A 130,599-nucleotide genomic window follows, 5' to 3' on the forward strand; every position below is an offset into this window, starting at 1 on the left:
AAAACAAAACAAGAACCCACAGCAGGGATTGTGTGAAACATGGTAACCCTGCTGCTTCTCCTGCAGTAATCTTGTTCAATTTTGTTTCAAGAGCACTTTTAACTAAATACACACTCAATTCATGCACTTACTGTAGCTATATATACTGAGATATAGTAACTGATCTATGATTGAAAGGCAAATTAAAGGAACGGGCCACATAAAATGCATTGTTATGGTTTTGGCCTACCACAAGCGCTATAACAGCTTTAGTGCACCTTGCCAAAATGTTTGCGTGTCTTAGAAAATGATCCACATCTTTAAGAGTTTTCTTGGGTGTTTTGCTGATGGTGGTGAGGAGTGCTGTCTAACATGTCACTTCACTCTTTTTTTTATGTGTTAGCCTGGGCTAAAATCTGGTGACTGTGAAGGCCTTTGCATATGATTTACATAAGATTCATACCATTTCCAACCATATCAATCCATTTAGTGAGCCTTTATGCCTTCTGGTATTGTTATCCACTACCATGAGGACAAAAGATTTTCATTGTACTATCCTATTTTTCTTCTTTGTTTAAAGTTTATTCTTAAACTTTATAAATGACCAGTTAAAAAAAATGAAATCATGCCATGATGCAGTCATTGATGCAGGCATTTCACTGCATGTTGTACTACATATGGTTGTCAATGCGTACAAATACATTTGTAATTTTAAAGGTGATCGATCAGAGTAACTCATTTATTTGTAGTGACTTTTTGTCTAAATGCACAGCTGATTCAATTAGATTATTGTTAATTCAGTTCTCAGCAAACTGCATTAAAAACCTACTCATCTCCGCCTCAAACTATTACCACTACAGACATCATAAGCTCGCTAACACTAACTTCACAGAAAGCCAAAATAAAGGGAGACAGAAACAGACAAAGAGCTAACCTATCCAATTCTCAAGTGGATTTTGGTCTTGTTTGTCTATATAAAACATTATATGTGGCATCATGTAAGATCTATCAAAGACACAGGCTTGCTCTTAATGTCGTGTGCCTCCTACAGCAATAACAACCTCTGCCTCTCTCGATGTGTATCCACAGCATACTAAAAGATGGGAAAATGTAATTATCCACAAAGGACTGACCTTATTTTCATTTGTGGCCATTTGTTAAATTGTGTAAAATGGATAAGCCTAATTTCCCTGTTTCCGTTAATGTGACTCCTTTTTCAGCTCATTTTGTGGGACACATAATGTTTTTAAATTCATATAATCACTTGTGGCAGGTCATCAGGCAAACAGAAGCTCCCCAACCCCAATAGATACAGAATTCACCCTAGTGTACTTGAGTTTTACTGTAAGGTCATGAAAGGGTAAAGTACTTCAGATTAATTATTTGCAGTACTTTTTCTTAATTATTTAGTTGTGTGTGTGTGTGTGTGTGTGTGTGTGTGTGTGTGTGTGTGTGTGTGTGTGTGTGTGTGTGTGTGTGTGTGTTTAAACTACATCCAAAGTCTCTTGATGATGCTTTGAGGTCTAACTGAAGGTAACTGAACTTGCCAGCCTTAGGAAAGTATTCTCCTCACAGAAACCTCTAAGGAGCATGCAATCTATCAAATATGAAGCCAAAACGATTGAAAACATTGTTCTTATTGCCTTATGGGGTGAATCAAGTGAATCCAGCTCATCATGCAGACTATTAACACCTCAAGGACAGGCAACGGCTTCATAAGCAACTACATGGGCATCTGTTTGGTGACCTACTTTTATGTTATGTGAATAATGATTTGTGTCTGTGAGGACTGCTGCAGTGTACACAGTCTGCATTTCATTAACAGTAAAAAAAAAAAAAAAAAGCATGCACTAGTGCCATAGCAGGAACCATTCATAAAATATTCAAAGGTGTTAGGAACAGCTCCTGTAATAGACACCTGTACAACCAACATTCCTCCTGTAACCTTCTCTAAACTGCCTGTTCATGTTACTGTAAAATAATAAAATGTTGTTGTTTTTTGTAAGTCATTAAAGCCCAAATTAATCACTTAAACAAATGACAAGCTCCTTCCTAATTGTAGATTTTCTTATATCATGTGTATATTATACCACTAGGGTGCACTGAGGCCATTTCATATTGGAGGATTGTGAGTGAACAGCTTATTGATTCTCCTGCTGTGTTTACAGCTAACACAGTTAATACAGCTTGTTGTGGCTGCATTTGTTCATTTATGGATAGTCGTTTCAATAAGAGGGTTTTGTACTGTAAGAAAATGAATAATGTAATCCTTGAATTTAATCATATGAGTTATAATACAGTAATCCCCCGTTTATCGTGGTTGTTGCGATCTAAAACCACCCGCGATAAACGGATGCCACCCCAAAAATGCTTTTTATTTTTATTTTTATTGTTTAAGCCATAAATCATCCTCCCACACACTTTAAACACACAGAGAAAACATTTGAATAAGAATATAGCGAGATGAATTGTGTGTAAATTGGTAGGAATATACATGTACTCACTGTACAGTATTAACATTTTACTTCATTTTATAAGTAATAATTGTATTTTTATTGATAAATTTCATTATTTCAACATAAAACGCCATTAAAACAATTCCCTATAAGTTCTTTGGGCTTTAGTGCTATCTGCAGAAGACCTGGAAAAATCAGCCAAACAAATGAGTTATGTGGCAAATGCAATTCCGCGATAAACCGGGGCACGAGACTCAAACCGTGGTAAAGCGCGGCATTACTGTATACTCATTATTATCTTCAATAAGAAAGAAGGTTTATTGAAATTGAAATTGAAATTTTTGCAATTAAAACTGATGTCTTGGTCCAATGTGCACTGAAGTTATCAAGTGTGACTGCAGCAATAGCAACTGGTTTTGCTTGTCAACAAAATTAAGGCATTACTATAAGATAAAAATAGATGTTTCATGGTGATACTGATAACAAGTTATACTTGAGGTTCTCTTGTCCTTAGAGAACACATTTTATCAGTAATGAATGAGCTAATTTCACTATCAACATCTTTCTTCTTCTTCTTCTTCTTCTTCTTCTTCTTCTTCTTCTTCTTCTTCTTTTTCTTCTTCTCCTCCTGATGCTGGGAGCAGTTACAGTATATTTCCATGTGGACTGCTCCACTGGGCCAACACTGCAAGCCACAACAAAAAAAGAAGCCAGTGCGGCTAAGTCAAATCAGAGGCCAGTCATGTAGCCTTCGGCAAAGACTTTTAAAATAGAATCTTTCCTCATGAGTGAAAAAAGATTGAATTAAAAGTTGTTATTTTTGAACAGATTATATTCTACAAATAGTTTAATGTCAAGTCAAGTCAAGTTTATTTGTATAGCGCTTTTCACAACAGACATTGTCTCAAAGCAGCTTTACAGAAAACAACAGTGAAGGTGAATGGTGTGCGTTTGTCCCTGATGAGCAAGCCGTGGCGACAGTGGCAAGGAAAAACTCCCTTAGATGATATGAGGAAGAAACCTTGAGAGGAACCAGACTCAAAGGGGAACCCATCCTCATATGGGTGACATCAAAAGTTTGGTCATAAATCTTTCAACAATACAGAACAATTTGTGATCATCATAGATCCAGCATCAGCTTCTCCATGCCAGGGCCTTTAAACACTCGGCATCTACTTCTCCATGATCATCCATAGGTCCATAATCTTCACGAGGTGGGACGTGACTGGAGCTGGCCAAACCTCAGGATGCCTCGGGATGGGGAGAGAAAGAGAAGCAGTGGAGAGGAATTAGCGTAGCTGCTGTTCATGATATTAACAGCACAAGTTGATAATGTGCATGTGATCAGATGTTCTGGAGCACAAGGTTATGATGTGATGTGTGTGATGTGTGTTATGTGTAGGCTTTGCTAAAAAGATATGTTTTTAATCTGCACTTAAACTGGGAGAGTGTATCTGAACCCCGAACACTGTCAGGAAGACTATTCCAGAGTTTAGGAGCTAAATGTGAAAATGCTCTACCGCCTTTAGTGGACTTTGCTATTCTAGGAACTACTAGAAGCCCAGAGTTTTGAGATCTCAGGGAGCGTGACGGATTGTAGCGTGTTAAGAGACTGGATAGATACATGGGAGCCAAACCATTTAGTGCTTTATAAGTGAGTAGCAGTAGTTTGTAGTCTATTCGAAACTTAATAGGAAGCCAATGTAGGGACGATAAGATTGGGGTTATATGATCGTATTTTCTTGACCTAGTAAGAACTCTTGCTGCTGCATTCTGAACTAACTGAAGCTTGTTTATTAATGATGCAGGACATCCACCTAGTAATGCATTACAGTAGTCTATTCTAGAGGTCATAAACGCATGGACGAGCTTCTCTGCATCAGATATAGATAACATATTTCTTAGCTTAGAAATATTTCTAAGGTGAAAGAAGGCTGTTTTTGTAACTTGATTGATGTGATTTTTGAAAGATAAGTTGCTGTCTAAAATAACTCCCAGGTCTTTTACCGTTGAACTAGTAGTTACAGAACAACCGTCTAAATGCAGGCTGAGATGCTGGAGCTTCTGTGTACTATTTTTTGGGCCGATGAGCAAAATCTCCGTTTTATCAGAATTTAATAGCAGAAAGTTATGGGTCATCCAATCTCTTATTTCTTCAACACACTCAGTTATGCGAGCTAATTGAGCTGTATCGCCTGGTTTGGATGAAATCTATAGCTGGGTATCATCAGCATAACAATGGAAGCTAATTCCATGCCTTCTAATAATATTTCCTAATGGAAGCATGTATATTGTAAAAAGCAGGGGTCCCAAAACTGACCCTTGTGGCACGCCATAATTTACTAGCATTATCCTGGATAGCTCTCCATTTAAATCTACGAAATGGTAACGATTGGACAGGTAGGATTTAAACCAGCTTAATGCCTGTCCCTGAATACCGATGTAATTCTGTAAGCGATCGAGGAGAAGATCATGATCTATAGTGTCGAATGCAGCACTAAGATCTAGTAAAACTAATAGGGAGATGTAGCCTTGGTCTGAAGCTAAAAACAGGTCGTTAGTGATTTTAACTAGAGCAGTTTCTGTGCTATGATGGGGCCTAAAACCTGACTGAAACTTTTCAAAGATATTGTTCTCCTGCAAGTGGTTACATAGCTGGGCAGCGACAATCTTTTCTAAAATCTTAGACATAAATGGGAGATTTGAAATTGGTCTGTAATTCGATAGCGTGCTTGGATCCAGATTAGGTTTTTTAATGAGGGGCTTAATAACTGCTAGCTTGAGGGATTTAGGGACATGACCTAACGATAGTGAGGAGTTAATAATATTTAAAAGAGGCTCACCAGCTGTATATAACACTTCCTTCAGTAGTTTAGTGGGAATTGGATCTAACTGACATGTTGTTGATTTAGCTTTCATAATAGCATCATACAGCTCTTCCTGTCCTATACATGTAAAACAGTGTAGTTGTGGGGTTGTAAGTACGATTGTGTCGGGAGATGCTGTCAGAGGTTGAACTGCCACAATTGTTTTTCGAATGTTATCTATTTTTTCAGTGAAGAAATTCATAAAGTCTTCACTACTAAACTGTGATGGAACACATTTTTCAGATCCCTGATTTGTTGTTAATTTAGCGACTGTACTGAAAAGGAACCTGGGATTGTTTTTGTTATTTTCTATGAGTTTGCTCAGGTGTTTAGCTCTAGCAGCTTTTAGCGCCTGTCTGTAGCTAAGCATACTGTCTTTATACGCAATTCTAAATACCTCCAATTTAGTTTTCCTCCATTTTCTCTCCAGATTACGTGCTGTTCTCTTTAGGGCATGCGTATGACTATTATACCAAGGTGCAGGTGCTTGTTCTCAAACCTTTTTTAACCGGATGGGGGCAACAGTGTCTAAAGTGCTAGTGAGGATAAGGTCTATGTTGTTCGCCATCTCATCAAGATGATCAGCAGTTATGGGTTTAATGTGAAACTGAGATAAATCAGGCAGGTTATTTATGAATCTGTCCTTAGTGGTTGGAATAATAGTCCTACCAAGTCGATACCGTGGTGAAACACGGTTAATCTGATCTACCGGTAGTGTGTACAGTAGGAGATAATGGTCTGTGATGTCATCACTCTGGGGTAAAATATCTATATCAGTGACGTCTGCTCCGTGGGATATTATTAAGTCTAGTGTGTGGTTAAAACGGTGGGTTGGTCTGGTGACGTTTTGTTTAACTCCAAAAGAGTTTAGTAAATCGACAAATGATAATCCTAGGGCATCGTTTTCATCATCTACATGAATATTAAAATCTCCTACAAGCAGCACTTTATCAAAGCTGATCAAGAGGTCTGAGAGAAAACAAACTCATGAAGAAAATGTGTCTTCAGTAAAAATGACAGCTGTATTGGGGTCATTGTATACCAGCCCATACTGTTTCCTGTTTTAATTTTTTTTCATTAGGCAGACCATGCAGTTGTGTAATACCTGCATCAGGTGCTAAAGCAAACTATAGTATTGGATATTACAGAGCAAATGAAACCCACATGAAGAATATTCAGTTTCACTACATGCTTAATACAGAGAGGAAAGTTCTATCAATTCATGGTTCCCCAGAGTTTTCGTCTAATAACACAGGAGTTAAGACGGCAAGAGGGTTAAAGAACATGAAATTACTTCTCTGAGACTGCGCATCCCAGCCATGTGGATTTCCTCTGTTGCCATGGTAACACAATTTTCTTTAAAAGCTAATTTAATTTACGGCAATTGAAGCAGCAATTAAAAGTGGATTATGAGATTGCATTATGTAATAAAAGAATGCACCTTTCACAATTAAGCTATGTGAATTCTGCAGTCATATTTATTCAGTTGCATATACAGCCACCAAACAAGAATCTTTGGTATTGTATTTAGGACAAAAGGTTCGTAAAATGGCGAATCAAATGTGTAATAAATAAATGCATTCAGCTTACGTTCTCATCCAGAGTTACAGTGCTTTTAGCTTTCATAAAAATAATAGATTCTTCTGAATTTATGTTGTGTACATTTCCGGCCTGACTGCTCCTGTACTCATCTAAACATGGTGTCTATAACACACACCAATAAGGAGACCTCCAATGCCTTCGAAGCATATTACCATGTTAGCAATGCAATATAACAGTGAACCATGACAAAGATAATGTGCTGTGGCTCTGTGATCAAATATTTTTGTGGAAAATAAAGCCGAACCTTGTATGAAACAATGGTGTCACTTTGAGTTTTGGTACCTGATGTTTTGCCTCAACCTTTTGATTCTTTCTTAATTAGATCTTCAATGGTAATTTCTCTTGCCTTTTTTTTTCAGGATTTAGACATTTTTCAGAGTTTATTCATGTGCACACTGAGAAAGCTGTCCTTGCAGCATGACTATACTGTTGCTATATGAGTTCACATCCACTAAATACAAGACTACATAACTCATATAGACTGATTCCATTGTTTGTGGTTGGTAGCTAAATGTAAAGTTGGCAGCACTAGTTAGCTTTTTTTTTTTTTTTTTTTTTACATTTTAAAAGCATATAATTTCTGTTTAACAGCTTTCATACATTGTAATTAATTTAAAATAGCCATTGAGAAAAGTGTAAAGATGGCATTTCATATAATATCTAGGGACGAAAGTTTTGAAAAAAAAAACCAACCACTTTTAAGTTATTTCACTTATAATTTTAACAACATTAGTTGCATATTCCACCTGTATTTCCAGAGAGAACACTGCTTATTATTATAGTTTTTATTATTGTTAAAATTATATTATTTCAAAATATTAGAGTGCAAAAATAAAAAAGGCAACCTCACATGAGGTCATAGCAACTACTTTATCCTGAATTTTTCAGATAAATTAATACAAACAATACCTACAATTCCTAATTAAACACTGGCTTTTCTTACAATTACATATATTTATTTATTTGTTTATTTAATTATCTTTCCATTTTCCTGTTGTTGATTTTAGACAGGTTAAATAGTAAGGTGATGGTGGTCAGACTGTTTATCACAGTAGTCAACAATTAGTATTGTTAATTGTTTGTTTTTTTTCCTGTGGAAAGTATGTAAGTAGTTGTACCATTCCTGCTTATTAAAAACAATAACTAAATAAATAAGTAACATGAATCTGACACAGAAAACAGCACAGGAACAAAGAGAACATAAATGTATTCATGAATTTGTTCAATTCTGAATTTCACTGATGAAGTTTTGACTTGAACCAAGAAAACACAAATTTGAAAACATTCTAAGCCATTTTAGAAACCCTGTGGTGAAATTGCCCTTAACTGATTCAGCTGTAATGACTTTGTGTCTACCAGAGTGTAAAGACATAAAAAAGATTGTAACCATGGAACTGATTTTTTATGTCCTCCAGTAAGTTCTACAACCCTATTTAAAAATAAAATGAAGCTTTAACCTTTCTCTGATGACATCTGCTATGAAGCTGCTCTGGAAACCCACTCTATAGCCAGCAGGACATGACAAACACACAATTTGTCTCTATGTGGGCAATGTACTGATGTACTTGTTTATGGCTTTAAAGGTCATTTAGTGGATGCACTGGACTGCAGAGTTTGTGATTTTACATTTAAGAAGGTGAAATAAATCAGCCATGCTTGTGGTACAGTAATTTACTAGTAGCACAGTTCAGTATTTACTAATATACAGTATATCTCTGATACTGATACCGTACCTCTAAGTGTCGATGGTTTGGGTAAATCCCAGTCTAATACATTAAGCTAATACCGAATTTTGTTAGTAATCGTTAACTGTTCCTAACTATCCAGAGGCTGCGTATAAAACCTGAATACACTTTTTTTGTACATGTGCACACACATGCTTTTGACATTCCATTAATGTGGTAAAGTGATCTCTAATAAAGTTAACAAATTAAACATGTCCTTCACTTACTTCTTCAAGGATTTACTGCTTTACTCTGTAGAACACTGTACTGTTTAGCATTTCTAAAAAGCAATTCCTTTAAGATCAACACATTTGAGGTGTGAACCCTGATATACAGAGTTGAGAAATGGTAATATGCTATAGTGGTTATATTGTACATTTATTTTCTGCTTTAAAGCTTATGTTCATTGTAATTAGACACAATTAGCCAAAATGTGCAAGTGTCTATATCATTTTTCATATAAAATCTAAGGATAAAAGGCCTAAAAAAACCCTCCAAAAGTAGCAGTATTAGATTTGTTGTTATAGTTTATATGCATGACCAGAGGAAACACAAGCTTGGGGCCTGCAACAAAAAGAATAACCTGGGTCCAGCACTGCACCTGACATGGTCCTGGGACTTGAGGGTTAATGTCATTTTCAGCTTAGACTATAGATAACCTTGAGACATCCAAGCTGGCATAGGGGGCATAGAGAATGCATTATCTTTTAATAATTAAAAGAGACCTAAGCAATAAAGTAAAGCATTATCAAACAGCATTGCCACCATAATAGTAAATAACTGTTCTAACTGCTATGTATATTTTTTATGTATTCTGAAGCAATGCAGTTATGATTTTTCTAGTTGATAGAAGATTTGATATGATTTATTTTTATATATATTAGGTCAGGTTCCTGACCTAGCTCGGCCCCTAGAAGGTAAATATACAACAGCGGGTCAAACAAAAACCTAAATTAGCAACTGGAAGGGCTGTCATCAGATTGCACTTCAGCATTTCTTTTAAACCTTTGAAAAAACAACAAGGGGTTAATCAAAGACACACCAAATAAAAAAAAACAAAAACTTCAATGCGGACTAAATAACAAACATTTATTTAAACTGCTACAATTTATTATCCTGTTTCTTATGTGGATCTGGCACAACTGATAAAGAGAAAAATGGTATCTCCCAAAAAGATCCTGGTGCCAGTGTAATGAGTGCTGCTGGACTTGTTCCCATACACTGCTAATCTATCAGCACTTTCCTGATTAAAACACAAACACAGTGTTTTAGGGTAGTGCCTCTCAGTCATCTCACAAACATGCTTGATGCAATCCTTGAATTATATGGGCACACAATGTTGTCGTTCCTCTGTAGTGTTGAGGTCACTACTCTAACAAACATAATAACACATTTAGAAAGATTTTTCCACCAACATTTCATATTCAGAATAAACAATTACACTTTCTGTGTTAATCCTTTACAAAAAGAACTATACAATATTTGTTATCAAATCATCAACATGCAGATGCTCTAGCTGTGCCACACTGTATGTGGATTACAAAAATACAGGCTGTTGTAGAAGTACTATAGCAAAACACTGAACGCTCCCTTTAAAATACCCTTTGGCACATTTACATGGTTTTATATTATAAAAAAGTTACAGCAAAATCAGTTTAAAGAATAGTATTCATCTTCATGTCTATTAAAATAAACATTTAATTCTATATATTTTTTTAAATAGTTTTTGGATATGGCATGACATTTGATAAATACATCTAAAAATATTTGTTTTTAAAGTAACCACATGTTTATTCTGGCTAAATATAAACATACCTTACATGGATAAAGGGCCTGCTTAGATGAATATTGTTCCAGAAATGGACCACGTTGTTTAAGGATAAACATTAGACGAAAGAAATATCTACGGCATTGGCTACAGTAATATCTGCCTTACTTTGTCCACTCAAGTGCAAAAACGAGTTAAGAACAGCATAGCTAGAGGTCTGGGCTGTGAGTGATCTTACAGTAGCAGCAGAGTGTGTTCACGAGCACCTGGTACTTTTACACACATTAAAGGAAGACAGTGATCTATTTTGCACCTTGATTTGCTACTGAACAAAAGTTGTTACCTTAGTAAGACCAGGAGTATTAATTTAATCACTGTGTATAGCAAAGTGAAGCAAATATACTGTTGAGAGCAAGGAACACAAATTAAGTAAGTCCATGTTGAAAACAGTATTGCAAGTAGGAGAATATAGTGCATGGTATTTTAAGCAGGGCCGGTGCATACATACTGGTGAACTGGGCAATTTCCTAGAGTGGCACTTAAGCATTGGCTGATTAAAACAGTACAATCATTCATCTATTTCATCACAAAGTGTGTCGTTTTACTTTGTCACTCTGTAAGCACATTAAATGGCTAATAAGACAGTAATCACTAGTCGTCTATGTGTTAAAAAATCGAAACAACAAACTGGTTGAAGGTACAGCTACATTCAGTTTTGCCTAAAGCATCAGAATAGCATGCACCAGCCCTGACTAAAGGACTATACAACAAAATACAGAAAATATTCAAAGCACTTATGGTCATTAAATGCTTTTTCGCAAAAAACTATTTTTGAGTCCCCCCCGAATACCTAAATAGGACAGCACCCGTTTTAGAGAAATATTTTGGGCTGGGGTACTAACTAAAAAAAATGATTGATTAACATTTATACAGTTTTTTAGTTAAGACTTGGCACTAGGTCAACTTCACAGTGTATAGAATAAAAGAATTAGGTTAAATGCTACAATATACTGTACTTCTTCATTAGGACAACAGCCAACAGCATAGAAAGAGTTCTTAAGTTTGTGCTTTTGTGTCACTGTGACAACTTTATAAACCAGTGATTTCATGCAGTGTAAGAAATGGTGTCATCCAGAGTGCAAAACACACCAGCAAACTGTACATGTGTGGAAAATACATAATGAACACCTCATATATGGACCTCATGTCGACACATAAACAGTAACAAGGCATTAAATGTTGTCTACTCTTTAAATGCTGTGGTGGTGGAAGTGCCCTTGTAAAAAATGGTCCTGGTGTTATCTGGGCTGTTCCCTCTTTCAGGGATTAGGATCATATTGCTTTTCCTTCGCAATGTCGAGTCGCAACTTTCTGGTCCAGTCTCAGTGCTCTCAATAGGGGTGACTCGGATGGTTGAGACGGTTTGATGAGGATGTGGCTCTCCAACTGAGTTAGTTAGAGTGGAAATAGAGGAGACAGCGGGAATTGTTGGCACTGTGACATGTATCGGAGCACCAGAGTTGCTCCTCGTTCTGTCTGTGGAGCCGTAGCCATCCTTAAGAGAATCACAATTCTCTGAGTCTCGGTTGAGATCATTGAGCTCAAAAGACTGTCTCAAGCTGTTCTGAGACTTCCAGGTCCAGAAGGTGGTGCTGTCAGTTGAGTGGGCATGAACCAAGGGCCGTCCATTCTCTGGGTGTGCCTCCACCCTGACGATGGATCCCTGAGTGGTAGCCCCTGAACCAGGCTCCTCACTCAGGATCTTATTACGGTGCAAAGGCGCAGTGGAGCTGGTGTAACTACTGCTCTCAGAACTGCTGGAGCCTGTGAGCAACAGGCCATGCTGCTTGGACATCCCAATCACTGGGACAACACGTGGTTGTCCATTGACATTCTTTTCCATGCTTTTTAGCCATTTGTCCTGGGCAATACCTCTAGGTGAAGTGCTCATGCCTTCCTGAGTCTCCTCTGGAATGTGAACCAGTTGGGAAGAGCCTGGCCTGGATTGAACAGACATTCTTGTACCTCCAGCAATACCACAAGGGTTGCTGGGTAAAGTGCTACTACCAGTGGCCAGTTTGAGACATGAGCCTGCTGGACCTTGTTGTTCCCCATTAATGCCTATGGTGGAGGGTTCTGAGCTACAGCGAGTCTCCATGCTGCTGACAGAACACTGGCCCAGGGCTGCCTCCACAGCCTGCATGAAATGCTTTCGATTCTCATTCTTACTCTTCCACTGCGATAACAACTGCTTAGAACGACTAGAGTCCAAGGTCAAATGGACTGTTCCATTGAGCCTTGTGCCATCATCTATTGTTGGTGGGTGAATCCGTGGCAGAGTGTTACTAAAGGTCACCATGCTCTCCTTATCTGCAGGGCTATGGGGTTGTGGAACTTCAACATCTGCACTGGACCTCTTCAAGTTGGTAAGGGATCTAGTATGGCGGGTCTGAAGATTACGGTGAAGAAGACCATCTGAGTGGGAAGAAGAAAGGCCATCACTACTGCTGCGGCTTTTAGCAGGCAAATGATGTCCAACGTGCTGACCCAGCTCACCCAGGGACGTAACAGTATCCTGAACCTGGGGTTCGCTCTTTGGCTGCTCCTCACTGGGTTGGAAATTTCCAACAGCATGCAAACCCTACCATGATCAGAAAGTTGAACATTAAAATGACACATCCCATCACAAAAAATTCTAATGCTATACGTAACATCATGTAAAGCACAAAGCGTGTTTTTAAGGTTTTGATCGAATTATTCTGATCATAGAAAAAAAAATATATAACTCACTAAATAAATAGCAATGCCTCCCCCAAGGAGAAATCCCAGGTAGACATCAATGGCATGGTTCTTGTGCTGGATAATTCGTGTTAGACCACATATGATGGCACTAATGATAAAGGAGAAGACCAAGAGGGGCTTCAGAAGCTTAGATGAGTCTGTCAGAGTGCTGTTCAAATACATCTAAACAGAAACAAATGCACTCATTAAAAAAAAAAAAAAATCACTTTTTCATATACTGAGCTTATTATTACCATGAATGTCACACTAAGATAAGTTAATTGTGCTTAGATGTACACAGCAGAGAAGTCCTAGGTGGATGATGAGTTCATTTAATACAGAGCAATATAAAGCCACTTAACTGCCATATTGATCTATGCTTACTGCACTATTAAATAATTGTCAGTAGTGAAAAAGTAACTGCATCTTAGAATGCAGTTCTAATAAAAAAATATTAAAGTGTGCCCTATTTTTCTACATAAACATTTTACTTTTGCTTTAAAAGAGATTTGTGTTCAATTGCATTACTAAGGCTAGCTAGCCAGCTAATCATCTCCACAAACAATGACTAACTATAATTATGTGAAATAGTATTAATATTACAAAATTTATTTGCACCCGTAAAAAATAAGTAAACCCTACAAGATATGTAGCTTTATTTTGCACACACACACACACACACACACACACACACACACACACACACACACACACACACACACACACACACACACACACACACACACACACACACACCTCCCCAAACACTAAAGCACTTATGCAGCTATAGTGACAAGTAAATGCTTTCAGTCCCCTTCACATTTTTAAAAGTTCACTTTTTTTTTTGTTTGAAATGCATTGTAGCTTCTAAGTGACATACACATTAATATTTCATGTTAGAGGTTTACTCAGCAATAAGGCTGAATGAACAGATAATCCACAAACTCATCAAAACGGTGTGCCTTGTGCAGTAGACTTTAACGCTTTTGTAAGATAATGAGTTTAACTTGAGCAGTAATTATACAGTGCATGGGTGTGACAAGCTACTTACAGAGATGTAGACAGCTGCAAAGGATGCCAAGGTTGCATGCTGGGAGGGGAACGATTTTCTGGAAAATGAGGAGAACCCAAATCAGACTGAAGATTATTAATGTATGAAAATGAAGATTCACCCTTTTCACTGCAGGGAATACTTATTGCTTGCATTCTGCACAGACTTTCAGCACATTGAAAGTAGATTCATTAAGCTAAATAATAAAAAAATAAAATAAAAATAATAATAATAATAATAATAATAATTAATTAATAGCCATCTAAGTGCCAATCTGGCTTTGAAAAACAACATGCATCATTGAGCTATGTCTGTTGCTAAATTGCAAGTGTAAAGCCATGACTGCTGACATCAGAATGACAGTTACTAAAGTGTGGGTTTCTATTTGAAATAGAACCCGCCTTATTATCAGGTTGACTAGAGCAGCAATAAAATTAAGCTTTAAGGTGCAGAATACAGTTAATTAAACTGTTTGCTAAGGAAAGGTAAATCTCCTTAATCTGATCATCTGCATATTCCAACATAATAACTAGTTCCCATTGCACAGCAGCTACTTACTTGGGTCATGTCTTAAACATGACCACATGAAGTTAGCTACCTTTTTTAACCATTGCTTATGCTGACACACTGGGCAGGGCATCTTAACATACACAGAGGAAAGTGCTATTTTCCCTGACAGCCACAATTAGCTAGTACTGTATCACTGTGACTGACAGGACAGGTCCACATCCCACCCACAGAGCAGGGCAGATTTCTCTTCCTTTGGCACCCAATCATAAATAAATGTGCCATCCTTAAGATAATCATACTAACATTGTTTTTTGATTTCATTTCGTTTTCCAGTGTAGGACGTGTAAATAGTGTATTTCTTTAGATAGTTATATGAGATCCATTACAACACACACACACACACACACACACTCACACACACACACACACACACACACACACACACACACACACACACACACACACACACACACACACACATATTGGCATAATTGCTTTCGGTTTTCAGCCTTGTTTTCCTTTTTTTCGGTTTTCGGTTTCGGAAATATATATATATATATATATTAGTGATGCACCGAAATGAAAATCCTTGGAATAGAATAAATCAATTACAAATTATGAAAATATTTATTTATAGCACAAGATAAAATAAATTTAAATTCAAACTTAAATGTTTAACTTAAATGCACTCATTATATATATATATATATATATATATATATATATATATATATATATATATATATACACACACACACACACACACACACACACACACACACACACACACACACACATACACACACATACACACACATTCAGAAGCAGAGATGGCAAACCAGAGCATTACATTACTGTGATGGAAGTATTCTTATTCTTTTGAAATAGTCGAAGAAAACGAGAAAGGAATAATGCTTAAGTGTAGATTATGTGTTGGTGAAAAGCTCTTGTCAACTGCAAAAAATACCACTTAAAATAATAAACATCTGCATGCAAAGCACAGCACTACAGATGTGTGTGTGTGTGTGTGTGTGTGTGTGTGTGTGTGTGTGTGTGTGTGTGTGTGTGTATAATGTTGAACATATGCAACATTATGCAAATGTTGCATATATGGAAATTTAGACAGAAATATAGAAAACTTTTGCCGACTTTCCACCACTGCAGATCTATGGACTGCTCAGAATATAAGTTTTCTGTGGGAGACACATGTACGATGCCATCGCAGCAAAGACAGAGAGCAAACTCACAGCTCATTTGCTCTTTGTGGGAAGATAAACTGCCACGGTCACTGATAATAGCGAGAACTTTGTAAAAGCGTTCAAGCTGATGATGAAGCAGGTAATGATGTAGACGAGGACGAGCTCATATTTACAGAATTGCACGATGTTTTACGAGATGACAGAGAAAGGTATGTTCTCCCTCCACATTACCGGTGTGCAGCCCACACCCTCAACCTTATATACACGAACGATAGTTACATTCCTGACGGCGAAGGCAGATTGCAAAGCAGTGTACAGAAGAGCGACTGGAAAGTTTTCAGCCTTGTGCTCAAAAAGTTGGGACACTGTACACTATACATTGTATAATTTACAAATCTTAAAAACTTATATTTTATTCACAATAGAATATAGATATAAAAAAATATAAAATGTTGAAAGTGAGACATTTTGAAATGTCATGTTGCTCCACTATTTTTGGAGCTTTCAGGAGAGCTACACATTCCAAGAAAGTTGGGACAGGTAGCAATAAGAGGCTGGGAAAGTTAAATGTACATATAAGGAACAACAGGAGGACCAATTTGCAGCTTATTAGGTCAATTGGTAACATGATTGGGTATAAAAAGAGCCTTCCAGAGTGGCAGTGTCTCTCAGAAGTCAAGATGGGCAAAGGATCACCAATTCCCCCAATGCTGAAAAATAGTGGAGCAATATCAGAAAGGAGTTTCTCAGAGAAAAATTGCAAGGTTAAGGGTCAAGGCCGGAAAACAATACTGGATGCCCGTGATCTTCGGCCCTTAGACGGCACTGCATCACATACAGGAATGCTACTGTAATGGAAATCACAACATGGGCTCAGGAATACTTCCAGAAAACTTTGTCGGTGAACACAATCCACCATGCCATTCGCCGTTGCCGGCTAACACTCTATAGGTCAAAAAAGAAGCCATGGATCATGTTTAGATATGGCTTCTTTTTTGACCTATAGAGTGTTAGCCGGCAACGGCGCAGGCATTTTCTCTGGCTTATTTAAAATGGACTGTGGCAAAGTGGAAAACTGTTCTGTGGTCAGACAAATCAAAATGTAAAGTATTTTTGGAAAACTGGGACGCCATGTCATCCGGACTAAAGAGGAAAACCCAAGTTGTTATCAGTACTCAGTTTAGAAGCCTGCATCTCTGATGGTATGGGGTTGCATGAGTGCGTGTGGCATGGGCAGCTTACACATCTGGAAAGGCACCATCAATGCTGAAAGATATATCCAAGTTCTAGAACAACATATGCTCCAATCATGACGTCGTCTCTTTCAGGGAAGACCTTGCATTTTCCAACATGACAATGCCAGACCACATTCTGCATCAATTACAACATCATGGCTGCGTAGAAGAAGGATCCAGGTACTGAAATGGCCAGCCTGCAGATCTTTCACCCATAGAAAACTTTTGGCACATTATAAAGAAAAAGATGCGACAAAGAAGACCTAAGACAGTTGAGCAACTAGAAGCCTGTATTAGACAAGAATGGGACAACATTCCTATTCCTAAACTTGAGCAACTTGTCTCCTCAGTCCCCAGACGTTTGCAGACTGTCATAAAAAGAAGAGGTGATGCCACACAGTGGTAAACATGGCCTTGTCCCAACTTGTGTTGATGCCATGAAATTCTAAATTAACTTATTTTTCCCTTAAAATTATACATTTTCTCAGTGTAAACATTTGATATGTCATATATGTTGTATTCTGTATAAAATATTGACATTTGAAACTTCCACATCATTGCATTCTGTTTTTATTCACAATTTGTTCAGTGTCCCAACGTTTTCGGAATCGGGTTTGTACATACAGTATATATATATATTCATTCATTTATTCATTCATTTTCTCCCGCTTATCCGTAATTCGGGTCGCGGGGGCAGCAGTCTAAGCAGGCCCCTGCCTTCGACTGGTGCCCAATCCTCACAGCACCGTCCCTTACGGTCCCTCCTGCAGGTGGTGAGCCCACGGGAAGGTGTAATATATATATATATATATATATATATATATATATATTATTATTATATATATATATATATATATATATATATATATATATATATATATATATATATATATATATATATATATATATAGTGAGGAAAATAAGTATCTGAACACCCTGCTATTTTGCAAGTTCTCCCACTTAGAAATCATGGAAGGGTCTGAAATTGTCCTCGTACATGCATGTCCACTGTGAGAGACATAATCTAAAATAAAAAAATCCAGAAATCACAATGTATGATTTTGTAAATATTTATTTGTATGATACAGCTGCAAATAAGTATTTGAACACCTGAGAAAGTCAATGTTAATATTTGGTACAGTAGCCTTTGTTTGCAATTACAGAGGTCAAACATTTCCTGTAGTTTTTCACCAGGTTTGCACACACTGCAGGAGGGATTTTGGCCCACTCCTCTACACAGATCTTCTCTAGATCAGTCAGGTTTCTGGCCTGTCGCTGAGAAACACGAAGATTGAGCTCGCTCTAAAGATTCTCTATTGGGTGTAGGTCTGGAGACTGGCTAGGCCACGCCAGAACCTTGATATGCTTCTTACAGAGCCACTCCTTGGTAATCCTGGCTGTGTGCTTCGGGTCACTGTCATGTTGGAAGACCCAATCTCGACCTATCTTCAATGCTCTAACTGAGGGAAGGAGGTTGTTCCCCAAAATCTCGCAATACATGGCCCCGGTCATCCTCTCGTTAATACAGTGCAGTCCCCCTGTCCCATGTGCAGAAAAACACCCCCAAAGCATGATGCTACCACCCCCATGCTTCACAGTAGGGATGGTGTTCTTGGAATGGTACTCATCATTCTTCTTCCTCCAAACACGTTTAGTGGAATTATGACCCAAAAGTTCTATTTTGGTCTCATCTGACCACATGACTTTCTCCCATGTCTCCTCTGGATTATCCAAATGGTCATTGGCAAACTTAAGACATGCCTTGACATGTGCTGGTTTAAGCAGGGGAACCTTCCGTGCCATGCATGATTTCAAACCATGACGTCTTAGTGTATTACCAACAGTAACCTTGGAAACGGTGGTCCCAGCTCTTTTCAGGTCATTGACCAGTCCGAGGGCGATTGACAGTCATGTTTAGCTTCTTCCATTTTCTAATGATTGCTTCAACAGTGGACCTTTTTTCACCAAGCTGCTTGGCAATTTCCCCGTAGCCCTTTCCAGCCTTGTGGAGGTGTACAATTTTGTCTCTAGTGTCTTTGGACAGCTCTTTGGTCTTGGCCATGTTAGTAGTTGGATTCTTACTGATTGTATGGGGTGGACAGGTGTCTTTATGCAGCTAACGACCTCAAACAGGTGCATCTAATTTAGGATAATAAATGTAGTGGAGGTGGACATTTTAAAGGCAGACTAACAGGTCTTTGGGGGTCAGAATTCTAGCTGATAGACAGGTGTTGAAATACTTATTTGCAGCTGTATTATACAAATAAATAGTTTAAAAATCATATATTGTGATTTCTGGATTTTTTTTTTTTTTTAGATTATGTCTCTCACAGTGGACATGCACCTACGATGACAATTTCAGACCCCTCCATGATTTCTAAGTTGGAGAACTTGCAAAATAGCAGGGTGTTCAAATACTTATTTTACTCACTGTATATATATATATATATATATATATATATATATATATATATATATATATATATATATATATATATATACACACACACACACACACACACACACACACACACACAGTGGTTTGCCCCTTCCTGATTTAAAATTTTTTTGAATTGTTTGTCATACTTTAATTCAGATTTCTGCTTGTTTTTAGAAACTTTGCCTGTCCTTATGATGCACTACGAACCTTGCCTTATATAAAAAATAAAGCAATTCCACAACAGCAGATTGTGTAATTCTTTTGGTTTGAACATTTATGCCAGTCCTACCTGCCCGCATTAATGGTGGCAGTGTCAGTACCAGAGCAGATGTCTTCCAAAATAAAAGAGTTTTCATCACAGGAGGAGTTCAGGTATGTGTAGTTGGGTTTGCAAACAGTAAGGAAGTACGGTGCTGGGTAACCTGTTGACAGCTGGATGATGTCAGTTATGAGTGCAGTGGCACAGAGACCAAACACATGAACCCCTGTAAAGAACACAAAGTGAATGATTAGACACACTCCAAGTACAAGCAGTTAATTTATTATGAACTGTTTGCTTTTTTTATAATCAATTGCACTAGAATCATATAATTGAGCAGTGGGAGGTGGTAAATTAATCGCACTAGTGGGTGGTGGTAGAAGGAGGTGGTAGCTTTAACGCATTGACCTTTGGATCAAAATGTTGGGAGTTTCAGTTCCAGTCACTCCAAGCTACCACTCCTGGGCCCCTGAGCAAGGCCCTTAACCCCATAGCTGCTCAGTTGTATAAATGAGAAATAAAAGTCACTCTGGATAAGGTCACCTGCCAAATGACATAAATGTAAATAAGTCACATTTAGTGCAACTTACCCACAAACCTGATGGCGCGGCGTATATAAGAGTTGAAATTGCAGCCGGCTGCATTGATGTTGGCCTCGGGTCCAGGGCCACTATGGGTTTTGGACAACCAGCAGAACAAAATGCCTTCTCCAATCATTATCTGTAGACAAAATGTTTTTCAGTGAAGACTAATATTCTGCAATTAAATTGAGTGCAACATTTTATTTCTGCACATTTGTGTTTTAATGTCCTCTCACCATAGACCTGCTGCTGTGTATCTGAGAATAATCTTTTCACCTATGGCCCTGAACCTGTCCCTGTCTTTCAATCTAAACTCCATTGACATCATGGAGTCTGGGAATCAAGTACACACCAGGTCAATTATTGATTTTGGCTATAGTCTTGGATATAATTTATATTCAAAAAGCTTTAAACTGGCAGGAACATGAATTACAGTCTGGTAATTTGCATGTTGAATGTCTTATACACCATGTAGACATTGCAGCTTCCTTGTCCATAAAGACTAGACCACTTTATTTACTAGGTGAGGAGTTTAAATCCCGGCAGGACTTGTGATGTCAGCAGTGCTCTACATTCTGTGATGGCAGATGAGCTGTTATGGATATAAACAGACTGTTGGCGCAATGAAGTGCCACACAGCAAGCTAAATCTAAACTCAGATAGCATGCAGATCACACCACATATCCCTCCACGTGACTGACTCTGACCCTTCAATATCTCTCTCTCTCTCTCTCTCTCTCTCTCTCTCTCTCTCTCACTCACACACACACACACACACACACACACACACACACACACACACACACACACACACACACACACACACACACACACACACACACACAGTCCCTTCTCTACACAGTGACAATTGGCAAAACCACAGGAGTCCCAAGAGCCTGCAGTTACTTCCGCCCCTTGTGCTAAATCTGTCAGGTAAACAGACTTTAGACACAAATGAGCTGGACAAAAGGGAGAGTAGAAAGCTTATTATCCACTGTTATTTATAAAACCAAGGTCAGTATTTATAGTATAGTATTTATTCTGCATATACAGTTACCTCTGCAGCTATTGGGAAGGGAACATGTTTGAAATCAACAGATAAAAAGAAGAGAATTTCAGAATTCTTGTTTATTTTCTGATAATAAACTCCTAGATGTGCTGAACAACTTTGAACATGACATCCGTTGTTTGACTCCACCCATTTCTCAATTAATTAAATATATTGGAACATGTGACTGACAAGTGTTTTATGATGTTCAGGGTGTGCCCTGTTGGACTGATTATTAAAACTAGTAATGGCTCTGAATCTCCATGAGGGTTTTGCATGTGAAGACAGAATTAGTTTGTTAGACAAAAAAATTTTATTAAACGGATAAACTATCATGAAGACTAGAGAGCTGTCTGTGGTAGAGAAGCAAGCTATTTTAAAGCTTTAACACAAGCATAGTACAACTATTTTAAATCTGAATCCATTCATGAGAGGTGTAACAAAGCTCCAAAACAACAGTCAGTGACCTCACTAACAACTTCAACAAGGCAGGGGTGAAAGTCAAACAATCCATAGTTAGAACAATGAGAATGAAAAATACAGAGACCATGAAGGGGACTACACACAAAACCATCAAATGTTCATCCTGATTCCCACAGATGTGAAATAATAATTATATATTGATGTGATGATAAGGTTTTCAAATCATTTTGTTCAATTAGTGTACATTCAGCATGAAAACTACAAATAGACACAATACTGGGAAACACAATACAAACTTGGCAGCCTGTTGTAATCTCAGTTATAGAAACTGCCTTTCGTTATGTTCATTGGTGAGGTACTCATATTACCAACAAATTAATCACAGTGTATTTGAGTTTATACTTCAAACCTGTTTAGCCATCTTGTCATTTGTATTTAATAAGCTTCAAGAAGTCAATAGGAATCCGAGCATGAAATAATCATTGTGTCTTGCTGTAAGTGACCTGCAACTCTCACTGCTATAAATTCAATATAATAACCCAGTGTACCACAGCTCACATACCCAATGTGATCTGAGACCAGGCACTTTATTTGCACTTCTTCTGCCATTAATAATATAAAGAAAAAATTTACACAGTCCCAGATGTCCCTAGATGGGGTTAATTGCACTCTCAAAGTGCTAATAAATGTTTGCTTTAAAATGTGCGTCATTAGAAAAGATATGTAAACTTCACTGAAAATGGCTAGATTATAGTAATAATTACAAATTTGGACATAACTGACATCTAAAATGCACTCAACCCAAATGGCTTACAAGGTAAATGACCTACCTGTAAAATGATCAAGTTCATTTCTTCAGACTAAAAGCAATGCTGTTAAACATCGCTAGCAACCACAAAGTGCACTTTATTAGAAACGCCTGTACAGTTTGCACAGTGTTGCAGCTATATGATCATTACAAACTAATTTAATGAAAGGTTTCGAATTTCAATTAAGATTTTCAATATGCTTCAACAAAAAGAAAAAGCTATCCTGCTGTGACCTCTTGCCACAATCCGACCTCTAACAATAGATCATTACATACACTGCAACAAGAAATATTTAAGAAAATAAGTAATAGAGCTGACCTTTAATAATGGAAAAGCATATATAATGTAATTACATTTACAAACGTTTAAGAAATATTTGGTATAGTGTGTCTCACATGTATTTATTGTGATGTATAACAAGTTTGAACAATGTTCATAACAGATTTTATAACCTTATAATTCCAAGGTCTAATATGTATGTAGGAATATCTAACACGCATGATATTCAACCAACTATGTCTAGTCAACCCAAAACATGTTGGTGTAACCTACAATACAGAATGTATAAATTTAGGTTACAGTTAAGGTAAAAGTAGGTGATATAGAACACACTTAGGTTGCACATAAATGAATAAAAAGACCTCACAAAAGAATGAATAACTACTTGTGTGTATGTGCTTATATGACACTGACCGTGACAGCAGGTGCGCCGATGGTGAGGATGAAGAGCATGAGGAAAGGGATAATTTCATGCGTTGGCTCGATGTATGGTAAACTCAAACTGCGGTCAAAGCAGCTGAAGCCCCAGTGCACTGGTTTAAAAATGTCAGTCCACTCAAGAAAGTACAAACTGGCTACAGATGACACCAGGATTGGAAGCTGGAGGAAAGGAACAAAATAATATGGTGAGAAATTGTGGCAAAGGAAGGCAAAGGATCAGATTCAGATTTGTTGGGTTACATTTTTGTGAGTATTCAAAGCCTACGACTTTTCATCAATACACTGTATTGGATATTGCATATATATATATATATATATATATATATATATATATATATATATATATATATATATAGTTTCATCAAAAGCCTTTAGGTTAGGATTTATTGACTGGCATGTGATGGTTTACTTGATTTCCTCCACCCTAATAAAAGCCATGTGTGGGTATTTTTGAACAATAAGTTTAACGTTGGTCTCATTAAACCACAACAAATTATTTCCCATGGTTAAAATACTGTCCATCTTGGCAACCTAACCTATAGACCAGACATATGTTTTCTCCTGGTCTTCTGATCAGTGTTAGCGGGGCATCCTGAGATGTACAGCTGTATATTATGTAGGGTTAATTAGTTATTCACCGGATGGAAGGTGTATGCGTGTGAATGTGATTGGTTGATTCTGAGCACTGCCACATTCTTAACTATAAAAAATAGTGCACTACTGCAACCTGGGTGCTAGAATTTATTCTTTATCCTTTCCTAAAACATTTCTATTTGTGGTTTCTGGTTCTGGCATGATTTAACTAACATTTTTAACACCTCTAAAACATGCAATTTAAACAGGGGTGTGTAGACTTTCTATCCACTGTAAGCTGTGAAGAAATAATAAAATATTCGAATAAATGTGTATAAACATTGTAACCGAAACTTTCTGAGCCATACTTTTGTATAAGATTCCACAACACCATCTGATTAATCGCCATCAATTATTCAGCAGCACTGCCAAATCAATAAGCAAGACAAAGTAAATCAGGGTTCTAAGGTGAAACATAGTCCTCTCTGTGGCGCATGGTCTAAATTTGGCCACTGGCATCTTCTCACAGCCGTGTTCCAAATTCAGAAAACCTTGTAGCGAGAAAGCACAGGAGCTTTTAGTGTGAGCAGTACAGAAGGATGAGTTTGGGAGTGCTTACAGATGCTCAGCTGAAATGAACCAGCCTCAATTACAGTGCCAAACAATCACACAATCCAAAACATGAAACTATTGTATGCTCTTCACCTGTGCATTTGATTATTCAAACAAACAAACAAATCCTAAAAGTGATTGTGTGTGAAATAGTTATTAAAAAAAACTCGACAAAACGAAATGTTAATACTCATTATGATGCATTATAACCATGTTGCAATGTTGAGGACTTCTCACACTATATCATTTTGTTTTTTTTCTTAGCATAGATTGAGAAATATAAATATATGTCAGTGGAACAACCTTGACTACAGTAAAAATCTTGCAGAATTAGCAAGCTGAGGCAGCTGCTCATTGTAGCACGGTGCATATCAAGCAGCTTCTCTTTCTACTGCACTCCAACTGACACCTTATTAATGAAACAGGAGAAATACCGTACACCCGACCAGGCCTCGTAACGTGATGGAAGAAGTGATAACTCATCCCGTGTTGGAACTTGTCGCACTTTCAGGAAAAGCACTTAAAGGGTTAAGCCTGGATGCAATTTTAGCAACACAAAACCCAATCTAGAGAGACAGATTACAATTCCTCTCATACCTGGAAATTACCTTTTAAGATTTCAAAGCTTATTCAAGTGTATCGCTCATCAAACGGTCGACAAAAAACTTGCAGGGGCAGGCGAAAGTCATTTAAATAATGAATATATATGAATAGAGGCTGGTTGCTTATTTATAAAAACTCGGGCACTGGGGATTTCACAGCAAGCACTTAAATAGTCCCATTTCCAACATTGTTCAAATATTCATTTTGTGTACTTAGTAGGTGAGAGGACCTACAGTATTAGTACACTCTTTATCTGAGAAGAATGCACACACACACACACACACACACACACACACACACACACACACACACACACACTTGATTCACAAATCTATACACCTGTACATTAGATTAAGATCATCAGACGGATTTAAGCAGTTGAGTACAATTATTTGCAAAATCTTAACAGACTCAAGAAGACAATAAGGGATATGCAAATTGTTGTATATTTCTACAATTATTGCATCACTGGCTTCTTCTTCACTGGTGTGTATGAATACATAAAAAGTGCCCTTAAAAATCTGTCTTTTTCTCTTAGTAAAGAATGACTATAATCTCTCTTTATTTTATATACTGCAACATAATTACATTTTTGCTTTAATAATGTTATTATTACTGTAGCTAAGCCTGTCCCTAGATTAGTTTTTATTTTGTTAATAAAAGTCAAAATATATATTATAGGTGACTACAAATAGGTGAAACAATCTTATACAATGGACTTATGCCATATCCATAGATAGATAGATAGATAGATAGATAGATAGATAGATAGATAGATAGATAGATAGATAGATAGATAGATAGGAAGGAAGGAAGGAAGGAAGGAAGGAAGGAAGGAAGGAAGGAAGGACGGAAGGAAGGACGGAAGGAAGGACGGAAGGAAGGAAGGATCAGGGCACCTCAACCTGTGTTTGACCCAGATATGCTCAAGTTTCTCACTAGGCCAGAGGTGTGTACTAATAAATATATCTGTGAAGAACACACTATTACACATATAGATCATCATTTGGTCTCGTCACCACATCCTGACATTACAAATACAACTTTTATGCTCTCTATTTTTCCTCTCAGCATGCATGTTGAGAAAATATGTGTGTGTGTGTGTGTGTGTGTGTGTGTGTGTGTGTGTGTGTGTGTGTGTGTGTGTGTTAAAAAAAACCCTGACCTGCTTTCTGCTAAGCTGCTATAAAATAAATATGAACAGTACACATGGATGAATCAAACATGAGGTGTACAAGAAACAGGAAAAGCACTTCAGGATATTTTCCTTTATTATTATTTTATTTTATGTCATCATTTACATTTGTATCTATCTTATCTATATATGACATCACATGCTATTATTTAATCAGTGAATGTAACCTGTTCGGAAAGTATAAACACAAGGTGAACAGCGATTTATGGAAAACCTACTTTTAAAGCACTGAACTCTTCAGGGAGCCTCTGGATTCACAGAAAATGATTAAAAAAACAACCTGATTTGTGCAATTGACAATAAACCACTGGTGACGAATAGACTACATTTCCTAGTTGAAATGCATTAGACAGATACACGTGCAGGATTCATTTGCGGATTTGAACGCTTGAATGCATCAGCATCACGTAGTTGAAGGCATTTAATAGCGTCTCGCGATAAAGCACTCATGTCTGACCTACCTCAACAAAATAGAAGCATGGCAGCAAAGAAAGGCTGTCCTTAGTCGTCTTTCCCTTTGCTCTTTCTCTCGCAGACATGGTTATTTCTTTGCCTTTCCGTGCCAAGAAGACAGTTCGGCTCACTTGTAGCGTTTTTTTTTTCTTCTTTTTTTTTTTATCAGCGGACCACGAACACCAGCCGACAATTCCAGGAGACTGAAGCTGCCATTAGATCCAAGGATGAAGAAAACCCAGACGTCTTATTATAACATTTTTTTTAATTAACTGAGCATCAGCTCGCTTCCAATGCTCGCATGTAATTTGCGCTCGCACTGCCCAAAGCAATCATTTATTTGGCGGAACGGCTACTGTACTGATGCGCATGCGCACTAACGGGTTCAATTGCCGTTAACGGGTTGAAGAAACAAGCCTCAGAGATCAGCTAATGTGACACACACACACATACACACAGACATACACACAGACATATATATATATAGTTGTGCTCAAAAGTATTCATACCCATGGTATTTTTTATCGTGTTTTTCAGTTGTCTTCGGTCAATAATGAGTTTTATAATACTTTCATATATTTCATGTGACAAACAACAAGAGAATAACGTCGATATTGCAAGAAATATGACATTTCATTGACAAATATTTTCAAAATCACCATCTTCAGAATTATTCATACCCTTGATATTACAATGTTTCAATAATCAATATTTGCCTTTGTTTTTAATGACGGCCCGCAAACGCTTCTTGTAGGTTTGTACAAGATTTCTACAGGTCTGCTGTGAAATGTTTTCCCACTCTTCCTTCGCAAAAGCCTCCAATTGTTGAAGATTGGAAGGCTTCCTAACATTGACCTGGATCTTCAACTCTCTCCACAAATTCTCAATTTGGTTCAGGTCAGGGCTCTGATTTGGCCACTCCAGAACATATATGTTTTTGTCCCTGAACCATTGTTTGACCACTTGCGCCTTATGCTTCGGGTCATTATCCTGCTGGTAGGTTCAATTCTCAGGGAGGTTGAGCTTGTGTGCTGAAGCCACCAGGTCTCATCAAGAATCTTGAGATAGTCCTCTTTTTTCATGATACCATCTTTCTTAACAAGGTTACCTGTACCACTGACAGAGAAGCATCCCAATAGCATGACGTGACCACCGCAGTGCTTGACCATTGCAATGGTAATCTCAGGATTGAAGGATTCTCCTTTCTTACGCCAAACATATGCAACATCCATATATCCAAAGAGCTCCAGTATAGGTACATCTGACCAGAGGATGTATGACCAGAAGTTCGGATCTTTATCTAGGTGACCCTCGCAAAGGCCAGGCGCACATCCCGGTGTCTCTGGGTAAGAAGTGGTGTCTTTCTTGGTCGATGTCCATGGAGACCACCTCAATGCATCAGCTTTATATGGTTGAAATGACAATAAAAGCTTCTTGACTCTTGACTTGATTCCAGTTCTTTCTAAATGGACTTGCAGCCTTTGCATCCACTATGGGCATTGACAACACACTTACAAAGGTCATGACGGAGTTCTTTCTTCTTGGCCATGGTGACAGTGATTAAAAATAAGTAAAGCTTTGCCCCTTAATTATACTTTACAGTGCAGGTTTTACCAATTAACATTACTTGACCATAATTGATTAGACCTGAATTGGAGTGTGAAACCAAGTGCACTTTCACAAAAAAATGAATTTTTTTTTAGATTGGGAAAAGGGTATGATTAATTTAAAAAAGGCTCAAAGAGAATCTCTGGCCATCTCTATTGGTATATAAATGAAGTTTAGCTAACACGTGTGGGTTTGTGCATAGCAACTAATATATATTGAATACAATGGAAGTATTGCCAAAGTAGTTTTTATAAATAAAAAAAAAATCAAAAGTATTGATACTATTGTAAATAATTTTGAGCACAACTGTATATATATATATATATATATATATATATATATATATATATATATATATATATATATATATATATATATATATAAAATTAACTTCACCAAACATTTGTTTTTAAATAATTTAAATTATTTATAAGAATATTTAGTCTTCATGCTCTATGTTGAGTTTGGTTTTACTAATAATACATTTACATTTGTTTAAAGCATCCATATTTGTCCATGCCCATGTTGATTACAGTATTAAAAACATTAAAAGTGTTAATTTTAGGTACATTTAGAACAGATAAAAATGTGTGATAATCGTTAGTTAACTCATGACAATTATGCAACTAATTGCGATTAAATATTTTAATCGATTGACATATTTAATAATAAACACATTTCTTTCCAAAATTATCCCCCAAAGTTAAAATGAAAATAATAGCTTGCCATTTTGTATATGCAAAGGTTACAAAAAAAAATAAGAAACACATTTAATATACTTCCAGTATACATACAAAATAAGCACATCAAATGTATGCACATAATGTCTCTTTTAGTTTGGCATTTCATCTCACTGTCATGACTTTATTGCCCTTGTATATATTAGATAACAGGCTCCTGCTCTACCCACCCAATCCTAATGGATTAAAATTATCCTTTGCTATATTACTCTAAAACATATTTAATGTAATAAATATATGCAAGTGATTATTAATTCTTATTTTACAACATTTTGATATCTTTATGCAGCATAGTGGATCAGTTTTGGCGAAAGTCTGTTCTAGTGATGGACTCACAATCTAACAATCAGCAGATAAAATTGACAGCACCTTGTATATGATGCCTTTTTAAGGGATCAAAAATAATTGGACAACTGGCTGCTTGGCTATTCCATGGAGAGGTGTGTGTCTATAGTTGATTTTAGGTGTGGAATTTGCATTTGGATTCTGTTGCTGAAAACTCTTAAAATTAAGTCTAAAGAAGAAAAGTTGTAGTCACTAAAAGAAAAGCAAACCATCATTAGGCTGAAGCATCAACTATTTGATACATTTTTATAAAAAAAAGAAAAAAGAAAAGACATACTGATAAATTCTAGAAACTCAAATTAGACCAATATTTGGAATGCAGAGCATGAAGCAGGAATACATTAAATCCATTAATCCATAATTTAATTATATTCATGGAGACTTATACTTTCATTAAATCTTTACACGGTTACTTTTTCCAGCTTTTTCTCTCTATTAACTGCTGCTGATGCTGATAATGGTGGCATTTGACAGTGTTTAGAATATGCCATGCTCTCATTATTGTGAAAATCATTTAGCTGTCACCTCATGTAAATAAAAATGTTCAAATTGAGTGTCATGACAAAGTTTTAAAGGCTGGAAAATGATTTCTTTTAAATACTGTTCCCACAATACACTGATGTTCCCTTTTGTGTACATTTTTGACAAAATGGTAACATATAGCTATTTTCCATACTCTGTGTGTTTTGAAATACTTACCAAAATAACATGCACATTTGGGCTTCTTTGGTCTTTTTTTTATGGGAACTGGCGTGAGAAAGCTGTGCCTCAGTAGCACAGTCCCTGTATCACATCCTTGAGTTTTGGGGTCAGGAATTAGAACTTCTACTGCTTTGCATCTGACAAGGAATCAGGTCAGTGGCTTATAATATGGTTCTACACTCAGTTCTGCAACCAGATCTCCAAATGTGGCTGGAACTAATGCAGTATTTTCACAGGGTCTCAGTGAGTGCTTAAGAATGATCCCAATGAGTAAACATTCCAATGTAAGCCCACTGAACCCATGCAGGCGGGTAGCAACCCAACAAGGGGCCTAAGCAGGAGGGGTCCTTTACACCTCACTGGGCCCAGTAATGAAGTCCCATCAGGAAGCACCCAGGTAATAAACTATCCTCGCAGGGGATTCGAAATATTTTCCTGGAGGAATAGGGATCATGTAGAATAGGGTGTAAAACTGCACCATCAACCATCTCCTAGGGTTCCTAAAATAGTTTATTAATGAGATCCTGAGGGAGGCCGCTTTGTATAAAATGCCGCAATTAGAGAATCCGGTTGTATCCCTGTTTTTATATAGAGCAACGTGACATTTTCATCCATCCCAAAAACATTTTTGTTCGCTAAAAACAAATCTAATTAATGGTCACATTAATTGGCTGGTTACAAACTACAGGCATCATTTGCATTTTGTCATCTACTCCATAGATTTTTTTCTGAAGCGTCTCCTTTTACAGATTGTGTTACCCTGACAAGTACGAAAGCAGGTGGAAAACTTGACGCACACGCTGTGGATCGATGTCTACTGAAAACACACCTGAGTGCTGAATGAGTTGAGAAGCAAACGAATCTAAAGTCCCTGAACGAGAGGTTTCAAAAGATTCGAATCCGCAAAGTGAATCGGAATTGACAGCGTTAGGGTCGCATAATATGCGCATGCGCAGTATGCATTGCCTAAGACAAACGTGATGGTTGGTACAAACTTTTGACAAATGCGGTCACGGCATTTCAGATCATCCTCTAAAATGTTGTTGCGGCACTAAAGTCTGTTTAAGGTAAGTTTTTTTTTTTTAAACACAATCTGTCAGGTAATAAAAGGTGTGTATGATATTTAAAACCTAGTCTTTGTGCATAAACTTACTGTCCTTTTATTAGGAACACCTGCTAATTTATAGTTTTCTAATTAACCAATCATGTGGCAGCACCGCAGCGTATGAAATCATGCAAACATGCAAACAAGAGCGTCAGTTAATGTTCACATTATACACATCAGAATGAAGAAAATGTGCGATCTCAGTGTCTTTTATTGTGGTACGGTCTCAGAGGACTGGAAAAGGGGTGAGTCTTTGCCCATGATAGCATCATATATTTGTTTTCTTATTCTGGCAGGAGTAAAGCATATTTTATGCATGCTGAGATGCTTTTCTTCTCACCATAGATGTAAAGAGCAGTTATTTAAGTTACTGTATCTTTAATTGCAGTTCAAATCAATCTATTTTCTTCTTGTTTTATTTCTTGAGTGTTGTGTGTAAAATTCTTAGGACATCTGCAGATTGGGAATAGTCCAATTCCAAACATTTTTATTTGTATGGTGCATTTTAACAATGGACATTCTCTCAAAACAGCTTTACACAGATAATGTGGTAATAAAGAATTAATAAGATTGTTTTTTATAAGTGTAAGTTTGTCTACAATGAGTAAGCCGGTTGCGACTGTGGCAAAGAAAAACTCCCTGAGAAGGCATAAGGAAGAAACCTTGAGAGGAACAAAACACAATCTGGGTAGCACCGAATGTCAATTTATTACAGCTGAATGATGTTGAGATGTGCAGTGATTGTGATCAAATGCAAACTGTAATCCTGAGTCAATGTAGCAAACTGTTGACATTGAGTACAGTCCAAATTCATCCTCATAGCTCCATTGTTTCTCCGTAATTTCATGGATCCCCAGGCTTATAGCAGCCCATATGGTACCGACATCCACTCCACAGTCATTTTTCTTTTGACCTGCATCTGCATGAGTTTATGCATTGTGTTTCTGCCACATGATTGATTATGTGTACATATGAGTACATTAAAATGTGCAGAACAGGTGCACTTCTGAACCAAGGTTGAAAACCTGCAGTTTAGATGTTTGTTAGAACACATAGAGTACAGTATATGGACACCAGATTATCAAACACATTATACCATTTTTTAAAAACATTTACTTAATAAGGTTTTTTACCATCTTTGCTGTTCCTTCACTTTTTTGCATTGGATATTCACTAGATTTCCTAGCATGGCTGTAGGGCTTTGATGTTCTGCTAGGAGTCCAGCGGTGCAGTCAGTGTTTCAGTCCATCCCAAAGATGTTTAGTGGGGTTGAGGTCAGGGTTCTGTGCAGTCTCTGACAAAAAAATCCAACCTTGCAACACCATGTCTATATGGGCCGCATGTTGTGCACAGAGACATTGTTATGCTGGAAGAGAATTTTCTATGGCCTGTAGTTCCACTGAAGGGAAATTGTAATGCTGCAAAAAGTCGAACATACCCTGTGCAAATTTGTACCTATTAGCTTGTTTTGGGAAACCAAGAGGAGAGAATCTGGATGATACTCAAGTAGACACAGGGTGGGAATAAAAAAAAAAATAATAATAATTATATATATATATATATATATATATATATAGATAGATAGATAGATAGATAGATAGATAGATAGATAGATAGATATGAATAGTAAGTGACCTATTGAACAATTTTGCATGTTTTAATAGAATTGGGCAATGCATTTGCACAGAAGGTAGTGTTGGTGTTTCACAGATTCTTTGCCCATTGTTCTGTCTTTCACTCAGCATACTAGTAAGTGTACAGGCTACTCTTAATTGCTCCTAATTTTGTGTGCATGCACATGTGCACATTAATGAATAGATTCATAATTTACAGATTACTGCATTGGGTATGAGTGTATCCTGAATATTCCCTGTATATATATATATATATATATATATATATATATATATATATATATATATATATATACAATTCCAATTATGGCATTTGGCAGATGCTCTTATATAGAGCAAATTACAAAGTGGCAAAGATAGCCACCTGGTGGTTCCAAACAGTTAGGTGTTTTTGTTTTTTGTTTTGTTTTTTCTTTTCGTGTATCAGTGTGTGTTTACAACAATGTGATAAAAAAAAAAATAGATTTCTTTAGATATATTATTAGCATTCAAGCACTGCAGCAGGGAAGAGTGATGAAAATGTAGGTAATGTCAGAATTGTTCGCAAAATAACTGAAGTTAAACAATTGTGGTAAAAGTCTCCACCTAGTGTTTTAACTTGGTAATATTCTTTTCTCTAATGTGTATGTGTGTGTGTGTGTGTGTGTGTGTGTGTGTGTGTGTGTGTGTGTGTGTGTGTGTGTGTGTGTGTATATATATATATATATACACACATACATTTTTTTTTTTTTTTTTTTTTTTTTTCTTTAGGTACTGGGAGAATGGCACCTGAAAGACATCACAGTAAACTCTATGCTTATCTTGCTCTGGAGGTAAGACATGGCAGCATAACAGCACAGTGGCCAGTTTGCCTTAACGAAATGACTGTAATTAGTTTCACAACCTTGGCAAGGACAGCAGGCTCTGCTTAATTTCATGACAAAATTATCTGGTTATTAATTTTCAGAAGACCATTAAAAAAAAAAAAAAATAGACACATTTTCTGAATAGATAAGACCTGGGACTGTGTATAGGTATCAGAGTGCATTGAGAGAGATTTGGCAGATCATAGCTGTGAATTCCAGATTCCAGAAGGCTGTGCAATCAGCATGTCATTATCACTGTGGCTTATCACTCTGGAAGAAGTGTAATGTGATCCTTTCTCCACTCCACCCATATGCAGGTTCTTATTAGGAACGTAAACAACCTGGAATGTAACTTTTAAACCAAATATTAAGATCTATGATTTTTGAATTTTCGCTTCTCATGTGACATATCATGTGTAGCATCATCAAGCTGTTTTTGTTCTTTTAGTTCTAAAGCCAATATATAATTCACTCATGAATAAAAGACAGTGGGACATGTTATATGAAAATAACATAACCGAACACGTAGTGCGTGTGATGCGGCCTGGCACAAAGTATTACCTGAGCAATTTCCCATTGATTACATTAATCGAAGAACAACACACCATTTGAATGAATTTATAGCTACATATAATGTTGATCATTTATGGTATACACTACTATACACCGCTGTTCCTTCATCAGCTTTACTTTTCTCTCTCTCTCTTGAAGTAAATCCAACAGCACGTCATGTTACAGAGGCCTCTTTTCCTGATAATGTCAAAAACCATGACACTGGACACGTATTTGATAAACGCTGAAGAAATGCATCTTTAGGTCTAATCAGGAATATACAGAGATGGAGAGAAAAAGTTTTAATGACATCTTTATCTAAAAGCACTGTAATTATTATAAATATGATGCAAGTTCCCTTGATTTGTAAATGTATCCAAATGATCATGTAAAAAAATGGTGTGAGGAGCATTAATAACAATAATGCAAGCTTTTCTGTACATAATGTGTACTGACTGATACTTTGTACTTATCACAGAGCCAATGTTAGACAAACTTACTAAGAAACACAGATTATGTAATAAACTTCTATCACCAGCCTAAATTAGAAGAAGTAGTATGACCAAAGAATATAGTACAAGAGATCAGCACACTTTCCCCAATAACAAGAGCTTTTGTTTATGCTAGGTAGCTAGTGTAAAGCATGTTAGCCTGCTCTGCTGGATTTGTACTGTGCTCTGATTCTGAAGAACAAGCGGGGATCAGGTATATGATGTACAAACAGATGGCTGACAGATCAGTAGACTGCCAACAGAGTGAGCTGACTGGCCAAAATTAGCTTGCTAGCTGCAAAGAAACGTTTGTTGATGGAGAGAGGTTTTGCTTGTTTGCCTAGTGCTCAGGGACAGCTGTGACTTTTATGTTGGTACAGTATAGACATTTTCATAACACTTCTGTAATTCTAAGGGTATAAAAATGACAGACGCAGGTAATTAGATCTTGCTATCATCATTCTAAGTATGCTGTTGTATAATTTTTCATTATGTTCTTAATTATTTCAATATATTTATTCTTGAGGTTTTAACAGTGCAGACAGAATGAAAAAAATAAAATAAAAAGCAAAAAGAGTGTTCTTTCGTACAAATAGCAATACAACAAAGCGTCCAGGCTGTTCAATCCTTCTTTATTTACAATCTCATAGAGACACTACTGCAGTTTACTAAAGAATGTGAAATTAAGACTAAAGAAAGTTGTTTTCTTCATGTCACTAATAAAAGGTAGTGCATAGTTGTGTATTTATTTCTGTAATACTGCTTTGCGGCAATGCCCTTCATTAAAACTGCTACCCAAATCATTATTTTTTTGGCATTTCCATTGGTATGATTTTTTTAAAAAAAATTTTATCTGCTATGGAATCATCTCCAAACGATGTCATAAAGGGCTGCGAAAGATGACAATTTCAGCATTTAGTTTATAAAAACGGTTTATAATTTTCCCTAGTGTTTTGTCTTTTATTTTGTTACAGAACCCATATAAGGAGCAATATGGCATAATTTTCTGATTCAAAATATCCTTCCCAAGCACTTTTCTCTCAAATACATATGGCAATAACTTATAAGAACTTTAAAATGCCTTCCTGCATGATTCAGCACTATTATATTGCCTGTAGGGCCAGATGACAGAAATGTTTCCATTACAATGTGCAGTGACATTATATATATATATAGTAGCAAGGAAGGCCACAATCCCCCCTGAGGCCCAATACAGAAACATTCATCCAAAGTTATGTTATTATATTTAGCCAAGTTATAAGCATATAAGCAGCCAAAGGCAGTGTTCTTTCACCATTATGCATATCCATTGATTTTAGAGCTCTCCTGCTGCATACAACATATTTACTCCATCTGTCAAAGGCACCCGTGAGCCATGGCCATGTTTAGTGCGGTCATTCACTTTGCTCACATTCTTTCCAGAATACTCCACATAGTGCTGGATGACCCGCACGGGCCATTGATTCATTCTTTCATAATGCATCATTTTGATTTTAGCTGAGCGACACAGCGTTCACATATAATCAGTATCAATGCAGGTAAATTGATAATCGCTAGAAAAGTCTTTTCTAGATTTGTAGTCTAATTTATTTGCTTCCATTTACTAATACTCTTCATTGTGACCTCAGCATAAGGTACATAAAAATAAATAAATATATAAAATTAATACATAAATAAATAAATACATACATACATACATAGATATGTATGTATATAAAAATATACTAGGGGGGTAACGGTACACAAAATTCACAGTTCGGTACGTACTGCGGTTTTTAAGTCACAGTTGGGTTCAATTTCAGTACAGGTAGGGGTAAGAAATGCAAAACATAAAACTTCTTGTCATTTTTTATTAACGCAGTTTATTATTATTAATATTTGTGATAATAAACATTTAAACAGTTTCAATTTTTTAAACAATTTTAAATAAAATTCCTGCAATTGCTTGGTTAAATCATATATAAAATGGTATTTTATAATATTTTATAAAAAAATAGAATAAATCAAATGAATGCAAAACATTACATACAATACATAATACATAACAATACAATACATAATGCTATTATTATAGTGATTAAATTGTGATTAAATTGTGTAATTTATTAAATTGGCACAAATTAAATTGATTAAATTAAATAAATGAAAAAAAAAATTAAATAGTTTACATTTGTTAGACCCCATTTGGGTAATACAGATGTGTATGTAAGTGCGTGTGTGTTTTAGATTTAATATATAATTATCTAAAGACATGATCTACTTAACGGTTCTACTTATTTCAGCATATGCGGAAATGTCAGGATCTCTTTTAAAGAGAAATTCTTGAAGTTGGATGTGGCTGGTGGCTAACGCTAGCGCTATGGATTCAGGATTTAAGCTTTCTCGTTAGCAGCTAAAGTTAGCGTTAATGATTCTTTAGCATTTCATGCTTGCGCGAAACAAATCCTATGTACGGTACGGAATTACACTGCGCTAACTCTAGTTTTTTTTTTTATATATACCCCTGGCATTGTTGTGTATGTTTCGAAGTTTAAAAAAGTAATTAAAAAAAATGCGCTCAAAGTGCGAAGTGGAAACTAAACAAACTTGCGCTCCGCCAATTTATACGTCTTTCATACGTTTCATTTTTTTGGAAAACATTTTTAAAATTTATTTTGCATAGAAGGGCCATATCGCTTCCTCACAATGAACAGATCAAACTGACCCTCTGAACCCCACTCAAAGTCCAAGCCACCTCATAATAAAATTGCAATCAAAACAAATTACCTGCAAAAAAAGGTGATTACAATAAATAATACATAAATACAATAATAATATAAAATAAATAAATGAATACAAATACAGATACAATGTTTAAGCAATATGACAAACTTTGGACAAGTAGGTCAAAGGTTGGAGCTTCAAATTATACCCCAATTGAATTCTACCATCTTGAAGTTTTTCCTGTCGAGCTACAACAACTTTCCAGGGAACCCAGATTTTAACGTAAGATTTTTATGTTCTGTATGTAAAAACTAGTGCATTGCAAGTATTGCGAACCAAAAGCCTTGTACCGAAAGATTTCGGTACTAATATGTGTATATATTTTATATATGTGTATATTATAATATATATTAATATATATATATATATATATATATATATATATATATATATATATATATATATATATATATATATATATATATAACATAGTCGTGCACTTGGAAAGTCCATTAAGCAATCCTAACCATTTGTTTAACTCTAATCATGAGAGTGTTACGATTTAAATAATGATGGGGCAAACCTTTTTAAATGCTTCTAATTCACAGTTTTTTTTAAATGCAAAATAGAAAGAATTCTAAACACAGTGCTCTTGTTTGGTCTGATACTTTCTAGACAACACTATTGTTAATTAATACCTCAAATCCATAATTACAAAGTGTAATGATGTTTACTGGTCAATACACACCTTTTTACATCTAGTAAAAGTGCTATAGTCGTGATTAATTTATAGTTTTTGAGTAAAAAGCATTTGCTAGTGGACAAAACACTAATCCTACAGCTTGTAATTACGAGGCAGGGCTAGTTATTGGGAAGTTAAGAACCTTTCCTAGTGGACTGTTTGATGTCACTACTGTACCACCCAGAGGCCATAGATGTTATTAGTTTAGACTGCTGAGTTTAGATTATTAGTTATCTGAGCTTATAAATGTACATAGGCTGGATATTGATGGAAAGACAGTTCAAGAAAAGAAAAGTTTTAATGGCAAAGTTGTAAAAGATAAATGTAATGAAATGTTTAATTGCACTTTAGTTGGTGATTGTAATGATTGTGGAGTTAATTAGTCGCATCATTAATTTATTAATTAGCTCAAATAATAAGTGTAATTTTATGTTTGAGGTAAAAATATGACGGAAAAGAATCAGGTAAAGTAGTTATGTCATGGTAGTGCTTTATTATTCAGTGTTCTAGAATAAATGTTGTTGTTTTTTTTTAAACAAATATATTTGTATCTTTCTTCATATTAAAGGTTGGACATAATCTAGCCTTATACCAATTTATGCACTTTGTCATTTTGGACAAAATCCAAATTCTCCTAATGAACAAATTCCATGATTTTTATGTTTGTGGAAGGGCACGTTTAAATAAGACAAATAGTTCATGCACACCGAGTCTATTAATTAGTTTCCATCTAAAAGTTAAGTACACAGCACACTCATGCATCTTCTGAACGGTTAGACTTGAACTCCTTCAGGCCTTTGTGGCCTGTAACAATGCTGATGTCATTATTTGTCCAGTGAGAACAAAGCTCTATGACTGTGCTGGATGTGCTTGTCGTTAGACCCTAATGAAATGCTTGGTCATCGCTTCCTCTCGGCTCAGTCTCATTAATCTAAGGAGTCACGATGTGCACCGACCTGCTCGAATGAGACAGCTGTTTGCCAAGCCAGAGCAATCAGCACAACACTACCCTGTAAATATTTGCAATTAGCTGAGATGCTTGGGTCTGCTCTACCAGGACAAGATTATCTTTCAGGTTGCAAACTATAGGGAAAATATGCACAGGCGGGTCTGCTGATTCAGAATTATACCTCAGAAATCTCAGCTATCGGCTAAATATTTGTTTTATTTGTTATATGATTGTGGTGTATAGTCTTCAAAATTGCAGCTATTTATACTTCTGCTCAGTGCTTTCTGCACTGGTGACTCATCTGCTGCTGGTGTGAATGTACCCACATACATTTAAAATGTATTCTTAATCCTATATACTTTGTGCCCTTGTTTTAGTGAATAATCTAATTGTAGAACTCGTGACTGGAAACTGGTGTATTCATCACGATTATCCAGTGCTCATCCCATAATTCATAATATGCTAATACTGAAAATCCATTGATGCGCATTTGGTAATTCTTCTCTATCTGTACTGTAACATACTATAATCATCTATAATTCTGTAATCAGGGGTCACCCAGGGAGGATTGCTGCTCTGTGCTGTCACTGTCACTCCTGACTTGCTTAGTAGGGACCTTAATCTGGATTTTCTGCTGTTCAAATACAATTGAATTATGTTTAAACAGCTGTCAGGTCACTGATTTGAAAATTGAACAAAATGTAACCCATGCATGCTGTTCTCTTTTCATAATGAACAAAGTACATAAAGTTCAACATCACTTATATGTATTGAATATCGTCAAGAATCACAATACTTCATTTTTATTTTCATTAGGGATTAATTTTTATTTCGTCTGGTAGTTTATCATCTGAGGGACCACCAGGTGGCACTTTGATTGCATGTAAAATCTTTAGTTTTTCTTTTTACCCTGTGAGACTGGCAAAGCATTGCACATCTTGCAAGCGCTATGGAGTAAAGGTCAATTGGCAGTTGAAGGTGGATTGATATATACAGATATATCGTATTTCATATATATTGCATTTATTTTGACAATGATTATTATACAACACAAAATACCGATTATTATACTGTAAAGGTGCATGTAAACGTGATCGCCTCCCCACTCAAGGCTAGCGTTGTGGAATTTGAGTGAAAGTGTTGCAAACACAACATAGTGGTATTTGAGTAAAAAATATACCAGTTCTAATATGATTTCTATACAAAGACAATTTATAAAACAATAAACCTAATGTAATTGCGTATACTTAATATTGAACTTGCACTTCTCTATGGATGCTATTTGGCCGCCTCAAATCTTTCTACCCACATTGTGGGTTTCTCAGATTAATTCAGTTAAGAAAACTGAACCGCATGACCTCAAGCATGACTCGTGTCTACAGAAGAAACCAAATTATAAACCTAAACAACCAAAGCTAAACAATAAAAAAGACCAGACCCGGGTACACACAGGGATGAGGAACAAGCTTGTCCAGTCCAGTTAAACAAATATTTCATATCATGTATTGAATAAAAATGGGCAGTTACTGAACAATGACTAAATGAATTAAATGAATGTGTGAGGCGAGCAAGTCATGGCTGCACTCCCTGTCTCATGCATGATGCGTGTTTATCAAGACCGATTTTTAACAACATGTGGCTAATGAATCTTTATCAAAAGAAGACAAGCAACATTACTGTGATAAACTATTTAAGTAGCCGTTAATGAAGCTAGGGTCCAGTGGCAGGTGTTTTCTTTGAACTTCAGTGAACACACTGCTAATGATTTAAAAACTTGGATATGATTCCTTAAAAAAGGACATTTAATTTATAAACCTTTTTTTCTCTTGATTAAGGATTACAAATGAGCTAATAATGAATTTTTAAAAAGCATGATTTTTCATTTAAGGACATCTGAGCATTCTTTAGAACTGAAATACCAAATAGGAGACACTTTTTAATGCTACTATTTAAATGGATTATAGGATTTTATGACCAACACAAGAAAACGAAAGAAAAGGTATAATGCACACATTTGGCCTGTATAGAAGAAAGTTTCTAAGAAAGGTCCATCAGGAGTGTCATGAAAAATAGCGTCCTGCAAAACACTGAAGGGTTTGTGGTCAGATGAAACTAAAATAAAACATGGATGAACACCAACATGGCCCATCAACAAGACACACTATTTTAAGGTTTTCAAATCAAATTTTATTTGCCACATACACATTCATACAGAGTACGAAATGTAGAAAAATGCTTGATACGACTGTTCAACATGTAAATAGAATATGTAAAATAAATAAAATAAGACAGAATTAAAAATTCACTGGTGGACGGCATTTAAAATTTTGCACGTTTTTATGTTTTTCTAACATGTAAACATGGTCCCTGATTAAATCTCTAAAGATCACCTCAGTGATTTTAAATTTGAGGAAATTTAATAATTCATTGCTATAGGTATACAGCCCTTACTACCAAGCAATCCAAACAACAAGATCAGTTTGGAATATGTTAAGCAACAGTAATGATGGATCTTCTGGGAGCAGGACATTAATAATTACACAATACATATAACCTGCAGTAAAATGCAAACAGTCATATTAAAGAGCATCCAACATAAGGATCTACATCATTGTCTTTAATTTAGCAGGTGTGTTTCTGTCAAAGCGTGCTATTAACCAGGATTGCTGGGTTTTAGCAACATGCTAAACATCACACAATTTTGATCTAGGGACATTGTCCACTAGAAGTCGGATGGTCCCAAATGAATGGGCCTCTTTTATGGATTTGTTGACATTCCCATTTTTTTTGCATGTTGCAATAATAACTATTAAGTGCCTTACGATGGAACACCATTTAAAGAGTGAACAAATCAATGAAACATTGATCTTGCAACATTCTTAAAACAAATCTTAGGTCACTCAAAATAGGTAATGAGTATTTTAATGCAATCTAAAATGGATGAATTTCTAAATTGGGATTCTGAATGTTCAATCTGAGGAAATTGCAAAGCATTTCTAAGTTTGTTGAATGATTTGATAAAATAGATACTCACATTACCTACAGTATTTAATGTGAAAATTTTATTTCTCCAGGGTTTTTTTTTTTTTTTTTTAATACATCTGTCAATTGTGACCTTAAAACGGGCAAATAGACTTTCACAGGTAGTCTGAAGAGGAGCCATTTTTATACCCTAGAACGTTCCCAGATAATGAGGCTTCTTTGTGAACTTATGTTCTTAGTTGTTACATACAGAGCAACTAAGCCGTGGAAAGTGAAAATGTAAGAAAAGAAAAGCTTAAAAAGACCAGCTAGGCACTACATACACTACAAAAGTTTAGTTTATTTCATGCCTTGAGAGCCTTCATTGATTGTGAATTAGCTTTAGTTAACTTAATATGAATGGCTCATAAAGATAAATAAAGTATGAGATCAAAGTGGTATGTATGTATTTAACAAAATCTGCTTTTAAAAGAATCACAAGTAGGATTAATAAATTCACTCGTCAAATATTTACAGTGCATTATGTACAATGTCTTATAAATTGAACAATATACTGGCCTGGCAGATTATTTTCTCAAGCCTATTTTCTTTACTATAAATATGGCTTTAATTAGCATAACTATATCTGCATCCGTGTTTTAGGCTATATTCACTTTACACAGATGACATGGACACATTTCTATCTTACTCTGTAAGTAACCTAGACCTGATATTGTTGGCTATATGCCACTCTAAAGCGCGGTCGTACCGCTCCTAACCCACAATCTGTTTGCTCAACTGATGAGGTAATGAGCTGTAGCCGACCTCCAAAGCAAATCATCTTTGTGGATGAAGGCTTGTGCTGTCACTTCATCCATGTGCTCACCATTGCACTAATGGATCATCTCATAAGGATGACATACAAGACTTAGAACTGTGCACATGTGGATTGTTTGAGGGCAAATGTCTGTTCTCATTAGTGACAGATAGGAGCTCCTTATAAACAGATGTGAATAATCAAGGCAGAAATATCTGCTTCAACAGAGAAAAAGAGAATAATGATCTCAACATCAGGCTGCTTTAAAAAAATAATTGTAAAGTTTTTTGCAGGTTGGGATAAAATAAGTAATATTTTGTAATAAAATAAGTATATTTATAACACTGAGTGATATTTGCTTACATGCTTATTTTTAAGCAATAGTAATGTAAGTACATTTAAGCTTGTGACACAAAATAAAATAAATTAGTTCATTTGGATGAGAATAAATATCTGCATATGACTATAGCAATGTTTACATAAAAAAAAAAAAAACATTAACAAATAAATCTGTGTTTTTCACAGGAATCAGTTAAAATCCTGCAAGTCACTACCGCATGCTGTGAAAGCTGAGCTCGAGGCTGCAGCACTGATTGTGGACACCTCTCTTCCTCTGCCTACCATCCACACTTCAGTGTTTCTCAGCCAGTCACAAACATTTTCATTAAAGAAAAGTACACAGGATCCCTTGAAATCTCTTTAAAGACACCGCATACATTTCTTATGAAGTGTGGCTCACACGGATAGCCATGGCCACTTGAAGTGTGCCACTTTTAAGTTTCTCTCAGTTGTTCTTTCTTTAATAAGTACTCTTTATTTAGATATGGTGATGAAATGGCACATGCAAGTGTCTTTTTATGTCCCTACAGCCATGGCTTGGTAATTTAGTGCAGGAATATGGAGAATCTGCAAAAAAAAAAAAGCACTATTTTGTAATAAGCTTACTGGACAGAATTTTGATTTGACTTGATTACCAATGTTGATCATTGTCATATAACTGTATTCTAACGGGTTTGGACAACAGGTTTATCCTTTGATAACAAAAGGAGACACCAACACCACATATTCACTTAACTTTCTATGCATACTGTAGCTGACAAGTTAGTTAACATGAACCAAACCGCCAATTTCTCAGATAAGAGTTGCCTAACTAGCAAATGTTTTATGATTGATCTAAACTTTCTTAGACCAAGTGGATAAAGCCGCTGATTTTGCCCAATGTACAATGAAATGTAAAAGATTTTTATTTTTATTCATTAAGTGGATTGGCTACTCTTAATTTCCCCTAGAGATGAGTGTGTGAATTCCCACAATGTGCCCAGTATTATTAGAGATCATCTCAATTCATGAAATAGCAGTATTTGATGCGATTGTTATCAGGTTCTTATTGAATAAAAATAATTATTATTTTTATTTCATATATAAGTAGCAGTATTGCTCTGAATGAACATTTAATTCACAAATACCTTCGCAGTTGCTGATTCCTACTCCGCTATACCAACACTGAGACAACGTGATATAAATAACAGCTGCCTATTTACCATGATTAGTTTTTTGAGCAGAGCAGATGTGAAACTCCACACTTGGTTTACACTAAATCACTGATTTATACCTGCTTTCATATGTAAATATCTGCAAATGGAACATAGTACTTTTTTTTTTTTATATGAATGATTCAAAGAAATGTCCTGTAAATGCTTTTAATATGGCCAAACAGTAGTATTGGATATACCCCAAAGACAACTGTCAACAAATATCAATTTGTGAATGAGATAATGTTATAACAGTGCTAAATTACAAATACATGTTTTGATATCAAAAACATAGATTTGAACGATTCACTAATGGCCTGAGTAACACTGTTTAGAACTAACTGAGTACTACATATTGAACTGGCTATACAATTATGTATCTGACAATTTCAAACATATTTTTAGCTTTAGCCTGTAGCAGCATTTATATGTAGCAGAGATATTTAACACAAGAAGCCATTGTTAACGAACCTCTTAAATGACATCTTACATTAAATACAGAGCTTTTTTGTCTTGTAAAACTAGTCAAGATCCCTCCGCTGGCTAATAGCTTTCCACTACAGGTGTCCTCTGATTGGGCGTTCAGCTGTGAAATGCCAATATCTCCATGGGTTTTGGAATGCATAATTTGCATATAATTATCCCAATGTTCTGTTGAAGCATTTAAAAACTGATGATAGCAGATAAAGTGTTCCAGGGATAATTATCAGCCCTCCACTGTCCACTCCTAGAGCTGATTGTACACAAATTGATGTATTTTAGTTTTACAATGGGTTGTTTGTCTTACCTTGATACCTATAAAAGTTATTTTACACTATTAACACCAAACTCGTATTCATCCTTAGCTGTGTATTCTGCCTCCTGGACTGTAGTCACTCTTGAAACTCTGTGCATATATTTTTCATTATTATTAGTGTAGTTATTATTATTAGTGTAGTTACTGCAATGTTGGGCCGTCAAGTAGAGTGAGTGATAGTGATTATTAGAATCACTGACTTACGGTTTAATATTTTGTTTACAAATATGCATAGAATGAATTCCAGTAGTCTATTCTTTTTATTTTCTGGCACACCTCTTTCAGTAACAGAGCACCTAATTGTCTGTTTATGTTGGAGTCTAATTCAAATCAGATTTCAGCAGTCACATCACGTGTTTTGAGGGTCAAACGTATGTGACCTAAGGCCCCCACACCTGACTTTTTTAGCATAAACTCTAAGTTGCTTGAAGCTTTTGCTTCAACCAAGTTAGATTGCGATTTTTGGTCACTCCAAGGACCCCTTACACTGTGACCAGTCACGTCAGCAATGTGCACAAGCTCAAATATATTTATGTAGCTTTAATAGCTGTTTTTTTTTTTCATTTCACAATGGGTGACACTTACACTTACAAGGGCATTTACAAGACAGACTTTTTAAGAAAAGCAGGACATACTGAGGAAAAATCAGTCAAAACACTTCTTAAGCTTTTTCTTGAACCATTTATACAAAAAGAATTCATTTCAAATCCACAGGAAAATCTTAATGCTCTGGAGGAAAATGCATAAAAAATGCAGGAAAAACCAAGGGTTATTTTATAAGGGTAATACGGCTGCTTCTGCTAGAGATCATGCATGCAGTGCAGCTTAAGCTGCAGTGAAAGTAGACTTATTGAAGTGTGTTTCTTGCTTTAGTAATCACATTTATTCAGACTGTTTGAGATATTTGTCTGTGATGCAGCACTTTGTTTTACTGTATAATATCGACGTTTTCTATAGCCGTGCCATCATCCTGATAGTATTAAGAGGTGGATAGACTCAGGTAGGACACCAATGAAGGCCTAGCCTACCACTGAAATGCCTGGCCTACCACTGATTTAATGTGTAGTTAATCGGCAATTCTGAGTAATATGCTATATGAGCAATGAGTAATACACCATGAGTTCAAGGGATTTTGCTTACCTTTGTTAAAATACTCAATCACAGCTTTATAACAATTACATAATAATGTACTTACAACATTCACTCAAAGTACAATAAATGGTGCACACAGTGTGTTCCCTTATTAGATTCTAGATCTATTGCAAGCACACCAGGTTTAATTAACGGAGATGAAGAATTTAAGAACCATTTAGCCTTTCTCAATTATGGTGCAACATTAGACCCACACCATTAGACCTCAGACACAAAACCAAATGAAGACTGGAATGTGCCCAAATGGGTTAGATAAAGCCTCTGAATAGAACTTAGTACAGGTTTAATATCATGCAGGGCTGAATATCCTGGTTCTCATACTTGTAGATCCCCCATGAGTACAGGTTAATGTATCAGTGTCTGGACTTGAACAGTTTGGTGTTCTCAATCCTGGTTTAACAGGGTTATTTCCTGCATGCTGAGTTAGAGCTGGTGTGTTAAAGCAGGTAAACCATTGGAAATGTGCAGAATGGAAGGTTCTCCAGAGCTTGGGTTGAGAACCCATGTTCTAGCACATCAGTTGTTTGTGCGCAAGGATTCTAAGTATTCCACAAGCCCTCTGGTATACTCCTCTGGAGCGCATCTGGACACCCCTGGTTTAGTGATGTGTCACTGAGGTCAGTAGGAATGAAAAGCAAGGCGTGTGATATAGGAGAGGGAGAACAGCTCGCGCTTACAGGTTGCCGCGTGCACGACGCATCCACGTCACCCTCCGTCGTCATCCTCGTGTCGGCGCGAGCGAACCTCGCAGAGCCTGGCACAGAGCGCGTGCTCGACGCGTCGGAGTGCGATGGCTCGGAGCTCGCAGGCGCGCGCCAGCCTGATGCGTGGACCCGGGAAACAGCCGAGATCAGAGTAGAGCAGAGGAGCACGAACACGAGCAGGAATGAACACGCATGCACTCTTCTGCCTCAGCAGCACTGTGGACTGGTAAATGTTCTCAGGCCAACCTTTCACCACCATGCTCTATTTTCAGCTGGTGATCATGGCGGGGACGGTCATGCTGGCCTACTACTTCGAGTACACGGACACGTTCAACGTGCACGTGCAGGGCTTCTTCTGCTACGACAACGCGTACACGAAGCCGTACCTGGGACCGGAGGAGGCGAGCGCCATCCCGCCCGCGCTGCTCTACGCCGTGGTGACCGGTGTGCCCACACTCGTGGTGAGTTAGACACACTGTTCCAGCACGCTCACCTTGATATATTTCTTTCTTTTTTCTTTTTTCTTTTTTATTATTAAATAGATGTTTAATTTTCCAGGAACATTTTCCCCGCTTGTTATTAAGCGTGCTTTAGGATGCCTGCACTATCCATATGCGTGTTGGAGTCTGGTTACATTATTACTGTATATAGTATATGTTGCCTTTGAAGATATATATTTTTTCTACATAAAAATGAGATTAACTTTCCAGGAGCTACTGTTCTGCTGCTGCCCTCCCCCTTTTCTCTATGCCCACTGTGAATATGAATGAAGCCACGTCCAAAAATACCCTAGACTACACACTACTCCGTCTTACTACTTTCTAGTATTATATTCACCCCGGGGCAAGAAAGTGGTTCAAACCCAAGATGGTAAAAATATTATGAAGATTTGAATAGTCCAAGTCATTGGTTAGGAAAATCCCTTCATTGTGCAAAAGGCACATATACTGTCTGAGGTACCTTGGTATGGGACTTTGATTTCTTTTCTATTTGATTTCTTTCTTTTTTTTATACAGAAAGAATAGTCATTGTTGTTCCATTCAGTGGTCATGGATTCAATGAAGTTGTTGAAAAATCTAACTGTTGATTAATTAAATTAAAAAAAAAAAATTTACCATTGAAAAACCAAGAAGGTGATATGTGCATCTCCTTCTTTCTAGCTTTTTTACTCCAGACAGTTACTGCAGCAAATGTAAATGAGCAAATGGTGGCACAGGAGCTCTGAATTTGTTTCACTCTTTGCTCATTCTATATACTTTGTTTGAAATACTGCCTCAGTGATGCAAAGCCTGAAGTCGTGTTGTTTTCAGAAGGTTATGATTTCATCATGAGAACATTCTCTTTATCATTTATATCATAGGCTGGAAGTTGTACACTATGTGGCATTTGTTTTCACTCATCTTGAATAGGAAGATGATGCACTCACCTGCCACTTTAATAGGAGAACTTGTACCTTTGTGCATTCGTGCATTCGTGCGGTTATCCTGTCAACCAGTCATGCATCAAATCATACAGGTTATTAGGAGTGTCTGTTAAATATAACGTCAGATATAAGAACGGAGAAAAAAATCTGATCTCGATGGCTTTGACCGTAGCATGGCTGTTTCTTTTGGGATTTTCACACACAATTGTGCTTAAACAGAATGATAAAGAAAAAGCTTTCGGTGAACAGTACTTCTGCGTGTGGAACCATCTTGTTGTTAAGTGAGGTCAGAGGCCAGAATGATTTAAGCTGAGAGGAAGTCTACAGTAACACAAATAACCAGAATGCACAGCATCCTGTCACACCCTGAGGCGAATGAGCTCCAACAGCAAAAGAAAGCTTTTATAAACCAAGCCAAGTACAGGAATCTGAGGCTACATCTGGCGCAGCTTTACTGATCCTGAGTTCAATATCGGAAAACGATTTTTTTCCCGCTCTCTGTCCAGTTTTAATGCTCCATATAGCCTCAGGTATCTGTTTTTGGAGGACATGAGTAAGAACCCCATGTGGTGATCTACTGTTTCAGCTCAGCCTCAGGCATTAACATGCTGTACATTTAAAGATGCTTTTCTGCTTAGCCTAGTGATAGTAATTATTGTAGCCTTCCTGTCAGCTCCAAAGCTCTAGCTCTGACCTCTTTTAACAACAAGTTGGTTTTACACGGAGAACACATTTTGATATATTTTTTATACATTTAAGCCAACACTTCTTGTGCATCAGCTTTTTATATGCATTATACATTATTTCACAATGACGAGATACTTCAAAGAAAATACTTTTACGGAAAAGTCGATTTTTATATTATCTGTTTAATCAGGCAAAGTATCAGGTACTGTTAGCATTTTCAGACCATTTTTTTTCTGTAAAAAATCTTTTAACCTTTTAACAAAGTTTCATCACATCAGTAATTGTCAGCCGGACACTAGCTTTTCAGTAATAGATGCCTTGAAGTGATTGTGTCCAGTGGGTGAAGCCCAATCCTCCTTCAAAGTTACTGAATTTCAGATTGTGCTAAGCTAAAAACAAAACGGTAAAATAAACAAGACTTGAACGTTTTTACATGTAAAAAAATTCAGTTAATTCAAAATGATGAAAACTTTTGCAATTTTGACCTGTACCTTGACTAAGACATTAGACAGCTTGTGAAACACTCCTTCCCACTTTCTTTGTCCGCCCCTACAAGTTGAATTAGTAATAGAGCACATCACTTTATGCACTGTGTGAAATACTCCTTCCTTTGAGCACTTGTGTGGGATTTACAAGATGTGATGTGTGCATTCAATAGTAGATTTGTTTCATGAAATGCAGCTCCAAATCACCACTGAAGCTCCTGCGATGTTAAAACTTTTACTGAAGGATATGTCGGATAATATGAAGCTCTTATGGTTTTAAATATGGTTTTATATATATAATGTGTGTGAGTGTGTGTGTGAGATGCAATCATGTCAATGTAGATCAGAATTTCAAAGGAATGTTTTCAACATCTTGCAGAATCCATACAATGTAGAACTGAGCTGTATATAGTGTAATGCCACTATATTTTACTATCGTATATTTATTGTATATTTTAATATATTCTACAATCATTATTAAAAAAATAAAAATAAACATTTCCTCATAGTAGGCTTCACCGTTCGAAGGATAAATGATGCATGTTTCAGTAATCCGTCTCTGTGTAAGTTACTAAGTTACTATAGAAACAGTGTGTATCAGTGCTGTACACAGCCATGTAGGTTTGGTGGGATTTTGCCATCTTTATCAGTTTAGATTTTCTCGTGCTGACTTCATTGCATTATACACTTCAGAACCAGATAATTCATTTTTAGGGCACCGGTATGTATGAATGAAACATTTTTGTAGCATAAACCAGTGCTTCAGAAAACAAGTGCAGATTGGGTCATAAATCTTACATTGCTTATAGTTTAAATGGAGGCTTATTCTGTCTGAAATGTCACATCTAGTCTGGGTTTGGTGACACTGTTTCGCCAATTTATCTGCGTGCACTACTAATGTCAAGAGCCTTGTTACGAAAGCGTTTGTGCTTTTGGGAAAGCTTAAAAAAGGCTTTGAATTATGAACGCTGGAGATGGTCTTACCCCTGCAGGCAATCTTCCTAAACGGCCACAACAGGGCAGACAGATAGCTTGAGCGCACAAAATAATTTGGTGAGTGCATGAGTGTTCAAGAAACTAGGCCAATCTGGCATCTGACACTAAAGAAATTCATATTGTCTTGCAGACGGATTGGCTCTGGACTACTTCTATTTTGGGGTTTTTCTAACTGGTTAGCACAGTTCTCCTGTGCCTTAAAACAGTATCGCTCATGTCGTCCTGTGTATAGATTTAGTGGCAACTTTTTGCAAGAACCTACAAATAAGAAATTATGCTCACTCGCAGTCTTGTGTTAGCTTTGGTATGGGAAGTTAGTTGTTATGTGTTTGTTATACTGTACCCTCTTCTGTCTTATTTGTTGTTTCCCGGTTTTACATAAAGCTGAGCTCAAAATAAACAATTCCACAGCCTGAAGGGTGGGAGGTATATAACGCAGTATAAATATTAATGACAGGGCTGCTTCTTTTCTAAACTCCAGGAAAATGTATGAAAATTTTTTTTTTAAACTTGGTATCCTCTTACTTGAAATGTTTGACACTGGGGACATTACTGTGATTATTAGTTAATTAGACTGTAAATTAAATCCACAATGATTATACTAGGGTCTGGTTATGCTTAAATTTGCAACTGCATTATTTCATTGGCTTAATTTACTTATGATCTTATACAAATCACCCCTTTTTTTGGGTGCATCACACTCACTGGATTAGCATTGCAGTGGTCCTCTAAAAAAATACAGTAATCAGAGGACACCTGCCCAAAGCAGCATCACTTGGCTTCATTTTTTGAAAAAAACTGACGTTTTACTTCCTACTTGAGATTTAAAAATTGTATCCATTCAAAAAATAAATAAAAATAGCATCTAGGTCGGCCTGATTGATGAGCCTGGGATGTAGTACATGCAAATATAGCAATACTCGGTCGGAAATGGGATTTCAACATTTGACTTTTTCACCATTAGCTTCTGAGAAAGTGGCGCATTTTTGCACCTGAGCTCAGCAATACTGACAGTCCACATGCCTTAGCTCAGCTCCCAGGTCTTAATTGCTGTTCCTGTGTGATCTTCAGTGCCTTTTCTGCAAAAAGTATATATTACTGACATTAGTGGGCCAGGAGAGCATACAGTAAGCAAGTGAGTAATCACTGTGTTCTGAGTGTAAATAGCAGTGCAACAGGCATAAATGATACACACACACACACACACACACACACACACACACACACACACACACACACACACACACACACACATATATATATATATATATATATATATATACTGGATATATATGTGTGTGTGTGTGTGTGTGTGTGTGTGTGTGTGTGTGTGTGTGTGTGTGTGTGTGTGTGTGTGTAAATTAGAGCTGAGGTCATTTTAAAGTAGTTTTGGGGGCTTTATGTTAAGGCTAGCTGTAATTTTTAACAAACCGCAACAGAACCGTCTCAGTTCTGTTTTAATAGCTTTTGCTTCCTCTTTGTTTGTCACAGTGATGTGACAGACACAGAAAAGCAGGATGCTTATTATTGTTATATAGCAGTTGCACTTAAAGGAATTTTAAAGGTTGGGTGCTGTTGGATGGTTGTAAAGAAATGATACACATAAAAAAAAGAAATAAAATAATATATAAAACTTTACTCAAGTGATTTAATTTTGATTTAATGGAGTTGATTTAGATTTTGTGAATAAGTATGTTATTATAATGCATTCTATAATGCATTATAATTATCTTATAATGCATTGCCTTGTCAACTTTTACCAACTCATTTCAAATTTATTAACAAATGACACATCATACATTCTCATTAGAAAACATTTATAAAGTACTTAAAACTCAAGGCTTCTTTCATGCAACAGACAAATCAGAAATTGACACATCAATGATATGCGTTTATTTTTTTATTGTTGGTAGAACATATCTAGACATAAATATTAGAATATAACAGAAATTCTGATCAATTATCTTATATTCATCTTGCATTTGATTTAAAAAAATGTTTTTGCAATATACAGCCCCTTTTTTGACAGCTGCATTGTATCATGATAAAAGATTTTTTTCACAAAATGAATCAGGTTTGGTTTTTGTTTCTCAAGAAACACCTACTGAAATCTTCTATATCTGGAAGATTTTTCAGAGTGATCACAGAACGCTGTAAAAACAGTTATTTTTCTTGTTTTGTTTGTTTTTTATTTGCAGTATTGCAGGTGACAAAATAAGCATATCACAGTTTTGGATCAAAGAATTTAGATTTATTATTATGCCTTTCTTTTGACAACATTATAATATAATCATCAGAATTAGACCTCATACAAATGAACAGTCATTTATCAACACCAAAACCATAATTTTCATCTCCCTTCTAAATGTAAAACATTGCAACAAGGATTCAGCACATATATTAAGTTAAATAGGAAAAGAAAGTAACAGTGTAGCACAGACACTGTATAAATGCCATTGTGTAAAAAAGTCATATATCTGCTCATCTATAACATAACTGTTATATACATAACTGTTATTTACAAGGCAAACAACGGCAAAAATAGTTACTACAATATTTATACAATAGTTAATACAATATTTATGCTACATTAATGATTTAAATATAACACTCATATTACCAATTAAGGCAATTAAGACACACAAATAAGGGAGTATTTACAAACATTTAGTTTTAACATCATTGGTGATACACAATGGATGTTTTGTATTTTAATCCAGGCTAAACTCTAACTGCTGCGATGCATTCATGCAATAACGACAAGTGTAGATATGCATTAAAACCATGCAAACAATAACTCGAAATAACCCCCCCCCCAAATTAACAAAGAAAATGATAAACCAGGACAACTATAAATGTGGGAAGACAAAAATAAGAGCAAGAGTGCTGTGAAAGGTGAGATTATTTACACGAGTGCTAATAAACCCGAAACATGAATCAGGTGCAGTCAGTCATGAGACATAGAGGATAAGAATGATGCTGAGTGGATGATGGGTAGTGTAATTTATGGCCATATTCGTGACGGATGCATGCTGCGGATGCATTAATGCATACAAACAACTGTCATTCTTTTCTTCAATTCGTCCTCACAAGGTTCGGTGTTGAACAGACCAGACGACCAAAGAGCGCCGCCTTTACCAGTTTGTGAATGTGTTATTCAGAGTTTTATGGAAAATCCAGGCCCAATATGGTTGTATCAGAATCTTAAGAAAGGGGTGGTATTACTAATATTACTTACTATTAATATTCGGTGGAGCATACTCATTTATTAGCTAGATGGGAGTCTGAGCAAAGCTTCAGTCATTCACACAGGTGTTGAGGATGATAAAGAAGTAGAACCTAATTGAGGATGTTAACCTACTGCTGAAAGTATTTGTCACACTTATTATTACTGTGTGTGAGTGTTGAGTAGGGCTCCTGTTCTAATGTTTAAAGAAAGTGCTTGGTGGGTTCAGCTGTATGATGAAAGAGGAATTATGCCGGAGGTATGCTCATCCCTGTGGATTGTCTGCTGTAGATGAACTCCGCACCCTGTTGAAAACAGCAGAAGCAATGAAAATGAAAAGAAGATGTGAGGTGCATTATGTCCACCAAAATAGTACATATTTAAATAAGTGTTTGTATGGATATATATATATTATATATATATATATATATATATATATATATATATATATATATATATATATATATATATATATATATATATATAATCCATACATACATAAGTATGAATATAAATATTTAAATTAATTTCAAATTGCCTAAACGAAAGAAAAGAAAAATTTAAATGGACTGTAAGGTGTTTCCGATGTTTTATTATGAAATTATCTCAGACTTTGAAGTTTTGCTCGTTTTCTTTGTATGAATCTTCTCCTTGCCCCTTGCTGTGTTCTCCCCTTTCCACCATTTTTCATTCTACAGCGTCTTCTGGGTTTTTACCTGTCCAGCTTGCTGCAGAGTTTAGTGGGTGGTGCTTCAGTAATAAGGGTCCGTCGGGAAACACAATTCTTTGTGTGTAGTTAAATGGACTAAATGAAGCATCAAGGCAAATATATTTTTTTGTATTCGAATTATTGAAGTTAATTGAAGAATTGTTTCAGCCGTATATACAGCCACCATTGTCAAAATAGCTGGCAACAAAAGTGAGTACACCCCAATCGATAACAGCTGTATGTCATGTAACCATGCAAAGCCACACGTCCTATTCATCGTGTTCATGTTTTTGTCTGCTTGACAGGACCATACAAATTTGTGTATCTTGTTTTAGAGCAGTTAAAATTTGGTACTTTGAGTGCAATTCTCTCATACTGACCACTGGATGTTCAACATGGCACCTCATGGTAAAGACTCTCTGAGGATTTGAGAATTAGAATTGTTGCTCTTCACAAAGAGGCAGAGGCTATAAGAAGATCAGCAACACCCCGAAACTGAGTTACAGTCGGTGGCCAGAGTCATACAGAGGTTTCCCAAGTTGGGTTCCACTCGGACCAGACCTCGCAAGGGTCCATCAGAGAAGTCGTGCTGTGCGCCAGGTGCAGAAGCCTCATCTGAAGCTGGTTTACAAGGAAACCCACAAACATTTTGCTGAAGACAGCCTGTCTAAGAGCATGCATTACTGGAACCATGTCCTGTGTACTAATGAGACTAAGATAAAAAAATTTGGCTCCCGATAATGTGTGTGGCAACGCCCTGGTGAAGATTACCAAGAAAATTGTGTCTTGCCTACAGTCAAGCATGGTGGTGATAGCATCATGGTCTGGGGCTGCATGAGTGCCACTGGTACTGGGGAGCTGTGGTTCATTGAGGGAAACATCAATTCCAAAACTGGGTCGAACGGCATTTTTCCAATATAAAAACGACCCCAAACACACCGCCAAGCTGACAATTGCCTTGCTGAGAAAGCTGATGGTGATGGTGATGGTGATGGTGATGGAGTGGCAAAGTATGTCTCCAGACCCAAACCGTATTGAGCACCTGGGGGGCATCCTCAAGCGCAAGGTGAAGCACCATGTGTCTAACATCCTGCATCTCCATGTTGTCATTATGGAGGAGTGGAAGAGAATCCCAGCAACATTCCATGTCCAGGAAGATTAAAGCAGTGCTAAATAACAATGGTGTTCACACAAAAAATGTACACTTTGGACACAGGTTTGACTTGTTCAATCAGGGTGTACTCACGTTTGTTGACAATTATTTAGACAATAATGGCTGAATGTTGAGTAATTTTCAGAGGACAGTAAATCTGTACTGCTATACAAGCTGCACAATGACGACTCTAAAATATATCTAAGTTTCATTTCTATAGTATTGTCCTTCGAGAAGATGTGAGGTGTTTACACAAAGGTATTGGATATCTTTGCATGTAGTAGTATTTCTCTTTACTTGAACTAGGAGACACAAATCTGTTCCTGCATTACAATGTCCCTTTGCATAAAGTAAGCTCCTTGAAGATATGTTTTATATGGGTTGGAGTGTAAGATCTTGAGTGGCCTGGTAGACAGCTCTGACCATACGTCTATTGAACACCTTTGGGATGAATTGAAATGTTTTCCAAAGGTCTGACTTTATTATAACCCTTTAGGTTGAATGAGCACAAATGTCTGTGCTTTTATGGTTCATTAAGGATCCTACATTGTAATATTGTAAACACTATTAAACACTGTCACTAAATGAATACTTTTTGCAGTCTACTTTTTGGAGAATCTCTGTGTAGCTTTATTGGTTTTGAAGAAACCATTTCTTACTTGCACCTGAAGTCTTTTAGAACCCATCGGAGGTGAGCTGTGCAAATTTGAGCTGCATGATCTTATAAATCACTCTTGTTTGTGCTGGGGAGCACCTGAGCTGCTCCTGTGAGGCCCTGTGTGTCAGGAGAATAGTTTTGCCCTGTGGCCTGTAAAACTCAGATGTTAACAAGCAGTGACATTCTTTTCATGGTCCTGTAACCTGTCTTCTTAACTGAATATATCAAAAATCTCTTCAGTTTTTTTTGTATTAAATATATTTCATCAGATATGATCATATTTGATGTGAAATTCAGGGTACTAGGTTTGATCCATAGCTCAGGTTATTGTTTGTGCAGAGTTTCACTTGTTCTGATGGTGTTTGTTTGGGTTTCTTCATGATTCTTTGATTTCCTCCCCAAATCAGGGCAATAGGTGGACTCTGTATTGCCCCTAGGTGTGATTGATTGTTCACCGTACCCTGTGAAGGATTGGAGCGTTCTCGCCTTGCACATTTTCTGGAATAGTCTCAAATCATCTGCAACCTTGTCCAAGATAAAGCTGTTACTGAAGTTGAATAGCTGATTTGATTATTCTAAGATTTTGCTCAATCATTAGCTCATTGATTGCTTTTATTAGGATAAATCCAATGATAAGGACAAATACTTATTCTATTTGGAGCCAAGTTGTGAAAATTATGTTTTAAATGGCCATTAGACTGGCCAGTGTCCTTTCACTAATGATACAAAAGAAATTGTGGGCAAAGCAAACAGTAACATTTTATGTCACACAAATGCTTTTATAGGTAATGGCACAACAACGCACACTCATTTTCTAAATGGCGATATCATTTGCAAAATCCCTAAGTGGATGTCTCAAGGCTTGACTGTAAAAAGGCTTGGCTTTTTAAAGGATCTAAGGATAAAATCTCAATGAAGAATGAAACCTTACTGACATGGTCTTTATGAAAATGTATTCCGTGCTTTTTTATTTTTTTTTGGTTTCCACTAGCTGCAAAAACCTTTAGTCAATTTTAGCATTTCACACACTGGTGACCATCTTTTGTTTGTTGGACCACTGTATTTAACATTGTACACCGCAGCCGTTTGTGCTCTGGAAGCCCACCAGACTGCGTAAGCACAATAGACCTAGGCCTCACGTCTTGCCAGGAATGGCAAAATATTGTCTCTTCTCCTAATTCCTCAGTGATATAAACTGACTACATGAGCTGAGTTCATCTCTCTCAATATGGTGCTCTGTATTCAACAGGTGGCATGCAGATGAAGGCGGTTTAGGTGGCTAGCCAATACTTCCTGTTGAATTACGATGCTGTTGCACATGAGCGCCAACTGACTTTAGACTGTGAAACATCAACTTCATTTTATAGCTATTAGCAATGAATGTGTAATTAATCTTACTTTTTGTTCAGAGTCTCCATTTCCCTTGCTCTTTCTCTTTCAGATAACAGTAACAGAAGCTGTGCTGTTCCTGATGCAATATACATCAAAAGATCCAGATAGTCGAAAGAAGACCATTGCGACTGGGGACTGTTGTTACCTCAACCCTCTAGTGCGCAGGACTTGCCGCTTTTTGGGTGCGTACTTGACCATAATTTTGGCACCATTGTTTTCTTGAAACAAAGATAGTACATTGCTTTTAAGCTATTACTGTGTGACTAGCTGGAGTTTTAAGCTGGAAAAGCATGGGATGCATATAATTCTCCTTCATGCTTTCATAACTTTTGTGATGTCTACAAGAAAAATGACAAAAATTATATTAGGAAAATTATAGCCATAATAAATCATAATACTTTGGATACTTAAGTACATTTAAAGGCAAATATGTTTGTACTTTTACTCAAGTGAAAGTTTAAAGGGAGCACGTTTACCTACTGTATCTCTGCTTTTACCTAAGTACATAGTTTGTGTACTTCATCCACCACTGCTTCATATTATTTATTACTTAATTAAAATAATCATTTTAAATAATGACATTTGTTAATTAGATATATTGCCCTGTCCAGTTAACACAGACATTCTAAAAGATAAATGGACCAAGCATTTGTTGGATAGAAACAGCACATAAATTAATTTTGTTTGTCCGTTAACAGAAATGTTTATCAAAATGATTAGTGATCTGTGTTCAAAAAAGTTCTGTTGAACTTTCTCCTAGCTAAGTAATTGTCATATTTATGTATGTAATTTTAACATCAAATATGTTTCCCTAGTTGCTTTATGTGTATTTCCACCAAAAACATACATTTCAGTGTGACATTGTGGTTACATTTCAAACAGTGGTGGTATCAAACTTCATATAGCTCCTTGCTTGAGCCGATAAGGTACAATGTCAAAGTTTGAAGGCCAGAATTTCATATAACTGAGACCACCTCTGCCCTGTTTGTGCCATTGTCATAATTTCTAAATAATACTTGATGTATAAGGTTTGAATAGTATTGTGTGCAATTTTGGCAATAAATCTAAATAATAAAATAAAACCAAACTCTAAACACAGCCTATAGTTTCCACACTGTGAGGTCTGGTTTCTGGTTTCTGTGGTGGTATTCATGCTTTAAAAGCTCTGACAGTAGTGCAGAGGGTCTGAAGGATTAAGCTGACATACATCTAATAAAGAGTTTGCCTCCATCAGAGTGTCAAGGGAATCATGTTAGCCTGACTAAATATGTCAGGTTCGATTAGCTATAGTGCCCATAATAAACAGTCATCATGAATTCTCAGTCACACGACTGCTTATTATACTGTACTTAACCGTTGAGTGAGATGTTATCAGTAGCTCACTCTCACAATCTTCCACTGTTTCTCCATACAGAAGTTCTTTCAAATTAATGATCTGCTTTGTTCGGAATGGAAGGAATTGTTCTTGAAAATTTTATTTGTCAGTTTATTTGCTTTTAACATTGTACTTATACCTTGGTTCAAGTGGTTAAGCTGTGGTCATTTGTGGCAGTGGTAATTTCAACTCTTTCAGTTGATTTTTGACCTAAAATCACACCTCTTATTTGCACAACACACACACACCACTGTTTTCCAGGAGAAATTCCATTTAGAAAATGGCTCTAGGTCACGACATGCTCATACCCAACTCTACTTATGCTTTTACTGTTTATACTCCTCCGTTCTCCTGTCAACTCTGACAGGTAGAAGTTCCTTGTAAGTTTATATTCAAGAGACAAAAAGAAAGGTGGAACGAACAAGCATTTGACAAATGCTTCAAAGAATGTTTGTGAGAAGATGTATTATTCTAACTTTTTTTCCCCCCCACACATTCCATGAACCATACATTGAAACTAAGTTAACAATAGTGAAACTTGGGAAGTCCTGTATACCAGTTAAATATGAACATCCTTTTTTTTTTTTCAGTATCTTTTTAAAGGCAAGGCTTAAATAAAAAATAAAAAAATAATAATAATAATATCAGCGTCAGTCTTTTGCATTCAATTGCAGATTTGTATATATTTTTTTGCAATTAGTGCATGTAATGCATATTATGGATTTTCATAAAATATAAATAAATGTGCACACTTAATAAAAACAAATATAGTATTTTAACATTGTGTTATAAAAACTGTAATAACATTTTAGTTCTAAAATTGTATATTTATGTATATTTATTTGCTTCTGATCAAGGATAGGATAGAATATGTTCAGATTTTGTGTACAAAGAGAGATAATGCAAACAGCCTTAAGATCTAAGAGGTCACTCAGAACCCAAGGGTTAAATTCTAGAATCGAAAACAAAATTCTAAATTCTCTAGAATAGAACATTTTGCTACAGTGGCTTTTCGCTGACCATCAGTAAACAGCTGAACAGCCTCAACAAAGAAGGAACTATAATGAATGGACATTCAGTGTCACCCAGATGAAGATGGGATCCCTTATGAGTCTGATTCATCTCAAGGTTTCTTCTTCACACCATCTTAGTTTTTTCTTGCCACTGACACCACTGGCTTGTTCATTAGAGATAAATGCATAGGGACTAATATAGGACACTTAAAATATATATTTCTAATCTTCTTATTTCTGTAAAGCCGCTTCGGGACAGTCTCCATTGTTAAAAGTGCTATACAAATATAACTGGATAAAATATTTGGTTCAGAATACATCAAAAAGTATGTTGCAGATTTTATTTGAATACAATGGGGTTTAATGTGTTTCCATTGTAATGAGCTAGGATTCTTTAAAGATCCAGATTGTAGAATAAATGTATCATACAACAACAGTAGAATACATGGCTTTATTAAGGTTTGTTAAATTACAAAAAAAATCTCAATGATGCAGATTATCCAAAAAAATCTAAAAACTTTTTTTCCTTTATAGTGCCTTAATTTAGTCATTTTATTCATGTACAAAATGATTTATTCCTTAATTATGCACTAATTATTCTGTAATCTGTTGAAGACAGATGACAAAGTCTTTTTTTTCTGAGGCACACGCATGAATATGCAAAAATGTAATCGAATCGATTAAAATACAGTTCTCTGAGCAAAGCCTTTGATGTATGCCAAATCCTTCTAATTGAGCATATCCTTCTATTTAAAGTGTATATTTCTAGTCTTCTAACTAAGGTTAGGTATATATTTGCACACATGCACCAATGTACTAAAAATAATATTAATCTTTATATCTAGTTTATTTACTTTTGAGCCTGAGAATAATAGGGCCTATGGAGAAAATGGCTTAAAAATACCGAAAATAATCATCTGAATACTTTTGGAACTCCAACATGGATAAATGGATAGAGAAATAGTGAGATGCACACGCGCACACCATTTAAACACGGTTTATTAGTTAGTGGAATAAAGCACCTGTGTTTTTGATTTGCAGTCTGCACTCAGGGCTGCAATGAAATCCTCAGTATCAAGACTGTCCAGCACTGCCTACATTACAGCCAAGATCAATGTGATGCTGACTACAAACTTTTAACTTTCCAATGAAGAGTAACTGCATTTGGCAGCTCATCAAAAACACATTTTAATAATGGTGGGTTTGTGGTACAGTGGGTAGCGTTACTGCCTCACAGCTTGCTAACAGCTCCAGGGTCCCTGGACCAATCCTGATCTTGGGTAACTGTCTGTGTAGAGTTTTTGCCATGTATTCAAAAACAGGACACCGATACTAAATGCTAAATGGCCTGTAGGTGTAAGCGTGTGGGTGAATGGTGTCTTCTTATGGGCTGGTGTCCCATTGAATTCCCTTTCAAATGAAATTAATTCATTTATTTTCTGCTTTACAGCTAATGATTTAGCTTTAAAAAAATATCTGGATATGGATTCAAATGCATTCAGTGGTCCCTGTAACGGTGTACACCTGATAATGTTTCCTAATGATCTAATCAAATCATGTGGCAGTAGAACAAAGTATGCAATCATACAGGTAAGGGTCAAGAGCTTTAGCTCAGCTTATTAGATAGCTGGATGAATGTAGAGGTGTTCCTAATAAATTGGATGGTGTGTGTGTGTGTGTGTGTGTATTGATTCAGACACTATATGGCACACTTTGATGGTAAAAAAAAAAATTCACAAAAGGTAAGCTAACAGTATTGGAAACCAGTCTGAAGGCTGCACTTGGAATTAGCACATAGTCTGGTGTTCCTCAGTGCAGTCCCTCAGCCTCAAGCAGGACACGTGTTTAAGAAGTAGAACTGCACATTAGAAGTAATTTATATGATAAAATAGCTGTGATTTTATTTGAGTATTCTTCAAATCCTGGCTCATTTCTCATATTATTTTGAAAGCATTGTACAAATAGTTTCCCTAGGATATATAACAAACTAAAAAATATTTGGTTTAGAGTGTGATGTATAATTAGCCATGCATCATGCAGTTATGCAAATCTACTTATAATGTTGGATTATTACACTTAGACCAAAATGTTACAAATTGAATGCCATTTAAATGAATTTTGTTTGAGCTCAAGGATGTACTGACATAACATCCATTGGTTGCAATAATGGTTTTGATGTAATAAACGGCTGTGTGATTTTTGGCTCTTTGAGTGCATTTGATGTAGAGAAATGAAAACCTGGCAACAAGTATATGGCCTTTCAGAACGAAAGAAAGAAACAAGGCATCCTCCAGTGTCTGCAGTAAAGGCAAGACATAGTTAATGGTCTGACAGCTGAATTTCTTACAGAATGCTTTTCAAGTAAAAAAAAAAAAACCCTCTATTAAGATGCACAGACGAAAGCTGATGATAGACAGGATGTCTGTAAGGAGCCTTTGGCCAGATATGCTTTGTTTTTTTGTCTGTGTCTTGCTGCTAAGGGCTGCAATCACAGCAGAACTCTGTTACACATTAGTGCACCAATCAATTATTGCACTTGTATAAATGGATTTTAAAAAGGTAATCTTCAGATTATGTTTCTAGTTTTTAAAAGTACAGCATTGCATGTATTGTACATAACTCAATCACAAGGAAAGTCATGGCATTTTCAAGTCTGTTTATTTCCAGAATTGAACTTAAAGAAAACTGCATTTATAGTGTGCATCTAAAGAGACTAACACACTGTTTAAAACCATTGCGATGCATTTAAATAATCATGTTAAAATTAATGTTAAAGTATTAAAATAATGGATGGATGGATGGATGGATGGCTGGATGGATGGATGGATGGAGGGATGGATGGAGGAAGGGGGGGGTGGGAGTTCTTTATTAATCCCCAAGAGGGAATTTGGTGTCACAACCCAAAAGCAACATGAAAAGAGTTCAGCATTCACAAGTACACAATATACAGCAATAAGATTGAATAGAATTATATGCATATGTGATGAACAATTGTGTTAGTGTAAAAAAAAAATATAGCTCCTTCTCTATGTAATCTATTACAAGGCTTATAAAAACTTTAAATCATCAATACACCGACCAGGCATAACTTTATGACCCTATAACATTATAAACGGTGAAGTAAATGCCACTGATTATCTCTTCATCATGGCACCTGTTAGTATGTGGGATATTATAGGCAGCAGGATTTGGTCCTAAAAGTTGATGTTTTAGAAGCAGGAAAAATGAGTAAGCATAAGGATTTGCACGAGTTTGACAAGAGCCAAATTGTGTTGGCTAGACAAATGGGTCAGAGCATCTCCAAAACTGCAGCTCTTGTGGGATGTTTCCAGTCTGCAATGGTCAGTATCTATGAAACATAGTACGAGGAAGGAACAGTGGTGAACCAGTGGCAGGGTCATGTGCAGCTCAGGCTCATTGATAAATGTGGAAATCGAATGCTGGTTCCTTTGGTCCGATCCAACAGATGAGCTCCTGTAGTTCAAACTGCTGAAGAAGTTAATACTGTTAATGCTCAACAGGTTCAGAACTGTTTAGACAGCAAAAGGGGACCAACAAAATATTAGGTAGCTGGACAGTGTTTATTATATTAGTTAGGTGGACAGTGTATACTATATATGTTATATAATATACTATATATGTATAATATCATATAATAATATAATATATTATATATGTATATATGGGAAAATATATTCATGTTTTCTTTAAGTAAACAAAAATAAGTGTAATATCCAAAGAAAAACACAGTTTTGCTCAAATCGTGATATTTGTTTCTTTTTATTTTGCGTTTCAGTTAAAGAAACATCCCGTGGGTTTTCCCAAAATGCTACACATATATACAGTACACACAACTCATTACATTTGTTTATTTTTCCCTGTTTTAACTGCAGGTGTATACATGTTTGGCCTCTTCACCACTGACATCTTTGTGAACGCGGGTCAGGTGGTGACGGGGAATCTGGCCCCTCACTTCCTGACTGTGTGCAAACCCAACTACACAGCACTCGGCTGCCAGCAGGCCCTACGCTACATCAGCCACCAAGAGGCCTGCACCGGTAATGGGGAGGACATCTTGCGTGCCCGCAAAACCTTTCCCTCCAAAGAGGCAGCGCTCAGCATATATGCTGCCCTCTATTTAGCCGTGAGTAACTCATTCACTTCTACAAATGGTTTCAGTGGTTTTCTTTTTCTCCACTGATCTGAAGGTCAGTCACGCATCACGGTCACAGAAATTAGTTTTGATCGTTATGTCTTACAACGCAATGTTTTTAATAACTGCTTTTCATACATCTTGGAAGGACCTGAGTGGTGTGTGAAATGTGGAAAAACACACATGTGCGCGCACACACACACACACACACACACACACACACACACACACACACACACACACACAGAAATGTGTGAATCCAGTTTGGTAGAAGGCTGTAGCCATGTCATGGACAAAGGGATTAAAGTTTATCTGAAGTGTATCAGAATGTAAAGGGATTAAAATGTATCAGAGTCACTATATGCAGTCATGCAGTGTTTTAATGTATCTTGAAGTGGTAGAGATGACTCCAACCCAGGCCGCTTTTGAAATGCAGATGCAAGAGTTGCAGGAGATAGATTTGCATTCTGTTCATCCGTGTGAGAAACATTGCGATGGAAGGAGGTGTACAATATGCCCGTGATGACAGCTGTGATGTTTTTTCCCCGTTATGTATCAGAGAGAAGTGGGAACTCTTGCGTTTGTCTTTTTTCTTTGAGCATTCTGTCAATTTGATGAATGGCTAATGAAAAATGTTTAAATAGCTGATTATAAGCCTATATCTGGTTTCCAAAAGCTATAATTTGCGTAGAACAAAATATAAACATCTTTACATTTCACATTTCGACCAAGGGATTAAAAATAAAGAGCAAAATGTCTTATTGTAAATAATTTTTCATAAAAAAACAAAAATGTATTCATGTTTCTCCCGTTTTATTGGAGGAGCTATGGCCTTATCACGTTTCATCTGTATCCATTTCTTCTACTTTTCCTTGTGGTTTCGAAACACGACCACCCTTATAGCTCCATTCATTTTTCTCGATTTACACTCCAACTCTGCGTAATGAAAAGCCATGATTAGAGACACCCCATGCTTGCAAATGAAAATCGAAGGAGACAGAGGCTTCAGAATTGTTAGTTAATGAGCATCTGTTTCCTTTGGGTCCCATCTCATTTCTCACTCAGCTCCAGGTGTGTGTTTGTGTGGGAAATGTTTTCAGCTCCACAGGGAGAGGGCTTTTCATTCTTGGCTTGTACACTAGACCAGCGCTGGGGGCTCGTGGCTTGCCTTCAGACAAATGCTAATATCCTGGGATGTTGGTGTAGGAGCCAAAAAAGAGAAACAGGTTTGAGTATTTAAAAGGTTTAAGATGGAAATGTGTGCACCGTTTCATATTGTATGTGTAGTATGCAAATTGGATACAGTGAAGGTCTACATTTATGGCATCTGGTAGACTTCCTTATCCAGAGTGAATTACAGAAGTGCTTTGAGGTTGTCATTAATATCATCCTGACACTGATCACTAGGTCACAAACTAAAATTATTTTAAGTTAGTAACATATATATATATATATATATATATATATATATATATATATATATATATATATATATATAAAATATATATATATTTATAAGTACTAATTTCAGTGTTTCTGAAAAAGGGTAGGTTTTTAGTCATTATTTGACAGCCCACTCAGTTGTTTGGACATCTAGGAAAAGTTTCTTCCACCACCTAGGCACCAGAAGAGACAATAGCCTTAATGAATGCCTTCCTTGTATGCTGAGAGATGCTGAGAACAGTCGAGCAGTGCTAGGTATCAGAGGGAGTGTGGTGCAGTGCAGGGAAAGAAGTGCTTTAAGGAATGTTTTTAGCTTTGTAGGCAAGTGTCAGTGTTCAATCTGATGCATGCAGCTACAGGAAGCTAGTGGAAGAAACCCAGCATAATGTAGTGGTGTAGAAAGGCCAGCAATGGCAAAGGTTTTATATTGGTTTTTGCTGTTTGGGTTTTCTGATTGAATCAGCCATAATGAGGCAGATAGTTGAATCAAATACAAGTACATCCTGTTGTGTAGGAGGTTCTGTCCACGTTGTCACCACAAATTAGGCCATAAACATGCACGACTTGTATACAAGGGTATATTTGATCACTTTCAATCTTTTTGCTAGAAGAGCAGAAAAAAATGCATTGGAAATTTAAATCATAATAAGATTTTCCCCGAAAATGTAACTGCCAGTTAAGTGAGAGAGCAAATCTATTCTGTTAGTCACAATTCCAGTTTCCAAAAAAAAATGTCCTTATGTGATTTAATGCTGACACCAATCCTTGACAAACTGACATAGTCGGGAAGATTATGTCTGGAGGAGGAAGAGTGTGCTGTAATTTACACATAAGCATTGGCTATGATCTGATGTATTTAGAGGAAACCAGTAAAACTGTGTGAACTTTTGCATTAGACCTTTGAATCATAGGCAGTATCATATTTGTGGGTTAAAGTTGAAGTTCCATAATGGTTGTTTACAAAGGGAGAAAAAAGTGTGTGTATCTCTTACAAAGGATTTATCTCGTTTCCTGCTTCAAAATTAAGTTATTTTAGACCTTTATGCCATTTTTGTAGGTCACAATAATTTCTTATTTGGGAGCAGAGAAAAGAAACAACTCAGTCCCACTCTTTTTCATTATAAACACACAAAAACACACACATGCATATGTGTACAGTCCTTTATTTGCTACATTAATGATTATTATTGATATTGATATGATTATGAGGATGACACACAATTTTTACATTTGATTAAACCGAATAATACTAAATCATGTCTAAATATATTTTTATATATATGTTTTTGATTTTGAATGATATTTTGCAATAAAAAAAGATACATTTGCACTGTCTGTATTTTGAAATCTGATAAAAGCAAACTGAAATAATTTATAGTTTAATACAAAATTAAAATTTATGAAGCTGCGAATGTGATACAATAAAATAATAATATGTCTGACATGGCCAGACAGGAATTGGACAGTATGAGGTTATAAAGATCACATATTTGGAAGTGTACATAAAAATATTTTTTTAAATGTTTAAAAATCAACTGTTAAACACCACCTCCATAACAAGCTATCTGAAAGCATTCCAAGAAACAAGCTCTTTGTGAGAGAAACCAATATCCAATGTTTAGCACTTTACCACCTGCCAGCAGGATTACAACTGGCAATGTGTTCAGTGCTCCAATGAGACCAAAACTTTTTACATATACAGTATTTTTACTTCAGTAACAGACATGTAGGGAAAAGAGAACTGCTTTGATGATAGTGGATTCTTAACGCTTTGGGGTTGTTTTGTGGCTGCTGGTTCAGGAGCTCTTGTGAAAGCTGGAAAAATTATAAACATTGATATACTCTCACCAGCCACTTTATTAGGAACACCTGTAACCATACACATTCATGCAGTATTATAAAATCTGCCAATCATGTGGCAGTAGTGCAGCACATATTCAATGCAAGTCATTCAAATGCAGGTCAAGAGCATCAGGATATTTAAACCTTATCAAAATAAGGTAAAACCTGATTTGACCTTGAACATGCCATGATGTGTGGTGCAACAAAGGCTGGTATGAGTGTTTTAGAAACTGCTGATCTCACAAAAAAATTAACAGATTAGCATTTTCTAGATTTTACACAGAGCAGTGTGAAAAACTCAACATATACTGTGAGCTGCAGTTCTATGGGTAGAAATGCCTTTTTGATGAAAGATGGACAGACTGATTCAAGTTGTCAGGAAGGCAACGGTAGGTCAAATAATCGTTCTTTATAACTGTGGTGAGCAGAAAGGCATCTCAGAAACCACAACACAGCAAAACTAGAGATGGATGGGCCACAACAGCAAAATACCACATTGGGTTTCTGTCAGCCAAGAAGAGAAACCTGATAACCCCTATAATAGGGGAAAAAGAAACTGGACAGTAGAAGATTGGAAAAAGAACAGGTGATATATTTAATGTTTTTAAATGCTGTAGTCACTCTTTTCCCCAAATTTTGTGTGATGTAAGCATGAACTCAAGCTCTTGACCTCTATCCTACATCATTTTATGCATTAAATAATTACATGAACGTGATGTGGTCATTTCAATCCAAATGTCCATTAATTGTATAGAGGATGTATCACCTGTATTTTTTGAGTGTGCAAGTAATTATGGAGTACACAGGAAAACAGCTATATGGAAACCATGGCTACATGGAGAAGCTGCTGCACATAATAAAGCCAATACCATCTCTTGGTAGTGGGTTGAAACAGTGGAATTAAACAGGAAAAATATAGTGCTTTGTTGTTGTTTTTTGGTTTTTGTATTTTATTTTCACCCCTAATGTGCCCCCGAGTTTTATGTAGGCTATTTTTGTTTCACTGGCTAAGACTCCTAAGGGATTACACTTGCTGATTCATCATCAGTGATTGAAGTACAAACTGAGCTTCAGTACAGTGATTCCTCCAGAATGGGAGAATGGATTACAATGATTTTTTCTTACTGAAGTGCCATCTTTGTGCCATGCATCAGCTGGCCGGCAGACAGCCCTGCCTCAGGCACGGTGTCTGGCTCTCCTCTGTCGCACACTCAGCCTGATTTAGCTCAGACAGTGAGGCAGCTGCACACTGCTCACACTTAATTCAGGTCATGCATGCACATCATCACAAATACTGAAATCTTGCTCGTTCTCTTTTTTTGCACAAAAATCACTGTTATTGCTCCTGGTTGTGGTATCGTTCTTCTGATTGATACAACACTGTGTTTCCTCTCTGAGAAGCACTAAAGCTGAACTAATCCAGCTTAATGCCCTACACAGCAATTGATTATCCACTTGAGATGAAGCTATGAGCTGATGTGAATTTGGATTCTTCTCCTTTTCCACCCACTTCAGATGTACATCACTTGTTCGGTGAAAGCCAAAGGGACGAGGTTAGCCAAGCCAGTCATGTCTCTGGGGTTGATGTGCTTGGCCTTCCTGACTGGTATTAACAGGGTGGCAGAGTATCGAAACCACTGGTCTGACGTAATTGCTGGCTTTATCATCGGAGTGGCCATTGCCACCTTTCTGGTAAGGAGCTGTGCTTCATTTGTCTTATGATTTTTGTGTATGAATCAGTAAACTTGATGTTAAGTAGTAAAACATTATAAATTGGACTATTTGTCATTGAGGTATTAATAACGGTATAAAATAAACAATTGTCCTGAATCTCCAAAGAAATAAAATAATTCATTAATTTAACTTATTATTAATAATTATAAAATATCACTCAAGTAGTTTCTTTGTGGTTAATTGTTGTTAGCACATTGCCGATTTAAAAGGTTTTTAACTTTTATTTCTTTTTTTTTCACACAGTAATGTGAAAAAGTGATGATTCCTGATTTCTTATTTGTTTGCATTTTTTTCCACACTTTAATGTTTCAGATCATCAAGCTAATTTAAATATTAGTAAAAGATAACACAAGCTAACACAACATGCAGTTTTTAAATGAAGGTTTTTTTATTATTGAGGGAAAAACAAAATCCAAAACTACATGGCCCTGTGTGAAAAAGTGTTTGTAAAGCAACTTTGCTTTAGCTTGAGGTCATGTACAGATGGCCAGACATTCTCCTTCAGTATTTGTTGGTAGACAGCAGAATTCATGGTTCCATTTATCACAGCAAGTCTTCCAGGTCCTGAAGCAGCAAAACAGCCCCAGACCATCACACTACCACCACCATATTTTACTGTTGGTATGATGTTCTTTTTCTAAAATGCGGTGTTGCTTTTACACCAGACGTAATGGGACACACACCTTCCAAAAAGTTCAACTTTTGTCTCGTCAGACCACTAAGTATTTTCCCAAAAGTCTTGCGGATCATCAAGATGTTTTCTGGCAAAACTGAGATGAGCCTTTATGTTCTTTTTTCCTCAGCAGGTAAATGGTGGAGTCATGAACACTGACCTTAATTAAGGCAAGTGAGGCCTGCAGTTCTTTGGATGTTGTTGTGGGGTCTTTGTGACCTCTTGGATGAGTCATCACTGTGCTCTTGGGGTAATTTTGGACGGCCGGGCACTCCTGGGAAGTTTCTCCACTGTTCCATGTTTTTGCCATTTGTGAATAAGGGCTCTCACTGTGGTTCGCTGGAGTCCCAAAGCTTTAGAAATGGCTCTATAACCTTTTTCAAACTGATAGATTTCAGTTACTTTCTTTCTCATTTGTTTCTGAATTTCTTTGGATCTCAGCATGATGTCTAGCTTTTGAGGATCTTTTGGTCTACTTCACTTTGTCAGGCAGGTCCTATTTAGAATATTTCTTTCCCAAACTGTTACCACAAAGTTGAAGGTCTTTGAGTATTGGAAGCTCGAATGATGTCTTTGGATGTGCTAGCATGAAGTTTTCCATTCACTTGAACTAGGATACCCAAACCTGTTTCAACATAATAATGCCTCTGCGCATAAAACCAGCTCCATGAAGATATACTTTGCAGGAGTTGGAGTGGAAGATCTTCTTATATAGAGCGCAGACCTAAACCCTATTGAACACTTTTGGGATAATTTGGAACACTGACTGCCCCCCACGCCTCCTCACCTCACCCACATCAGTAACTGACTGTGCTAATGCGCTTTTGTCTGGTTCTTATCCTTACATTTTTAAGAAAAATGCATGTTTTGTTTTAATGCAATCAGCATGAGATGATGTCATGCTGGGCTGGGCAATATCACAATACAGTAGCGATATGATTGTTATTAATGTTTGGGCTATATATTGTACACTATATTGTTGACTGAATTTTAGACATTAAATAAAAAAGATGGCAATCAAATTAGTAAATCTATACATTGTAATCCATATCGTATATCATAGTATTACTGTATCTCACCCTCTCCTAATATCATGTTTTGCTTTATCAGTGATGCATGAGGGTGCTGCATATATGTTTGATTAATGTGCACCGGCTTGTGTCATTTGAATCTGCATGTTGTGGGATGAAGAGATTTGTACCAGCGATATGCCGAGCTTTACTGAACAGGCTGTAAAAGAGTCTGAGAGCCAAGAGATCTTAGAGATACACAGTGACATTGTGGAGGAGCGGCTTAGTCACTCTGGCACCCATCAATTTACTGCAGGGCCTTTAGGGAACTCAAGATGATATTATTTGGAGGGGAGATTATATAAAATGCACATGCCTTTCATTGTAATGGTGATTTTTCTTACCAATTTCATAAGAGATAGAAAGATGGCGAGGAATCTGTGAAATGTTCCAAAGAATATGTCTATTTTAATGCCTTGAAAAAACCTATAAAAATATTAAATTCATATTTTTCGACAGTAATTAGGTTATCAGAGGCTAGGTTATGTCAGAAGTGATCAGAGAGTAGGAGTGTTTTTCTACTTGTGGCTTTCTAAGTTATTTAAATTATAGAAAAATAAAGACCTAAGTAAGCAATTTTTTCTATCAATATTTGATGATCTACAATAAACTCTCATTTAAGGTTATAGCAGGAAATATGAGTGTTCTCACTAAAATACACTGTTGCTTAGTTGTTTTTTAAGATTTCCATCATCTTCTTATGTGTAGTCAGAATGACTGTACAGCTGAAATTGGTGGAATTGGTCTTCTCTCCCAAAGGTTTTGCTCTATGGTTTAGCGGTAGCATTTTATGATTCTTGACCTTTTGCTACAGCAATTAGGGAGACAAATAAGCAGAGTTCAGATTAAGCAAGTTTTCAATTCACCCGATTGAAGTGAAAGGACACTGCACTGAAGAAGAAAGGAAACAGATCATGACATCCATGTGTTTACTTTCTACACCCAGTTTTATCTAGGCAAATTCATGTTGTCCCTGTCATTAGTCGTGTAGTGAACACACTGGACTTTGGCATTGCTGTTTTTGTTCTGTAGTAAAGACACTTCTGGGTGAAAAGAAGGCTAATTAAATTGCTAACATGCTCTTAATGTGTCCAAATATACAGAATTACAAGATCAGTTAAATATAAATATATATTTTTTTTTTATTAAAAAAAATAAAATTATTTATATTAATTTACAAAACGGCAAAGTGAGCGAGCAAAAGAAAAATCTAAATCAAATTAATAACTGGTGTGACCACCCTTGCACAAAGTCAGGATCAGAGTCAGGTGTGTGATTAACCAGTTATGCCAAGCGGGTGCTAATGATTATTCATTTTATATATAGGTTGAAACATAGTCATTAACTTTAAAGAAACAGCTGTGTAAGAGGCTAAACAATGTGGAGCAGCCAAACTTGCTGCATTTCTGCAAATGGTGTGGACGATTTGATGAGGATTAACAGTATTCTTAATGCAGAGAAATATAGGAAGATACTCACCATCAGGGAGTCATCAGATTGGCACCAGATTTATTCTGCAGCAGGACAACAACCTCAAACATATAGCCATTAAGAACTATGTTCAGAACGAGGAGTCCTGGAAGCGAACAGAGCCCTGATCTCAACAGCATTGAGTCTTTGTGGGATTACATGAAGAGACAGAAGGATTTGAGGCAGCCTACAGCTACAGAGGATTATTTCTTATTAATTCTCCAAGATGTTTGGAACAACCTACCTGTCGAGTTCCTTCAAAAACTATGTGCAGCTTTCCATTTTGTTAATTGTTTAAAAAAAAAACATTAACACTGGCGTACCAGTGTAGATATATATACACACACACACACACACACACACACACACACACACACACACACACACACATGCATTTGTGGCATTTAGCAGGGGAGAGCAGAAAGTCATGAGTTATTTGGAGATCTTGACCTGGAGGTGAAGCCTCGGAATACACACACACACACACACATACACACACACACACACACACACACACACACACACACACACACACACACACACACACACACGCATATCATTATTTTTCCTTGCACATATTGTACAATATACAAACATCTGTTCAACAAAGACATTCTTTATTATGGAGGTTTTTGCATGTGTCTATGCCACCCGAATATGCTAGGGTTTTTGTGGTAACGTTTTCTTTTCTCCTTCTTTCTGTGATATCTGCTATACTATAATACCACAGCAATGGCTGCATGTATATTCATTATCTTCTCATTTACATATTAAGAGACGCTATTGTAATAAGTGTAGATGTGTTTTAGTGGGGTGCTGCATGTACTATGTTGATTGGTAGCATATGAGTAAAAGAATTTGCATGGGTGATGTATAGCTGTGAGAGCCAATAACCATAAATGTCACCCGCTTTGCTTTGTGACGGTGTGCTTTATTGAATAAATTATCAACACCATTTGCACATGAGTCTTATAATATATTGTTGCTATACGCCTGGCATTAGATATCTTTAAGAGCTCAGAGTCAAAAAGTGGTGAGAAATTAAGGCAGGAGAGAGAAGAAGAGGCAGTGAAGTGAACTAATGCAGAGCGTCCTCCAATATTCATGAATTCTGGTTAGGACTGCAGGGCAGCGGTCTGTTAGCAAAATGAATGAAGGAATGTTAAAACGTTTTATATAAAACAGCGACATAGCCAAGCTCTACTATATTAAGCTGTGCATAATGTAATTTTAAGACGGTGCTCTTTAAAACACACACTAAAGGTGTTGAGCCACATTGTGCTGATTATCTGTGATTTAAGTCCCAACATTCCTAATGAGGAGAAAAGCTCACTTTGTGCAGTGCATTGTGTGCTTGGTGCATACCTTTATTTAACCACTGGAAAGTGAGCAGTGACACGGCAGCTAAGAATTTCCCTAGTTTCACTTCGGATTGACATCACCAAAAATTCTGTTTATGATTTGCATGAATTTAGGTGCATTTTTTTATATCTGCTCAAAGGTACAGCTTACTGGTTCACATAAAAAAAATCATTAACCCTCCATAGAAATGCCTTTGGCTTTTCTTCCTACTTCTAGCTACAAAATGACATGCTGTTGCTTCCTTCCCAAATATAGGTACTTTTAGAATCGTCAACAACTGACACATGGCTGCTTTACACTGTTTCAGGTTGTGTGTGTGATCCATAATTTCAAAGGAAGCCAGATGTTAAGTGAAGACCCCCAGCAGGAGGAAATGATGGGCTCGCCCAGGGTGGAGAGTCCCCTGGAAAAATATATCGCCTCCCAGGTACAACGCAGCTGCATTTACCTACACTAATATCCACCCAGACTAATGCTGTCATTTATACCGGCAGGAATGTTTGACCTCTAAAATAGTCTTTGCTGAAAATTTAATATTGAAGAATGAAGATGTTTCAAATAAGCTCTCGATAGCTGCCTCGTTGGCTAGATGTGCCTGTCTGTGTGTGTGTGTGTGTGTGTGTTGTACATATGGCCGTCTCTCAGATGGCTGAACTAAGAGAGGAAGAAGAGGCATTGACACCCCGCTCTCTGAAATCGCGCCTCCTGAGCTTCTTTGACTGGATTGCAGGCAAAAGAAGCCGATTTGACCATCTGCAGAGCACAAGGCAATAATAAACGTAGGAGCACCTGTGTGAGCGGCGAGTGCCAAGCCTCTGGAATACACCCTGATGTTATTAAATCCCTGTTTAAACCAGAACCCATGCATTCATAAAAGCATGAATAAACCAACGACCTGTTTATAGTCAGCCTGGTATCCAGAGTGTTTGGCCCTGCTATCTGATTCACCCTGTCCTATATAGTGTTTTTCCCCTGTCCTCTTTTAATCTGAAGCAGACAAACCACCATCAATTGTCTGCTTTAAACTTGGATTAAAACATCGCTGTTCTTTTACATTAGTGCGGCTGCAAACCTGAATCAATTGGTCTAAGTCTTTTGACAACACCATTTGAGTCAAAGGTCAGCTAATAGAGGTTGATTGTCCCAGAGCCACATTTGATTTTTTTTGGCCATGTGTAGCTCAAGATTTGTTTTATTATTTCTAGATGGGCAAATTTGGCCATAACTCTTTGTTTCCAATGTAACATTATTAGAACCTATAATTCACCCTATCAAGACCAAGAAGTATTTGATATAATACTTTACAAAATATCCAATTTCCTTAAGACGGTTTAGTCTGAATGTAATTCCCCGGACACATCTGTCCTCCACAGCTGATTTGTTTCCTGATTTAGCCCCAGCATTTAACTATCAATTAAACCACATGCTGCAGCCTTACGACTGAACTCCCAGCTCCCAGTTACAGGCTAATTACACCTTAAGTATGGACCTTTTAACAAAATTAACAATAGTTACAAGAAGAACATGTGCAAGACAACAACTCGCTGTTATAATCCCAGCTGTGTTATATATATAATTTTTTTATTATTATCTGTTTGGTGTGCAGCTTTTTTGTTGTTGTTGTTATTGAAATGCATGGGGTGGATTGTGTAAAGTGTGAACAGTACTTTGCCTAATAAAAATACTAATGACCTTTTTTTCTTCTTTCAAGGTTTAAGCGATGCTTATGAGTGATATTTGTCTTTGGTGACAAAGCATAGATAGATGAATAGTATATAAGAGGGGACATCAGAGGACAGTGACATATCCTGTTCCGCTCAGCTGTTGATTAAAACACCCCTTTGCTGAAGCTGCTGTCACAGTCTATAACAGAGATGAAATGAGTTGTCTCTGTGAACGACGGGTAGGAAGAATTAATGCAGTGTAAAATATAGGAGTTACTAGTTATATGTCCCTGGCTTGCAAAAGCATTTTGCCTCAAAGCAAACATCGCTGAACAGCAATTTTGTCCACTTTAAATATAAGTGTCTGTACTTCTGTTTTGGATTGGGTGAACCACGATGTCAAAATATAATCAGACCATTTTTATTGTTTGAGGTTTTAAAACCGATAGTTGTAGAAGAGTGAAATAGCAGGTAACCTGATATGAGGTGCATTCATCCCACCGATTTAGTGTCCATCATATCAGTATTTCATATCAGTTACTAATTCTGTAAAAAGCTCATGCTTAGCTTGGAGTTTTGGCAAACACAGCTTTGCAGAGAGAGGAAATGAGAACGATGAGTGGGTAATCAATTAATTTAGTCTGCCCAGTGCTTTTTTTAATTTTGATTTTTTTTTAGTTGATCTCTATTCCTTTTGAAAGAAACTGCCAGGGTAAAAATTGGAGACTGGCCTGGCATTTCCCAAGCATTATTATAGTAACAAATACAGCAATAGAAAAAGAAAATGGAAAAGGTGCCTTTTTTTTATTTATTTCACTTCATGCAATAGTATCTCTAGATAATTCCTTTTGGTATGATTATCTGCAATAAGCTTCAGAAATCTGTTTACCATATATGGAGATTGGAGGCATTTCTATATGCAAATGATGGCAGCATTGTACTAACTGTGTGTATGTGAATCATAAATGCACATTTTCTTGTGTACTTTTAGACCCCTGGTCTAATTCTGTACAATATGCATAAGTGCAGGAAACAAAAAAAACCCCAATGTTTCCTTATTTGTATAGACCTTTGGCTGATAGTTTGATAAATGTCAGTTCTTCTTCACTGCTGCATACACATTGTTTTCCTCTGATATGGCCTCATTTGTTTTCAGATGTGGCCCACAGACAAGGGTTATATGGCAGCTGAACAACATTATTAAGGTAGCACAAGGCCACTGGTTGCTACGCTGCATGGCTGCATCCCCGGCTTTATGGTGTGCTTTTCCTTAACACCTCAGTAACACATCCGTTTCCAGGCGGCAAAAAAGCTAGAATGGCTGTTCAAAATAAATCCCACTCCCTGTTTTTTCTTTTTTTTTTTACCACCAAATCAGACAGCTGGCTGAAGATTACAGACCCACCAGACTGCAAGAAGTTTTTATTTGAACGCATTGCAAGGTCCCTTGAACAGTTTGCCATGCTGTATGTGCATGAGGGATAAATGTAGCCATTTTTGGAGGAACACACTATAAATGTTAGCGCTCGTTCATTCTAGATGGAAACACGGTATATGCTGAATGTAGTCTAAAGTGCTGTCATCTGATCTGTCTCTCACAGAATCACATCGCCTTCGATGAAGTCACATGACCTTGAGTCAGCCGTGTGGCAAACGCATTGGACATCCACACTCTTTACCGTGCAGTCGTCATAGTCATGGTGCAACACTACCCGCCTCAGTCATTTCCTCTATGGTGGCGTTTTGGATCACAATCTACTCCCGCACCTGCCCCCTCAGCATATCTGTGTACTGCTATTTGCACAAGGTACCCCTCACGACCACACCCATTGCCCCTCTGGTTCGTGTTTTTTGATCGTGAGCCATGACAACTGGAACTGAAATCAACCCAGGATTCACTGTGTGTAGCTGGAGGGACAGCGTTTGTGTGAGACAAACAATTCACCACTTATGTCATATAGACTTATTGCTAACGATGTGTGTATTTTCTTCTTGTTTTCACACTGTATCATATGTATAAGACATTGTGGTATGATTTTTGTCAATACAAATGTGACCTAATATTTCATTAGTTTGCTCAACAGTTACCCACGCCCAAACACAGGTCATCAGTTTTATACCAGTCTGTTTAAGAAGTGCACTTTAATCAGTAAAATTCAAGGAATCTCAAGACATGGCACCAAGAACTTATGAGCCACTGATTCTGCAGATTTAGTGGCAACTGAAGCCTTATAGACCGTCCTAGCGCATCGTCCTGTCCCTCATTCAGCTGTATAAAGAATGGATCAGTTGTGTAGACAATCACCACTGCTCTTTTAGAGGCATTCCTGGGAATAATTACTAAGTTAAAGCTTTGCATAAATGCAGACACAGGAGCCCGAGCTTCCATTATTGTTCATATTAGATATCAGAATGGAGGGAAAATTCGATCCCTGGCTCCGGATGTTGGTCTCAGATGTGCTGGTTTTAAATATTTCAGAACCTGCTGATTAATGTTTAGACACCAGAATGGGAAGAAATATGAGCTGGGATGCTGATCATGGATTTTTCCATCCACAGGACTTTTAACAGTCTCTAGAAGTGACACAGAATGTCACATTTTTGGGGACTTGTTGATGAGAGAGTTTAATGGAAAATGGACAGACAGGCTTGTGTTAACTGAAACGACCACTCTTTCAAAACACGGTAAGCAGAAAAGCATTTCAGAAACTCTTATCCTCTCAAGTTATACTGGATTGTTTTTTTTTTTGTTTTTTTTTGCACCATACTGTATAGACTCTTATGTGTGAAAATGACAGGGTCAAAACCCCAGATCATGTTTTCCCCAATTCTGATGTCTGATGCGAACATGAACTAAAGCGCTTGACCTGTGTGTGCTGCCACATGATTGGCAGACTGGATAATTTTAAGTTGTTCCTGTGAAAGTGACAGAAGAGCGTACACTTATAATAACAATACTTGAACCAGTCATTTAGATAAGAGCATTATTTTGAATGATGATTCTGTTCCTGAGACCTGTGCTATTTTTATGTCAACTATTATTGTTTCATAAATTGGCAATGTGATGGTTCTGTTATGTCTGGAACGATGCCATAGATGACACCTGTAACATGAGATCGAACCGACATACCTCAGCTACAATTAATTCAATGGGTAGATGTATGAATCGCTAATCAATCTTAATCTTGAATACAGGGTGAAAGAAGCAGATTTCTTTGTAGTCGAATATTCGAGTCCCCACTGCAGTGCCCACTCAAAGACTAGCAGCCAGTCCAAGGTGCTACCGGATGATCAATTTCTGCACTTAAAAATGCTCCCCCTTTTTGCAGTCGCCCCTGCTTGCTTATGTGACCAGATCATAGACGAGCAATAACATTTAAAAGCTTTACCATTGGCATGGACCCATTTGGCCAGATATGGTCTATTTTTGTATCAGAGTTCCAGCACTTTAATCCACACAAATGTCACCCGCAATCTAAAAGAAGATCCTTTAAAATACCCATTACACTACTACTCGCATAAGCACTTCTAATGGTAATCAGGATCTATTATTGTATGTGGACTAAAGTGACTGCAGTGCTTGTAAACAGTATTATGGTATAATCAATGAATAAATATGACGAAGAGTGCAAATGCAGAGCGCAAGATTGAAAAACAGAAGAGTTTGTCAGATTTTCTTAGTTTATTTTCTCAAGTTTGTACAGTATATATTATGTGTCTTGTAACATAACAAAACATATCTATTGTACCATGTGTGCTTCAGCTTCAATTTCAAATGAAAAAGAAAAAAAAAAAAACAGTGAGAGAATTTGTGGTATAACTTGTTGAATTACTGCTCCAGTGGCTGGAATCAATTTCTCATTTAAAATACTGATTTGTTTATAACATTTCTATTTGACATATTATGTTCACAACTCCTATTTTCTATTTCTTTTAGAGTTTGTACAGTAGCTTTTGGTTGTAAAAGTGCATTCTTACAACCTCCTGAACTTTTTTTAACGACTTATTTCCATATCGCCGTGCACCTGTGACATTCCTACACGTGTAGCTGTTGTTTTTTTTTTTTTTTTTTGTATGAATGTTGCAGGTCGGCATCTCCAGAATTTTAATTAGTTTCAGCTCACAGCTTCATTACAAATAATGCGCCTCATCAATTCATGACCTTTTACACTGTAGAGAAAACGTCTTTGAATAAAATATATTCTGACCTTGTTTGGCTGCTGACGTGTTGTGAGTTATGGAATGGATCACATTCTTCTCAAGGATGGATTCAGGCATTCAGTCTAGGAAATGTTTCGAGCCGTCTCTGTCCTCTGACCTGTGAGAAATGCACTGGTTTGCTCTCCAGCACTTGAAGAATGTGCAATAAGGTGATATCGTGGGAAATGGCTGCGGACGTGCTGTTCCCATGGCATCCTGATGGATACAGAATGTCCTGAGATACAAACACAGAAATGAAGTGCATCAGCAGCTTTCCATTTATACCGGTCATTCAGTAACCTCTGTCTCATTCATCTGTTGCCCTTTATCACGATGCTTGTTTCCACATGCACTCATTTTCTCTTATGTTGTTTTCAACAGAACAATGAGATCTCCTCCTACTCAGCCACAATAATCACATACCTCTCTTCTCAATATGAAGCTGTTACCTGCTAGTTGAGTCTGACTAAACAGGGTTTGCCAAGCAGCACTGTCAAAATAGGATGCATGTTTGGACGTGAACTTGCCATAATGGTCAGAGAAACGATCACGGCTCCTTTAGATATGTTATAGTTATGCAGATGTGTAATACTGATTACATTTAGAAATCATTAGAACAATGGCTCTTATACTAGATAGATAGATAGATAGATAGATAGATAGATAGATAGATAGATAGATAGATAGATAGATAGATAGATAGATTGATTGATTGATTGATTGATTGATTGATTGATTGATTGATTGATTGATTGAACTCAACCATCCGATCTGAAGTCCAACATCTCAAACACTAATTTATCATTAGCATTCTTTTATTTATTATTCCTTTATTTTATTCTTGTGTATAGTCAAATTTACAAATTCTTTAAAATCATATTTAGTTTGTCTGTACAATCAAATTCCTTTCTGGTGGGAGTTAAAATTTTTTTACCTCAACGTGCTACTTGGATCATCATGTAATTTAGCACTTGGTCTATCAGGTGCATTTATGCACAAAACAGCTACAATGCATAAAACCCCACCTATTAATAGACTTTCCAGAACTACCTACAGTTGAGTTTGGAACATGACTTTCTACATAATTATGGACTTCCACAGTTTTATTATAAAATTGCCCACTTCCACTGAACCTCAGACAAAAGCACCCAGACTCTGTTCTCCATAATGAAATAGGTGTGGATTTGTTCATGCGTCATTCTGTGCATTCAAATCTTGTTTCAAATACTTGTTTCTATGCAACTACATAACGAGGGCCATTGTCTTCTTGGAGCTACACACAGTATCGTAAAATCTAAGTGAACCTGAAGCTTTTGAGTGTTGTGTGTATTTTTCTCATTCCAATTCGCACTTGTTAACAATGGCATTGTTCCTACTGTGACACATGAGCACGGTTGCCATTGGTGGCAAGTCGGAATTAACCACATCTTCAGAAGAGCCAAAAATAGAAATCATGAATTAGGAACAACACAGGGCTCATTCAAGTGCTTGAATCTATAAATAGCTCGAAAAGATTTCTTCTGAACAAAAGGCTGTAGAAATCCTCTGTACCCAAAACTCTTATCTAATACTCTCAGTGTTCATAATCACAATGAATAACGTTACAATTTTTGTATGATCAGCACGTTTTTAACTCGCTGCATCTTTACTCACAGTTACAAGCAATTAATTGCATAAAATCAGTTAGTGCTTATTATATATTTTTCTTTATTTACAGTAGTTAGGGCATAATAATATTAATTCTAGTTGTTTTTTTATTAGGTGGTACTCTTGCGGGTACTAGCACTGTGCCATTTTTGGTGGAGTAAAGAATAAAGGAGTATAACAGGAGAAAGTATTTACTTACCGACAACCAGCTCACACTGTTTCCATTAACCTTGAAACCGTTGCCTTGTTGCTCCAGTCTCATGCTGGATCCTTCTCCTTCTGCTTGCACTGCACTCCACAAACAGCCATACAGGGCTTGGTTACATGGGTCTTCTAGTGTAGTTGGCCTTGTGCCATCTTCATTGAGCAGGCCTTTAGGGCAGGCTGATGTCCAGCAGAAACCTTTCTCCACATGTCTGTTATGCACCTGCACTCGTTTATGACCCATAAATGGCCTCTGGATCACTGGCCTGCGTCTGCAAGCAGGCAGTGTGTTTTTGGATGATTGCACGCCCAGATGTGCCAGTCTGGCCAGGTTCTCGTTGCACCATTCCAGTCTTTGGGCAGCTGGCCATTTATAGAGATGCAAAGGTTCAGCAGGTTTTGCTTGACGGTTCACTGGAGCAAATCCTTTACATCGCCAGGGCACCGCTTCCTTAGATGTCTGCTCACGAGTGTCAGGAGCCCACCGCAGTAAAGGCTGACTCTGTTTGAGCTCCGAAGTGTTCGGACTGCAGCTATAAATGATATTTTGTTTATGGGTCATTGAGTGAGTGTACATGGATTTTATTGGAAAACAGACCATATCTGAAGTGTTTCGGATCAAATTGTTGGGCTTTGCTGGGGGAGCCACGGGAGATTCATTAGAGGGAGCGTTATCTTGAAATGTGTCGCATCTTGGGTATGGTTTTTCTGCCACATCGTTTTCTTCTTCGCCAGGAAACCAGGATGTAAGAGTTAAATGAGGCGATATCACAACATTCCTTTCATCCAAATATCTGCATTTCTCCTGCTGTTTAGACTTCAGCCAGTCATGAAGTGCATGATCATCTGCAATGAGAGAATATGCTCATGTTAACGAAAAAGCAAAAAGAAAATTAAGAATTTGCTTGAATCTTTTGTGTAGCCACAGTGGGTAGGTGTGCACCCGAATTGAATAACAAGCATGAATATTGGCATTTAAGGCATGCAGTGAACGGGCGAGTAGGGAATACACAGTGAATGAATGAGTAGGCAGTGAGGCTTGTTGACAACAATTAAAAGTTTTGCAGTTTCCCCAAACTCATCAGTAATCGTGCACACTGCTTCTATGTATCTGGTTTAAAAAACAAACAAAACAAAAAATCTGCTTTGAGATAATTTTTTTTTAATATATATATATATATATATATATATATATATATATATATATATATATATATATATATATATATATATATATATATATATATATTCTTACATATTTTCTTACCCTCATTTTCTCTCCCTTGTGGTCTGCTTGTTTGTGTGTGGTGTGAGTGTGTTCAAACAACTACATTAGGGATACTGAGAGTCCCCAGCCTTGTTAAGCTGATAATTAATCACAGGCTCCCACTATAAATGTCAGAGCTGAAGCTGCCATGGACCGGCTCTGATCGATGACTTGCTCTCTGGTTCTCTTCCACAATGTTAGCCCTGTGTGACATAGGACGGCACTCATTACTCCCAAATGCCACTGAGCCACAGGTAGATGGGGCAAACTTCTGCTTTGCAATTCAGACTGTGTAAGTATATATGTTTTGTCAAGCATGTGACCAACAAACATTCTTTTGTATGCTGAAGAGAAAATCCCAAGCTTATTCCTTAATTATTTGGGGGGAAAAAAATTCTCCTGTGGGCTGTGGAGACCCGTTTACTCAAACCCAGTCAGCACTGAGCACTGATATGGAATCGTGCCACACACCTCTCTGTACAACACATATAATGGATGCTTTTTGATCTTCACATGGAATTCAGAATCGCAGCAGATGAAGGAAAAATGTAATTAAACCACACAGTCAATAAACCTTGGCCAAATGTCCCTAATTTCAACTGCCACTTTTAATACTTCCCTCCTCTTTTTAATGCATAATTGAAATATGAGATCTTACACAAAAGTGATAACCGGGTCATAAATCTTTTTATTTTAATATAAACCTTTTTACATTTTATTATAAAATTACTGATGATATTTCGAGTAAACATTATTGCTCATAGTTACCCTTCCTACTGTGAAGCATGGTGGTGGAAGCATTAAGTAAAAAATGATTTTAGCCTTGTGGCTGCTTCTCTACCTACTGTAATACCCTCCTCATCCTTTTATTAACCATTTATAAATGTCCTCAGCCATATTCCTTAAATAGTTACTAATGGATTAAAAAAATAAAGTTAAATAGGGATTATTTATTTATTTGTTTGTTTTGTTTTACAACCGCAATTTTTTCAAAACAGTATAGACTTGGTATGATAGCTCTCAGTCTCCATGATACTGTTGGAGAACAATGGAGAACAGGATCTGCCATACAGAGATCGAGTGACGGTTTCATTTCACATGTAATTAATTTAATGGATTTCTAATGAAAATGGCTGCACTAGAACTAATTTAGGGTTTTCACAACAGCAATATACTTTTGCAAAACCTTCAGCAATTTTTTTATTTGCCAAGCTATTTTGCAAACTACATTAATCCCACGCTTCACCGCCCTGGTTTATCGTGGAATTGCATTAGACACAACTCATTTGTGGATAGCACTATAGCCCAAAGAACTTATAGGAAATTGTTTTTATGGAGTTTTATGTTAAAATAATGAAATTTATTAATAAAAATAAAATGATTAGTTTTAAAATAAAGTAAAATGTAATACAGTACTATATACATAAAATAGCATTTTTGGGGTGGCATCCGTTTATCGGGGGTTAACTGGGGATTACTGTATTCTGATCTACAGATCTTTTCCACACTCCAATAGTATGGGTCAGTTGGAATAAATTCATGATATATAATACCAGTTAGGTCCATTTTACTTATAGGTTGTGACACTACAGAATATGAAGTCCAGGGGGAATGGTGGTGAATTCTTGTGCAGGGTACAAGTTTATATACCATTATTTTAATTTTTGCCGAAGGTGCCAGTAATTCAGGACTTGACCTTGATGTCCTATCCTACTGCTAAATTATATTTAAAAAGTGAATGGAGGAAATGTCACTTAATATCTGTCTGCAGCTTTGAGCAGGCATTAGGACAGTGTATTGTTGATCACATTGATTTTACTTTGCTGGTCGTTTTTTTTTTTTTTTCCTCTATTCGGATTGATGCTCTTTATTTCGTGGTACTTTGCATTTCACGCATTTACGGTTACACGTGTTGAATTGGCCTGACTGAATGGGTTTGATTGCTTACCATTTGGTCCGGTGTCTGCACCAGAGCTCTCCCAGCCGCAGTACAGCTCTCTCTTTTCATCTTTCCTGTTGACACATCAGCAGCAAACATGTAAACAGAAAGTTCTGAATGCATTCATTAGAGTGCTTCAGGCCTTTTGATAGTGCTGTAAAAGACTTTTCATTAAAGACAAATCAAAGAGAGCGTAGTAAAAACGCTATAAGATTCCCTTTTGATCGTTTCTAAGACTCCTTACGTGCATATTACTCACTTTAAAAGAGAGTAAAATATATCAAAATGACACATCTGGATGTGCGTTTTTGTTTATTACCAGAAAATACAATAGACGTTTTGTGCCAGGGTCCAATGAATACGGTTGTTTTGGTAACAACCATGACAAGAAAGGTACTTAACCACACAATGGCATTATAGACCATGAACCGCTGGTGCTAAGCTGTGAAATGAACTGAACATAGAGTTTCCTGGGAGCTAAATCAATGTCCATTTGTTGTACAGCTCATGAAACCTCTCACTCTGCTGCCCATGTCCACTGAGTCCTGAAATGACTGTAATCATCTTTGTGGAAAAAAAAAAGTCTAATTTCCACTAATCAGATTATTCCTCTACGTGATTCCACGTTCACGTGTTGTAGAATTACACAAAATTGCTCAATTTAAGACACCCACAGTAACCAGTCTGGCCTGAAGCATTTGCATTTTCCCTCTCAGCTCTCCCTGTTTGTGTATTACTGAAACTTTGTCATCATGCCTTGCCACGGTGGGGTTTTTTTTGCAATCCTTTATTCTCTGATAGCTTTGAGGCAGAATCATTGAGAGGAAAAGAAGGCAGACACAATCACTGAACTCACAGATTTTCAGCATCTGAGAGCTCAGAGAGGAGAAAACAAAAATCCTGTTGCATGATGAGACCTGTTCATTACTCCTTATTCTCCCAGGTCAGAGATCAGCCTCTGGCCTCTCTGATCCTTGTTTTTCAGACTCCTGCTTATCAGCCTAGCTGAGTCTACATGTCTGTGCACTGACCGAATTAAATATGTAACATTACACACAAAAACTACTCAATCTATGGTGTAAAAATGGTCCGTATTGTTCGAAGCTTGAAAGGAAAAAATATGTTAAAATCAAACAGATCACATGGATGTGAAACTGAAATCAGAGTAGTTCAATTGGATTCGATGTCTAAATACTGTGAAAAAGCATATGCTCATCAAGCTTATATCAAGTAACATACCTTTTTGTCTTTGATTTCTTTTCAGCAGAAACCATATTTCATTTTAGTCCCACACTGAGATAATACTTGGACGACTTGACATTAATGCGTACCGAGTTCCATTCACACAGCATATGAAGACATACAACAATGGGGTACTTGGTAACACTTCATTAGACGCATAAGTTGAGAAGAACAGCAGGAAGTCTGGGGAAACAGGTTCTGCTTGTAAACAGGAACTACAAAGGTGTGTTTTTCTGTGCGGTAGTTCAAAGCTGTCATTTCCGAGTCACTCACAGCTTTAAATAGAAGCTGATAAGCTTATACACTGGCTTTATGCCTGCAATGGCATGCTTTTACTACAGACAAAAACTAAATATGCAGCCTATCAGTTATGGATCATGTTAGTGAGTCGCCACATATGGAGCACTCATAGGTAATTAAATCCCTGAACTAACCAGATTTTAATGGATACCAAAATCCTCTGCATATGATCTATCAAACAAATTACAAATTGTATATATTATAATAATCTTTTTTTTTTTTTTTTACAGTTCGTTCTAAACATTCAGAATTCAGATACTCATAGACTCATAGATTTATTGTCTCTGAATAGTTTACTGCATCATAATTAAATCATATTTAGAGAGCATGTTTGACCTGAAACATGTATTTCACTTAACACCTCCTTAACTCCAGGTCTTCAGCCTCCCTTTTCCTGTGACCTTTTCATATGATGAATCAGCGAACACAAAAGTCACTATATGCACTTGCTGATTTGCAAATCCTGTATCTAACCAAAACAGGATTAAATGAAAAAAGGCATCGGTCCACCTTTAATTCATGTATTTGCGATTTATAGTCAACTTTTATTGAACGGATATTAATCATAGGAAAGTGTTGAGCAGATCTGTAATTATCTCCCACAACAGGAAAATTGTAAAGTGCAAAAAAGGTCAGAATTATAATTGTGGCATAACGTCCAATAGGTTGGTTCAGTCATTTTTTTTAGTGCAATATCCCTGTCAATAGCTTGAGGACACAGTGTTCGAAAGTGATATTAATAAAACCTGTCAGAACATTGAAAAGTTTCTAAACTTTCATTTATATCAAGGCTGTTCAGATACATTTACATTTTGAGCTACAAAATCAAACTGAAAAGCCCCAGACTCAGCACTTATTCTCCATGTATTATAACTTTTTACTCCCAGCAAGAGCAATTAATAATGTTTCACTCATTAGAAAGCTTTACGCATTACTTTATACCTTCTTATTTCAGATTTTCTTCCGTATTACCAGTTTTGCACTTTATCTCATCCTGTGAATATAAAATCTGGTTTCATGCTGATGATCCTCTTTTTCCCATTTTGAGTCTCTCTGTAAGGAAAAGTGGAAAGCAGTATTCACATGAAGGTACAGTGAAGACAAGAAAAAGATTGTAGTTCTATGGACACCGTGGTTCTTGATGCAATACTCTCGCATCATTTATGTATTCGACTACATTCATTTAAAAGTAATTCTTTGAAGAAATGCAGGTTTCTAGGGAGTATGCAATGACAGCTAATTAACGTTCCATTACCATTCCACGTAACGCTAATGTTCCAGTCTGAAATCAGAAAAAAAGTCTGTGCCTTGTACCTCAAGTTGTTATTTTAATGGATGTTGCATAATCCTGCCTGTTCAAACCACAGTGATCGTGTCTCTCCTACATGTGCACTAATTAAATTGCTGATCAATGCAATCATTTGTATTGAGTTGTTAAATGTTTAATGTGATTAGACCAAGCAGAGCTCTGAGACCTGGTTCATTCAGAAGAAAATAAATAAATAAAAACAAAATAAAAAGCAATATTTAGTAGTTAATCATTTTCTTTAGTTCCACTTTATCACCATGGACCTAAAATGAAACATGCCTTATTTATACAATATGCAAAAATATGATAACTGAGATGCATAGTATGTAAAGTAATTGTATATAAAATGGTTACACATTTTTATTTATTATGAAGCATTTCGAATGGTTGCAAAACATGAACACAATGTAAACAAAAAAATGAATAAGAACATTTATGATTTAATCTAGTAATGCTAAAATAGATAGATTTTTTAATCTTCCATAGTGCAAATGAATGCCAATTAAGGCTTCTGATTTGAATAATTTGGGCTAAACAATTGGATTTCTCACTGGCGTATGAGCAGGTGAGATAAAAGTAGAAGAAAAAGAAAAGAAGCCTCGACAATGACGAAAGCAAATGTACCGAATAGCTAAAGAGCTAAATTCAGAGACTAATGGCATCCAAATACAATAAAACCATAAACCAAACCTACTGAATTTAATTAGATTGCTTTATTGTCTCTTTCTTGATTATCCAAGACTGTTAATAAGCCAATAAAACAATTTATGGCAAAATATTTGTCCTTTCCTAAACAGATCTGTGTGCTGCAGACACAAACTTATCTTTTGTAGGAAGTAATAGGATTGTGACCGAGATCTCTGTCTATAATTTGGCTGAAGATAAGGCACAGTTTTATTTATACTGAGAAATCTGTGGCATTTTTTTATATATATATATATATATATATATATATATATATATATATATATATATATATATATATATATATATATATATATATATATATATACACATACACACACAATTCAAACACCTGCAGTGAAAGGTAAAAAAAAAAAATTTTTGACTTTGGTCTTCACTGTCCGGATAAAAGCTTCTGAGGGATTAGGAGTCATCTCTGCCCACTTCCCTGGCCTCGGGTCGCTGAGACAGCAGGAACGACTCCCACACTGCCAGACACTGCGACAGAACACACATTTATAATGACATTAGCATCGAGTTTGTGCACCTATTCCACTTTTTGTCTGGGTAGCCCTCCAACTGCAGAGTAATGAGCAGCTATTTGAAGGCTGTCAAGAGGGCTGACACACGGCGACTTCCAATTTAGCGCCCGTTTCATTCCCAGGCTGTGGCCGACTGCAGCCCTCCGCGTGATTTGTGTGTCACTTTCCAGGCTCAAGATTAATCTCCTTCCGATCGCTAACATCCACCCCCCCCACACACACTCAACCCGAGAGCCCACAAACTCTCATGCCACTTCAGAATAGCTGTGAACCGTGCCCACTGCGAGTATCTGCTTATCAAAACACTTTATCAGGATTGCACCTTACCAAAGGAGGCAGATGAGCTCTGACCTTTTTAAAGCACTTCATATATGAGACTGAAAGCAGCGACATGCTGGACATGCTGCAAAATTAGGAGTCATCTACTCTTATCCGCATGTGTTCGAGATCTGAATATAAATATTCCCCCTGACCTGCGAAGATAGCACAGTAATAAAAACAGCATATAGGCTGGGCTCCCTCATTCATTCAATCTCGTTCCACAACAGTCTTGACATGAGGAATGAGCAATTTTTTTTTATACCATTCTACAATGTGACATATACCAAGACTGCCAATCAGTGCTTGATTCTGAATGAGCCAAAAATCCGACTGAGGAAACTCAAGTTCAGTTCGAGATTCACTATCTTACAGCAAAATTATTTGCGGGAGCTGACAAGCGGCTGCGTTCCTCACGTCTCAGAGTGACTTTGGGCAGTGGGTCACTGACACCCTCAGGCTGGAGATGATCAAACTGACAGCTGATGGAGACGAAGGGCTGCCAAGTGGAGATGAGCGTTGTTGTGCTTTGCTGTGTGACACTGGCACGCATCAAAAGGAAAACTTTACTTTAAAGTTCTCATGCGTAATACTGGGGGCAATAAAAAGAAACTGGACTGAAAATAGTCACGACGTGAACAAGAGTGAGGTCTAGAATCACTGATGTACAGAAAATCTCATTGAATGTCTATTTATTTATTTTTTTATCTTGAAGCTCTGCAGAGTACCCAAACAAGCAAAGCATTTCAATAATCGATGTGTAAAAAAACTTAAGTATTGATCAATTTTTCATCAACGGAAAAACATAACATAGGGCACAGTCTTGCAATGTTTCTGAAATGAGAAAATCTAATTTTTAAATGTATTCTGAATGTGAATTTAGTGTTGCAATAGTGTGCTATCACAAAAAACTAACAAAATTTAGTGTGCTAATACAAACAAATTCATGCGATTAGCACTCAGTTATTGTATATTTGGTCTCAGCTCATTTACAATGATTTAAAATGTTGACATTAGTTTCTGTATCATATGCACAACTGGCAGTATGAGCTGGGTGAAGCCTTAACCGAGTTTATAGGCTCATTAAGATGCCCAAGACCTCTGACCTGCTTCATCCCTGGCTGTAATAATAAAAAAAAAAAATTTAAATGTAGGTACACCAATTTAATCAGGGAACAATCCAGGCAAAGTGGACAGAATAAATCAGCCAGTTCTCCACATAAATACATATGTATATGCAGTTTCCTGCCCACACACAATTTACGAGAAGCTAACGTTGAGAGTGTATGAAGAGACAAGAAGAAATAACCTCTGCACATCACGGCCAAGCAGCACCACTAGTGAAAAAAGAGACACTGGGTGTTGATTTCAAAGAGGATACATCGAATATAAAGCCCTCATACGATCAATAACTGAACCCCCTTTGTGCCCCACAAGACATGTTTTAAAAACCTTCAATAAAATGCAGTGCACTTTCTAAATTAAGTCCAACACTTAACGACAGGATTTCTGTCTTCCTCATATCTCTGAGCAACATCCTTGTTGCTATGGTGTCTCCATGGCAATCCTATGAACTTGCCATCTTATGGTGTGCTGCTGCTGTGCCCACAGTGTTGCACAGGCTACAATGCAAATTGCTCTGAAAATTACAATAGCAACTCACATAGTTACACAGAATTACACTTTTTTTTTTTTAATGGACTTGTATAAATAAATAAGAACGTGTCCCTGACATCATTTTATTTAAAAGGGCCAAAGATTTAAGTAGTATTTTAAAATAAAATCTAATTCAATTTGGACAATAATTCACAACACAATGGCAAACACTTTTGTAAAATAAATAAATAAATAAAAATTTCCAGCTCCCTGGTTTCCCCATCTGCTTCAGAAGGCACACTTTCTGTACTTCCTACTAAAATTATTTTCATCTTCTTCCCTGCACTTTTTCTGAAACCCACCCAAACAACTTTCATCTCCCGTTTTGATACACCAGCTTCACTTTTCATACTTATGTGATTATCCAGTCATTTTCGTTCCTATATGCTACAACCCAGGCGCGGTAATATTCTTTTCCAGAAGTGGACACAGAGGACACGGTTTGTACCCACATCCTCATCTCCCACTCGCTATACAGAGTTTCATCTCCTTGCCTCAGTTAATTGAGGCCATTCTAGTGCACATCAATGATTCAAAGGGATCAGGAATGCCACATGCTTTCAACTAACCCCGCTCATCCCCTGCATACCAACTCTGAAGTCAAGTCCCAGATTTATTCAGAGTTTATTAGCACAAACTGATATGGCCTTTTGTTGCGTCAGCACACCCCACACTCCTCCAACATATTAAGGAGGAGCTGCCTCACGTGCTTCTTCTCCTGCCTTCTCCACCTTTGCTAATGTCTACCAAAAAATACCTAATAAAAGTGTAACCAGGAAGGAGACCTTTTGATGGGTTGGCGTGTGCATTTCATGTATCACACTGAAAGAGGCACAGCTTGCATTTGTTCTTACTCAAGGTCACCTTATTAACAAGGTTCTAATAAATAAAACCTGGTACTGTGATGCAAGGCTGAAAAATACACAGAGAACCAACAACATTCACACTTACTAGATTTACCTGCTTTCACCTATAGATCTCTAAATGCATGGGTCAGGCTCAAAGGTTTACACAAACTTGTCACTAATTTTTCCCTTACAGAATGGATTGTGCCATCAGTTCTTAGGTCCAAATTCCTGATTCAGCCTGTCAAAGGTCAAGTGTCAAGCTGTGGGGAGCAAATAAAAAAAGGCAGGGTAGCATCTAACGGCATCAATCACAATCTCTCACCTCTCTAAAGCTGTTCAGATGTAAATATTAGTCCATCTTTATGGCCTTGGAGGCTTGTTCTTTACTGCAAGCTGGCTAAGGAGATAAAAATGAAATAATACTACCCTCTACTGGCAAATGCCCAAAGCAGGAATGCAAATGACTCCTGCCTTACAGCCGCATGTGTACATCAAACGCTCTTAGTAATAAACCCAAATCTTTACCAAAGGACACCACAAGTATAATTGAAAGCTTTATAAATAATGTACATATGGATACTTCACAAACACGTTTGCTAAAGAGGGCGATATTCTACACAGAAATTTCCCCGGATTGTGACTGTAAATCTGATATGGATGATTGGCCTCAATCGTTTGGGATACAACCGCTTTTAGAAAGCTCTTTTGGGGCAGGTCATTGCTCACCTTTTCATAGTACTCCACATTCTTCTCTGCTGTTTGGGTAAAGACTGTTCTCAGGTCAGACCTCATGCTCTTCTGCCAGCGGCTCCAGTCCCCTTTCAGTGTGTTATTGGCCAGTTCCAGTTTATCTTCCAGCTTTTCGATGTCCCCCTTTATCTGCACATGCACACAACACCACCATCAGATAGCAGCACACACCCACAACGACTAGCAACTTGTTTTCATAAAACTTCAGACGACTTCAGACATTTTCTGGCCTTCATTACTGAGTGTGCATTTGTCACATTCTGATCAATACTGATCTGGAATAATATATAATGATTATATTATATAAATGGCCGTCTCTGTTAAATTTGCACATAGAATTGTCTCATTGTTGTTACGAGTATATAGTTCATGGCACATGCCATGTTTTTTATTTATGTACGGGAGATTCTGTCATTCTTCCGATGGCCAATCCGCTGACTATATTTCTATCCGTGGTTGAAGTGTTCTTAGTACAACGACAACCCACTCGCTTTGTAGACAATGGTACGACGGTCCTCGCCGCTGCATGACATTGATCAGACCACTTCGTCGGAGTAGTTGCTAACAGCTTGCCTTCTAAGCTAATGGTCTCTTGGGACCAATTGGCTTCCAATACCACATAAGAAGTATTACTGTCCACACATTGGAGCACAAAGAGAAGGATGGGTAAACACAGTATTCGACGACTGGGCTGCTCAAGGCTCTTGGGAATGACTGTGTCAAATTAGCAAGCTGTGAAGCGGTGAAGAGCTTTAGAAAATCAGGCACTTATTGACAGCTGAGCTGATGAAGGTCGAATGCTGTGCGTTTGCTGTCGCTTCTGCCAGGGTCCCTCCTGGATGGTGTGTTTGTACACGCTCTGATTAGGTGAGGCTATGGAACAGGAGATGTTTTGGGTGAATGAGGTTGTTGCACAGAGGGAGGGAAGAAGAGTGGGCATAATCAGTAACTGTCTGGCGCAGAGTCTCTCCCCTGTGACGAGCAGGACAAATCATTAGTTACGCTGATCTGCCCTTACTGTCATTACAAGACACGCAGGCACCTTAATAATAATAATAATAATAATAATAATAATAATAATGGACACGCTAGTTTGCACACAAACAAGTCCTAAAGACGTGAAGCTACATTCAATCGTAAAGTAGAATTTGGCCGTGTCTTTTAAAATGAAACTTTATATTTCAAATCATAGGCACTGTTTCCTTTAGGAAGGAGTGAACAGAATGAAGCTTTCCATACATTTTCATTTACCTTTACTGCCATCTGCAGGAATGTCAATTCTATCACAGTACGCTTTACATTTCTTTGGTGACTTGGACAGTGTGAAAAATATGAAAAACATTGACAAACAGCAATGTGATTTTATGAGTATTTTCGAGTTTGTGAAAATGCACCATAATAAAAAATGTTCAAGTAACAAGTCCAAAAAAACAACAACACTGGCAGCTAGCAAGTTTGAAAGAATAGTTTGAGCATATTTTGAGAAACACAGATGGGAATTGATATGGGAAGTGAAGGAGGGAAATTATTTAATGACACCTATTCTCTAAACGGTTCCGAAGAGCTTGATGAGCGCTTCATCAGTCTTAATGCAAAGAGCCAAATGAGTTTGGGTTTAAGGTAATTATTGTTGGACTGGTGATAGGGTTAATATAAAGCTGTGCATCATCTGCATAACAGCAAAAGCTGATCCCGTAGTGGCAGAAAAAGATAACAAAGTTTAAGCATGTAGGCCTAAGAACAAAGATTTGAAAGACACATTGAGGAAAAAGCTCGAAGATATGCAATTTCCTGCTGTATTCAAATATTGGCAATTTGTTGGCAAAATAATAGATAAAGCAGCTAAAAACTTTACCAATAAAAACCAAAAGATTGGTGTGCAATCGGTGTGTTGTGGAACAATGTATTAATTTGGTTAAAAATATATAAAAACTAAAAAGCAAAAAGACCCAGAGCCCCAAAATCTACAGCCAGGGGAAGATCTAACAAGTGTAGTTCCGATGCTATGGAGTAACCAGGAGTGAATGGAAATCATTTCCAAAGATTTTAGATGGAAAAGGAAGATTAGCCTATAGTTTATTTACTTTGCTAGTTCTCTACCCTGCTTTTTCAAAATGGGTAAAACAGCTGCCATTTCATATCAGATGGCCCAATTCCCAGAGCAAAACTATCATTTATTAGGTGAGAAATAGGGGCAGCTATTTTTTTGTTGATGTTTTTGCAGTGGGTGAGGGATCTAGCTGACATGGTGATGAATTTGCATTCTTTAGTAATTTAATCATAGAGGATTGCATAATAGGAACAAAGCAAGAAAGAAAGTGGATAGAATGTACAAAAAAAGACAATACAAATTAGAAGGAAAGATTCTAACGGACAGTCATTTTTGAAATCAACAGTAGGTCAGAAAACATTTCCCAAGCCACAGCTAAAGTTAGAATCAACAGTACAGTTAAAGTTATTAAGAATGCCTAAGTAGAAACTGCTCACTGATGAGCAGGTAACATTTCAGCTCGAAACTGGTTCTTTCAGTTCATGCTGTTTGAAAGTAGTGCCCTCATGTATCAGGGTGTAATCGCTTGAAATTCCAGCCGTTGAAATGTTACCAGCTCAAAACAATGACGCTGAAGCAGACACACAAGTTAGAAAAGGGATTCCCCACTCCTGTTAGAAAACCAGTACCTCTTTAATCTCTCCTTTAAGCTTCTGTTGTTTCTGCTGTTTGACCTCCTCTGGGTCTTTGCCCACCAGGCTGTCCCATGCTAAACTCAGCACCTTAGAATCCTTTATAGACACAACCAATACACATCAGATGGGGGGGAAAGAAAATGTGTGGTGTACTAAGAATCTTCTTTCAATCACAAAATGATGGCTGAAATATTGGATTTGAGGAGTAACTAACTTCTCCTTTTATAGTTACACAGCAAGCCTCAGTGACATTCAGTACAGATAACAGTATTTGCATATAACTGAATTCAAATTCTGTAGGGTTACATCATGATCACCACCACAGCGTATGAGCAAAAATAAATAGTTCGAACTTTTCTGACGTAACCTTATTAGTCAGGGACACAATTGTGCTTCTGTTTATTTGTGCAGGCCTGTTTTGTGTTAAAGGGTTTTTGGTTCTCCTCATGGTAAAGGGTGTCAAAAGGATTTCGTAGAACCTTACATATGTATACCAGGGCACAAGAACATGCTTTAAGAGAACAATGAATTTCCTGGGGAGTGAGAGCAAAAGTTGCTTGTATTTATCTTTTTAATTCTCATGAATTACAATTCTTGCACAGATACAGGATTGCCGCTTGTGACTGCCAGTACAGTAAATGTTATTAAATATTGGTTTGCAATTAGGTGCCTGTTAATAAGTGATTAAGACATGTGATTTATAAACTATAGAACATGATGAGAATAAATTTGGAAATATATAAATAGATTCTTATGCAGTTGGACTGTACAATTTGAATTGTTGAATGTAAAATGTATTTTATATAATCATTTTAACGAAGAGTACAAATAATTCTGAGGGCCACTATATTTTGCATCCATTCTATATGTAATAATAGCTTTGAAAATCTAATTGTTACAAAAGTGGTAGATTGTAAATAATGTCCAAGAAGCACTGAATCATAAAGCATTACAAAAAATAAATAAAAAAAGATTTCCTTCCAGATCATGAGACCCATGCAGCATAACGAAAGCCTAAAAAGAACAATGCTCACTGGCTGCAATTAAATTCACTGGAGAAAGGTTATTGCTAAGCTGAGAAAGGAGGCGTTGACAACCTTCAAACACTTAACCCTAACCCTAACCCTAACCCTAACCCTAACCCTAACCCTAACCCTAACCCTAACCCTACAAAAGAACACAACCTTATATAGCCCCTTCCCCTTCTCCACAGTAGGAGCTTTCTCACACTCGTGACATTTGATGGAATTGATGTGGAAAGTCAAAAGCCCAAGAGAATAAAGTATGACATGATTAGCAGAGGCTTTATTAAACCATATTTACTGTGTTCTAGAAGAAGCGTATTCGGGCTCAGAGGAACTTACATATTTATAGAATCTCTTTAGGCTTAAAATGGACCGCTTTCATTTGAAAGCAGACATTGCTGTTGAGGCAAGGCTTTATTACTAATAATCTTTGGGAAATTGCAAGAGAGCTCAGGGTGAATTAAATGGAGGGAAGAAGAAAAAAAATAAAATGAAAGAGTCGGATTGCACTCACTGCTTCTCTTTCCGTCCTCTTAGTGGCGAGAGATTCATTCTTAGCCTCGAACTCTGCTTGGATGTTGTCTCGTCTCCGCAGTACTGCCTGTGTAGAACAAATACCGTGACCAATACCCCTTTGAATAAAAGGTCGACTTGATGAAATACACAATTTGTTAAAACATAATGCCTAATATATTGATCAGATCAACAAATCATACGACTCGAAGTCGAAATGAGACAAACTACTAGCATTGGTAGTTGAACATAAAACTAGAAAAGAATGCTGTTTTAAGTGGTAGTCTCAGAGAAGCCTCTTTCTTTAAGCATGCTTCTATTCAATTAGTCAGCGAAAGAATATTAAGATGGCAATTATGTGCTTTCATCAAAAACTACCAAATTAGCTGGAGGTCTGGAATGGTATCTAACCTGCAGTGGCAACGGAGATGTGATCGAGCGCCGTTTGTGAATGGAGGGTGGAATCGTGGAGAAGATTTTCATAAATCAGTGTACACATACACATGTATGTGACTGATGCTCTTTTTTTTTTATACACTGCATGCTTTTGCTGTGAAAAAGAAAATGCTGAGGAGTGAGAGCCGGTGGTGCTGAGCAAAGCAACCTGACCTGACCCGACAGCACCTTGTCTACGTTGTGTATTGTGCAGCAAGTTTGCAAGTGTGTGCTGAAAGTAAAAACCTAAAACAAGTCTGTGCTCTCGGTCATGCCTGCCTCGTCATGACATCCAGGGTGCAACAGTCACACACGAGACCGTGCACGTGCTTGTTTCTTAACTACTGCCAAACAGTAGTATATGTGAATTTCTTTTCCAAGCAGAAGAAAAATACACTTATCCTTACACACCTCCAAGAACATCTCTGTAGCATTCAGCTTTGTGCATGTAAAATTAAATAAATCAACAAATCAGGTCACAAGGAAGTACCTTGAGGTTGTCAGCGCAGAGCACATACTCGTGCAGCATCGGGAGGAGGCTGTTACTGAGGTGCTCGATCTGCTCTTCAGTCTCCTTGTAGCACCTGTCCAAGCAACTTGCCATGAGCTTCAAAGGCTCCACCAGCTCCTCCTCTGAGCCAGACCACAGGGTGTACAGAGGCCCAGAATCCTTCATATCCTCCAGGTACTCTACAACAACAAACAACAAAGCTCATTGTACATTACACAACCAATGACACACCACAAGTGAGTGGCCTATGGTTAATAATACAGTAGTAATGATACAGTTTGAAGGCAGTACCTCTTTTTTCTTTGATGATTCGCTGGGTGACTTTGTCCAGCGAGTTCAGCTTCAGACTAAAGTTATCCACATAGTCCTGTATAGCATTGAATTCCTCTGGCCGATTTTTGACCCCTCTGACTGTGGCAGCTACAGCTCGCACCGTCTCTCCTATCTTGCTTAAGAAACCTGGACCTTGCTTCTTATGAGATGCTAGCTCCTGTAGATACAGAGTTATCAGTTAACATTTAGAGCACAAATATTGCAGCTTTAATAACTAAGACTGCACCAGAATTCAACCTTAGGAGCCAAATCATGTTTAACAGCCAGAAGTTAAAACAAATGGTTTTGCAGACCAGAGACTCAAACATGATTTTAGCCTTTGTACCACTGTGCTCTCATAACAGTCTACTTCAAAAGGAAACACAAAATTAGACATTACATATTATCTGCACATTTTGGAAAACTAATCTGCCATCTTCAGGAAAAATTTTTTTTTTATAATAATAATAACTTATTTAAGAGCTTATCTTTTTTTTTTTCCTCTGGAAATTTTTCTGGTTCCACATTTAATAGACGATTGTTTTTCATGGCAAATCAATTCATAAAAATGTCTGAATTCTGCAGCATTTAAAGCAACCATTACATTAAAAAAAAGCTAGAGGAAGAACTATCCTTCTCTATTCACTGCAGGCAAGTTATGAATCTACAGAGGCGAAAAGGAAGAAACCGGGTTAGAAAGCTAATATGAATTTGCAGTGAAAAGAAACAAACTTGTACAGTACAGCTTAACAAATAATGAATATGAATGTACTGAATATTAAATTCCATGACTAAACTAATTCAATAAATGAATCAGATGAGTGAGTCATGGCTGCACTCGCAGTCTTGAGCTTAACTTGGTAAGCAAAGCATTGTGCTTACACTATGTTTATCATAACACCACATTTACCCACAATGACGCTAATGAATGTCTATTGGCTAAGGACCAGAATCCTTGCCATGACTTATTACATAACTAGACGTTAATACAGATAAGATTCTATTTTCTTTTATACTGTGCTCATGCTACCTGCATGTATTTAAAGATGTGGTGGGGATTTATTCTTAGAATACAGAATAAATATACCAGTAACAATTGTCAAATGCATATGATCTTTCATTTAAAAAAGAAAAATATTGCAACCAATGTAATGATTTTAAGTCTAAATCATGAAGCCATATGTAGCCAGTTTGTAAGTGTGTGTGTGTGTTAGTTACCCAGGCTTGTGCTGTAAGAAAAATCTTGAAATCCTCACCGCTTGACAGAATGGGATGGTCGGCTATTCTGTTAAGAAACCGGTGTAGTGCTTTTTTCCTTGTCTTGATAAAGTCATTAGTAAACCTTTCCACCATTCCCTTCATAACAAATTTCTCTGGTAGAGGCTTTACAAGAACAAACAACCAATATTAGTTTGTATTACAGTGCAAAACAAAAGTTTGATATCTAATCAAGGTTTAACTATTGAAATTCACCCACGTGGACAATAAGAGTTGGATGAGCCTCCTCCAGTTTGCTTTTTAACCAAAAGAAGTCTTGGTAGCGCCTGCGGACTTCATACTCACTTGAGTCAAAATCACTACGAGTAGTCTGTTGTCAAGAAAGATGGAAAAAACCAAAAACAAATATAAAATAAGCAGTAAAAAAAACCCTACCACAAAACTGTCATACTCCTGCCATACCTTAGTCAAAACCCTGTATGTGATAAATGTCTCAATGGTTGTCACATGACTCTCAGGATTATCAACTGTGATGAATATGTCTTTATTTCCAGCCACATCGTCCTCATCATCAAATCTGTACTGATTGACCATAGATCCAGGGGATGTCTGCATAGATACAATGAAGGAGCTTCCATCTGTGAAGGTTGCATCCTGATATGAAAGAGGAAAAGAAAAAGCAAAGCAAAAGAAATGTCAAATAAAACCATGACCAGTTTAACTAATTTAACTTTTAATAAAAAAGCTACCAAACTGTATGATCACTGATCTAAGATCTAATTATTCTGACTATAAATATGAGCCTAAGGCAGCGGTTAAGATCAGACTTGTGATTTATCAGCAGATTTAGCTTATGATCCAGTAACCAGATATCCCACTTTGTGTTGTAGTGCAAAGCATTTTTAGTCCTCCATGTTAAACTGTAGTGTATTTTGGTTAGGGGGGAAAAAAAGAAAAAAAAAAGAAGAAGAAAAAAAAAAAACCAGTTTGAACAGTATTTTTTTTTCCAACTTTGTTATGATATAAAGTGAAATATTTGCACTGCTGACAATGCAGTTGTTCCCGAGTGGGCAGACTTTTATAACTGACTTCTGAAGCCTGTCATCAAAATGCTGTTTCAGCTTTAACTCACTTTGGACACATGAGGTCACACAATAGAAAACCTTTACTAACAGTATAGTTGCATTAACCCGAGTCATGGGTGAAACTTGTGGCACTGGAACAGAGTGGCCTCTGAGGATGTGTACATACCATTAAGGAAAACGCTTTTTTTTCACAATAGAGTCTCTTTTATTGTTATGAATGACATAAAAAAGGAATAACTATAAATAGGCCAAATATACATGTTTTACATTAAAATGTCATGCCTCTTGTTGCAATATGTCCCACAAATATTATCTAGATATTTCAGATTTAGGATGTATCCATTCTAGCCTTTGAGCCGCTCTGTAATTACCTGATATTTCGCTATGTGGAAGTGAGTTGGACATTGTTCTGTACATCACAGCAGTGTTCACAATGATGAATACAAACATGGCTATTATGCTGCTTTTAGCTGTAACCAGTTATGCTGGTGTGTTTTTAGCACTTCTCTTTTTAGGCTTTGTATCCTACTCAGTTTAGCTGGATGATCTTTTTTCTCTCTCTCTCTCTCTCTCTCTCTCTCTCCCCCCCCCCCTCTCTTTGTTTCTGTGTGCACTACACCCCGATTCATTTGGTGACAGACAAATATTTCTGCTTTCTCTTTCCCCAGCAGCCTGAGAGAGCTGATTAATGGGAGGACTGTACCTCTATGGAGCGATCCTGTGCCAACAAACCGCGCTGTAGTCAGCACAAATTTCACACAGTCCAAAACAAGGCATGTTCCTAAAACATTTCTTTATTTCCCCTATTTTGTGTGTGTGTGTGTGTGTGTGTGTGTGTGTGTGTGTGTGTGTGTGTGTGTGTGTGTGTGTGTGTGTGTGTAGGCTTTCAGCACACTTGGGAAAGAAGCTACTTTTATAATCCTCAGGACATCACCCGTTTTCTGACCTTCATCTATAAACCTCAACAATGATTAAACTATAAAGGATGGACATTCGGTGGCACCCACACTTTTGTGTCTGGTTTCTTCCTCATACCATCTCAGGGAGGTTTTTCTTGTCACTGTCAACATTTATATCTGTAAAGCTGTTTTGGTACAATGTCCATTGTTAAAAGCAGTATACAAATAAAAGTCAACTGAATTGACACTCGACTTTAAAATTTCAGGCAACAAACGTTTCTATTTGTATTTTATTGTATAGTTACAGTTAATATCATTAAAGAATAGTGTTGCCAAACCGAGTAAACTCATTTCTAAAGGACTTCTTTACTTATCTGGACTGTGTTCATTTCACTTCTCTCTCGTCTGCCGTTTCATTCAATCAGTAGAAACAGTTGCTACACATTTGCAAACGTGTCACCGACACACACTGTAAAAACAAGTACACACTAAACTCCTACTCTCAGTCCTCACACACCGACATACGTCTTCCTCTCTTTCCTGTGTCCTACTTCTCATTCCAGAGGTTTACTTTGTTGTTTGTGTTTATATTTACCTTACTGAAAACTTCCAAGTCCTCGTCCTCGTCCAGCTCCAACATTTGGCCCGAGATGTCTTCCGGTATCGGATCGCTTTCGACAGCAGTGCCGCTCATAATGTCTCAAATCACGGCTCACTTTCTTTCACTCAAACTTCATGACCTGATTTCGACATAAAACAAACAACAAACTCAAACACGGTGTGAAGCAGAAGAGCCGCTGGACTGCGCGGAAACGGAAATTCCGTGTTCAGGAGTCCTATGTTGTCCAATTCAGCGTACTAACTGACTATATAGTGTGTAAATGTAGTGCGTACTAACATACAAGGAGTAGAAGGGAATACTATAAAGTAGGCTAGTGTGCACGGTGACGTAGAGCATGTAGCTAACTCAGAAGCTGTACTCCACACTGTAAACAGATTACCCGTGGAAAAAAAGTGGGGGAAATGCTGTAAAGAGAGAATTCTTTCGGAAATCAAGATTGTTCATAGTAGTTTTTTTTATCAGCTAACAAAATGGAAAGTAAATGAACAGAAGAGTAATCTAAATGAAATCAAAATTAAGTGTGACCATCTTTGGCATTCAATTCTTACTTTTGCCTACTTTGTACACTTGCACAATGCCAGGGATCTTTGTAGGATCATCTATTTCTCATGTAGGTTGAAACAGATTTAAAACATTTTTTTGACAGACTCCCTTATTCAGAGCTTCTGTACAAACAAGTAAGCACTTGATGGTTAAGGTCCTTACTGATGGGCCCAGCAGTAGTGCAGTAGCTTGGTGGTGCTGGGATTTGAACTTATGACTTTCTGATCCAAAGTCCAATGCCTTAACCGCTGAGCTACCACCTCCCCTGTCATTAACTCACAGTCATAAACTGAACGAGTAACATCTGTGTAGGAGGCTTAAAACTGAATGGGGAACAGCCAAACTCTGCTACTAAAGTAGGGTTGAGGAAGACATTGTCATGTCACAGGTCTGCATCCATATTAACACATGGTCATTATACTGCATCAGCAATGTCTCTCCCAGACAAAGATTTCAAAGTAGACTGGGGTTTCAAGATGTACTGTTTTAGAAATTTTGCAAAGAAATAGGCAGTAGAAACTTAATGCAGCAGATGAAAGACACATGATTCTTACTTTACTTTGACATCGGAAAATGTCCAGCAGTGCTATCAGCAAGGAACCAGAGGAAGCCAGTGTGACCCAGGTACATGTTTCTACTGTCTGGAGAAATCTGGCCAGAAGAATTGAAGAATTGTGGCCAAAAAGCCATTGCGCTGACCTTGAAACAAGGCAAAGCAACTCAACTATGGACGGAAACATAGGAACTGGGGTGCAGAAAAATGGTGGCAGGCGCTCTGGTCTGGTGAGTCAAACCCTGAGCTATTTGCTTGTAACAAAAACAATTTGTTTGCTGGAGGGCTGGAGAGTGGTACAGTTTGGGGCTCTAATTCTGCAAATGGTGATGGTGATGGAGATGTGGTTAGGACTAATGGTGTCCTCAATACAGATACTTATGCTTAATGCAATACCATAAGGGAGGCTTCTGATTGTCTATCAAATTGGCGTCCAACCATCTGAGTTCCTTCAAAAACTGTGCAAGATTAAATGTTTGTACAGTTAATTGCAGAATTTTTCAAAAACAATATGCTAAATGTTCATTATTCAATGTCCCATAAGTAAACAAATTGTAACTCAGGACTTAAGACAGTAAAAAGTAAAAAAAAACAAAAAAAAGGAAGCTGTTTCAATGGACATTCCTTTAAACTTTGAACAATCTATTTTCTTTCATTCCACGTATCTTTAAACACTAAAAAATTTAAGCGATTGTAAATATTTCTTAATGTATCCATTGGCCTTCTTCACGGTCAATATTCTCTGAAGAACTTGGGACTTGCTCAGGAACCTTGTCTCAACCTTTAAAGTTCCCAACTGCTCTGCTGTGTGAATATGTCTCTATTACTAAAATTATGGATTAACACAGCCTACTTTGAATATGCATAACCGTATCATTCTCAACCAATGCACAAAAAAAGTTTGTTTTAAAAGCACAAAACACCTTTGGAGATCCCTTCAGATCTTTAGAAAGGTCGTCAGCTTAACAGTGCATGAGCATCTCTTACTGCTTAGTGTGTGTGGGAGTACTGTTGCTCTTATTAAACCTGTTTTATGCAGATCGGTCACCTCCAGCATTCTTAAATACGGTTAGTTACTAGGTTTGTTTTGTCCCAAACTGTAATGATATCTTGCAGATGATCCACACCACCAAAAGATGTCACTGTAGCACAGTCAAAGGCCACAAAGGGCCAATAGTCACTCGCCACCTACATACTGTATTTACACGACTAGAAAATAATAATAAAGAAGAAATTCCTTTTGTAGACATGGTTACAGATTTACAAATCCTGAAACTTTTTTTTCAACCATCTGTTTTAATCTACATTAAACTTTTGAAGGTTTCTCCAGAGAAATCAATCATGGAACAGGTTTGGGTCTTTTTTCCCAGTATTTTCTTACACACCCATTTTTCATTTTGTCTACATACAGTAAAGAAAGGCAACCTGCCAGTAAGAGCTAAAAAGTACGTGTAAATGTAAAAAGGAAAATGATGTATATCATGAAATATATAAAGTGCTTTATATAGGCACCTTTAATATCAGCCTTTAATATCTGAGCTCTTACATTCAATCAGAATGGGCATGCTGATGGAATGAAATATGCTAGAAACTAAAACAGGTAAATGCTGCACAACACTATATTATCCTGTGAATGTGTTATATTACAGACTTTGTGTAAGTTGCTATTGAGTTCTCTGTGTTATGCATAGGTAATGCTATTACTGCTTTTTCCTTTAGGTAATTTAGGTAATATTTTTTACTTTATTTGTATTGAGTATTAAAAGAAAATGATCAAGCGGTCTTTAATAAGTAATTACTGTGTAGAAAAGCTGCAATATCTTAGTATACAATGTTTTATCTTGGCAGGTTGCCACTAGCACATGAATTAGGCAGCCTTTTGCACACAGCTTGAGGAATATATCCTTCAAACTGTTCAGATTAGGCAGTATTAGAATAATCTTACAAAGGTCAGTCCTTTACTGTGTTTTCAACCCATACTGGTAGTGCAACAAATGCAGAAAAGGTCACGGTCCACAATCATATTATTCTGTTGCCTTTTTTTTTTTGTTCTGTGTGATTGATTTGAACTAGATATTTTAACCTTTTTGTTGCTCTTAGGTTGACCAGCTACATTGCAGATAATTGATTGCTCTCTTGATATACCTATGTTCTTAAAGGTAGTAGTAAAGTGAGAGCTTAGCATGGTGAGCTTTGATGGAGTACTACCATTAGCAAGAGCTGCTCAATACAGGGCATTAATTGTCCCTTAATTGTACAAAATGTGAGCAATAAACGGCACCCCAGTAAAAGAGAAGTCTACAAAAATGAGGTTATGTACTGATTACCGTCTATTATGAACTGTTTCTTTATAGCTTGCATTCAATAAAGAGATTTCCACACAGCACATTTGAATATTGATGTATATTGTCAAATAATAAATCTGAAACCAAATAAGGCAAATTTTCTATTTTCAAAGAATTCTATTTAAGGTAGTCTTTGCCTAAGCAGCTTTTATTGGGTCATTTTACATGTGGAAAGAATCTTATGCTTTGATTTCATCTGTTTATGGTTTAGGAAAATCTGTTTGTTTTGGAACTACCTGAGCCTATGAAAGCATATCTCAATTAGATTTTGACATTTGCTAATATTTTCAGTGTGTGTTTATGAGGGAGTGGCAGAAAGACAGGTGCATAGAATATAGTCTGCTGAGTAGGAGGAGTGCATTCTGGCACCAGGAAGTGCTCCATGGCATCTTCCCAAATCCCTCCCCTAAAAAAAATCCACAAAGTGATATTCTTCCATCAGTGATTGCTAATAATTAGATCAGCAATATGCCACAACAATGGCATACATAGATCTGCCGCTTTCAAATTACATTTGCTTCCTGTCTGAGCCATTAGAGAGGCAGACCAGACCATCATCAGAAAATCCCTTATTGTTGCTGTTTCGAAGTGCAGACACTTGGATAGAACAGGATGCTGTTCAGACAATTATGCCTTAGCATGCCCAAATATCTCTGAAATGTGGAGTCTGTGTTATTTGGCAAAATTGCTGGCAGATCTACAGCATCTTGTAATGTACTGGGATTTTGTACCCTGCACATAAAGCACATAAAACAGCAAATGAAGAAGATTTGGAGCCACCTGGAGTGAGAGCAGGAGTGAACAATTAAAAATCAATTTGCTGTCAAAAAAGCTTTGCTTTCTAATTAAAACCACATGCAGACAAGCTTCTCTCGCCACTGGCGGATGCACAGTTCCAAAGTGCACATTTATTTATCTTCCTCCTCCAGACATGTGTTCCAGTTATTACCTTTATTTTAATGATTTTCCATTATTCTTGCTTCTTGATATTTAGAGATTTCAGATGGGACCATTACATAGGATTTTATATGGATATAATCATGCACCTAAATGAATTTTAAATGTGACTGATACTGAATTCCTACCAGGTGTCCAATATAACAATTGTGGCTTGATTATCACCCTCATTACAGACTTGCACATGCCATATTAATGATCACTTCTGTCGGTTTCTTCTTTTTTTTCCCCTTCATTTTTTCTTTTTCCTTTCTCTTTTTATTCCTACAGTACCTATGTCTGCTTTATGGTCTTAAAATCCAAATTATGGTATCACATCCCTCACAAAGGCTCAGCTTCTTCAACCACTGAGGCTACTTCTGCCATTACTTCACAGTGGCAAGTCATCTGCTCAATGCCACTGATGTGCAGTCTGAAATAGTAATGAAAGATCTGCTCTTATTCTCTGGAATAATGTTAAAAAGGTCAAAATGTCTAATTGGTTTCTGAGAAATTCTTTGCATGTTTTAGGCAGTACTGGAAGGAACCAATGTGCTTCTGGGTAAGAACAAGTTGATTCTTTGATTTGTTACAGTTAAATGCATTGGGACTAAAATTTTGCCATTAATGAGATCATGTTGGCATTGTATTTTTTTTAAAGAAACTGTTTGTGGGTTGAATAAGCATCTACGCACACTTGTCTCTAGAGTTCTACAGCAAGTCTGTCTCTGAATGCGGTACTACACACGGCTGCCCTGCTCTGCTCCCTAATGTCCCAAAACAACCGGCTTTAATGGCATCCCCTAATTAGAATAATAGTGATTATCTTGAACTTTCAGTATGTAGACCTCTAACCTGTGAAATCTAATTAAGTCTCCTTCACAAACAAATAAAAAAGCATTACTAATCAATCACCCAGAAATAAGATAAATTGGAATAGAGAGGCGAGTGATTGTAGGCTGAGCTGGGGAGATAAGGAAAGGGGCAAACATGTGCAAGTGTGTTTAGTGGAATTCCAAATCACTGTGTTGCACACATGCTGAGCATCGGGTGTGGCCAATGCTATTTAAAGTTCATTGTTTCTAATTTGTTTGCTCATTGTTATTATTTTATTTTTTTTTACATTTCTTATTGTGCAACTCTAGAATTTTCAATGGGAGGTCATTATCACACCCATGCAAGTCCTAACCCATAGGTTTTTTTTTTCCTTTTTTTTCTTTTTTTCCTTTCTTTATTTATTTTTGTAAAGCCATGCACCCATTTCTACCTTTTTGTCCTCCTGCTACTTGTTACCTTTTGGGATTCTTTTTCTAAACTTCTAACATGCTCAAGAGGTCAGTAACATGATTGGGTTTAAATAGTGTATCTTAGAAAAACAGAGTCTCTTGGAAGTAAAGATAGGCAGAGGTTCACCAATGTGAAAATCTGGAAAGATTTTTGAATAATATTTGCTAACATAAACTTTGCAAAGACTTTGAATATCCTATCAACTACAGTACATAATATTAAAAGATTCTGAGAATATGGAGAAAGCCAGGTGAACTAGGGACAAGGACGAAAATCTATATTGGATGTTCAAGATCTTTGGGCCCTCAGGCAGCACTGCATTAAAAACAGGCAAATTCTGTAATAGAAATCACTGAATGGGTTTAAAAATAAACTCCACAAATCAGTCTCTGGGAAAACAGTCTGTCATGTCGTCTACAAATGGTTAAAAAAGGTTAAATCTCTATCGTGTAAAAAAGGAGCCACATGTAAACATGGCCCAGAAATGCCTCTGTCTTCACAAGCTCATTTCAAATGGACTGAGGCAAAGTAGAAAATTGTTCTGAGGTCAGACAAATCTTTGAAATTCTTTTTGGAACTCATGGACAATCAGTTCAAAAGCTTGCATCTTTGATATATTATAGTCACATTAGTGCCTAAGGAATGAGCAGAACAGATCTAGAAAAAAATCATCAACAGCTGGATTAACAAATGCTTTTCATCCAGACGTCTTTTTAATGGAATTTTAGCAATACAATGCTAAACTGCATGCTTAATCTATTACAACATTGCTTCATAGTAGAAGAATCCAAGTGCTGAACTGGCCTGCCTAGATCTTTTTAGTTAAAAACATCTGGACCATCATGATATTAACAATATGATAAAAAAAAGACCCAGGACTGTTGAGTAGCTTGAATCTTGTTTCAGACCTAAAACTGGGCTCCTCAGGCTGGTAGACATGGCCCTGTCCTGACTTTTTGAGATGAGTTGCTGCTATCAAATTTTAAATTACCGTCGCTTTTTCTTAAGATGGTACATTCTCTGTCATATGTTCTTTATGCTTTATGAATATGGCCTAATGAAATATAAAAATCATTGCATTCTGTTTTTTATTTATATTTTTATTTGTTATTATTTTGGAAGTTTTTTGTAATTGGGGTTGTATTACAAAGCAGCACATGTGAGACTCAAAAAATCTGTGTATAGAAAGATATGGAAAGCATCATGTTTTGATTGAAGTAAAATGTGTATAGCATGTCAAAGAAAAAAATTGATGATTTTGTGCTGCCTCACAGTCTTAAAAAGTCTCTTCACGCAAACTACATATTTAGCATTCGAAACAACAATTATTGTGGACGACATTGGTAAACACGTGTCACTAGATACTATTGCTATGGGCAAAAATCCCTAATAGCCTCCAGGAGAAATGAAATGAGAGTAAATATTAGAACTTGGAAACAAGTGTTGCAATTAAAATTTAATGTCTGTGCAACTTAGCTAGGGCATAATTCACATTTATTCCCTGGTCTCCATCTGGAGATAAATGCATACTTCAGCAGACTAACTCATATAATTAGGCAAGTGGCAGAAACTAAGAGAACTAACTCGATGGATAGTTATAAGTTATATAGTTATATCTTACATATACAACAACCTCTATGGGATATTGTGTCCTAATTCTAAAGCTAGCATTGTGTTTTTGTGTTTTGCTCATATATGTTCTAAAGATAAAAAAGTGGGGTTGAGTATAAGTTTGCCTCCCTGATTTTTTATTTTTTTATTCCATTCCTATTTGGTTTGTACCTTGTATGGGGTTTCCTGGATTATGACTCACCATTTTGGATTCATTTGCCTGTTTGACGCTCATTTGCATGCCTCTTCACTCACTTGTTATTACAAAAAGAACATTTATTCCTACTCTGTGTCCAGTTAACTATTAGATGTAAGATCTTTTTTTAGTTACTTAACTGATGTGGATGAAATCCTGGGGCCTGGAAAGGCTGGGCTTTATGTTTATGGAAACAAATCAAAGGTGTGGTCAAAAAAGAGAAGCCGATCAAATTGATAACTTTTCCGACCACTAGTGCATCAGTTCCACCCAACAGCCCTTCAACTGTCAACATAATACCTGATGTCTGCAAACAATTATTCTGTGGGGGAAAAAGCCTTGATACAAATCTGTACATGGACCCACATCACTTCCTGAAGTTTTCTTTACAGTCATTGAATCACTGAAAATAAGAACACACACAAATTCATTCAAAACAACCCGAGATTTATGCATGGGGAATGATATAGAGCTCACTCATTAAGCTGCTGTGTTCTCTACTCTTTACTTTCCAAACTTGCATGGCTGACAGAAGGCTGGGTTCAGAAAGAGAGCGGGACAGGCTGGTGGGCAACAGAAGGAGGACAGTGCTGTATGAATGTAGCCCAGACACACAGCACAGCTGACTCGTTTCAATAATTAGGCTTGTGGCTGCTACAGCATCAATTCCGAGACCTTATGCCGGCACCTCCTCCTCTAACGACTCATCTCTCACTCTATTTCAGCTCAGTATGTTTTATTAATAACAGCAGTGGTGCTTCTTGGAATGTCAGGACCATCACCATAATTGTGTGTACTGGAATTATTTGCTATATGCTGGTGCTTTAAAAGAAGGAGCCCATTTGTCAGTGTGCTTACTTGCATTTATAATTGCTTCTGTTCATTAAACAGGGAGTGAAGATAGAGTTATAGGTGAGAAAGAAAGAAACTGAAGTGATTCCAACATTTAGAAACAACAAAAACAGCATTGTGCTAAGAATTTATTACCTTTGTAAATGTTCCAATTTAGAATTTTTGCAGTGTAGCAAAAACTTTTTTTTTGTTTAGCAATATTAGCAACAGACTCTTTCTTTCTTTCTTTCTTTCTTTCTTTCTTTCTTTCTTTCTTTCTTTCTTTCTTTCTTTCTTTCTTTCTTTCTTTCTTTCTTTGTCATTTTCCATTTATTCTATCTTTTATCATCTATGTTATTTAATGATTAGTCGTCTTTTTTTATTCATCATGACACATTTGAACCATTTTCAAACAGTCATATGTTTATTTTTGTTTCCAAGTCTAATCACTCAACGTCTCATCCTATTCCTCAATCTCTTCTTATGTGTGCTGTCCTCTGCCAAACCAGCCTAGTCTCTGTCTGCCTCATTACTTTACACCTCTCACCCTCTCCACACTCTACCCTCCCATTTCTTTCATCAACTCTCAGCCTCCAGATACATTATATAGATTAAACATTGCACAGGCGCACAGCAGAGTATCTATGACTGCAGCACTTTGTTTTGCTAAATAATTAACAAGGCTGGTGTTGATTTACCATCTAATGTAATACTTCCACATCCTTCTGGAGGAGAGATGGACAACTGGCTCCTGTCCCTGTCTTGATGGGCCCCCAGAAGCCTCTAGTGTGAACTCAGAACATTAAAATTTAAAGCGATGCATAGGCACTAACCACAGCGGAGCCTTTTGAGCAAACAGAGCAAATTGGCTGGCATTAGACACAGAGACAGAAGCTTCAGCAGTACAATGATAACACTGTCTCTCTCTAATGAGGTGTTTGTAGAAAAAAATAGGCAATTGTAATTTGGATTTTTCCGTTCCTGCCTTTTCATGGTAACTGTGTTTCCTCTGAGGTATTGATTTAAACTCTGGCTCTGTAATTACTGTCCCTTGGAACGTTCCAAAGTTGTCATGTCATTTTAGTTATGTTAATCTGCGTCAATCCGACATATCCGTTGGGACCTCCGTACAGGTCATCTATTGCTAAGGATACTATCTGCTTCCCAATTACACAATCCGTTTGAGCTTCTCGCCTGCTGTTCTGCTCCTCAGTCACTATCTCATAATGGGGAGAGCTGTTTTTATGGGAGCTAAATAAACAAGCATACTGGAAAAGGTCCCATTTAATCAGCTTACCCTTTGCTTTGGTGCTGGGTGACAGGATGTCTCTAGGAGGAAGCTGGGCCTGTCAGGCTTCATTTTCTTGGACCTGCATTGATGGCTATAATGACTAACCATCACCTTCCATTCTTCACATTATCTCCACAGTCACATCCAATAGTGGGCCTGGCTCGTCCTTTTTCTTAACACAATTTATCTACAGTGGAATGTGAAAAGCTCAGTTTTTTTTGTATGAATGTGGCTGTTTTTTTTATTATATTTTATATATTTTTCTTTGGTGGAATCAATCAATCAATCAATCAATCAATCAATCAAAGTATTATTCATTTTGATTAGCATTGTGACATATTAAATACATATTAATTAATAAATAATTGAATTAAAAAATCTTTTTCAAACAAAACAAACAACAACTTAATGGCCAAAAGAGGACACATCCATTCCTTCTTATTTTCATGATCTCCTGGGTCTGACACCCACACAGGAATATTTGTTAAACTGAAATTGGGAGAAAAGAAAAATGCCTGAGGCCATTTTTTTGCTATTCCTGTTTTGCTTTGGTCTCCTGGTAGTACCTGAGTAGTGTGAGGAGTGTTATGTGGAAGGATATGAAGTTTTGAAGTGGCACATTGATTCAGCAGCTTCAAAGACATCCGTTGCAAAGCCACAAAGCCATTACCCAGACTACCTGGTTGCTCTTAATGCAAATAAGGGCCAGCATTGTTAGACCACATCATAGCAGCCTGCTCTTTCAATTCCCTCTCATCAAAAAGCAATGAGAGTGGATCCAACATCATTATTGGGCATTTGTTTGTGCACAAACACGTGTGTGTGTACGCCTTTGCCGGTTCGGAGTGTGAGTTTTTGAGTGAATGTGTGTGATCAAGTAGCGCCTGCTCCTGAGTATATCTAGATCCATGAGCTTGTGTGTATGGTTGTGTCTGCATGTCTGCAAATCTATGCATCCAGGTGTGTGTGTGTGTGTGTGTGTGTGTGTGTGTGTGTGTTTGAAGGTGATAAAACATCAACAGCTCTTTGATGACAAGGACTGGAAGGTCTCGTTCAGGCTGCTGGTGGCACATAGTGCAGTAGATCAATAGCAGAAGCGGCTCGCTTTAAGGAGCACTCGCAAGTCCAGCCATCCTGATGATGATCAGAGCACTGGTGTGACCACCATTCCCCCCTAACCCCCCTTCCTCCGGTGATGAATGGAAAAGCCTGCGCCGCACCCGCTGTCACATCACCACCACTCCCTAATTAGGTCTGTTTTCCCTATTAAAGAGCTTGCACACACTAAACACCACTCCTGTTTATTGCAATTAGTTTACCCATTAACTTGCATTTCATAACAGTGGTGCTGTCTCGTGTGGAAATGAGTTGAGCTCTCTGTGTGCATTATGCATGAGGCAGTATTGGGGGCTGTGAGCAGGAGGATGTAGAAGACTGTTCGGCCCTTTAAGAAAACTGCCTAACCAGACCATCCAATGTGAACACTTTTCTCCTGACATCTTCCGACTGACTTTCAAATGCCCCTGACCGCAGTGCAAAAAAGAGGAAAGTCTCTGAGCTGCATTTTTTAATATAACATATTGTATTGTTGACCCAAAGAATAGTTACTACATTCAGAGTAATATGAGATCATTAGGTCACACTGGTCCATGTGTTAGTTTATTGTGCACTCCAAATAATAATTCAATGGCTCAATATGACTTTGGTCACATTTACTAGCCTCATAATGCACTGATGAGGTGTCATGAACCCGGGTGAGTTGTCGCACAGTGCCACATGAGGTAATGTTTGGGTCACTGTGTCTTTTAAAGCTTCAGATCATAGTGCTGTGAATCATTTTCAGGTCAGTGGGGCATTACAAATCACAGCTGTCTCAGCTATGATATCATTTCATTTCAACTAACTGGAGTCTAATGAGCTGCATTGTAGCCCAGAATAAAAAAAAAAAAAAAAAAATTCTTAATCTTGATTCTTGTCAGAACACAAAAAATTAAAATTAAAATTAAAATATATAAAGATGTGTCTATAAGAGGCAAACCACAAAGTCCATGCTACTCTTATATCTCCTCTTTTGTATTTTATCTGCACATCTAGCAACTGCAGACATTTTCTTTCCTATCATCAGTGTCATTACTTTTCTATCAGCTACTAACTAAGATAAGGTTTTTCTATCTCTCAGGATGTTTGGTACCGAAACACAATTTCTTCTTTCCAACTATACTTGCTTTATATAAAAAAAAAGGACTGTATGAATATAAACTGATGACTGGAAGTTTCTCTTGCATTGTCTGTACACCAGGCCTAGATAGAGACCTATGATGATTCCACCTCCAGGAGAGCCTTGGAAAACCTAACACCTGGAACTCAGATGCAAACGTTCCTCTGAATAAGCTTTCTACTAATAATTCAGAGCTTCATAACATTCTAGAGCAGAGGCCTCTGTCACCTCCCATGTCATCCAGCCTAATCATCAATGCAAGCGCTCTCTCGCTAAAAGGCTACCATGTTCCTCCAAATTAGATTTGCGCTGGAGCACTAATTATTTTCTTTTCACATTCCTGCTGTAATGCAACCCTTTTATGCTAATCATTTCCTGAAAAATGATCAATTACTGTTTGGGTTAAAATGCACGCTGGAGTAAAGGATATACTCTCATGACCGACAGATAATAATGACGCCAGCCCTGTTCACTGTTCAATTTGTCTCATGATTAAAAATACATTGAGGCACCTGCATAAATAATTCAGGCCTAATTTTGAGTATGAGGAGAAGAGGGGGAAAAATTATTTTTCCAAATTACTGGGATGTCCTGTTATGTGTAGAGTGCTTTCTCTTTTGCGCTTTGCAGAGTCCCTGGTGTAATTGCAAATAACTGCACTCCTGCTGTGTCTTTCCTGTTGTCCTCTTCCATCTCCACCACAAGCGAAGTCTAAATCAGTCCTGATCACTAGCCTAAAATATGCAGCAACAATGTTGATTTAATCTATCTATCTATCTATCTATCTATCTATCTATCTATCTATCTATCTATCTATCTATCTATCTATCTATCTATCTATCTATCTGTCTCTCTGTCTATATATATATATATATATATATATATATATATATATATATATATATATATATATATATATATATATATATATATATATATATGTGTGTGTGTGTGTGTGTGTGTGTGTGTGTGTGTGTGTGTGTGTGTGTGTGTGTGTGTGTGTGTAGAAGGTTACTGGAACTCTGTGTGGTTAAAACCTGTTGAATAAAATAAGATTCAAATCAAATTTGCAGATGGGCTTGATTCTGAGAATGGATGTGTAGCGTAATGTAAGTGAAGTAAGGCGTTGTGTTGGAGTGGAAAAGCCATTGATATAATACATAGCATGATCTCTACACTACTCCACATTGCAGGTGTTACCAAGCCCAAGTTACACAAGTTCTATAACGAATGCAATGATCACATGACCTCAGAGAAAACATACACATACAGACCTTCTGGGAAAGTTAAAGTAGATACATTCTGGCACTGTGTGTGTGTGTGTGTGTGTGTGTGTGTGTGTGTGTGTGTGTGTGTATGTGTATGTGTAGGAGGATGGGTACGTGGGGGAAAATGTAGCCACCTGGATCACTACAATATCTGACTGTTAGGAAAGGCATATTAGTCCCCTGTAGAGAAAACATCATTCCAAATCCATTGGCAAGGCTTTAATTGTAATGGAAATGAGATTTGTGCACACGAGGAGCTGGTACGGTGGCATTGTGCTACTGTCAGATCTCCTGACGAGTTAATGCGCGGTCTCCACGGAGCGGGAGCCTGTGATGAGCTGCAGCAGGCAACAATGCCTTTACAGCCCCAATACAGCCATACAAACTGCTAGAGAGTGCAACCACACATTCTGACACTACTCCAATACTTTTGACACTGACACAATCTCTGTCTGTCTGTCTGTCTGTCTCTCTGCCAGTCAACTTTTTTTCCCTGTGACTGTAAATTGTATTGGACTCTGTACAGAGTATATATGTCTTTTTTTCCCCTTTTTACACAGTGCCTGATTAATTACCTCTGTTGTTACAGGGTTGTATTGCAGTGATTAATTCAGTGTTGCCCTACACTGCTGTCTTACCTACTACTTAAGATTACTTATTGTACTGAATACCAGCATGTGGGTAAAGCAATTATATAAGGCATTATGGTGAGTGCAAAAGGGTAAGAATAATCAATGCAGGACACAGAGGAGACTTGAGATATTGCTCATTATAAATGAGCTGGGGCTGTTTTGTGTCACAGCCTCCCCAGAGATTGCCAATAATCAAAGAGCGAGCGAATGTGCATCCACACCACACAGCAAAACTTCTATCTTTGTTACTAATTGGGACATTTGCTGTAGAATTTTAAAGAATGCATTCACAGAGGTTTTCGATCTCTATAGTGTTCTAATCGACGCTTTAGCACCTGTATCACCTACCTTGTTAATTATTCTGAACATTATAACATTTTATTTTTTGTCATTACACTCAAAGGTGTTTTCACTGCACATGTTGCTGGTGGTATGATGATGATGCATTAATTTTTAAATAGTGCTGTATGAAAATAGGCTGTATAATCTTTTCAGCAGCCCCCCCCCCCCCCCCCCCCCACACACACACACACACAACCACACACAACAGCCTACCTCACTCTCTCATGGCATAGAAGTAGAGGAGACCAGACAATATCGGGGGATTAGCACTGACCTTTGTAGTTCTGACATTCACCAATTTTACTTAATTAACGCCAAGCAGCCTGCCCCTGACCTTTTGTCATGCGAGCTGTCACTGCAAACCTTTCTGTTGACTTGAATAGCAATGCTATTTGTTAAAATAATCAGCCGGACTGGCCTATGCAACTTCTACAGCCTGGTCCACACAATGCACTGTGACCATTATGAGAAAGCTCATTCACACAACACCACAGGGAACCAGAGTGCTGACAAATATCATCTTCCTTCATTAACCATTATACTCGTTTGACTCAAAAGATGACAATATTTACCTGTGGGTTCACATCTTCATGGTGACAAGAATGAGCACACTGATATGATTGGTCCAGAGCTGCGTGTATGTGTGTGTGTGTGTGTGTGTGTGTGTGTGTGTGTGTGTGTGTGTGTGTGTGTGTGTGTGTGTGTGTGTGTGTGTGAAAGCATGTGTGTGTGTGTGAAAGCATGTGTGTGTAACCATGTGTGAGATGATCATTACCAATCGTGGATTGCAATTGTTTTCCTGATTGATTTCATTCCGTGCACCGTTACGCTGAAAGTAGGGCCGCTTATAGCCAAACACATCCTGTGTGCTCTGCAGTAGGATTTCAATTAAATCTGTTAAATACAGTTTGAAATCACCAATCATGTCACCATTGTTCACGGAGCTGTAAGATTGCCGAGACATTTTTTTTGGTTTTAGCTTTGAGGAACCAAGCCTTGCTGGGTAATGTTCTGTGTAAGCAAGGGAAATGGCATTGTTAAGGAGAGCTCATGTAACGGTAATATCCTGTCTAAATTGAATTTGGAGAACAATCAGAGCCATTAGGCCCCACACTGAGTGAGATAGAGACAGATAGTGCCACGTGCTTCTTAAAAGAGTAATGCTTTCCCTGCACTGAAACATCAGATTGGCCTTAATGTTGTTAATACATAAGCATGGAGGGGACATGGAAGGTTTTCCTGTGGTTTCAAATATTGTGGATATGTGGACAGTAATATATGATGGACAGTGATATTGCCAGGCTACCCCAAAGTCCCACCTCTTAAAAATCTATTCATTTAAATCAGCATTTAACTCATTCATTCTTCTTTATTCAAACATGACAGCATATCTCTGAATTCATAATTCACAGGGTGAGTAGGGTGTTAGGACCTTGGGGAGGCTACTACTCTAATTCAGCTTGTCTAAACTGCATTACTTGCTCTATAAAAAGTAAAGCTACATTCACACATACTGTACAGAGACATACAGTCACAAATTGACCACAGCCCATTTGTTGTCAATAAGAGCTGGTGACTTCTGGTAACAACGGTCTCTTTTAGAATGATGCCCCTATCCATAGGGCAACAGGTTTAACCCAGTTGAACAACTATTCACCATCACCCTCACAACAATTTAGGGAATATCTTGTGGTTTTCCCCTATAGAATCGTGCATGTAACTTGGAAAATCTTCACTAAAGTGTGTTTAGAGCTGTTATGACGGCTCCTGGTGGTTTATTAAGACAATAGTGTTTTTACCTTTAGCTGCCATCCATCACTATTTATTTTGTATTTTGAAATAATCACATCATAACTATAGATTGTGTAAAATCATGTTTAGTGCATTCCACAACCTTCTTGTTGTCACAGTTAGGTGAGAAGATTTGTGATGACTCATCTCTCTCTTCAACCATGACTACTACTACTACTACTACTACTACTACTACTACTACTACTACTACTATTATTAGTAATAATAATGATAATAAAAGAAAGCAGAGTGAGAAAAAGTAAAGAAAGTTAACAGTACTGAAGGAACAGGAATGACAGAAGTTTTTGGTCCAGAATAATAGTAAGTAGGAGTTGAAACTTAACATTAGTACTGATTTATGATTTATGACTTTTACTTATAATAGAGCAAAACACATTTTGATTTCAGGAAACTGTATATATCAACTAAAACAAATTTATAGTTCCTATTTGTCAGTAAGATCAATATCTATTCGTTTTCTTATTGTTTTAACACCACTGAATATCCCTTACATAAAGCAGAGAAGTTTTTCTTACAATTTAAAATATGATTGGGCCTAATCCAGAAACAGCTCAATTGCTGGAAATCTTTTAAGGATATAAGTGGTGTTTTAGGTGTTAGGGACATCATGAATGGTACATAAAATAATTGTAAAAAGTTTAGGCCACACCCACCTTTGGTTTAAATACATATACAAGTTTGAATATGTGGAACGTTATACGAATACAGACACGGATACAGGTATTGCGTTATACATCAAGAAGACACAAAATATATCTTTGAAAAATTCAGTGTCTGTGTGTGTTACAGCGTTGTCCAGTTTCCAATCAGCAAAATACTATTCTTCTTTCTTATTTGTACTCCTGGTTGTAAATTGCCCCCATTCCCCCTGAATGCAGGCATGATTGTGAACATGTCCTTATCTTTGGGTAATGAGCTGCTGCTGTTGATGTGTCCCTGTCTCCCACCCAACTCCGCCTGCTCTTTCTCCACATTTCCCCCTCCTCTCCAAAAATGGAGACAGGGGGCTGCTAAACCGGGTGTTTCATCCTATTTGCTCATTATCGCACTGGGTTCATTGCCAATAATAAAGATTTCTCGGGCTGCAAGACTTTTGAATTTAGAGGAAATTACATTGAGCAACAGGGAGCCTGTGGCTCTAAATGTTTAATTAGAGCTGATAAAAAACAAGGGGATCAATCACTGGCAGTGATCAGGGCCTGCATGTGAAGAGCTGCAGTCGACTCCAGCAGCAGTTGGGTTCCCAAGAAATAGTGCCATATGCTGTGACATAGCGGAAAACCCAGTAATGTCCAGCTGTAGGACATTTGCTAAAAAAACTCTTACACAGATATACAGAATATACTGTATACTCATTATTAAAAGGGGGCTTTCTGCTTTCTATGTGGCAAGTACCACCAATTCGGGGATAAAATCAATAAAATCTGACTTGCACAGTGTGGTGTGTTTCGCTATGAGTGTAAAAAGGAACATTAGTAGTATTCTGTGCTCTATAGAAAGAGAGAGAGAGTATTGCCTATTTTTTCAAAAATATAAACGTATCAATATCAGTTCCATAATGTTTATATCTGAGATTACAGGATCAATATTTCATTATCTAACTGTAAATCATTTCAAACAGGTATTTTCTAGTCTGGGGAAAATAGCTAAATGTAGGAATGTCCATTTAAAAATCAATGACTTTGTTACACATGACCAAAATGATACCGTAAGAGATCTGCTGAATACAGCACCAGAAGATAAGTATATTTTTTAGAATATTTTTTTTAATGCAAGATTTCAGTAGTATTTCAATAGTTGGTTACTGGTCTTTAAGAAGACAATAAAGGAAACACATCAAAGATGTACTGTACAGAAGTATGGAAGCAAATCTTAAAAACTCTCCTGTGACTGGACAACTAGCTCTGCATCAAATTCACCCTGGAGCTGTGCAGAAAATGATGTTGTAATCTTGAACCTGAACAAGTCTATTTCCCACTCAGTCAAAAGGGTCACCACCCTTAGCCTTGCAGTTGCCTTGTATCCATCTCTGTTCAATGGGCTGTGGTGAAAAGGTGAATCCGTTGGGTGTGCAGACAAGTCCTTCAGGGCCTGCAAAAAAGAACAAGGCAATCCAATCTATTCAGAAACATCTGGGTCACTCCTGGCAGAGCAAACAAAATGACAAGCAGAAGAAGTTCCTGAAGAATCCTGCACAAAGGGAAATATTCTGTTAAAAAACAGAGTCAATTAAGCTGTCCTTCAGTGTGTTGGACATTCACTAAGATTTCAAATTTGGCCTAAAAGTGTTTTCAACAAAGATACTGTACATCTGATGGAAGGAGGAATTATGAGCATTGAGAGGGAGAGTGAGATGTGGAGAAAGAGTGGAAAAGATAGCAGACAGATCAGCATGGTTTCGTCATCGGGGCTCCTGTAAGTGATGGTGATCTGAGTATAAATCTCCTGAGTGCCATGTTGCTGTCACCTCTTGCCTGAGTGATTCATGGCTGGCTTCTGGTAAGAGCCATCACACAGCCCTCACCATGCTGCTTCTCTGCATCAATTAACTGCCTACTCAAAAACCCAAATCAGACTCCTGTACCCCTTTAGAAAACCCCAGCACAAACATCACCACAACAAATCAGAAATGCTTACCCGAGGTAAGTCAGACCAAACAATAAATATTGGTTTGTCAATGAAGCAAATAAGGCAATTATTAACCCCTGAACAAAAGTCTAAATCTTAGCTAATTACTGTAATAGGCAGTTTTAGCCCCATACATTGAACAAGCTGATTTCCGTAGTTGCTTGTTAGAAAAGAAAAGAAACCTCTTGGCTTTACAACAGAAAAGCTCTGTTTAAAGATGGCCTCTAATCAGTGAATGGTATGATTTTAATTACTTGGATTACATACCATTCACTGATTAGAGGCCATCTTTAAATAGTAACATATAGGAAAATGAATTTGCAAGCAAAGCTGAGCAAAGTCCAGTGCAAAGCTGGCATACAAGTCTCCTGTTTACTACACACAATTAAAAAGGTAATAGAAGGTATAAAGACGCAAAGCATACTCAAATAATATGGTTTGTATACTGGATAACAGGACAGTATCATAGGTTGGAGCAAAATAGTCTTTATCAATGTACTAAACTAGATTAGCCTACATAACTACATTGTGTTAGCTACCATTTCTTGACCTTGCAATTTAAGTGTTCAGGTAAAATCAAACAAACAAACAAACAAACAAAAAGACAAACAAAAAGACATGGGCCGAGTGCATTGGATTAACGGTTTTCCCAACTCTGTATCTAGCGCTCAATGTGTAAAGCCAAGGATGAATGGCAAGTGTCAAGTATTAATACATGATTCTATTTAATTGAACTACAGTACAGGACTGGGAACATGTGTGTTTGTGTGGTGGTAGTGCCTTGCTGAAAGCAGATGGCAGTCTTGCAGAAGTCTGTATGAGTGTGATTCTGTCACTCTCAGCCCACTTGTCCAGTGTCATGTGTCACAGAAACCAGCAGAACACTTCAACACTTCATGTGTCACTGAACTGGCCACGCTTCAACTCAGTCTCCCTCAACCATGTAAATATCTGATCGTTCAAGAGTAAACTTGAGTACATGTGCCAAAAATAATCGCATGCAAGCAAGTGATGCAGAAAGGAAGAAGTAAACATCCTGAAAATATAAACAGACAACCTAACTGGCTGGTAATTAACTTTTTTTTTTGGACAGGAATCCACCCAAATAAGTTCACATTATGCAGCACCACACACAGACGACGTCCTGGAACTTGTACGCATTTGTTTGCATGGAAATCTGTTCTCTGTGGTCCAGGTTGCACAGTGGAGCAGAAGAGAGGAGAGTTAAATTAAGAGCTGCTTTTCTGTCCAGCCCTGGTTTCCGTGCCGTGCCTTATGAAATGATCAAATCGCAAAGCAAGAAGAGGGCACAAATAGTCCACTACTCCAATGGGATTCAAAAAAGGCAACAATTTTTTTGAAAGATTTCATCCATTTACCAGTGTGCATGATATTTTTTTGTTGTGGTGGTGGTATCTAATTTCGAAGCTAGTTCAGCTCTTGAGATTGTGGCATTTAGCATTTTGTCACGTTTGAAACTTGTACTCGCCCACACTCACCCACACATATACAAAAACACATAGTGCGGTATAATTTAGCACCGTGCGCACCCACAAGCATGCACACACACACACACACACACACACAACACACACACACACACACACACACACACACACACACACACACACAGAGGCATGCAAACAACAACCCAGCTATGTTTACACAAAGCCTCTCTACATGGCTCACGCTGAGTGCTGACAGTCGAGCAGGCTTTTCTCCTGTGGAGCAGATCCAAGTACTGACGGAGTGCTTGCAAGATACACACACAGACCCAGACATACACATCCATCCCCTCTGAGAGTGGTGTTAATTGGATAATGAGGCTGTTTTGGGGGCAGAGCAGGGCACAGTGGGAGCCAGAGTGTGGCCCAATGTTTTAGGATTGTGACTTCACATCAAACACCTCTTGCTCACCCTCCATGAGTCAGAGTCATGACTTGCAGCAGAGGTCAATCTCTGTGCCAATTCACAAGCTCAAGACTCAAAGAATATGGAACTGTCCTGTCAGGTTTAAGCTCACTGGTCATAAATATCTGGTGGCATGCAATAATTTTGCTTTGTCGTTATTGACAGACAGACGGCAGGATGAGATTGGCCCTCGAAGAGGCTCTGGACGACAGCCAGCCAGCCACAATTGATAGGTGACAGCAACACAGAGAGCTTTCCAGAGGAGAAAGATATATCTCCTGTGTCCACTGAGATGTCGAGCTTAATATAGAAAGGCTTTTTATATGCACTGCCACACATCATGCTTTTGGGTCTTTTTTTTTCCTGACGCAAATAAGTTGCTCTAAACAACTTTTAATCAGCTTTTTGTTCAGTGTGCGTAGGGTGCATTAGAAGCACTTGTGCTCACTGTCCATTGAAACACTAAAACCCACTGGGGTGGCAGCTTTTCCAAACAAGGTCTCCCATTTTAATAACTAGCAAATAATTTGCATGAGAATGAATGCAATTTGCATACCTAGCTGTAGTTTGCATTGAATATTTACACACTAATATATAGATGCATGCACAATCAAATGTGCATGTATGCATATTTAGAGACATGAAGCATGAAGTATTACTTAATTATATAGTTTTTTAGGGTTGTAGGCAATGGTCACTCATATGCACCATACATGAATATAGATGCAATGCATTTTCTACTTGCAACCCATTTCCCAATCAGAATCCAAAAACGGGTAAATGACATTATAAGTGCAAACAATTAGCATTAAGTATATAATAATCTTAATTCATGTAGATGCATATGACAGTATGCATGAGATATACAGAGTCCAAAGATTTTGTCCTCCTGCCATTTCTTATATACTGTTGCAGTTTAATTATCATTATTGCCACAAACCAAAACAATAGAATACAAAATAGCAATTAAATAAAGAAAGTGAACTCTTTGTGTGAGTTATTAACTACTTGCTCTCGGATCCTAATAGAACTCTAAATAAGTGCCTTATTAAAGTCAGGCGCATTAACACGATAAATCTGTTAAGCCTATAGATAAAAGACTCATAGACAGTGGTGATATTAACTGTAATATATGAATATGTGCTCTGCAACAAGTGCATAATTAGTGTGATAAAGGTTCTGGAGTTTTTCCGCCCGATTAGATCAGATGTAAATTGTTCCAATGAAATATATTTCCAGCATTATTCAATTAATGAGACATTTAGTACAAAAAGTCATGTCTGTTCCTGAAAAAGTATACATTTTGTAGAAATCAGTTAAACAAAAATGCCTTAATATTGGGTGTTTAAACACTTTTACCTGTCAGTGTGCAACTAGAAAATATACAATGCATCTGGAAAGTTTTCACAACGCTTTTTCCACGTTTATGTTACAGCCTTATTCCAAAATGGATTACATTCATGATTTTCCTTTAAAATTCTACAAAAAATACTCGATAATAACAACGTGAAAGAAGTCTGTTTAAAATCTTTGCAAATTTATAAAAAAAAAAAAATAAAAAAAATTAACATGTACAAAAGTATTCACAGCCTATTCACTGCTCAATACATTGTTGAAGCACCTTTGGCAAGTGTTTTTAAGTTTGATGCTACAAGCTTGGTACACCTTTTTGTCAGCAGTTTCTCCTGTTCTTCTTTGTAGAACATCTCAAGCCCCATCAGGTTGGATTGGAAGCGGTGGTGCACTGCCATTTTCAGATCTCTCCAGAGATTTTTAATCGGGTTCAAGTCTGGGCTCTGGCTGGGCCACTCAGGGACATTTACAGAGTCGTCCCGTAGCCACTAATTTGTTAACTTGGCGGTCTGCTTAGCGTCACCCCAGTCTCATCAGACACATCAAGAAAATGCCTCTGTTCATTGGTGCATTCATTTTTCTCTCGATCCTGACTAGTTTCTCCTGCTACTGAAAAATATCCCCACAGCATGATTCTGCCACCACCATGCTTCACTGTAGAGATGGTATTGGCCAGGTGATGAGTGGTGCCTGGTTTCCTCCAGACATGATACTTGGCATCGAGGCCTTTTTTTCTTGTGCCTGAGAGTCCTCCAGATGCCTTTTGGCAAACTCCAGGTGGGCTGTCATGTGCCTTTTACTGAGGAGGCCTAATTGGTGGCATGCTGCAGATATAGTTGTTCTTCTGGAAGGTTCTCCTCTCTCCACAGAGAAACACTGGAGCTCTTTTAGAGTAACTATCGGGTTCTTGGTCACCTCCCTGACTAAGGCCCTTTCCCCCCGATTGCTCAGTTTGGCCGGGCGGCTGCTCTAGGAAGAGTCCTGGTGGTTCCAAGCTTCTTCAATTTACGGACGATGAAGGCCACTGTGCTCATTGGGACCTTTAATGCTGCAGAAATGTTTCTGTACCCTTCCTCACATCTGTGCCTCTATACAATCCTGTCTCAGATGTCTACAGACAATTCCTTGGACTTCATATCTCGGTTTGTGCTCGTACATGCACTGTTAACTGTGGGACCTTATATAGACAGGTGTGTGTCTTTCAAATCATGTCCAATTAACTGAATTTACCACAGGTGGACTCCAATCAAGTTGTAGAAACAGCTCAAAGATGATCAGTGGAGTGATGTCATGGCAAAAGCTGTTAATATTTATGTACATGTGATTTTATATATTTTTGCAAAGATTTCAAACCAATTTTTTTTCATGTTGTCATTATTGGGTATTGTTTGTTGAAATTCAAGGAAAATAATAAATTTGATCGATTTTGAATAAGGCTGTAACATAACAAAATGTGGAAAAGTTAAGCGATGTAAAAACGTTCTGGATGCATTGTAAATATAATACATGCACTAGATAAAACCTGTTGTTTACTTAATATAAGGAATAAGTTTGACATGGTAATTATCTACAATTGTGTAATTATTTAAGAGCACTGTTGATTAGGGTGGAAATGTCTATTATTTGAAGGGGGAGTGGTGGCTCCAGGGGTTAAGGCGCTGGGTTGCCGATCGGAAGGTCTGTGGTTCGAGCCCCGGTATCGCCAAGCTGCCACTCTTGGGCCTTCGAGCAAGGCCCTTAATCCTCTATGCTCCGGGGGTCCCTTACGAGGGAAATATCAAGGTCCCTGACGTGGGGCCGCCTTCCCGTGGGCTCACCACCTGCAGGAGGGACCGTAAGGGACGGTGCTGTGAGGATTGGGCAGCAGTCGAAAGCCTGCTTAGACTGCTGCCCCCGCGACCCGAATTACGGATAAGCGGGAGAAAATGAATGAAAATGAATGAATGAATGAATGAATGAATGTTTATGATCCTGGAGAAAGAGTCCAGTGGGGCTGATTCAATACCTGTGTGGAGTTTAATTTCTTAGCGTTATAGTGCCATATGCTGCTCCCATATGTTGGCTTTATTACATATTTTCTAATGTAATGCCTTTTTTCTGTGAATGTACTTACATATAATAACAATATGATGATAACTATATAATAACAACTATAGTCATAGTTTATGACTATTGTTGTTATATGATAAGATTCATAGCAATAATAGTTATAATAACAATACAGGTTGGTTTGCTTAAGGCATTGAACTCTGAATCAGAAGGACACAAGTTTAAATCCCAGCACCATGAAGCTACCACTGCTGGGCCCTTGAGCAAGGCCCTTAACTGTTCACTGCTCTGGTGAGGGTGTCTGCCAAATGTATTAAAGGTAAATATGATACTACTACTACTACTACTACTACTACTACTACTAATAATAATAATAATAATAATAATAATAATAATAATAATACAAGGACCCTGCATAGTTTCTTTAATAATAATCTTGCTAACAAGACTGTTCAGTAAAAACCGAATGAGTAAGTTTAACATTACAGTTCATTAAAATGTGTCAAGTTTGGGCTTTTATCCATTGTTCTTGGTGTCCTGAGTGAGTTGACCAAAACTCCTATTCCATGTTAAGTCTCTATATCAACAGCTTTGATGTAAGTGTGTGAATAATCATTCTGAGCTAGAGGTCAGCATGTACCAGCACGGGCGCAGTGTTGTGGTGGTGCACAGTAACATATGGCAGACAGGGGTCTCCAGTGCTCTGCCTGATAATCCAGGTACAGCAGGATAGACTCCGTAATAGCAGAGCAGCACTACATCACAGTAAGCCTAGAGCATGGATCAGATCACAGACATTTTGTGTATATTTAATATTTCAAATCTCTTGTAATACGATGATCTGAAAAGAAAATGTTTATAATTTAAATGTTTAGTGAGTAAGAAATGGTAAAAACAACTATATTATCGGAACAATCTTGACCTAATATAATTGAAATAAGGCCAAAATTCTTCATCACTTAAATCCAGTTCTTGTACCCCAGCACATATTCTTATATTACCTTTACTACGTTTACTGACATACAGATTTATCCTCCAAAACGCACTTGACTTTGACATCCAGAGTCCCATTAGGGTCTGCGAGCGAACAGTTAATAAGTCATACGAAGATTTAGATTTCTTTATTTAATTGCTTTTCTGTATTATTTTTGTTATGTCTCTGGCAATAATAGTGATTAAACCACGATAAAGCATTAGAAGCTCCAGGTGTTCAATAACTTTTGACTGGCTGTATACAGTATTTTTCATCATTATACACACTATGAATTATGTGCTATATAAGGCACTTTCCCTTTCCTAACACTACAGGTGTATCTTCATGAACATACACACATGCGTATGTAAAATACGAAACAAAAAAAACATTGAGAACAGATGCGCAGCCACTTTGAGAAGATAGGCACAAATTACACAGAGCCCACTTATGTCTTTCAGTAAAATATTACCCTTTTTCTGTTTATTGTTGGCTGTAGCTGTAGCCTGGGGCGATACATTCTTTAATAATGCATTCTTACAATGCCCACGTTGAGAGAGAATACCATTTGGTTACAGGCATCACTGAGTATGGCCTTTACTGCCTACCCATATCCTCTCCATCCCCAGAGTGTGTTTCAGCCCACGTTTATTTGAAGAAATTGTATTTACTGGACATTTGTTTGTGTGTGTGTGTGTGTGTGTGTGTGTGTGTGTGTGTGTGTGTGTGTGTGTGTGTGTGTGTGTGTGTGTGTGTGTGTGTGTGTGTGTGTGTGTGTGTGTGTATGTGTGTCTGGGCTACTTTGTGTTTGTTAAGTCTATGAAAGTGTAACATCCTGTGTGTATTTGTGTGTGTGTGTGTGTGTGTGTGTGTGTGTGTGTGTGTGTGTGTGTGTGTGTGTGTGTGTGTGTGTGTGTGTGTGTGTGTGTGTGTCGAGCTGGAATATTGCCCAGCCTTTTGGCACAGCAGTGTTGCACGAGTAGGTGAACATTCTCTTTTGCAACTACCATGTGCCACGAGGTGAATAAATTGAGTGCATCAAATTTGAATAAACCATCTCTCTCTCTCTCCTCTCTCTCTCTCTCTCTCTCTCTTTCTCTATGTAGAGTGAAAATGCCCACTCCCCTTTTTGCACAAAGAGGGAATAGTTACAGCAGCAAGCAGCTGCTAATGAAGTAATGCGTTTTAGCTTGCACGATGAGCAACATAAATATACCAGCACTAATAGCAGATCATTATAATCCACTCACATATGTGTTAGAGGTGATGGGGAGCCGGCGCCTGTGCATCTGATCAGCGACACTCATGTGCCGCTTGTGTAGCAGAGCACAGTGTGCATGATATGAAGCAGGTATTCATTTATTTCATCTCATTTGCTTTCTTCCTTTATTTTTGTTTAGCTTTCTGAACCTGGAACAGAACTTTTATTACACCCTATTGATTGAAAAAGGCCCAGGTCCCTCCAAAAGCAATTGAAAGACTGCAGTCATAACTGAGGTGCCTGTACCATTCCATTAAAAAAAAAAAAACATTATAGAAAGACATTCACACTGGACCTTCATCATTGATGATGACCAAATGAATGCAACCCCCCCTTTTTTTTGGAAAGTCCATTTCAATTAATTTAGCATGACCAATCAAAGGGATGAGACAGGTCTTTCTTTCTTTCTTTCTTTCTTTCTTTCTTTCTTTCTTTCTTTCTTTCTTTCTTTCTTTCTTTCTTTCTTTATTCCTTTATTCCTTTATTCCTTTCTTTCTCCACTTTTACACATTGACACACTCTCACCTTAATTGGTACTTTTTGTCCAAAAAAAAAGAAAGAAAAGAGAGACAAAACAGAAAGTCGAGAGTAGAGAAGAGAGAAGAGAGAGGGAGGCAAGAATACTTTTCATTATGTGTATGTCTTTGTGGCCAGCTGAGTGATGGCCTTGGAGGAATGAAAACCGAAGCAGTTGGGGATTTGTTAGAGAACCGCACTTCTCCTTGAGAGAGAGAAAGCGCAAAAGCTTCCCTTTCACTCTGTTCTTTCCCTCGTCTCTGCCTCTCTCTCCCCCGTCACACCTGCATTTCTCTTCATTTTGGCGCAGCCTGCAGAGAGCTCCCTGCCTTGTCTTTGCTCCGCTTCATTTGAAGTCTTCGGCTTTGCTGTTTGTCACTTGGCATGATTAGCTCTTGATAAAGAATTATGGGCTGTTCCCCTGTAATTGCTGCGTGCGCCTTCCCAATAAGGATTGGTTGCCTGGAACAATGAAGGCCCTGCTGCTCAGTCAATCAACTGGTCAACAGGGGGCAGTAGATGGCTGTCTTTGGCATGAAATTCACCATGTCTGATTTCTTTGTCTGCTTTGTATTATAATCCAATAACCAGTTAGAGCAGTTTTCTCTTCATTTGTCCCAAATATAGATATGATTTGTATGTTTTCGCCATTTGGTTTTTAAAAATGCCTTTACGAACAAATGAGTGCACACTGGAGCTACCGGGTTTTTATAACAAGTGAGAGCTGTATTTCTTCATGGGGCAGAACACACCACTTGCTGTTCTTCATCCTTGCTCTGCAAAATCTCTGCCATGTACCTGTTTGATAGCATTTTAATAGAGATTAATCTATATAGTGTCAAAAGGAAAGGTGCTGCACAAGAGGAAAAAGAAGCCTGCTGTGTGTGTGTGTGTGTGTGTGTGTGTGTGTGTGTGTGTGTGTGTGTGTGTGTGTGTGTGTGTGTGTGTGTGTGTGTGTGTGTGTGTGTGTGTTAACATTTTTACAATACTTTGTTACTTACATAGAAAATAGAGAGGGAGAGAATGAGAGAGAGAGAGAGAGAGAGAGAGAGAGAGAGAGAGAGAGAGAGAGAGAGAGAGAGAGAGAGAGAGAGAGAGAGAGAGAAGGAATTCTGCTCCCTTTCAAATCATTTTAGGCTTCCGTAATCGGAAATGTCAGCTTCAAAAGTCAGTCCAATTGTGGGAAGTTAAAAGGCTTGTTGGCATTAAGGCAACCTTACATCATTCTGAATGAAATTAAGTGCATTTACTTGGTGTTTTGCTTTTTCCCTGGCTTTATTTTCATTTCATGGAATGTCTTTCCTTTTTCCTTTTTTTCCCTTTTCACAAAAAAGGATTTCTTTCCACTTTAGTGTTTTAACGCTGTCATTCTGAAAGATGTTCAGCCACTCCATATATCTGCTGTTGACAAGAGCACGAGTGTTACTTTTCCTAATAAGAAGACAGGATCAGACTGCCTAATGGTTTACATTTCTCTTTTTCATGACCTACTACGCAGTGCCAGTCAGCAAACAGAGCTGGGAGAAGTGTGGAGTGTGTGGAGAGTGTGAGTGCAGTCATTTTCACAATGGCAGTTCATTTATTTATTTATTTATTATTCTATTTTATTGTGTTAACAGTGGAGAAGGTGGTGAGGGGGGGTATGGGGTCACGCTCCGTTTGGGAAAGTCAGGATTTGGAGCCTGTGGAGCATGTAGCACGTCAGATCTCCCTCAATTAATCCACCATTAGAAGTCTCGGATCCACAAGTCGGTGCGCTTGGGAAGCGTGTGTGGCTCAAATCTAATTATTTTCTCCCTTCCTCTGAGCTAGGAGGGGTGAGAGAGGGGATAGAGAGAAAGAGAGAAATGGGGGGGCAGTATTTAAAAAAAAATGCTACAAGGTGGTGGACTGACACTGGATAGATTTTTTTCTCTCTTTCCTTCTCCTCCTGTCAGTCACTCACTCAGACCCTCCTCTTTCTCTCTCTCTCTCTCGCTCTCTCCCCCCTTCTCTGCCTCTCCCTCACTCCCCTCTCTATCTCCCTCTCTCACACACG

The 130,599-nt window shown here is 37.4% G+C and overlaps 4 protein-coding genes and 1 long non-coding RNA gene across 12 annotated transcripts in view; 2 read left to right on the forward strand and 3 right to left on the reverse strand.

Moving 5' to 3' along the window:
- Window positions 1–9,703: 9,703 nt before the first annotated feature.
- plppr4b (phospholipid phosphatase related 4b) lies at window positions 9,704–27,273 on the reverse strand. Its single transcript, XM_083551227.1, has 7 exons — window positions 26,897–27,273; window positions 23,426–23,611; window positions 20,462–20,591; window positions 19,902–20,097; window positions 14,229–14,286; window positions 13,187–13,360; window positions 9,704–13,037 (listed from the first exon to the last, which is right to left on the reverse strand). The coding sequence occupies exons 1-7, from the start codon at window positions 26,972–26,974 to the stop codon at window positions 11,640–11,642; spliced, it is 2,220 nt and encodes a 739-aa protein (XP_083407353.1). The 5' UTR covers window positions 26,975–27,273; the 3' UTR covers window positions 9,704–11,639.
- Window positions 27,274–31,508: 4,235 nt separating this feature from the next.
- On the forward strand, window positions 31,509–80,006 carry plppr5b (phospholipid phosphatase related 5b). 3 transcript variants are annotated; one of them, XM_083551992.1, is made up of 9 exons: window positions 31,509–31,633; window positions 33,773–33,834; window positions 47,539–47,727; window positions 58,045–58,177; window positions 64,277–64,527; window positions 69,337–69,513; window positions 74,438–74,557; window positions 76,951–76,999; window positions 77,396–77,424. In XM_083551992.1, the coding sequence occupies exons 1-8, from the start codon at window positions 31,525–31,527 to the stop codon at window positions 76,996–76,998; spliced, it is 1,089 nt and encodes a 362-aa protein (XP_083408118.1). In that variant the 5' UTR covers window positions 31,509–31,524; the 3' UTR covers window position 76,999; window positions 77,396–77,424. The 3 variants fall into 3 exon arrangements, with proteins under 3 accessions (XP_083408118.1, XP_083408117.1, XP_083408119.1); XM_083551991.1 differs by having other exon boundaries at window positions 76,951–80,006; XM_083551993.1 differs by lacking the exon at window positions 76,951–76,999 and having other exon boundaries at window positions 77,396–80,006.
- Window positions 53,537–86,705, reverse strand: LOC310731945 (uncharacterized protein). Of its 4 annotated transcripts, none has more exons than XR_014535323.1 (5): window positions 86,291–86,705; window positions 85,061–85,125; window positions 81,841–82,691; window positions 80,003–80,229; window positions 53,537–54,388 (listed from the first exon to the last, which is right to left on the reverse strand). XR_014535323.1 is itself a non-coding variant. In XM_083552046.1 (4 exons), exons 1-4 carry the CDS (start codon window positions 86,323–86,325, stop codon window positions 80,065–80,067), a joined length of 1,116 nt encoding a protein of 371 aa, XP_083408172.1. In that variant the 5' UTR covers window positions 86,326–86,705; the 3' UTR covers window positions 79,458–80,064. The 4 variants fall into 4 exon arrangements, 1 of the variants encoding a protein (XP_083408172.1); XR_014535324.1 differs by lacking the exon at window positions 53,537–54,388 and adding an exon at window positions 66,053–66,152; XR_014535325.1 differs by lacking the exon at window positions 53,537–54,388 and adding an exon at window positions 71,065–72,812.
- Window positions 86,706–88,925: 2,220 nt separating this feature from the next.
- On the reverse strand, window positions 88,926–102,252 carry snx7 (sorting nexin 7). 3 transcript variants are annotated; one of them, XM_083551870.1, is made up of 10 exons: window positions 101,979–102,251; window positions 99,862–100,053; window positions 99,659–99,769; window positions 99,400–99,564; window positions 98,161–98,359; window positions 97,849–98,048; window positions 96,925–97,011; window positions 95,380–95,481; window positions 92,677–92,829; window positions 88,926–89,084 (listed from the first exon to the last, which is right to left on the reverse strand). In XM_083551870.1, the coding sequence occupies exons 1-10, from the start codon at window positions 102,075–102,077 to the stop codon at window positions 89,010–89,012; spliced, it is 1,383 nt and encodes a 460-aa protein (XP_083407996.1). In that variant the 5' UTR covers window positions 102,078–102,251; the 3' UTR covers window positions 88,926–89,009. The 3 variants fall into 3 exon arrangements, 2 of the variants coding, with proteins under 2 accessions (XP_083407996.1, XP_083407997.1); XM_083551871.1 differs by lacking the exon at window positions 95,380–95,481; XR_014535312.1 differs by lacking the exons at window positions 88,926–89,084; window positions 92,677–92,829; window positions 95,380–95,481 and adding an exon at window positions 95,934–96,498 and having other exon boundaries at window positions 96,557–97,011; window positions 101,979–102,252.
- A 28,340-nt stretch (window positions 102,253–130,592) lies between these two features.
- The window catches only part of LOC310732887, a 5,547-nt gene continuing 5,540 nt past the window's right edge, over window positions 130,593–130,599 (forward strand). The window contains exon 1 of the long non-coding RNA XR_014535570.1: window positions 130,593–130,599. This exon is cut by the window's right edge and continues 441 nt beyond it. This is a non-coding gene — a long non-coding RNA (uncharacterized lncRNA).

This window comes from Silurus aristotelis, assembly GCF_946808225.1.
Source record: "Silurus aristotelis genome assembly, chromosome: 1".
NCBI classification, from domain to species: Eukaryota; Metazoa; Chordata; class Actinopteri; order Siluriformes; family Siluridae; genus Silurus; species Silurus aristotelis.

Excerpts from the sequence above, each read along its gene's own strand:
- plppr4b (XM_083551227.1), bottom strand. The coding sequence starts at position 26,974 with ATGTCTGCGAGAGAAAGAGCAAAGGGAAAGACGACTAAGGACAGCCTT. Across the intron at positions 20,592-23,425 it reads TCGGCGCACCTGCTGTCACG|ATAATGATTGGAGAAGGCAT; the intron begins GTCAGTGTCATA and ends TTTTGTCTACAG. Across the intron at positions 20,098-20,461 it reads CCGCGCCATCAGGTTTGTGG|GGGTTCATGTGTTTGGTCTC; the intron begins GTAAGTTGCACT and ends TGTTCTTTACAG.
- plppr5b (XM_083551991.1), top strand. The coding sequence starts at position 31,525 with ATGCAAACAAGAGCGTCAGTTAATGTTCACATTATACACATCAGAATG. Across the intron at positions 31,634-33,772 it reads CTCAGAGGACTGGAAAAGGG|GTACTGGGAGAATGGCACCT; the intron begins GTGAGTCTTTGC and ends TTTTTTCTTTAG. Across the intron at positions 69,514-74,437 it reads TGGCCATTGCCACCTTTCTG|GTTGTGTGTGTGATCCATAA; the intron begins GTAAGGAGCTGT and ends ACACTGTTTCAG.
- LOC310731945 (XM_083552046.1), bottom strand. The coding sequence starts at position 86,325 with ATGGTTTCTGCTGAAAAGAAATCAAAGACAAAAAG. Across the intron at positions 82,692-85,060 it reads TGCAGACACCGGACCAAATG|ATGATCATGCACTTCATGAC; the intron begins GTAAGCAATCAA and ends CTCTCATTGCAG. Across the intron at positions 80,230-81,840 it reads ACAGTGTGAGCTGGTTGTCG|GACATTCTGTATCCATCAGG; the intron begins GTAAGTAAATAC and ends TTTGTATCTCAG.
- snx7 (XM_083551870.1), bottom strand. The coding sequence starts at position 102,077 with ATGAGCGGCACTGCTGTCGAAAGCGATCCGATACCGGAAGACATCTCG. Across the intron at positions 100,054-101,978 it reads ACTTGGAAGTTTTCAGTAAG|GATGCAACCTTCACAGATGG; the intron begins GTAAATATAAAC and ends CTTTCATATCAG. Across the intron at positions 89,085-92,676 it reads ATGTGGAGTACTATGAAAAG|TGTCTGGCAGTGTGGGAGTC; the intron begins GTGAGCAATGAC and ends GTTCTGTCGCAG.